This window comes from Chiloscyllium punctatum, chromosome 1 (assembly GCF_047496795.1).
Source record: "Chiloscyllium punctatum isolate Juve2018m chromosome 1, sChiPun1.3, whole genome shotgun sequence".
Lineage (NCBI taxonomy): Eukaryota > Metazoa > Chordata > Chondrichthyes > Orectolobiformes > Hemiscylliidae > Chiloscyllium > Chiloscyllium punctatum.
Window position 1 is genome coordinate 39175145 of NC_092739.1, and position 144179 is coordinate 39319323.

The 144179-nt window shown below is 40.2% G+C and overlaps 1 protein-coding gene across 5 annotated transcripts; it reads right to left on the minus strand.

The window, feature by feature from the left end:
* Window positions 1-14574: 14574 nt before the first annotated feature.
* rasgef1ba (RasGEF domain family, member 1Ba) lies at window positions 14575-90160 on the minus strand. 5 transcript variants are annotated; one of them, XM_072594165.1, is made up of 14 exons: window positions 89845-90159; window positions 72837-73019; window positions 69656-69778; window positions 68989-69126; window positions 59189-59401; window positions 52761-52835; window positions 44869-44964; window positions 44608-44710; window positions 42428-42507; window positions 37474-37569; window positions 25738-25833; window positions 22984-23107; window positions 20244-20316; window positions 14575-17956 (listed from the first exon to the last, which is right to left on the minus strand). In XM_072594165.1, exons 2-14 carry the CDS (start codon window positions 73011-73013, stop codon window positions 17932-17934), a joined length of 1419 nt encoding a protein of 472 aa, XP_072450266.1. In that variant the 5' UTR covers window positions 73014-73019; window positions 89845-90159; the 3' UTR covers window positions 14575-17931. The 5 variants fall into 5 exon arrangements, with proteins under 5 accessions (XP_072450266.1, XP_072450354.1, XP_072450433.1 ...); XM_072594253.1 differs by lacking the exon at window positions 89845-90159 and adding an exon at window positions 88761-88868; XM_072594332.1 differs by lacking the exon at window positions 89845-90159 and adding an exon at window positions 88638-88684.
* Between the last annotated feature and the right edge of the window lie 54019 nt (window positions 90161-144179).

Consider the following 144179-nt stretch of genomic DNA (forward strand, 5'->3'; position numbering starts at 1 on the left):
TTCTAACAATAGGACACTGGAGCGTGCTGGCAGCACCAGGATTCAGGCCATGGTAGTTAATGCTAGACATTGTGTTTCGAAGGAGGACAGCTAAAATTGACAACAATGCCATCACAAGTTATTCTGAATATTTACTCAAGGTGGTGCAACTTAGTCTTTTGTTCTGATGTCGACCTGGTCACTGGAAAATAGCAAAAATAAGCTGATGAGACAAAGCAAAGGGTTTTGAGAAAATGTTGAATCAGTGTGGAGGGAGAAAGAAATATAAGTCCCCCAGAATTGTGTTTTAATGTTCTTAGGAGATAATGTTTCATAATGGCCTGCATAATCATCAACTCACCCGTGAACATACGCTTCCTGTTCTGCTGTCATGGTCATCCTTTTAGATTAGATTACCTACAGTGTAGAAACAGGCCCTTCAGCCCAACCAGTCCATGCTGACCCTCTGAAGAGTAACCCACACAGACCCATTTCCCTCTGACTAATGTACCACTATTTAGCCTAGCCAATATGTGGACTGCACAACTGACCTGCACATCTTTGGACTGTGAGAGGAAACCAGAGCACCCAGAGGAAACCCATGCAGACACAGAGAGAATGTGCAAACTCCATACAGACAGTCACCTGAGACTGGATTTGAATCTGGGACCCTGCTGCTGTGAGCCATTATGCCACCTTGAGTATGAGTGATATACTTTTGCTAGTTTGCAAACCGGATGTGATTGTTAATATGTAGACATGTTATACCTCAATACATCTCAATTGTTTGGCTGCTGCTCTGAAATGAGGGCAAAGATTTGTTCCATTTTGTTTCTGGACCTTAAGCTTTGTGCCGATATTTAATTACCTTCAGTGATTCAGTTTGAGATCCTCAGTTTAGCAGTCCTGTAGGGGGAAGTAAGAGTTGTTTTCAATTTTCTGTATCATTTGCCGAGGGGTCTCTTGTTTGATGGAGTGATGTCAGTAAGTCAGCTTGGATAGTTGAGGCTGTTAGATATGGGCAGAAGCTTAAGCTATGCTTTGTGTAACTTGCTAAATGTTAAACTGAGACCAGCCAGAAGTTAAGCAAATTCCTAAACCATTTCCATTCATCAGATTTCTATTTCATTTTTGATAAATTCAAAATCGATCATTCATTCATTTAACTTTAAATGAAGACTTTCTAAATTAAAATCTGCACTTTGTGTTGGTTTGTAATCCTTGGTTTTGAAACCATAAACAAACATCAAGAAAGTGCTTTCATGACAAAACTACATAACATTTGTTCCATTTTTAAATTCCCTTTTTTTTTATAGAATGTTCAGAGTTGTTTCTGTTTGCTTTCTGCAACTGGCATAAATAATCATTTTTATATCTGAACTGAGCAAGTGTGTTCAATAATGTGTCAAAATTTTAAGCTTTAGGTTTGGTGTAGCTTGGTTCTTTTAATCCTACGGCAGTATATATGAAGGATAAAAAAGCATCTAGGATAGGGTACTGTGTAGCTCAGTGACTAAATGCTTGGACAGTTGTGGTATCTAGCTGAGGCTAGACTGAAATGGTTTCACGTTCAATCCATAATGTGGGCGACTGATCTGATTTGAACTAGGGCAATGTTGGAAGCATGACAACGAGGCAGTTTGCAAATGAGTAAAAGAAAGATGTGCTGTCACCGGACTTTGTACTCTTTTTCACCATGTGTTGAACCATGAACATGTTGATTCTTAAATAAGGACCAAATTGGGTTTAGCCACAAAGCCTTTACGGATTAACTGTTAACAGTCACTCTTTAGACTCACTCATGACAAAACAGGATGGAATATTGGAGGAAACAGAAAGCACTGGCTGTTGAATCAAGGCTGGAAATATTCCACACTTGTAATGCCCCACAGTGATCACTGCAAAATGTGAAGTTAATTGGTTCAGATTGTATCGATTGAGTTGGCCTGGACACTGAGAGAAGTCATTGATTAAATTTGAGTCATTCCATGGAATTTTAACATTGAGCAGGCAGACAACATCTTTATTTTGACATTTCACTAAGACAGTACTGCATTGGTTGACTGTTTTGTATGCTTCAGCCCTAATGAAGAGTTCAACCTCCAGTTTCCCAGACGAAAACTTACTGTCAAACAAGCCAAGATAGCATTTGTAATTTGCATTATAAGTATATATTCCTATTTCCAGGGAAAAGGGATATAATCATATCACGAAAACATTACAAATAAAATAATTTATAATTCTAATGTCTTAAATCATGTCAACTTCACTGAACTGCACTGTGTCAAAATACATAGAAGTGACAACATTACAATGTTTTTGCTTGATCATGTTTTGACCTTGTTTATGAGCAGGAATTCCAACTTGCATGCCCACTGCCTCATTTTTATATCCCATTATTCCCTATTTTTTCAACCGTATCTTTAATTATAATTTAACTGTTTGACAAAGTTGCTGTTTCAATCATTAGTAGTGCACTCCATGGAGTCTTAACTCAGAATTTTAAAAAATTATCACTGCTGCTTTCAGGACAGCAAACTTCTCGAGTGATGAAGTGAACTCAAAAGAAGTGGATGTAAGGTGAATAGCCAAGGTCTTGTTCCCAGGGTAGGGAGTCCAGAATAAAGGGCAGAGGTTTAAGGTGAGAGGGGAAAGAGTTAAAAGGGACCTGAAGGGTAACTCTTTCACACGGAGAATGGCATGTGTAGGGAATGAACTGCCAGAGGAAGTGATAAAGGCGGGTTCAAATACAACATTTAAAAGACATTCAGACAGGTCCATGAATAGGAAAGATTTAGAGGGATATGGGCCAAGCATAGGCAAACGGGACTAGTTCAGTTTAGGATACGACGAGTTGGGCCAAGTGGTCTGCTTCTGTAGTGTATGACTCTATGCCTCTATTCCTGTAAGTTAGGAGTGTGATGGAATATTCCCCACTTGCCTGGATGGGTGTAGCTCCAATGACACTCTAATGATACCATCCAAGGCGTAGCAGCATTACATCCACAAGCATCCATTCCTTCCACCTACTGACGTTCAGTAGCAATAGTGTCTACCATCTACAAGAGGCACTGCTGAAATCCACCAAAACTCCTCAGCCAGCACCTTCGAAATCCATGACCACTTCCACCTAATAGGGCGAGGGCAGTAGATACATGGGAACACCACCATTTTCAAGTTCCCTTCCCAACCACTCATCATCCTGACTTGGAAATATATCAGTGTACCTTCACTGTTGGGTACCTTCACAAAAGGTCAAAATCCTTTAAATCCCTCCCTAAGGATATTGGGGATCACCCTGAAGCAGGTGGACTGCAATGGGTGAAGAAGACAGCTCACCACCACCTTCTCAAGGGTAACTAGTGACAGGAAATAAATGCTGACCAGCCACATCTTACAGATGAATAAAACAGTTGTTTATCTCGAATGTGAGAGCTTTAATAAAAAAAAAGATTGCTTGCCTGGTCAGTAAAAGTTAAAATTACTTGCCTACAGCATGTTTTCTCTTTGCAGATTTGTTGGTGGTCACACTCCTTAAACTCCAATATATTCTTTGTTTTTGGTGATGCCCATTCTATCTATCTCAAAATGTGAATCATTGAGTAAGTCTCTGGTGTTTCTTATGGCACAGTGGTAGTGTTCCTCTCTCTGAACTTAAAGGCCCAATTTCAATTCCCACCTGCTGCAGCGGAGAATCATAGCACCTCAAAACAGGCTGAAAATTTTAAAAAAGAATCTGACATTTCTTTTCATTTCGATTGTTTTTGGTCAAAAAGACACATCTCAATTCTCAATTCTTGCTTTTGTTCACATTAAGATCTTCCCCAAATAAATATCGCTTTGTTACAATGCTACTTTTTAATATTGTGCACCCACAAAAGGCACTTCAACATATCCAAGATCATTGCTATAGTTTCCAATTTAACAATTCCACATGTGGAACAATTCCTATGCTTCCTTTTCTTTTAGGTTTACTTGTGACATTCTCTTTCACCAAGCCCTCTCCTTCTGAGAGTAATTCAGGTGACACAGCAACAATTCAACCTTAGGAGAAAGAAACACACGGTGGCTCAGTGGTTAGCACTGCTGCCTCACAGCACCAGGGTCCCAGGTTTGATTCCAGCCTTGGGCGACTGTCTGTGTGGAGTTTGCACATTCTCCCTGTGTCTGCGTGGGTTTCCTCTGGGTGCTCCGGTTCCCTCCCACAGTCCAAAGATGTGCAGGTCAGGTGAATTGCCATTCTAAGTTGCCCATAAGTTAGGTGCATTAATCAGAGGGAAATGGGTCTGGGTGGGTTACTCTTCGGAGGGTCGATGTGGACTGGTTGGGCCGAAGGGCCTGTTTCCACACTGTAGGGAATTTAATAAGTGGTAGTGGGGAACAATGAAATGGCTGAGGAACTGAATAAGTACTTTGCGTCAGTCACTCATAGTGAAAGACACGAGTAATATTCAAAAGACTCTGGGGAGCAGAGCTGAGTATGGTGGCCAACACCATGGAGATGGTGCTAGAAAAACTAAAAGACCTGAAGGTGGATATATCACCTGGCCCAGCTGGATTACACCCCAGAGTTCTGAAGGAGATAGCTGAAGAGGTAGTGGAGGTGTTAGTGGTGATCTTTCAGGAATCATTGGAGTCAGGGAGGGTCCCATAAGGCTAGAAAATCGCTAATGTAATACCTCTGTTTGAGAAGGGAGTAAGGGTAAAGATGGGAAATTACACATGCTTATGCTTGGTCATGAGTAAGAGTTTGGAGTCCATTCTGAAGGATGAGATTTCTGAATACTTTGGAAGTGTATGGTAAAATAGAGCATAGTCAGCATGGTTTCATCAAGGGGAGGTCATGCCTGAGAAATCTGTTAGAATTCTTTGAGGAGGTAATGAGCAGTTTAGACCAAGGAGAGCCAATGGATGTTACCTCCTTAGACTTCCAGAAGACCTTTGACAAGGTGCAGCACAGGGGGCTGCTGAGTAAGATGAGGGCCCATGGTGTTAGACGCAACTTGCTAGCATGGATAGAAGCTTGGCTGTCTGGCAGGAAGCAGAGAGTCAGGATAAAAGGGTCCTTTTCAGGTGGAAGCCTGTGATAAGTGGTGTTCCACAAGGTTTAGTGTTGGGGCCACAACTTTTCACTTTATACATTAATGATCTAGATAAAGGAACTGAGGGCACTCTGGCTCAGTTTGCAGATGATACAATGATAGGTAGAGGGACAGGTAGCATTGTGAAGGCGGGAGGCTGCAGAAGGATTTAGACAGATTAGGAGAGTGGGCAAAGAAGTGGCAGATGGAATACAATGTGGGAAAGATCATGCACTTTGGAAAGAAGAATAGAGGCATGGACTATTTTCTAAATGAGGAGAAAATTCAGAAATTTGAAGTGTAAAGGGACTTGGGCATTCTAGTCCAGGATTCTCTGAAGGTAAACTTACAGGTTGAATCGCTAGTTGGGAAGGCAAATATAATGTTGGCATTTATTTTGCAAGGACTAGAATATAAAATCAGCAATGTACTTCTGAGGCTTTACTAGGCTCTGGTCAGACCATATTTAGCATATTGTGAGTAATTTTGGACCTCATATCTCAGGAAGGATATACTGACCCTAGAACAAGTCCAAAGGAGTTTCATGAGAATGATCCCAGGAATGAAAGGATTAACATATGAGGGACATTTGAGGATTCTGGGACTATACTTGATGGAGTTTAGAAGGATGAGGTGAGATCTAACTGAAACATACAGAATACTGATTGGCCTGGACAGAGTGGACATTGGGAAGATGCTTCCCTCGGTAGGATAGACTAGGACACAAGGGCACAGCCTTAGAGTAAAGGGAAGACCTTTTAGAATAGAGATAAGGAGGAATGTCTTCAGCCAGAGAGTGGTGAATCATAGAACATAGAACATAGAACATAGAAGAATACAGCGCAGTACAGGCCCTTCAGCCCTCGATGTTGCGCCGATCAAAGCCCACCTAACCTACACTAACCCACTATCCTCCATATACCTATCCAATGCCCGCTTAAATACCCATAAAGAGGGAGAGTCCACTACTGCTACTGGCAGGGCATTCCATGAACTTACGACTCGCTGAGTGAAGAACCTACCCCTAACATCAGTCCTATATCTACCCCCCCTTAATTTAAAGCTATGCCCCCTTGTAATAGCTGACTCCATACGTGGAAAAAGGTTCTCACTGTCAACCCTATCTAACCCCCTAATCATCTTGTACACCTCTATCAAATCACCCCTAAACCTTCTTTTCTCCAATGAAAACAACCCCAAGTGCCTCTGTGAAATTCATTGTCACTGAAGGCTGTGCAGGCCAGGTCATTGAGTATATTTAAGACAGAGGTAGATAGGTTTTTGAGGCAGCACAGTGGCTCAGTGGTTAGCACTGCTGCCTCAAGCACCAGGGACCCAGGTTCGATTCTAACCTGAGGTGACTGTCTGTAGAGTTTGCTCATTTTCCCTGTGTCTGCGTGGGTTTCCTCTGTGTGCTCTGATTTCCTCCCACAGTCCAAAGACGTACAGACCAGGTGAATTGGCCATGTTAAATATCCCATAGTGTTAGGTGCATTAGTGAGAAGGAAATGGGTCTGGGTGGGTTACTCTTCAGAGGGTTGGTGTGGACTTGTTGGGCCGAAGGGCCTGCTTCCACACTTTAGGGAATCTAATCTTGATTGTCATGGGGATTAAGGGTTACAGGGAGAATGAGGCTGAGAAACCTGGCAGCCATGATTGAATAACAGAGCAGACTCGATGGGCTGAATGGCCTCATTTCTGCTCCTATGTCTTATGGTCTCCCCTTCCCCAATCCCAATGGGACTATCTGTTCTTTCCATTCTGGTACTTAGACACACCATTGTTCTGCTATTCTCACGTTCCAATCACTTAATCTGAACTATCAACATCTTTTTTCCACCAGCACTCTACACCTTATCAACCCGAAATATAGCATAAATGCTACCCCCTGCACACTTCACTTCAGCTTGACTCAAAACATTAGCTTGCTCTTTCTCTGTGGACGCTGCCTGACCCATTGTGATCTCCAGCAATTGTTTTCAGTGTTAATCTACATAATCTTTATGAGAACTCTGCTCTGGAACAATTTGTGAATTATCTGTCATTAACTACCAATGGCTGTCAAATCTAGAACATGATTTAACATTGTGACCATCAATAGAAGTAAACAAGGAACCAAAACTATATTTATAAACATTCACTGTCCTCTGAACTCAGATTAAAAAGCGAAGAAGGCATTATGGGAGGAGTCTAAGGGCCCCTTAACAGTAACTGTTTTGTGGGACAGAGATTAAATCAGGACATAATGAAGTCATGTAAAACAAAACAGAACATTATTCATGGATGAGTTTAACCTTTATTGGGAAAATCAAATTGCAAAGAGTAGCTAACGAGGAAGTATTCAGAGGTTTTGAGTCTTGCATTTTTTTTGGTTAAGTAAAGATGCGTTGCGTTTTTTTTTTGAGGATCTTTTGCCACAAAGCCTAATGATTTCATGCCAAAGTTGTCTCATTAACCATCTGTCACATTTCTATATCTGATCCCCATGTTTAATGTCTGCTCCACCTTACCACTCAACTGGTAAACCAGAATTCATTGGTCTCCTTTAAAAGTCAGGGGTTGCTCTCAGAAAAGCATGGCCAGTCCAGAGGTCCCCTGGAGTTACTGACATTTGCCCCAGACATGGCAAACAAAGGGAGATTGGAACCCCGTTTTGCAGACAGGGTCCTGGACATCCTGCTGGACAAGGACATCTTCCTCCCCAGAAGCAGCACTGGAGGCCAGAACACCATGCCAGTCTGCTCTGAGGTTTCCCCACCTGGGTTAAAGTATTCTCAACAGCCTGAAGGAACAGTGGAATGGCCAAAACTGTCCTTCTTCACTCTGCCAGGATAAGCTCTGCCTTCTTCTCTCCAATACTTTACACGCATTCTCTCTCTGCTACTGCACCCATTGCCCACCAAAGGTTCACGCTCCACCATTCTCACCACTGGTTGTAACACTATCCCCATTTACTGTCACCCACTCCAATGCCCAACACCACAAATGCTTCATGCCCGCTTGTGCTGCCTATGCACTCGCTCTGGTCACCTGCACCAACAGGAATAGCTGTACAACCCACATTCATCTCCATTAATTCCTGCCTCTCGCTCACTTCAGGCAGAAAACAATATAGCAGAAAAAGTCAAAACAGGTGGGATACTGTCTGTCTTTTGTGGTGAGGATCCTGACTCTGACCAGTCAAACTTCAGGAGCTGGACTGGTATCAGAGGATACCCTTGAAATACTGTACCAGGAGTCTGTGAGTAAAGGTTATTCCCCCTTGACTGAGGCTTCCTGGGAACTATGAGAGTCCCTTGGACTTGTGCCTGTGCTGGATGGCAAAAAAGGAGCAAAGTTCAAAAAGCAAAGCAGGAATACTGTTTGCTCAGAGTGAATGGGTGCTGTGAAAGCCCAGAGGTACAGCCTGGTCTAGTCCATGAGCTGGTGGGTTCCTCAGCAAACAGTGTCCTTGCTGCAGCTTTTCAATGCCCTACTGAAGTGTAAAAGTGTTTTGACAGTGGATTGGAGGTGTTCCATGAGAGTTGTTAGGGTGGCACATGTTAGATGTAAATATCCATGGACATGGAGTGCATGTGAATAGTGCCCATGGGGTGTGCCCTTCAATGTTACTTTAACACATAGAAAATATCAGTGGGGTAGGCCATTTAGCCCTTTAACTAAGCAAAAGTGAGGACTGCAGATGCTGGAGATCAGAGCCAAGGTTTGAGTGATGTTGGAAAAGCACAGCAGGTCAGGCAACATCCGAGGAGCAGGAAAATTGGGCAGGAGCCCTTCATCCAGCACCACTCTAACCTTAACCCATTTAGATTAGATTCCCTACAGTGTGGAAACAGGCCCTTGGGCCCAACAAGTCCACACCAACCGTCCAAAGAGTAACCCACCCGGTCCCATTTCCCTCTGACTAATATACCTAACACTATGGGCAATTTAACATGGCCACTTCACCGGACATGCACATTTTTGGACTGTAGGAGGAAACTGGAGCATCCAGAGGAAACCCACGCAGACCCGGGGAGAATGTGCAAACCACACAGTCGACTGAGGCTGGAATCAAACCTGGGACCCTGGTGCTGTGAGGCAACAGTGCTAACCACTGAGCCACTGTGCCGCCCCAAAATTTAGCCCTTTAAGTCTGCCCTATCATTCAATATTATCATGGCTGATCATCCAATTCAGTACACAGCTCCTCTCTTTCTTTCCACAACCTTGAACCCTTTAGCATGAAGAACTATATCCAACTCTTTCTTGAAAACATACAGTGGTTTGGCCTCAACTATTCTCGATGGCAGAGAATTCCACAGGCTCACTACTCTCAGGATGAAGAAATTCCTCACTCAATCAAGTCCTAAATGGTCTATCCCATTTCATTAGACCCCTGGTTCTGGACTCCCTGGTCACTGGGAACATCTTTTCTGTGTTTACCCTGTCTAGTCCTGTTAGAAATTTGAAATTTCTATGAGTTTGTCTCTCGTTCTTCTAAAGCCCAGTGAATATAATCAATCCAGTCTTTTCTCATACTCAGTCCTGCCATTTCAGGAATCAGTCTGGTAAACCTTCACTGCACTCGTTCCATATCCAGAATGGGTCCTCCTCAGACAAGGAGACTAAGCTGCACACAATACTCCAGAACTGGCCTCACCAAGACCCTGTACCATTGCAGCAAGACATCCCTGCTTCTGTACTCGAATCCCCTTATTATGAAGGCCAACATATCACTTACCTTTCTCACTGCCTGCTGCACCTGCACGTTTACTTTCAGTGACTGGTGTACAAGGACACTCTAGTCTGGTTGTACATTCCCCTCTCTCAATTTCTAACCATTCAAATAATAACCTGCTATCTTGTTTTTTTTAACCAAAGTCGATAACCTCACATTTATTTGCATTATAATTGATTTGTCATGCAGTTGCCTACTCACAACTTTCCCAAATCACACTGAAGCATCTCTCCTTCCTCCTCACAGCTCAGCCTCCCACCCAGCTTTGTATCATCTGCAAGCTTGAAAATATTACTTGGTTCCCTCATTAACAAATATATATATATATATATCTGTAGTGAATAATTGGGGTCCAAGCATTGATCCTATATTGGCCCCATTAGTCACTGGGTCCTAATCTGAAAATGATCCATTTATTCCTACTCTTTGTTTCTCATCTGCCAACCAATTCTATATCCAAGTCAGTACACCACCTCCAATCCCAAGGCATTAATTTTACATGTTAATTTCTTGTATGAAACCTTATCGAAAGCCTTCTGAAACCACTTGCATTGGTTTTCCCCTAATTAGCTCTATTAGTTATACCCTTGAAATACTCCAATAGATTTGTCAAGCATGATTTCCCTTTCAGAGGTCCATGCTGACTCCATCCAATCCTGTCACTGTTTTCCAAATGGTCAACTATTAGAGCAGAGAATATAGAATAATACAGCACAGGAATAGGTTCTTTGGCACACGATATTGTGCCGAACATAATGCTAAATTAAACTAATTCCTTCTGCCTGTCCTTGGTCCATATCCTTCCATTCCTTGCATATTCATGTGGTTATCTAAAAGTCCCTTCAATGCCCCTTTCATATTTGCCTCCACCATTACCCCTGACAATGCATTCCAGACTCCTATCACTCAGTGTGTAAAAAGCTAATCCCACACGTCTCCTTTGAACTTTCCCCTCTCACCTTAAATGTGTGCCCCCTCGTACTAGACATTTCAACTCTGGTGAAAGGATTCTGACTGTCAACCCTATCTATGCATCTCATAATTTTACAGACTTCTGGTGAGTCTCCTCTCAGCCTCTGCTGCATCACAGAAAACAACCTGAGTTTTTCTAACCTCTCCTAAGGGTTCAGCCTCTAATCCAGGCAGAATCCTGGTAAACTTCTTCTGCACCCTCTCCAAAGCATCCACATCTTTCTTGTAATGTGGAGGCCAGAATTGAATGCAATACTCTACGTGTGGCCTACCAATGTATCATAAAGCTGCAACATCCTGACTCTTGTACTCAATTCCCTGACCAATAAAGGAAAGCTTGCCATATGCCTTCTTTACCGCTCAATCTACTTGCGTGGCCACTTTGAGGGAGCTATGGGACTTGAAGCCCAAGTTCCATCTGTACATCAATGATGTTCAGGGTCCTGCCATTAACTGGATACTTTTCCTTAACATTTGATTTTCCAAAGTGCAGCACTTCACACTTATCTGGATTAAACTCCGACTGCCATTTCTCCAGTCATATCCGCAACTGATTTATATCCTGCTGTATTCTTTGGCAACCTTCTTCACTATCCACAACTCCACCAATCTTTGTATCATCTGCAAATGTACTAACCCACCCATCTACATTTTCATCCAAATCATTTTCATATATTACAAACAGCAGAGGTCCCAGTGCGGATCCCTGTGAAATATCACTAGTTTCCACCACTACCCTCTGCCTTCTTTGGGCAATTCTGAATCCAAGTGGCCAAGTCATTGTGAATTCTGTGCATCCTGAGCTTCTGGATGAGCCTACCATGAGTACCTTATTGAAAGCCTTACTAAAACTAATGCAGACAATATCCACTGCTATACCTATATCCATTGATTTTTTCAAGTGACAAAGGTAATCAGGTTCGTAAGACATGACCTGCCCCACACAAAGCCATGCTGACTATCCCTAATTAGGCCATGCTTTACCAATTGTACATAAATCCTATTCCCTAAAACTTCTCTCCAATAGCTTCCCAACCATTGATGTGATATTTACCAGTCTATCGTTTCCTGAATTATCTCTATTTCCCCTTCTTGAACAGAGGGGAAATTAGCTATTCACCAGTTCTCCAGGACCTCACCAACGGTTAGCAAGGATACAAAGATCTTGGTCAAGTTAATGAGGTTTGTGATAACGGACTCTAGCAAATTTCCCACTACTAATTTTAGGCTAACCAGTACATAATCCCCTGCTTTATCTCTATCCCCTTTTTAAAAATATATTGGGGTTATATTAGTTACCCTTCAATCTGGAGTAACTGTTCCAGAGTATATAGAATCTTGAAAGATGACAATCAATGCATCTACTATATTTCAGACCACTTCTCTAAATACTTTGGAATATAGATGATCAGATCTTGGGGATTTATCAGCCTTCAATCTCATCAATTTCCCCAACACTATTTCCCTACCAATACTAATTTCCATCAGGTCCTCCCTCGCACTAAATCCTGTGTTCCTTGACATTTTTGATGCTTTATTGTCTCCTCTTTTGTCAAATAACAAATCCCTTCTCCCCAAAATTCTCATTTTCCCTTATCCTCAGGAGAGTGAACCACTCCATCCTGCACATCACCACTTTGGCTACTTAAAATGTGCAGAGCAAAGCTTACCAGGATATACAGTACATTCTGCCCAGACTATACTGGAAGTCCCCCCACTATCGCTCCAGGCAATGGAAACACATCTTCAGCAGCCGAATACTCTGCTCCACCACTGGTTGAGGAATAGATAGCATTATATGGGCAGCACAGTGGCTCAGTGGTTAGCATTGCTGCCTGGGGTTTGCACATTCTCCCCATATCTACATGGGTTTCCTCCGGGGTGCTCTCCCAAAGTTTCCTCCCAAAGATGTGCAGGAGGGTGGATTGGCTATGCTACATTGCCCATATTGCCCAGGGGTGTGCAGGCTAGGTGGATTAGACATGGGAAATGCAGGGATAGGGTAGGGGATAGGTCTGGGTGGGATACTTTTGGATGGCGGGTATGAACTTGATTGGCTGAGTGGCTTGCTTCCACACTGTAGGGATTCTATTTCTGCACTCCACAATAGTCAGGGGGTTGTACAGTATGGGTTGTAGTCACAGTTGCTTTTCCTCATCCCCCAGTAAACAGTCTTGGAAAGCATTCCATGTGCTCCAGAATGGACAAGATTTTCTTTTATTCATTCATGGGACGTGGGCGTTGCTGGTGGGAGTCATTCCCTAGTTGTCCTTGAGAAGGTGGAGGAGATCTGGCTTCTTAAACTGTTGCAGTTCAAATGCTGTATGTAATGCTCTTAGGGAGGCAATTCCAGAATTTTGATCCAGTGACAGTAAAAGAACGGCAGTATATTTTCACATCAGGATGGTTAGTAGCCTAGAGGGAAGCTTGCAGGTGGTGGTGTTGCCATGCATCTGCTGCTCTTGTCCTTCTAGGTAGAAGTGATCATCGGTTTGGAAGGTGCTATCTGAGGAGCTTTGGTGAGTTTCATGGCAGCTGTCGGGGAAGTGGGCACAGCTCTCCAAGAAGTGGTTAATGGAATAGAACTTCTGCTGTTGCTGAGTTCTGCAGCTCTGTGATTCCATTCTCTCAGTTCCATGTGGGTGCAGTCCATCTCACCCTGTATGTAGGTGAAACCAGCAATATTTCTGAATCCTACTGCCTAAGCGGCAACACCGTGCTTGTACAAATGACATCAGTCACATTCCTGATTCATTTGTGGGAGTATGACTGGGAGATCCCACATAGATTGCCCATCACTCCCTCGAAGATGCTCGTCGCATAGCAGTTTAACACTGCAATGACAGCTTTCACAGCATCTAGGGAAGATGGCCTCCCACTCCTATAGCCTTAACGTCCTGCTGTCATTTTTTCTAGATTACTTACAGTGTGGAAACAGGCCCTTCGGCCCAACAAGTCCACACTGACCCTTCGAGGAATAACCCACACAGACCCATTCCCCTACACCTAACACTACGGGCAATTCAGCATGGCCAATTCACCTAACCTGCACATTTTTGGACTGTGGGAAGAAACCAGAGCACCTGGAGGAAACCCACGCAGACATGGGGAGAATGTTCAAACTCCACACAGACAGTTGCCTGAGGTGGGAATTGAACCCGGGTTTCTGGCACTGTGAGGCAGCAGTGCTAAGCACTGACCCACCCTGCCACCCAAATGAGTGTCATGGAATACCTTCCCCTTGTCTAGATGGATACAACTTCACAGACATTTGAAGCTCATCACAATCCAGTTGAAAAGCATCCACAATCTTCAATGTTCGCTTCATTCACCACCAATGTTCACTGACAGCAATGTGAAGTATCTACAACTTGTAGTAACTCACCCATGCTCCTTTCATAGCACCTTCCAAACCCACAACTTCAGGCACAAGTTGCATGTTCTACAACCAGCCAGAACCTGCCAGAATTAAGGTGAGTTTTTCAGGTTCACTGAAAGAAGTCAGGCAGATCCTGGCATGGGTGGGGTTGTGGATTAATCCAGAAGGGATGGCGTCCTTCTCAACCAAAGGTTGATTTTCCCCAAGCCTAGAAGTAAGCTGTCACGGTATGGCGGTCTCCACTTTTGGCACAGTGAGCACCTATTACTGGTAAAATACTAAGGGTGGCAGAATGTAACAGGCTCATCACCACCCGACAGTTGACCTAAATTGATGTCCCCACTATGGCCTCCAAACTCCACTCCAAGTTAAATTTATCCCATTGTGTTCCAGGATTTGTTTTTTTAAAAGACATGCAAGAGATCATTGAAAATTGGGTAAAATTCTATGAACAATTTATTTCATTTGTCTCTACTATATGTCCTCTTAACATAACTATTGTTCTTTCCATATTCAACATTTTCTGTGAGCAAAACATGGATGGATATTTTTAATATTAGAAAGGTCTGCATAGTCAAAAAGTTGACGACTTATGCGTTCATGTGATCCACTTTGACATAACTGCCCTGCATTGATTAAATACACTTCAGAACAAAAGTGCAACAGATGATGAGTAAGAGAGAGAGAAAAAAACAACATGAGATGAACTGATGCTTGGTTTGCAGCCAAGGTGCAAGTGTCAACAATGGTTTATTTCAGAGAAACTGACAAGCCACTTCCTTTTACACAACCCATTGCTGCAAGTTTGGTATTCCTAAAGTCTCCTTGAAATCCAAAGGAATCTCCAACCATTCCAGGTTGCAACGTAGCCTGGCTAATGTTTTCTAACTCCCAACCTTTGGAGTCCAAATATCAGTTTTGTTGCTTAACTAAGTTCTGCTGAGAATAAGAACAGAATATAAACACTCCTCCCATGAACATTTGGTGTTGGAATAGATTTTTATTTATTGCATTAATGGGGAGCAAAGGCATTACTTTCAAGTCCACAAATAGCTACAAATTGATGATTATCTACTAGGTTCTCCTCCATTCATTGATTAATAAGCTATGACTGATACCTAATATACCACCAATAACAAACAGAGTTATGGAGGGGCTCTCTTGTGGCACAATGGTAGTGTCCCTACCTCTGAACCTAGAGACAGGGTTTCAAGTCTTATCTTCTCTAGGAGTGTGTAATAACATCTCTGAACAGGTTGATTAGAAAAATAGGTTAATTTGAAAAAAAGTTATGAATATTTACAGGAAGGGTGGCTTTGCATGTGGAGTGAACTTCAGGATGAAGTGGTGGATGTGGATACAACACTTAAAAGTCATTTGGAGAAGTACATGAATAGGAAAGATTTGGAGGGATATGGGCCAAGAGCAGGCAGGTGGGACCAGTCTAGTTTGGGATTATGGTCGGCTTGGACTGGTTGCACCAAAGGGTGGGTTTCCATGTTGTACGACTCTAAGAAGTCCCATTTCTTTATTATAGATTTTATTGAACCTGTGAGCATCCATGTCTAAAACAACTATGGTTGATAGGTACTGAAACTGTTCAGTGATATATTATCAAGTCACTCTAAGAATTCATGCTTATAAAAAAGGGAACTTCATCAGAGCATTCATTCAGATGAAGTTAATTCATGTGCTCATCATTGGTATAATTCGAGGAGTCACATATAAACTCAACATTATTCATCTTAAGTTTACATCAAAATGAATTTTGCATCAGCATCTATCTGTTCCCTGCTTTAGTATACGTGTTAGGTCAATTCGACATAAGTACAGATTGTAATTTTCTAATTTTGTACAGATACTAATGATGGTGACTTTACGTAACTTTAGCAGAAAAGTCCTGTTCTGTTCCACGTAAACGGCCAACAACATGAATTGACCAGCCAAGTCTTTGACTTAGCCATAGCATTCCTAACTTTGCATCAGAAATGACAGAGTTTGAACACCATTCCTGCTGAGGTGGAGATGAGTTTGACATCTAGTGGGTAACTTGAGACATATAGTTTATGGTCTAGATTAGAGTGGTGCTGGAAAAGCACAGCAGCTCAGGCAGCCTTCATTCCTGAAATAGGGCTTTTGCCTGAAACTTCAATTTTCCTGCTCCTCAGATGCTGCCTGGCCTGTTGTGCTTTTCCAGAAACCACTCTAATCTAGACTCTGATCTCCGGCATCTGCAATCCTCACTTTTGCCTGTATAGTTTATGGTGCCTAGAAATTACTCCTACCATATAGAAATAATAGGGTTTGCTTCCCTTGGGTATATAGACTCAGTAATAATTATTTACTTGCAGAAGTACTATGTGCTGCACCAAATTATGAAAGCTGCTATGCATGACTAGAATATATTTTTCTCTATTGCTTCATTAATCTGTAGATTTAGCTATGCCAAAGGTTCGGTGTAAAACAATTTCACTTGTACAATTGGTGAAAGAAGAAACCTTCATTATATACAAAAGCTCCATTTCAGCCACATAAAATTTTAAAAAGTTGACTTTTGAGCAATCTTAACATTTAAATACATTATGATATACACATAAAAGTATAAATTACATACACAGATAAATTAACCACAAACTGTGATTTTAAAAAAGAAACACAAAAAGACAAATAGCAGGACAAAACGCCTGCAAAATTTCACCTTTGTTCAAGTAGTTTATAAAGACATGTACATTATCTTGTCAGCTCTGTTAGTGAATCACTGGCAATTATATTTTTCTGAATCACATTCATTATTTTTTATAGTCCCATGATGTCTGTCATGACATATGGAATTAATATCTTTAAGTGCTTGCACCTACTGAAAGCAAGTCAAAGAATTCTAAAAAACAAGGTATTGCACAATCCTAATGCTGATATGACTATCTAAACAGTGCATTTCATAGGATAATTAACCAACTACAAATTCATTAATGAATCTACAAGTCTTCCTACAGAACATGTCCCTGTGTTGCTTCTGCTGATAGGGTACACTATTGCTTTCACATCACTATTTTAATGTAAGTTGTGAAAATTACAAACACCTTCTAAAAGCAACTAGAATGCTCTTTAACTCTTACATATGCCAGAATAATGCATTTGGGGATTTCTATTCTTTTGAGTTAATCTACATCACATAGTGTGTTAAAACGTACCCAGGTGTGAATCACATACCCATGTGGAATGTTTATAAAGTATTCTACAGGATCAATTTGGTCATGGATGTAACCATATTTCTCATATTACATAAATCTACTGCATTCCTGTACTACATTTCTGTGACCATTGTCATAAACATCATTAAATTAACAGTTTCTTCCCATAAAACTGAGTAGGCTAACCAGCAGCCATCTCACTGTTCAGTTGTAATTCCAGTAATCTGTAGACCATGTTGAGACCAGCACCAATTTTTGAGTTTCTGTCTGAAACAAGAGAGAATAACCAACTGAATACCCTGATGTTTAGTCCACAACTTGAGAGCAAATATTGAGATGTGCAATCACGGTGACGCTCTCAAAGTTCAATTCATAATGAATTGACCTCCATCTAGTTGAACAAAAAAGTAGATGACACATTTGAACTAATCAGTGGCCGATGAAATACAGGCATCCAATGTCTGTTTTGGCTCTCACTGAGATTCAGCCTCCTTTGTCCTGACATAGCAGTTCTGGACTACTGTATGCCAACTGCCTTGTCCTCAGATGGCAACTACTGCAAAACATCTTCGATTTGGGGCCAATTTACATCAGAGGTTTACATCAAAGCTAAACCCTTGTTAGAAGCGTAGATCTGAAAGAAAAAGAAGTACATTATTTTAAGTGCACAAAGTGTGAAATAGGAACTTGAAAGCACAGTGTGAAGCTTAACTTTTATGATAAAGCAAAGCAGCACTTTAATCATAACATCAGAAGATTACTCAAACTCTTTCCTTGGGTTAATTACTTTATCAATTACTTTCTATTTATGATTACTTATAATTGCTATCCATAATCAGAATTAAAACAATACATTTCTGGTGAGCTGTAAACACGCAAGTCAAATGAACTGTGACAATCCTCCCCACTTTCTACCCTCGAGTATGAGATCATCCAAATCTCCACTGGCTGTGGTAACTCACACCAAGTCGCTGCCACCTGCCAAACCAATGCTTGCTGGCATACACTGGCTCTTCAGAAGGATATACTTTGATTTAAAAATTTTTATTTTTATTTTTAAATCACTTCACAGACTCTACTCTGCCCACCTCCACTATTTCCATCAGTCCAACAAATGTACCTCTTTTGTTCAATCAGCCTGTTTGGAGAAGTTATTGCTTTAGAGCAGGTGGCACTTGAACGCAGGCATCTCAATCCAGGGATAGGGATGCTACAAGAACTCCACAAAAGGGCTTTAAAATATTTCTGTGCTCCCTCAGATTAGATCTCTTCAGTGGGCAGCATGGTAACTCAGTGGTTAGCACTGCTGCCTCACACTACCAGGGGCCTGGGTTCAATTCTACCATATCTATGTGGAGTTGTACATTCTCACTATACCTGTGTAGGTTTCCTCCGGGTGCTCTGGTTTCCTTCCACAGTCCAAAGATGTGCAGGTTAGGTGGACTGGCCATGCTAGGTTGTCCAGGGATATGCAGGCTAGGTGGATCAGCCATGGGGAATGGAGGAATGTGGGTCTGGGTAGAATGCTCTTCAGAGAGTTGATGTGGGCTGAAAGGCCTGCTTCCACACTCTAGGGATTCTGTGCATCCCCACATTTAATTGATCTGCCCTTGGTGGTCACACTTATACGTTCCAAAGCCCTCAATACTTCAATTCCCCCTCTGAACCTTATTAAATCAGAGTTCTGAGGAAGGGTCACCGGACCCGAAACATTAACTTTGATTTCTCTACGCAGATGTTGCCAGACCTGCTGCGCTTTTCCAACAACATCTGTTTTTGTTTCTCACTAAGCCTTGACCTCTCTTTGCTCCTTTTAGGCAATCATTAAAATTTACCTTTTTGATCATCCGTCCTAAAATCATTTTAGATGGTTTGACGGCAAATTGTATTTTGATAGTGTTCCCTTGAAGCATCTCAGGATGTTTTACCACTTTGAAAATGTTCAATAATTTATATTTATAAAATATACTTAGAATGTAAGTAAGATTACAATCCTGAATTCCATTTTAAAAGTTACTGTCATGAAGACATGGTATATATTATCCAAATTTATTGGCAAATGGTTGTAATATCTAAAACAAAACTGCTTGGGTAAACTTGGGACAAACTTGTTAAGTACAGTGTATTAAGTCTGCATACCCAGCTTAAAGTCTGTGTTCTTCCTCATCTATTTCTAGTAAACATCAATTTACTCATTGGGGAGGTGGTAATGTTCTGAGGGAATAGGTTCAAATCTCACCATGGAGAAAATGATATTTGATGTATTTTTTTAAAATCTGGTATTAAAAAGCTAGTTTCATGGAGACCATTGTCAATTTTAAGATTCCATCTGGTTTGCTAATATCCTGTGGGGAGAAAAATCTATTGCCCTTACCAAGGTCTACATGTGACTCCAGACCCACAGCAATGTGCTTGTCTCTTAACTGCCCTCTAAAGCAATTGGGGATGGACAATACACATTAGCATATCCAGTGAGGCCAACATCCAATGAATGAATAAAACAAGAAGTTACAGGCTTCCTGATGAAGGTCTGCACTTGCAGATTTTACAGGAGTCAGGCAAGGGAATGTTACTGGGTAAGGAGAGCACTTTGTGGAATGCTTGCTCCATACCAATCCTGATAGAGGGATTAATGACACATACAACCACTTGCAAACAAAAATGTTTGATTTCCTTTTGTTTTCAATTTTTCAATCTCAAATGTTTGGTATGGTTTGGCAAACTTTCAATGGAGAATTGAAATAAAAGCACACAATCACAATCTGAACAGATCAAAAACATACTACTTCTATTGAACCATAAACAAAAATAAGTAAAGGAAAATACTAATTATCTCGGATTTGTATAGGAATTTAAGTATATGCTTTTCTTTATAAGTGCCCTCAGACTAAAACTGCTGTTTAATGAGCTTTGATGTCTACCTTAGAGACTTCCACCGTTCCTTCTCAACGTGGTTCTCAGGGCTTTCACTATCATACGATGCCAAGTACAGTGCTGAGGAAAAACAACAGAAATAATAATAATGATACATTGTTGCTAACTGTATAATTTCAATAAAAAGCAAAATTTGTCTCATACAGTTCTTAAACACAAAGAAATTACAGCACAGAAGGATCTTAAGCCTGTGCAATCTGCAACTTGTCATGTTCGATTCTCTTTTCAATACCATTTTTCTGCTTCTTTCCTGTATCCTTCTGCCACTGAATCTAAGGGATGAATTCACATCCAATCCATTCTGGAATGTAACCTAACCATAGATGGCATGGAGTCAGGCTGTTCGCTTTGCTGTGGTTGTTGTCAACTCAGGAAAACTACACAAAAAATGAACTGAAAAAAGAAGTCTTCCTATCCATCCAAGTTTTAGAAACAAGTTAAATTTCATCATGATTAGAAGGTGAAATGTGTGACTTACAAAGGATTTATATCCATGGCAATTTGCAACTGAAAGACAGGGTGATCTCTGATATTGATTCACTAGTCTTGTTTGCTGAGGCTCAGCAGAAACCTTTGCTTTAAATGCCATAGAAGATTGACAGCTTTATGTAAGTTGGAAAGATATATATATATTTGATTTGATTTGTTCAAATTTGAATTTCAAAGACAGCAGGAGATATATCTCACCTCAGCCTGCAGCAATACTTTAGTTTTCCCTGCTTTATAATCCATATAGAGGGAAGCATGCACAGTCAAGAGTAAATTAAAGTTGATGTTTGTTGTACAGCTACTGAAATAGATTCTGCATCATTAGAAGACATTACAAAATGTAGTGTTATAATTATTTAATAATTCAGGATGTGCAGATTAAGCATCCTGTAATCAGGTGAAATGTGCTGTTAATCTTTATGCTTAGTTAAATAACAGACAATTATTCATGAGAGTGTTTGTTATGTTATTCAAAGTCTAGAAATATATTAGAAGGCTTAAGCAATCTTCAGTGAGCAAATTGCAATGACTAGGGTAGTTCGTTCAACATTAGGCTACCTTACAACTGTGTGTAACATCACACGTAGGCTCACATGGATCAAGGATCAAGACTGAAAATTGTAATAAAGTAACAATTGTAATAAACAAACTGCTAGAAAACGATAAAGACAGATATCAGTGCACTAGACCAGTTTAAAATGTTGTGCTTACTTGCTGTGTTTGAAACAGTGGTTTTAAAAAGAAGGATTTATGAACTGAATTCAAACTTATGTTAGAGTACAGAGAAATGCAAGTGTGATTAGAAAATAGATATCCATATTTTGACTTATTCTTTCACCAATCCTAGGAAATATTTTTTCTATTCTGCACTGGCAGCCTGCATTTATATAATAGCTTTAATGTAACAGAATGTTTCAAAGCTTGCCTGAAATGTTTGCTTAGATTATGTACTCAATTTCCAAAATTGCAGCTTCAATTGTAAGCATCTGACACAAAGAATAGAGTAGTGCCACCAATCTAAACTAACTCCTTGCCAAGTATAGTGAAAACAGCACTTTATCAAAGGGCAAATGCAGACAGATGTATCTCTGAAATCTTAACACTAATTTGTTTAAATCTTTGTTCTTGTGCACTTAAAACATAATTATATTTCAATCAAACTTATGTAGAGGCCTTGAATGGTGTTCTAGGCAACACAATTAATAAAGCTGACACTGAGTGGTATTTCTGTGTAAGATACAATAATTTTGGTTAAAAAAGGGATCAAAGATGATGATGTAAAATGACTGTGGGCATCACCTGAGCCACACAGGCTAACCAGGTTTCAGAAAACCAATGTGACTCACAAGAGACAAGCTGACTGAAATTTCACCAAGGCAATGAAATTCCAGTAGATGCTATTGTAATTGAATAGTGTTAGTTGGATAAGTTGATACTGAACAGTTTTATTTCATAAAGATTTGTATTTATGTGTTATCACACCTCCAAATGTCTCACAGAGTGTGAATTACTTCAGATACTGTGACTGTGTTACAGCTCAACATGCAACTATTTAGCTGTGACTTCACCAATCTGCTGAGAGTGTGTTTAGAGTGATTGCCCTTTGTGTATTTAAGTGTGTGTCAGATACTTGAAAAAAAATTGTTGCTAATTTATACCTACTGTCTTGTGAAAATTTAAACACAATGGCTTTAGGTAATTAATGCTTTTCTTATGTTTTGTGGCTTTACGTTTATTGAGGCAGTGATGATTATTGATGATATTGGATGTGTTCGTCTCATTCAGTTTTTGTGTAACTGAAACATTATCCATATACCATCAAAAGGTATTGTAGCTGTGTGACTGCATCTCCTGCACAAGAGATGGCTCCCTGAAAATCAGAAAGTAGCATTCAAAAAATCTAAAGAGGAGCTCTAAAAGAAAAACTGGCCCCTGGTCCACAGGCCAAGGTTGCATACCTTGTAGTTTTCTCTTGAAAATCGTAATTGTAAATAAACATTGGAAACTGTTTATAATTCTAGAGTGTTGCATTGACTATATTCAATAGCTCTACCCCCAGGGTCTTGATTCGAGAGGAAGGCCAGCACTTGACTGTGGATTCAGCAGACCTTCCTTCAAAGAAGCCGTGTGGGTATCTTGTTGGCTACGCAGCTGGCTGGCAGGCTGGCCCTCAACAAACTCTGTCCAGTGTATTACCTGGACAGCACAATACATTTTCAAATATTCTTAATGACTTACTATCTTCAGAGAAAACAGGAGCTGTGAGAAGATATTGAAGAATTTTGCGATCATGCTCGAAGGGGCATTCCACTTGTTTCCAGGTCATAAACTCACTGACTTGTTTTGCAAGCTCCCAGAATTTCTAAAAGGAGAAGTCATAAATTTGTTTTATTCAATGGCTCCAAGTATAATCTTAGAGGAAATTAAAGAGAAATCATTTTTTAATGGTTTTAAACATAAAATACTTCACAAACTTTATGCCCTTGGACCAAGATCCTAGTGGTCTGCGCAGAAAATGAAAAAAGGAGGATGTGAAATGTAACACATTATTGACATCAAATTGAATATTTTAAACAAAGTGTGGTTAACAGAAAAACAATATTTACCAACACATACACCTATGAGTTTAAAAAACATTCTTGCCAATAATTGGGTGAGTTGGGCACTGTTCATATAGGAACCCAAGAACTAGAAGCAATAGTGGGCAATTCAGCCCCTCAAGCCTGTTCCACTAAGCAATACAATCATTAATGATTTTGTCTCAGTGTCCACTCTACTCTCCTTACTGGTCTCTGTAACCCATTACTAACTAAAAATCTGTATATCTCTTCCTTAAATTTATACAATGTTCCAGCATTCACTGCACTCTCGGGTGGTGAATTCCACAGAATTACAACATGGTTGAATCCTCTGACCTGCTGTGTTTTCAAACTCTGCAACGGTGTGATGCCAAGTGAAGCTCTAATGAGTTTGAGACACATTACACAGGCTGGACTCACCAACCTCCATAACTACAAACCCAGCATTGTCAGTGGTTTGGCAGAGTACCTGTCCCTCTTATAATGTTTTTATTCACTCGTGGGAAGTGGGTGTCGCTGGTTGGCCAGTATTTATTCCCCATCTCTAATTAGAGTCATAGAGATGTACAGCATGGAAACAAACACTTCGGTCCAACTCGTCCATGCCGATCAGACATCCTAAACTAGTCTAGTTCCATTTGCCTGCACTTGGCCCATATCCCTCTAAACGCTTCCTATTCATATACCCATCCAGACGCCTTTGAAATGCAGTAATTGTACCAGCCTCCTCCATGTCCTGTGTCAGCTCATTCATACCCGCACCACCCTCCGGGTGAAAAGGTTGCCCCTTGGGTTCTTTTTAATTTTTTTCCCTCTCACCTTAAACCTACGCCTTCCAGTTCTGGACTCCTCCACCCCAGGAAAGAGTCCATGCCCCTCATGATTTTACAAACCTCTGTAAGGTCACCCCTCAGCCTCTGACGCTCCAGGGAAAACAGCCCCAGCCTATTCAGCCACTCCCTAGAGTTCAAACCCTTCAACCCTGGAGAAGAGTTGTCCTTGAGAAGGTGATAGTGAGCTTGGACCACTGCTGTCCATGTGCTGTAGGTAGACCCACAATATCCTTAGGGAAGGAAGTTTCAGAAGTTTGACCCAGTAACAGTGAGCTGCTGGCAATATATTTCCAAGACAGGATGATGGGTAGCTTTTGTAGTCCATCTTGTACTGAGCATTGGTAGTGGAGAGAATGGATGCTTGTGGATATGGTGCCAATCGAGTAGGGTGCTTCGTCCTGGATGGCATCAAGCTTCTTGAGTGTTGTTGGAGCTGCACTCCATTTTGCAGAGGGATGGGGGGGGTGGTGTTGTGGTGAAATAAGTGCAAATAAAACTTCAACTTGCATGCTCTGAAATTTCTAGCTCTGAAATTGTAAAGGCACATATTTTGTTGTACTGCTCTTCCCTGTCTTTCATCTTTGTTCTTGATGTTCCTAGAGCAGAGGACATACTGCAAACTGCCTACCAAGTTGATTATGAGTCTTGGATGAAAAGCATTTTGTATAAAATAACACACAATGTAAAAATTACTGTCAATAATGTTATTGTGTAAATTCATAACATTCATATCATAAAGTTACCCTCCACACTTTTGACAGAATCAATAATACATTTAATGTTAGTTGTTTTAATGTTCTTGTGTATGTCTGAAGACAGGAAATGGAATTTGGTAAAATAACATGAATCACTCGTGTGATTGTATTCCTGGTGGTACTGTCTACCTTTAGATTCATTCTTTCAGAAGTCAATTTCTACTCATGAAATGCAGTTTATAAATCATTTGGCAGGGGCAAAAAAGAGGCCAACAGTTAGAGATAGAGAACAGATGACCAAGTGGCAGAGTTCAACAGGGGCAAAGATTTGAAAGAACAAGGAGATTAGAAAAATAAAATGTCAAAAGAGAGAGACAGCCACACATTCTGCTGAAACATCTAGTGAAAGGCAGACTAAGGAAATGCTAGAAATGATTTTGGAAAGTCAGAAATAACTCAAATAACTCAACTGAAGTGACTCACAAGCTAATATCAGAAATGTAGCAGGCAAGGGGACTGGCCCAAGGATTAAAGCAAGAAATCAGTTTGAGAGCAAATGGTCACAAGACATCTCAGAGTAGTTACATGACAGAATGATTGTGATAAATGGATGAAGATCAAATAGAGCCAAAATAAAGAAAGGGAAAAGTTCATGGGTGCACATCAACTGTAAGAGATGAACCGGAAAACAGCCTATAGTAATGCAAATCTGCACAATGCCTAATGGCTAGATAGCAGCCAAATAATAAAGGAGTTCTTCCTTCAGAAAGTTTAATTTCACTCAACCTTCATGTGGGGTGTCCCTTACTACATTTCGGGGGTAATCAGGGCTTCAAAAACAGACAGAATAATATCAAAATTACCTCAAAATAATATCAGAATTACCTCAAAATTGACATGCCCATTTAGTAAACGATTGGCACAACCCTCATTTAGAAAGTAAATATCCTTGATTAACAAACTGCAGAAAGGAATAACAATCTGTCAAAACAAAAGGATCATAAAATACAAATTAGTTATAAGTTTGAATTGAACATTACATCCTATTACTTAACAAACAATTACAGATATTAATAAAACCTACTGGAATGTTTTAGGAACATAGGAGTAGGAATAAGCCATTCTGCCCTGTGAAGCCACTTCACCATTCTTGTTGTCATGACTAATCATCTAAATTATTCTTTCTTTTCCTACACCAACTCATAATCCAATAATGACATTGATATTCAGAATCTGTCAATCTCTGCCTTAAACACGCTCAATGACAGAGTTTCCGTGGCTCTCTGGGACACAGAATTCCAAAGATTCAAAACTCAGTAAAAACAAAATCACCTTTGGTCTTAAGTAGCTTTCCTCTTCTTTGAAACTGTGTCTCTGGTTTTAGACTCCCCAAACCAGGGCAAAAAAAGGCTTACCTATATCTACCCTTTCCCTTTACGTATTTTATAGGTTTCAAGTTCACCTCTCATTCCACAAAATTCTAAAGAATTCAGCCCTGATTTCCCCAATTTCCTTTCACATATCTGGCAGCAAGTATGATTAATCTTTATATCACTCCCTCTATGGCAGCCTCTATAAAGGGACCAAAACTGCACACAATACTCCATGTGCTGTCTAACCAAGCTTCTATACAACTGAAGTAAGTCTTGTTATTCCTATACTCAAATCTTTTTGTAGTAAAGGCTAATATACCATTAGCTTTTTTAATTGCCTGCTGCATTTCTGCATATAAGCCTTCAATAACATATTGATAAGGTCACACAACCCCTTTGTACAACTAGGATAAAATGATATATCTTTTATCATTTAAGAAATACTTAGCACATCTGCTTTTCCTAACAAAGCGGGTAATCTGACATCTTCCCACATTATTTTCCATATGCTAAGTACTTGCCCACTTACTAAGTCTGTTCAAACCTTCTTGACCCAGCTTTGCATTTATTTTACAGCACACTTCCCAACTAGCTTTGAGTCTTCTGTGAACGTGGAATATTACATTTGGTCCCCATGTCCCAGTCACTGTACATACTGCAAATAACTAGGGTCCAAGTATGAACCTTTCAGTACCCAGCCTGTCACAGCTTGCCAACACAAGAACATTATTTGTTGATTCTTACTCTTTGCTTCCTGCCTATTGGCCAATCCTTAATTCTTGTCAACATATTACCTCCTAGTTTGTGTGTTTCAGTTTAGCTAACCTCCTCCTGGGTGCTGTTCAAACAACATCTGAAAATTCAAGACTTAAATTCTGTTAGTAACTTCCAGAAAACAAAACTTGAACAGATCTGTAAAACAATTTCTCCTTCACAAATCTGTTCCGTCTGCTTCTTGCCACTTAGCCGATTTCTGGATTAGCCGAACCATGCTGACTCTGCCCAATCAGATTATCATTATCCAAACTGTCTATTTATCACACTCTCAAGGTGCAGCAGTTCACAAAGTGAGTAGCTAATAATAGACTTGTCAGGTTAATGGAGACATCATACTGCTTATTTTAAACATATTAACACCTCCACAGAAATATTAGAAAAGTAATTTCATGTGAGTTGCATGGCTGAACAGTGATCTCCAAATAGTGTAATTTCAAGGTCATTGCTTTTTAGCTTTCAAAATTGTTGCATCACATTACCTTATCTTTATATGCTCCAAATGTTGTTTAAAAGTCTGACAAACATAGCAACCACCAAGTAATTATTTTATGTAGATGTGGAGATTATAATTGCTAACCGGGAGATCTGACTTCAAAACAACGAGGTACATTAAAGTAAAAACAAATAGAAATATAAATTTGCCTCCTGGGTCATGTTAAATTCTTAAACTGCTTTTATATTATGAGATTGCAACTGATGCCAATAGCTGGGTTCTCTTGCCATCTTTGCCTTTTTAAAACTAGTTCACTGACATCCTGATATTCCATTCTGATTATTCAGCAAAAAAAATCGAGATGCAAAATGACCAGGTTCCATTCTCAATCTGCATTGAGTATTCTGATTTGTTATGAACTGACTTCAACACTTGGATTGTGGCTGAGAATATCATTAATATCCACTGACTATATATTTGGCAATCTGGCTGTACATGTACATCATAACAGATAAGAGCAAAATTTGACTGCAATGCAGTCCCTTCTTTGCTTGAATAAACTTAATGCCACTACACACTTTTGAATAATAGCTACTTGGTCAGAGTACTGGGGAATGGCCAAAGTCAGAAACCGTAACCCAGGCTAAATATAGGAAGGAAATGAACTAATTAACCACTTGACAAAGAGAAAAACACAATTAGAGCTAAAGCTAAGAAAATAGCAATTCATTTGATGCAGTCAACTTGGATATCAAAGGTTAGGATAAGGTTCCGAAAGAAAGACGGATAGCGATGGCAAATGCCCATGGGATCCAAGGAAATTTGCTTAATCCAGGATTGGCTGAGTGGCAGGAAGGAAAAGGTAATGGTCAAGGGGTGTTTGGAGATTGAAAACCTGTGTACAGTGGAATCCCACAGGTATCAGCATTGGGCCCTTGCTGCTTATGGTATATATAAACAATTTAGACTTTAATGTAGAAGGGTTGATCGGTGAGTTTGTGCATGATACAAGAATTGACATTCTAAGAGGATGCAATTGGGGTGATCAGATAAGTTGCTCCATGACAAATGGAAGTCAATCTGGATAAGTGTGAGGTGATGCCCTTGGGTAGAATAAGCAAGTCAAGGCAATACATGATGAGCAGTTGGATCCTGAGAAGCACTGAGCATTAGAAGGACTTTGATGCCATTCCATTAGTCCACTAAGTGACAGGTCAGACAGATAATGGGGTTTAGAAGGCATATGGGATATTAGCCTTTATTAGTGAAGGCATAGAGTTTAACAGCAGCGAGTTATGCCAGAACTATATAAAATTTGGTTAGGCCACAGCTAGAGTAATGTGTGCAGTCCTGGAATCCACATGCTAGGAGGCATGTGATAGCACAGGAGAGTGTGCAGAGGACAGGATGTGGCATGGGCTAGAGGTTTAGTAATGAATAGAGATTGGATAGAGTCAGACAGCATAGAAACAGGTTCTTCAGCCCATTATGTCAATGCTGTAAAAACAAATTTCATCACCTGTCATGGGGAGGGAGCAGAGGAGGCTGAGGGAAGACATCATTGCGATGTTTAAATTTATGACGTACATAGACAGGATGAAATTTGTATTTCCATGGTGGGCTCCCAAAGATGAGGGGGCATAATTTTAAAGTCAGGAGAAGGAGGTTCAGAGGGGATGTGAGGAAACATTCTCCCACCCAAGGGATGATGGGAATCTGGAACAGTAAAGATGATAGAGGCAGAAACCCTTATAATATTTTTTAAAAAGTCATTTGGTGTGTATTTGTGATTTCAAAACATACAAGGCTATGCGTCAAATGCTGGAAAATGGGATTAGAGTAAATAGGTGCTTTTCATTGACTGCAGCAGACTCAATGAGTTGCAGTTCTATGACTCAAATTTACTCCATTTTGAATTTGCATGTAATGAAGTTTGTATTGAGTAAGAATGCAAAAAGAATAACTGTAGTCATCTGATTTATACTCTTCCTCAGATTTTCTTTGCCATTGACTTCAAATTACAGAATTTTCACTGAACTGTTAAAATGCTGTGATTTGAAAATTGAATTATGTCCACGTAGCAAACAATACTTTGTGAACTGCTGGCTTTCTGAGTACTATCACAGCAACACGTATTTATAAAAAGTGATTTTCGACTTATATAGTCATAGAGATGTACAGCATGGAAACAGACCCTTCGGGCCAACCCGTCCATGCTGACCTGATATCCCAACCCAATCTAGTCCCACCTGCCAGCACCCGCCCCTTATCCCTCCAAACACTTCCTATTCATATACCCATCCAAATGCCTCTTAAATTTTGCAATTGTACCAGCTTCCACCACATCCTCTGGCAGCTCATTCCATACACGTACCACCCTCTACATGAAAAAGTTGCCCCTTAGGTCTCTTCTCTATCTTTCCCCTCTCACCCTAAACCTATGCCCTTTAGTTCGGGACTCCCCGACCTCAGGGAAAAGATTTTCTCCATTTATCTTACCCATGCCCCTCATAATTTTGTAAATCTCTATAAGGTCACCCCTCAGCCTCCGACGGTCCAGGGAAAACAGCCACAGCCTCTCTCTATAGCTCAAATCCACCAACTCTGGCAACATCCTTGTAAATCTTTTCTGAACACTTTCAAGTTTCACAACATATTTCCGATAGGAAGGAGACCAGAATTGCACGCAGTATTGCAACAGTGGCCTAACCAATGTCCTGTACAGCTGCAACATGACCTCCCAACTCCTGTACTCAATACTCTGACCAAGAAAGGAAAGCATACCAAACGCCTTCTTCACTATCCTATCTACGTGCCACTCCACTTTCAAGGAGCTATGAACCTGCACTCCAAGGTCTCTTTGTTCAGCAATACTCCTTAGGACCTTACCATTAAGTGTATAAGTCCTGCTAAGATTTGCTTTCCCAAAATGCAGCACCTCGCATTTATCTGAATTAAACTGCATCAGCCACTTCTCAGCCCATTGGCACATCTGGTCAAGATCCTGTTGTAATCTGAGGTAACCCTCTTCGCTGTCCACTACACCTCCAATTTTGGTGTCATCTGCAAACTTACTAACTGTACCTCTTATGCTCGCATCCAAATCACTTCTGTAAATGACAAAAAGTGGAGGGCCCAGTACCAATCCTTGTGGCACTCCACTGATCACAGGCCTCCAGTCTGAAAAACAACTCTCCACCACCACCCTCTGTCCTCTACCTTCGAGCCAGTTCTGTATAAAATGGTTAGTTCTCCCTGTATGCCAATGAGATCTAACCTTGCTAATCAGTCTCCCATGGGCAACCTTGTCAAACGCCTTACTGAAGTCCATATAGACCACATCTACTACTCTGCTCTCATCAATCTCCTTTGTTACTTCTTCAAAAAACGCAATCAAGTTTGTGAGACATGATTTCCCACACACAAAGCCATGTTGACTATCCCGAGTCAGTCCTTGCCTTTCCAAATACATGTACATCCTGTCCCTCAGGATTCCCTCCAACAACTTGTCCACCACCGAGGTCAGGCTCACTGGTCTGTAGTTCCCTGGCTTGTCTTTACCGTCCTTCTTAAACAGTGGCACCACGTTTGCCAACCTCCAGTCTTCCGGCACCTCACCTGTGACTATTGATGACACAAATATCTCAGCAAGAGGCCCAGCAATCACTTCTCTAGCTTCCCACAGAGTTCTCGGGTACACCTGATCAGGTCCTGGGGATTTATCCACCGTTAACCATTTCAAGACATCCAGCACTTCCTCCTCTGTAATCTGGACATTTTGCAAGATGTCACCATCTATTTCCCTACAGTCTATACCTTCCATATCCTTTTCCACAGTAAATACTGATGCAAAATATTCATTTAGTATCTCCCCCATTTTCTGTGGCTCCACACAAAGGCTGCCTTGCTGATCTTTGAGGGGCCCTATTCTCTCCCTAGTTACCCTTTTGTCCTTAATATATTTGTAAAAACCCTCTGGATTCCTGTTGCCTTGCACATGGCTAACACCATCTTCCTCCAATACTTCTCCACAGTTAGGAGAAAAGTACTGCAGATGTTGGAATCTGTAATGAAAACAAAAAATACTGGAAATCAGTGGCTTGAAATATTAGTTTGCTCTCTCTCCACAGATGCTGCATGACCTACTGTGATTTCCAGCATGTTTTATCTTTCATACTTTTCCAGAGATACCCCAGTTGGATGGGATTGCACTCACAGCTTCTTGTCATAGCCAGAGAAATACTTGCTATGGCTTCAGTGCCAGCCCTGAACTATTACATCTAATATCCACCAAAGATGTATCCAGTATTCCTTGCTATTTCTCATCTACACTCTACACCACAATGAAACAATCTGACAGCTCAATACAGGGTTCTGCATGTACAATGACAACACTCCGATCCACTTCATCAGTCCCATTTCTGATTACATTTCTCAATGAGATGCACTGCAGTAGCCACACAGCAGCATGAAATGTATTGGGCAGGCCTTGTGCCACGATAAACAGGAAGTTTAAAGATGTAGTGCACTGATAAAGCTGACCAAGTAGAACAATTAAACATTCCTAAACACCATCCAATGCCTGCCACCGCTCCCACCCCCCACCACCACCACCACATCTCCAATTTATCCCACAGTTTATCCAACATACCATTCCAGGTAAATTTTTTATAACTGAAAATCAGAAATTAGTGTCTGCCTATTTTTCATTCTCCAGTCACCAATGTTATCCCTCTGGGTGGTCAGAGTCATAGGGATGTCCATCATAGAAACAGACCCTTCGCTCCAACTCGTCCATGTAGACCAGATATCCTAACCTAATCTTGTCCCATTTGCCAGCACATGGCCCATATCACTACAAACCCTCCTATTCGTATACCCATCCAGATGCCTTTTAAGTGCTGTAATTGTATCAGCCTCCACCACTTCCTCTGGCTGCTTATTCCCTACACACACCACCGTCTGTATGAAAAGGTTTTCCCTTAGGACCCTTTTACATCTTTCCCCTCTCACCCTAAACCGAAGCCCTTTAGTTCTGGACTATCCCATACCAGGGAAAAGACCTTGTCTCTTTATCCTATTCATGCCCCTCATGATGTTATAAACCTCCAAAAGGTCATGCCTCAGCCTCTGACTCTCCAGAGAAAACAGCCCCAGCCTGTTCAGCCTCGCCCTATACCTCAAATCCTCCAACCCTGGCATTTTCCTTGTAAATCTTTTCTGAACCCTTTCAAGGTTCACAACATCCTAGCAATAGGAAGGAGACCAGAATTACATGTAATATTCCAAAGGTGGCCTAACCAATGTCCTGTACAGCCGCAACATGACCTCCCAACTCCTGTACTCAGTACTCTGACCAATAAAGGAAAGCATACCAAACGCCTTCTTCACTATCCTATCTACCTGCGACTCCACTTTCAAGGAATTATGAACCTGCACTCCAAGGTCTCTTTGTTCAGCAACACTCCCTAGGACCTTACCATTAAGTGCATAAGTCCTGCTCAGATATGCTTTCCCAAAATGCAGCACCTCACATTTATCTAAATTAAACTCCATCTGCCACTCCTCAGCCCATTGGCCCATCTGATCAAGATCCCATTGTACTCTGAGGTAACCTTCTTCACTGTCCACTACACCTCCAACATTGGTGTCTTCTACAAACCTACTAAATGTACCTCCTATGTTCATATCCAAATTACTTATATAAATGATGAAAAGCAGTGGACCCAGCACTGATCCTTGTGGCACATCGCTGGTCACAGGCCTCCAGTCTGAAAAGCAACCCCCCACCACAACCCTCTGTCTTCTACCTTCAAGCCAGTTCTGTATCCAATGGCTAGTTCTCCCTGTATTCCATGAGATCTAACCTTGCTGACCAGTCTCCCATGAGGAATCTTATGTCATTGTTGGGTGGTCATTGAAATTGAATCAGACCATTTGCACCTTTGGTGTCCTATAGTACTCAGTGTTAGCTTCCGACTACCTATCTGTGGCATCACCAAGACCCTGTACTTCCAATCTTTACCATCGCCTATATCCTCCCTTGGCTCAGTTCATTTGCTCCTGAAACCCCAGCCATATTTCTGCTACCTCTCACGTTGACTGTAATAATGCTTTCTTGGTCAGACTCTTATTTTGTGTTCCCTATAAACCTAAACTTGTTCAAACTCTCTGCTCTTTTAATTCACACCAAGTCCTGTCCTTCATCGATCTTGAACTTGCTGATCAACGATGGCTTCTAGTCCAGCAATACCTTGATTTGTAAACTGCTCATTTTCTCTTGCTAAATCTCTCCAAGACATTACACTTCCTTGTTTCTGTCATCTCTCTCTGCTCTAAGATCCTTTCGGATCTTATATACCTCCGGTACTAGCCTCTGAATCATTCCACCATTGGTGTCAATGCCTTCAGTTCCTGGCATCTAGACTTAGGAATTCCTTCCATAAGACTCTCTGTCTCTCCACATCTCTCTCCTCCTTCAGGACAGTCTTCGAAAACCCATCTCTTTGACAACTGTCCTAATATCTTTGTGTCAAATTTTGTTTGATATCATTACTATAAAGCAGCTGCAAGGTTTTACTATTTTGGGCTATATAAACACTCATAATTGTTCTTGTTGTTGATCAAGAGAAACATCTCAAGACTTTACTGATGTCTGATCCAATATGGTTTATGGAAGTATGCATGCATGCAAATCATTCTAAACTACTGAACAATTCTTCCTGTCCATTCCTTGAGGAGCAAGGTCATGGCAAATGCGTGCGAACACAATACAACTCATATACTGTAGAGATCTGTTAAGATCTGATAAGTTGCCTGAAAAATTGGGAAATGCACTAGTCTGGATTATTCTTCAGTGTTTCACATTATAACCATTAATCTAATCAGAGTCCACAATGTGCACAGAGCTTTAGAAATAACTGTAGACCCCACAATGAAGTATTTTTGGACATGGGATGGGATGTCAAATTCAGTAACTCAACTCATGCCTGTGAGGTTGACAGCACTGTGTAAAAATGAAAACTTGTGGAGACAGTGCCCACCCATTATAATCATACATTACCTTTAAAACTACCTTGCCGAAAACAAATTAAAATTTTATGAATAGTATGAATAGGATAATACTATGCTCATACACTTTATATCTCAGTTGCAGAAGAATAGCCTTGGTCAGGAATTTCTACAGTTATTGCATTGTTTCAATGGCCTAACATAGGGTTCCTGTCACATTTCTGGTCAAGTTTCTGGTGGTGGACTATGAAATGCCCCCAGGGAATTTCTGAGTTTTGACTACAATATGTTTGAGACTTCGAAAAAAAATGTTACACTAATTCTCCAATATTAATTGACTGATGATTTGATTTACACAGACACACTTAAAAGACAGAGCAAAAAAAAAATTGTTTTTTTGTATGGTTAATAATAAAACCATTTAAACAAACAATTACAATAATCCTGAGATAAAAAAGGAAAGAATATACCATCAGACATTTAGATAAAGCAATGGAACAGGTCAGAGGGAATAAACAGACAGCTGATATTTGTTGCTTTGTACTGTCAACGGAATAAATACTCTGAACGGTATTTGCATCCACCCAGTATGAACATCCCATTTTAGGGTTGGCTGACATATAATGGTGCAGAATTATCAGCATTTTTTGTACAACTGAGGAAACCTGCCACCTTTATTTGGAGTATGCATATGCACAGCAAAATGTGGAAATCCAGAGGTTGCTTTAGGAGGTACTTGGGACATTTCTATTAGGAATGCAAGTGGACAGAGGTCCTGAAAATAACAGTGTGAAGTGGCATCCCAATGTCAAGGTGTATTCCTAACAATGACAATAATGGTCAAGGTTTGCTGTTAGCATTTTCACGATGGGGTGGTGGTGGTGTGTATGTGTGCACGCGCGCACCGGGGTGTGATGGCTGCTGGGGGTTGATCAATGATGGTTGCAGCAGAGCAGCAACCCAGCCTCATAAGCCAGTCAATGGAGCAAAGGGGACTGGGCAGGTGCTAAGGAGGTGTTCTTGGTGCTTTGCAAATAGAAGGAATTCACTGCTCAGGCTGTGAAAAAGATTCAGATTCTTCTGCAGCATGGGAACAGGAGAGCATGCAGCATGGTTTCCAGGACAAATGGACAGCCCTGAAGAAAGGCTGTACTGAAGAATGGGAAAGACTGTACTGATATTGGGTTCTGTAGTGATGAGGAGCAACACCATCCACAGAGAGTGAAGAGCCTCATGTATCTGAAGGCCACATGAGAAGGAAGAAAGGCTGGAAGATAACAAAGGCCGAATCTTCAACACAGGATCTGCACCAAAGAGAGTTGGAGATGATGGAGATCCAGTGCCTCAGGAAACATCGGCACACCCAGCAAAGAGTCTCAGATATCAGTATATTCATCTCTAAAGCTCTCACAACTCACAGCACTGCCATCCATACTCTGCCAGTAATGGTCAAAGTCACTGTGGCCTTCTTCATTCTGCCTCATTCCAAGTATCAGCTGCAGGCCTCGGTGGTATATCAAAGAGGCCACGAACACTGCATTATTACTGATCATTTAAGTACTGCCACCACCTTGAAGGAACACAGGGCATTGAGTTTCCTCTCCATTTCTAGATTTATTCAGATGTACGGACTTATCAAATACACTCATGTGGCTCTCAAGGCCATCACTCCCTCAATTTCTAACTGACCTGCATCCACACCAATAGCGACCTCCATATGCTCGCTTTCCTGGCAGCTGCAATGACCCCTTCATCCTCCACCAAACCACACCCTCTTAGATCTTTACGCCAACCCTCAAGGTGTTTAGATGGATGCTAGGGAGAGAACAAGGGACACTCTAGCTCTCCTGAGAGAGATCACTTCCCTCTGCTACAGTGTTTTAGCACAATCTGATCTCACCCTCAAGACAATAAGTGATGGCTGCCAAGAGATATAAGAATTAATCCTAAACTTCATCTGAACTGCTTCTGTTCACACCTCACTGACTCTAAGTGGATAGCAAGTTCATTTCCATGCCAATTAAGAGGTCACCCCCTGGGAAAATCTTAATTTTAATTAGTTTCCCACCAAAGGGTGGTTTCCAAAAATAAATCCATATTCTCTTTTCTGTCTCCACAGTGAAAATCCGCACTTCCCCAATGGTTTTGGTACTAAAACAACTGCAAATGCATCAAACTACTGTACATGCCCATTACTTTCAAATTAAAAACAGCTGAAAAAATAGAGTTAGGGCATTCAGAGCTAAATGAGACTTATAACAACCGAATAATGATTATTAAAATTGGAAATATGTTCTAAATAAACAACAGAATTCTTCTTCATTTACTTGTCTCTCCCTTTGATCTCCTTCCCTTCATTTCACCTGGCTTTCTATACACCATTTAAATCTAACTTTTATTTTCTGCTTTCGATTTCCTTATCTACTCATCTCAGTAACAATGATTAAATCTTATTAGTTGAAGAACTTTATTGTTGCTTGCCTTGTCTGCAGGCAAAGCAGAACTCTTACAGAAGGCACTGTACCTGAGTTAGAATCATAGAATCTCTACAGTGTGGAAGAAGGCCATTCAGCCCATCAAGTCTACACCGACCCTCTGAACACATCCCATCCCTGCAACCCTGCATTTCCCATGGCCGATTCCACCTAATCTACACATCTTTGGACAGTGGAAGAAAACCAGAGCACCCAGAGGAAACCCACACAGACGCAGGGAGAATGTGCAAACTCCACACAGTCAGTCGCCCAAGGATGGAATCAAGCCCAGATCTCTGGTATTACGAGGCAGCAGTGCTAACGACTTAGCCACCATGCTGCCCATGAGGCAAGTCTTCATTGACAAGCCTGTAACAGGTCTGTGTGCAGCTAACAGAAGGTGAATGACAATTCTGTTGTCACTAAGGAGAACAAAATCCAGCTCAATAAATTCAAGAATACTCCATTTAACATTTCAATTCTAATTCACATCAGAAATCTCAAGATACAACTCTACGAGTTTATATTATAACCAAAACTTTCAGTTTCTTACCTTTTCCCTGGTGCTATGGGCTGTCATTGATCTTTGAGCTGCTCCTCGCAAAGCCGTTCTATAGTTGTAGAAATTACTGGAAGGATCCATTTGATGCTGGGATGAAACAAAAGTTCACTTAGTAATCATTTTAAAGCATGAAAAGTTTGTATTAATTGAATTAAAATTGAAATAACATTTACAAATTGCATTATAATTAATCAATCTGAAAATAAAATGATAATTGTTCTTAATGCTAAACTTATAAGGATCCTACAAGCAAAGGAAGAACATTTATTTGTGTTGGGTCAATGCTTATTGTATAAACATAGGAAATTGCTTTACAATTTTCTGATCATGATTTTCTACATTTAATTGGGCTTTTAAGCTGCATTCAATAGAGGAGAAGATGAAGATTGGCAAATGGAAGAGAACCACCTGGCAGCTGACTTTTAACAGCAGTTTGGCAAAGGATGCCTTGATCTTAAATAGAGATGGTGTATGAAATCTAACAGGGGTGAACCTAATAATTACATTAAATATCCAATATAATGGTTTGTTCAATGGCGAAAGGGAGCATGTATGCAAGTATTTGAATATTGCATTCGTTACAAGGAATTGTAAAACAGTGGTTGCAGAGGTTCATTCGACTGCTGGCATTTATAAATATTAATGTATTGTTTTGCATATTATTTCTATTTTGAACAACAGTATTCGAGTCATTGAGTAATAGAGATGTACAGCACTGAAATAGTCCCTTCGGTCCAACTCGTCCATGCAGACCAGATATCCTAACCTAATCTTGTCCCATTTGCCAGCACATGGCCCATATCCCTCCAAATCCTCCTATTCATATACCCATCCAGATGACTTTTAAATGCTGTAATTTTACCAGCCTCCACCACTTCTTCTGGCAGCTCACTCCATACACGCACCACCCTCTGTATGACCCTTAGGACCCTTTTATATCTATCCCCTCTCACCCTAAATCAATGCCCTCCAGTTCTGGACTACCCCATCCCAGGGAAAAGACTTTGCCTATTTATCCTATCCATGCCCTTCATGATTTTATAAATCTCTATACAGTCAACCCTTAGCCTCTGGCACTGCAGGAAAACAGCCCCAGCCTGTTCAACCTCTCCCAATAGCTCAAATCCTCCAACCCTGGCAACATCCTTGTAAATCTCTTCTGAACCCTTTCAAGTTTCACAACATCCTACCAATAGGAAGGACACCAGAATTACATGCAATATTCCAAAAAATGGCCTAACCAACATCCTGTACAGCCGCAACATGACCTCCCAACTCCTGTACTCATTGCTCTGACCAATAAAGGAAAGCATACCAAATGCCTTCTTCACTATCCTATCTACCTGTGACTCCACTTTCAAGGAACTATGAACCTGCACTCCGAAGTCTCTTTGTTCAGCAACACTCCTAGGACCTTACCGTTAAGTGTATAAGTCCTGCTCTGATTTGCTTTTCCAAATTGCAGCACCTCACATTTATCCAAATTAAACTCCATCTGCTACTCCTCAGTGCATTGGCCCATCTATCAATTGTAATCTGAGGTAACCTTCTTCGCTGTCCACTACACATCCAATTTTGGTGTCATCTGCAAACCTACTAACTGTACCTCCTATGTTCACATCCAAATTATTTATATAAATGATTAAAAGCAGCGGACCCAGCACTGATCCTTGTGGCACACCACTGGTCAAAGGCCTTCAGTCTGAAAAGCAACCCTCCACCACCATCCTCTGTCTTCTACCTTCAAGCCAGTTCTGTATCCAAATGTATTCCATGAGATTTAACCTTGCTAGCCAGTCTACCATGAGGAACCTTGTTAAAGCCTTACTGAAGTCCATTAGATCACATCTCCTGCTCTGCCCTCATCAATCCTCCATGTTACTTCTTCAAAAAACACAATCAAGTTTGTGAGACATGATTTCCCATGCACAAAGCCATGTTGACTATCCCTAATCAATCCTTGCCTTTCCAAATACATGTACATCCAGTCCATCGGGATTCCCTCCAACAACTTGCCCACCACCGAGGTCAGGCTCACCTGTCTATAGTTCCCTGGCTTGTTTTTACCACCCTTCTTTTAAACAGTGGCACCATGTTTGCCAACCTCCAGTCTTCCGGCACCTCACCTGTGACTATTGATGATATAAATATCTCAGTAAGATGCCCAGCAATCACTTCCCTAGCTTCCCACAGAGTTCTAGGGTACACCTGATCAGGACCTGGGGATTTATCCACATTTATGTGTCTTAAGACATCCAGCACCTCCTCTTCCTCTGCAGTATGGACATTTTTCAAGGTGTCACCATCTATTTCTCCACATTCTATATCTCCCATGTCCTTCTCCACAGTAAACACTGATGCAAAGTAGTCATTTAGTATCGCTCCCATCTCCTGCGGCTCCACACACAGGCTGCCTTGCTGATCTTTGAGGAGCCACATTCTCTCCTTTTGACCCTAACATATTTGTAAAATCTCTTTGGATTCTCCTTAACCCTATTTGCCAAAGCTATCTCATGTTCCCTTTTTGCTCTCCTGATTTCCCTATTAAGTATACTCCTACGACCTTTATGCTCTTCTAAGGATTCATTCGATCTCTCCCATCTTTTTCTGACATATGCTTCCTTCTTTCTAACCAAAACCATTAAATGTTGTTGAAGGCTTGGGAGGGGCTTGGGAGGGGGTAGATGTGTATGGAATAAGATTGTTAACATTTACATTGGACTCAATCAGGATGGCATTCAGAACTTTGCACTAATCAGGATGCTTTGATTTTGCCTCAGAATCCCTCTGGATATGCAACTGTACCCACATAGTGGGTAATTGTGATTAATTATTCACCACGTAATACTGCACATCCTTCATAATGCTACACTATATAACTGATTTTCTTGCACTACTTAAAAAGGGAAATTAAAAACCACAACATGAAAGAAATTAGCTGCATTAAATTACATTTTGAGGGTAAAATCTATCCTTTAGGCAGAATCATCAACATGTGTGCATATCACATCTAGTTTTCCAAAGTGAAGCTGTGGTGCAAGTCCATTCAAATTCACTTGCATAATCACAAAGACAATATCTTCCATTAAACCTTGCAATTCAGCTTCTCTTTAGAACAAAACATTTCATTTTTCTTTATAGGGTCGTAGCCAAAGAGATATGCAGCACGGAAACAGATCATTCGGTCCAACTTGACCATGTGACCAGATATCCTAACCTAATCTAGTCCCATTTGCCAGTATTTGGACAATGTCTCTCTAAATCCTTCCTATTCAAATACCCACCCAGATGCCTGTTAAATGTTCTAATTGTACCAGCCTCCACCACTTCCTCTGGAAGGTCATTCCAAACACGCTTCACTCTCTGCATGAAAGATTGCCCCTAAGTCCCTTTTAAATATTTCTCCTCTCACCTTAAACATATGCCCTCCATTTTTGAACTCCCCCACTCCAAGGAGAAGACCTTGTCTATTTGTTGTATCCATGCTACTTAAGATTTTATAAACCTCTATATGGTCACCCTTCAGCCTCCAATGTTCCAGGGAAAACAGCCCCAGCCTATTCAGCCTGTCCCTCTAGTTCAAACCCTCCAACCCTGGCAACATCCTTGTAAATCTTTTCTGAACCCTTACAAGTTTCAGAAACATCCTTCCGACAGGAGGGGGACTAGAATTGCATGAAATACTCCAAAAGTGGCCAAACCAATATCCTGTGCAGCCTCAATATGACACCCCAACTCCTATAATCAATGTGCTGACCAATTCAGGCAAGCATATCAAACACCTTCTTCACTATCCTATCGACCAGCGACTCCACTTTCAAGGAACTATAAACCTACACTCCAAGGTCTCTTTGTTCAGCAACACTCCCCAGGACCTTACAATTAAGTGTATAAATTTTGATCTGATTTACTCGAATAAAGACATTTCTTGATAAGTTTAATAATAAGGTGGTTCAATTTTATGCATACTTCTGAAAATAGGTTTGTCACAAAGAAAAGTATGATAATAATACCAGTTTGCTTGTGGGGACAGGTTAGCTCATTTGACACAGAGAGAACACGAACATTGTGGGCTCACTGCGCTGGCTGAGGTTTTCATCAAGGATTCTCCTTCTCAACCTCTCCCATTGCCTGAAGAGTAATGACCTTCAAACTAAACTATCATCAGTCATCCCTCTCTAATGAGAGTACAGCCCTGTGTTTCAGCACGTTTATGATAACTTTAACTTAGCTCACTACCACTAAGTTGGCCTTAGATTACTTCAGACTATACATAATCATTTGTTGGGTTAAATAAAGAACTTTGGTCAGTTTCTCAGTAAGTTAAATATTTAATAACTTCTATCAACTGTAAAATTAGTACTTTTGTGACTAAAAACTGTTTAATATCAAGGGCTTCAAAGTAATGTAATTTTTGGAATCCCATCATGTGATTAGCTAATCTAGGGTGTGATCAGTTTTGTGGATGGAAGTAGGTTCCCATTTGATGTTTTTAAAAACCAGTGCAGACGCTTGAAAGGATGGTCTCCACATTCTCTGCAAAGTCCTGTGAAAACCCAGACTGCAGTGAACCTAACTTGAGCTAAATTTCTTGATCTTTTGCAGTGATTTCCTGAAAGCTTTGCAATTTCAGGAAAATAATGCTGGAAAAGAGATTGCAATCCAGTGAGAATTCAATTCCTAAACTGACTTAAAAGAGTGATATTGAAAACATATGTACTCTGAAAGCAATAAAACAAACCAGCAAGGATAGGTCACAAATATTAACCAGTGCATCTCAGTAAACTTGCAATATTAGATCATGAAGCAAAATTGTAATTCATTGAATAATGCCTAATACCTGAATTAAAATTAGACTCTCATAACATAGAACATACATTATTCAAGTGATAAATGCATGTAGCTAAAATACCCTCAGACTAAATATTGTGTTAGTGGTACTTACCTCAAGGATATCAAACTTAGCTGTTTTGATTTTTGCCCAGGTTTTCTTTAGTCGAGAAACAGGGCTCATGTTCATACCAGCTGTAAAGAAGTAAATTAAAATTCCCATGCTTAGTTAATATACTGAAAAAGAATAAGTTTCTTCAGTGAACAATATATATTCAACATTCCTGAGGAGACAAAGGGTGATTAGCAAGTATTTTAGGAATAATTAGGATCTATTTTGCTGGTAATATCTAGTTCAGTGCTATGAGCTTTGTCAAAAAGATGATAAGGAACATTTCTCTATATTAGGGCTAAATTTGAAAGTTCCTGAAAACATAAATGGGGTTTGTGATCCAAAATTAACCTCTTTATCTATCAGAACTTAAACCAGACATTCATGTATTTCATCACAGTCATAAATCACAGCCCAGAAATTGTGCACTTTAGTCAACCTATTCAAATGTTGAACCAGATGGTGAACCTGCAACAGAAGAGGCCATGCCAGCACCATGAAATGGGTGGTCCACTAGCACAAGTAGAATTTAATGTTCCTCCATGTTGTTACAATAAAGAAACTTATGGCTTGTGAATTCTGGTGAGTAACCTTGATTGCCCCTCTTGGGCCACTGGTTCAGTAGTCCCAGTCAGGAAATGAAATAAACAAACCCAAGGTCAACATGAAAGCAATTACATGGGAATGTCTTGGTTTCAGGTTGGTCAACACATTATGGAATGTGCTTTTTTTCATCATAATTGGCATAGCATCAAATTAATGGTGTCAAGAGCCTGTATCATACAAATTCTACCTTAATATTTGGTGGGACTTCAGAAACACTTTAAATATCATAAAAAGAACCATGTCATCAGTGAAGTATTTTGCTCCCTAGCCTATATATACTCTGCATTTCAATCCAATCCATTTATTTACCTGAAGACATATTTTATAATATTTCTCCCTGTTACACACAAAATATACAAAACATATATTTATCCCTGACCCACCTTGTGATATTAAGTATGGCAATCCCAGAGGTTCAATTATTATCAACTATTATATCCTTTATCATACTGTTGTACTTAGAACCATCAATAATACTTCTAATAAGTCTTTACTCAGCTTTTTAAAACTGATCAGAAATAGTTATCAGTTTCAGTTGGTGATCTAGTCCACCCATATTTTATTCTATTGAGGGAAGTAATTTCTTCTCATTTAAAATGTTGTTTGAAGCTTACTGGTTAATTTTTATATTCTGAAAATTTATGTCCAAACAATGTAACTCACCAAAATTCCCATAACCTTTTATTGTCAGTATTTTAAAACTTGGATTTCATCCACACTCAATTATTATTGAATGAAAATAATCAGTTCACTGAGTCTGCCTTCATAACAGAGAGCTCTCAAGCCACAAATTATCCCTGTCAATCATTTTTTGGATCATTTCCAATGCTGCAATGTCACCTTGAAGGTATGGTGCTCACAATTTCCAAATGCTGTTTCATATATGGACCAGTCAATGATCTATAAAATGTTAGTATAATTGTTTTGACTGATACTTGAATGCCCTTGAGATACAACCCAGAACATTATATTTGTTGATAACATTGTATTAACTTAGCTCAAACGACATAAATTATAGAGCAGCGTTTTATAAAAGTCCCTAAAGTCAATGATGTACTAACAATTTAAATCTACTGTGCTTGCATGGTACATTCTTCTAAACTCACTAGGTTGTTTTTGTCTTCTGAAGATTAAACTCATAATCAATAGCATATATGTAGCTGAGTGGTCTAATAGTATGAGAGAATGTTGCTGGAAAAGCACAGCAGGTCAGGCAGCATCTGAGGAGCAGGAAAATTGACGTTTCGGGCCGGAACCCTTCATCAGGAATGGGGGCTCATTCCTGACGAAGGACTCCAGCCCAAAACATCGATTTTCTGCTCCTCGGATGCTGCCTGACCTGCTGTGCTTTTCCAGCGACAGACTCTCAATTCTGATGTCCTGCATTTGCAGACCTCACTCTCTCCTGGTCCAGTAGTATGACATCTGCCTGGATACCACTGCTGCTGACTAATTATAATTTAGAAAGCATATCACTAACATATTTCATGAATAATACCGTCGGAATTTAATGAGAATTTACCAAGTGATTAGTCTGTCCTGTGTAAGTTAAATCTCAGTTTATGAGCAATACTTACAAATAATCGCCATCAAGGAATTGAAGTTGCCGATGTTGAAGCATTCCCGAGCTACATCGATGAAGTATTCTATTACTCGTGCCCTGTGCTTCTTCTTCACTGGCTGTGTGTGTGAATGACAGGTGAAAAAATTAGACTGTGGATGAGACAATACTTTTCACTAAAGGAAACTGACAGTTGAAATGCATAATAATGAGACAATTATTGTGACAGGCACAAAGCAATAACTCCAATATTAGAACATGGAAAGGGCTGCCTCACCATGCAAATCTCTGTCGCAACGAGATAGCTCAGTCTGTTGAACCACTCCACATATGCTTCCAGATTGCTTGCTTTTTTCAGATGATTAAAACAGTTCTGAAATAAAAGAAAACCAACAAGTTTTATTTTCACAGACAGTGCAGAATGTCCTACTGAATTCCACATATAAAAGCATACGAGATAAACAGTAAGTATAATGGCATTTTGTTAATATCAGGCAATGCTGACATTGCACAATCTGTCATGGTATATTTCATTCTAAACTTTGTCACTGATTTTCAACTGGAAACAATCAAATGTGTATAAAACATATAACATTCATTCCCATAGCACCAAAAACTCAGTTGGTGGCATTTTTGGATATTGATTTTTCATTGTAACATTGTGCCTGTGGGAAGTATGGTATTTGTTCTGACATTTCTCGACAAGACTGTTATAAAGAATCGTTTTCAAAAACACAGAAATTTGCTGTGGATGTACAAATTCACACAATTTTCATCCTGGCTCCCTGGGTCTGCTTTTGCCCTTCTGACACAGACCAAATCCAGTTCAGAAGGAAAAGACATAGGACGTGCCGGACCACAATGTACAATCATAGAATTGCTACAGTATGAAATCAGGCCATGCGGCCCATCAAGTCCACACTGACTCTCGAAAGAACATCTCACCCAGACCGACCCCCCTACTCTATCCCTGTAACCCTGTATTTCCTACCTAACCTACACATCGCTGGACACTATGAGCAATTTAGCATGGCCAATCCACCTATACTGCACATCTTTAGACTGTGCGGTGAAACCAGAGCAACTGGAGGAAACCCATGCAGACATGGGGAGAACATGCAAACTCCACACAGCCAGCTGTCAAAGGGTGGAATTGAACTTGGATTCCTGGCACTGAGGTTGCAGTGCTAGCCACTTAGCCACTATTTGAAAGTTGGCAGCTCACTTACATCTCCCACCATTTTTGTTGGGTCGGAAAATGTGGCAATTGCAACCCGCCAAGCACTTAAAATGCTTTTGGGTTCACAATCTAATTCTCTGCTGCAATTTCAAACTTCCCTACTGACAGTATTTTCCCTGAGACAGGTGGGTTCTCAATGGCTGAAGGAGCACTGCTGGTTAAATCAAGTCATGAACTTTGGGGGAAGCTGTGGTGTCCAGAACCTTTGGACAGTTCATTTGAAAAAGTTTTGCCAAAGCTCTCTCTTCCCAAAACACACGCCATGCCCCCTCATATCTCCCATGACCCCTTCACACCCCCATCATATTTCCTCAATACTAAATGGACCTCTGCCCCCAATGCCCCTTCTATTTCCTCATGCCCTCTTACATCATCCACACCCTCTCTTCCAGTATCCGCTGTGCACAGAACCAATAAGTCATATAAGACCACTGACAATTCTTCGAATTGTTTCTGAAACTGATCAACTAAGACAACAAGCTTTGGAAACCTCCTTCAGGGAAAAAAAATGTTCCTCTTACAACCATACAGAAATGTTAAGAAGTATTGATTGATAAAGCTTTAGTCCCCTTGACATCTCTTCATCCTGTTCAAGTGAACATCCTGGAAATGAAAATCCACTTTAAGAAAAAAACAACTTATCGAATGCTAATAAAGGTGCTGATAAAACAATGCTAGTACTCCCATTTGCAGTCGACACGGTTGAATGAATGAATGAATACATCTTGGAATGCACTAAAGCCTTCATAATGAGGCAATCTGGCAACTGAATCAACAGACGCAGGCTAAGCAGATGGCCAGACATCTGGTTTCCCAGATTTCCAAACTGGCATCATGCCAGTGATGTCATTCTCAGTGCCAACCATCTTGCCCCAACCTCTGCTATAATTCTACAAGCAGGAGCGGGCTGGGGGTGGGGGTGAGACCACAGGTAGATCAGGAAACCTGAACATCTGTGAATTGATTGAGGCCTTTAGGGGACCAACTAATGGTCACTTAAGCATTTCCTCCCTTTGTTCCTGTGATTTTATTCTCACAGGGGTGGTTGATGCAACAGTTCAGCCTATCCATTAAAACCTGGTTAGCTGATGGCCAGGCAAGTACGTCTTGTATCCTTGTTGGCGTCCCTGTGCTAATTGTACTGCATCTCCAAGGGCAACCCTTCATAACACATTTCCTGTCCATAACAGCCCTGTCCACGCAATCCTTTTCCTCAAGCCAATTAATGGTTCCAATGGACACATGCCAATGTCGTGTTCAACCCTATGAGTGGTCACTAGGTATTAGACTGGCAGCTGTGGTAGTATAGTAATTGACATTAATCCTGTGGGTAAATGGGTATAAACCCTGTGACCAGAGGTCGTGTGCTTGAGCATTATGCAGCGACACATGTTAAAAATGCACCTGCTAGCGACAGGTAAGTACATCAAACACAGTGGCAACAATGATTCCTGCTGTTAAATGGGATAACACAATTATACAGCTCAGGCAGGGGAGCTTCAGCAGAATACATGAAGTTATAACCCAGCAATGCCCTCATCAAAGTAACAACTGTGGCTGCTAAATGAAGCATTTCCTAGAAGATATTGAGATGTTTTAACACAAACAAAAACACAACTTTATAGCCTTAAACGCAAGAATAATTAAAGAGATCTTTAAAAATGTTATCAAGCATGTGTTCAGAACCTTAATTGAAATGGACAATAAAGTTCTTCTGATGAAGAGTCACTGAACTCGAAACGTTAACTCTGTTTTCTTCTCACAGATACTGCCAGACCTACTGAGTTTCTCCAGCAAAGTCTATTTTTGTTTCTTCCAACTCTACTTGCTCTACAACGCTTATGTACGTCAGTTTGAAAGACATGGCTCTTTTATTATATTTAGTAGGAGTACTGGCTAAGGAATAAAACATGCAGTAAATCACCATGCTAAAATTTAGTAGGACAGAAAATGAAATAAATGTTGAGCTGGGTATTAGAAGTCTGCAGACTATAGAATGAATGGAAGGATGAGGCAGGTAAGGAGTTCACGTATTTCTAAAGTCCCGGAAGGCAATATGTTTGATCAGGACACCATTCAATAGATCTTGATATCTGCACTGCATTTTCTCAGCAGAAATTGAACCGCCTGCTGTTTCACATCTTACTGCCATCAAGTACAGTTTGTGCAATTAGAAGGTTTGTTTTCAAAACTCCTGGAAAACCAATGCAACCACCTGTATTTGGATGTTGATTGGTATCTCTAAACATCATGTAAAATGAATCAAAATTATGCACTGCAAATTTCATCAACTGAAGCCATTATCCACTTTGTTTAGCTTTGGGCTCAGTAAAAGGCAACAACATGATTTGCTATGCAATTTAACACTGAAATTCATGAGCTGTCATAATCTCTCAGTACAAGTGTTTAAGAACGTCAGTGTTTTCATTTTGTTGGATACAGTCAGAAAAAGCTGTTATTACGCCACAGTCATAAATTTTCTTGCGTTTAACACTGTATAATTGCACATCTTACGGTTACTCAGTTTAACATTTTCTTTACACGAATGCTTTTAGTATTATTATTACAATCAATTCATTCTCATTCTGAGAGTCATAACCAATAACAGCAGCACAGTGAACAGCCTGGCTTTGCCGTAATACATAACAGCGGAAAGTTAATCTGAAAAGCGCATTTCCCAATGACGGGTCAAAGTGGGCACTTCATTCACATGACAGAAGCTGTGGCATGCACAACAGCATGATACCAACTCGAGGCAGGGGAAAACCTGGTAGAAATGCCAAGGATTATGCATGGAACATGCCCCTCCAAGACTTGTGTTCTCCCATGGTGCTGCCATACAATCAGAAGACTACCTCCATGAACAAACTGGACGATTCTCATGGAGAACCAAGTCCACCGCACATCCCTTGCACACAAGGACTTGCATTCCCTCTCTCTGGCTCCGTCCAACAGTGACTAGAGAGAGAAAAACCAGCACTTCTAGCTCCCTCCAGGTGCCCCTTGGTCTCAGGGATACAGGGAGGTGCTATTGCACATTGAGACAGAGAAGGAATGCCAGACCTACCTGCCCTTCGGCCAACCTTTCAAGGACCTCCCAGGGTGATTGTGCACTCCTTCTCCCCTCTGATAGTGAGTCTCCAGCAGGCAGAGCTGAGGAAAATGCCCTGTGCAGGAGATTCCAGCAAGACGAGGTAAATGAAGGCTTTACACCACCAGAGGTCATTGCCCTCAACATGGGCAATTTGTCTGTTGTTATCAGAATAACACCAAAGCTGTTATCAGGCTTATGAATGGACCGGTCATATATTGGAGTTGATCTTTCACTGCACCTTCTCTGTAGCTGTAACCCTATATTCTGCATTCTGTTCTATTACCTTGATGTATTTGTGTGAAGTATGACTTGTCCGATTAGTACATAAAACAATGCTTTTCACTGTATCTCAGTCCAGGTGACAACAATAAATCAAATCAACTCAAGCATAATAGCACAAGCCAACAACTGAGACATTTTGAGTAGTTACAGGGGTTTATAGGACACTTAGCATACAAATTAGGAGCAACAACAGGCCACTTGGCCCTTCAAGGCTGCTCCTAATAAGATTCAGTAAGACCATGGCAGATCTGATTACTTCACAGTCCCATCTACCTCTGTTAACTTTCACCTTCTTACTTAACAAGAATCTATCTGCCTCCCACTTAAAAAGATTCAAACCATGCTTCTGCTCCCTTTTGAAGAAGAGGGTTCCAAAGAAACCTGCGAAAAAGATTCTCCTTATCTCTGTTCAATACGGGTGAGCATCTAACAGTGATATCTACTTTCAGAGTCTCCCACAAAATCTCTCAGGATTTTATATGTTTCAATCAACCATTCAACGCCAGTGGATAAAAGCTTAGCTTGTCCAACTTTTCTTCATAAGGTAAGCCCCCCATTCCAGCTATTAGTCTACTGAAAACCTTCTCTGAATTGCTTTCCATGCATTTTCATTCTTCCTTAAATAAAGAGACCAATACTGTACACCTGTACTCCAGATGTGCTCCACCAAGGCTGTGTGTAACTGAAATATAACCTTTCTGTGTTCGGATTCAATTCCTCTTTTGGAAGAATCAATTACATTCTATTTGATTTCCTAATTTTGTGCTCTATATGCCTTTTTGTGATTCAAACATTAGGCCATCCAGATCACTGTGCATCACAGACCACTATAAACTGCTCATTTAGATAAAATGTTTCATGTTTATTCTTCCTGAAAATTGGCACTTTCACATTTTCCCGCATTATATTTCATTTGCTAATCTTTGCCCACACACCTAACCCAACTATATCTCTCTTGTGTCCTGTTCGCAACTTAACTTCCTACCTTCCATTAAGTACCTAAATACTGAGGCCTGGACAATTCCATATATGTCCCCTGAGGAGCCCTGGACTGGGGGTGTACAAATTCACAGTCACTGCTGCCTTGAAGGTGACTGTCATCAGCTTCCTTCCAAAACCACAGCACTACAGGAATGACCTCCCTCCTCCGGCCTGGTGTTAAACATTGACCCCATGACCTGTGTTGACTGGGAACCTCCTCTGGTGACTTCTTTCCTCCACTGTCAGTAATTGTAGAAAAAGATTGGGTTTCTGAGATTCATTATGAACTCACAAAGTAAACCGTGTGGGAAAGGAAGGGCAAGATTGTTTACAAACACCATCATTCCGACAGTAATTGTAGTTGACCAATAGGAATGCATGATCTTCACATGGATCATTCCCAGAACTCTGCCAATCCCACAATGGCATCCTCCCACAATAACCTCATCTCCTGTGAGCTCAAACATTCTTCACAACATGTCGATGGATACAGACACTGTGACCCTGCAGCTGCAGCCACCCTTTCGCCCCTTTCCTCCGTCTGTCACGATAGAGTTTCCATCTTTCAAGTTCAATTCTGCCATCCCCTCCATCCTCCTCGAATTTCCTGCCATTATTTGGAGTTTCCTTCCACCATCCTTGACTTGACCTTGGTACCTATCAACCCTTTCCCTCAGAGACCTGTCCCCGCTCCAGATGGACCTCTATAGTTTCAGAGTAGATAGCTCTCCTCTGCTCATTGGCCTGCTATGTGGAGAAAGCTGCCTCTCTCACACACATAGGACAAGACTACTGCAATGACTGATTGCACGCAACAGGTCAAAACCTGACACATTCTCCAGCACTCTCCCTCACACATTCTAACATCTTGCAGTACTGCTGCCCAAAGACCTGATCACCACTAACCTCTTGACAGCTGTTGACTTGTCCAAGATGACTCCTTTACCAGGTCAAATGCTATGCCATTGGAGAAGATGGTAGCAATGCTGTATACAGTTATGAGGGAGTTAATCTGGGAGTCCTCAACATCGACTTCCAACCCCATGAAGTCTCATGGCATCATGTGCAATGCCCTCTAGAAAGCCTCAATTGAAACTGCCTCCACCACACTTCCAGGTAGCGAATTTCACATCCTTTAGTACTTGCAGAGAAAATATATTTTTTGTCATGTCACCCGAGCTCTTTGTGCAGATGAATCTAAATCTGCGCATCCTGTGCTTGTTCCTTCCACAACAGAAACAGTTTCCCTCTACCCACAAACACAAACAGAAAATGCTGGAAAACCTCAGCAGGTCCGGCAGCATCTGTGGAGATAAATCTGAGTTAATGTTTTGGGTCCAGTGACTATTCTTCAGAACGGTCTTCTACAGAAGATTTCAAAAACCTATATCAGATGTCCTCTCAGCCTTCTTCATTCCAACTTGAAGTCCTAACTCTTCAATCTATCCTCATAGCTAATGTTTCTCATCTCTAGAACTGTACTAGTAAAACGCTTCTGAACCCTCTCCAGTGCCTTCATACTCCACATGTAATGTGGTGCCCTTAACTGTACACAATACTCCAGGTGAGGTCTAACAAATGTCTTATACAAGTTCAGCATCACCTCCATTCTCTTAGGTTGCAAAAGTTCAGGGGTTATTATAGAGGGAAAAATATAGTGGATACTATCATAATGCATCCTGTCATTTGGATAATTTAATACTGAACTGTTTTCTTAATTACAATTTACATTTATATTTATATGTTATCACATCTCAAAGCTTCTCACATCCTGTGAATAAATTGAGGTGCTGTGAGAGGTAAACCTTATTAAATGCTACCCTCAGAAAGAGTAAGAAACAACAGCGACTAAGCCTTTTTGGATGTCTTTGGCTGAATGTCACATTTAGCTTCGCATTTACCAAAGTCCTTGTGGGAGTTCCTTTTATGCATGAAGTTATGTGTTATCAGAATGATTAATATATATTTTTTAAAAATCATTTGACATGCTGGATCTTGTCTTAAATATTAGATCCTTAACATACATCATAGAAAATTGAACAAAGAACGCCATTCATCCCACTGACACATAATTCCTGTGTCAGTGTCAGGAACTATAATACCTGTTCTTATTTCTCTGCTCTATCCTTAATCCTTTTTCCATTTTTTTCTCAAATATTTATTCAACTTCCTTTTAAGTGTGGTTATAATCTCTCCACCTCTAATTATACAGAAATAACATCAAATATTTATTTTCTCTTTGTTATCTTTTCTTATTTAAGCTAAGAGAGAAAAAAAAACTTAGGATGTGTCAGAAGTTTCTTTCTTATAACATCATGACAAAATAAGGAAGCTCTGTACTCTATCCAGGAGAACTTTCTTCTGTCAATACCTCCATTCAGATATTAACAGAGATCAAAAGTTGTTTGACTAGACCTGATTGTTTTAAATGTTAATGTAAGAGAGATCAGAAGTTACAGAAATGTTGAGATGAGAAAGAACATTAAAAACACACTGTACAACTGCCAAGCAAGCACTTGAGCTAAAAAACATTGAAGACAGTATTAATTTGTAACAGTGGAGAGAACTGTACCTTGTTGTTGTCTAAAGTGTCTTTGTGTGCAAAGGCTTGAACAAATTCCTCAGGTCCGATATGACTGAGTCGTTCCTACAGAAATAAACTAAAGTCAATGGAAAGCCAAACTTAATTTATTGACATGTTCATTTTTTATGTACCATGCATAGAAAAGCTTACTCATTTTTAATTTTTTTCTAGAATTTTGGTCAAGATGTTGCGTGTGAAATTACCTCTGAGTCACTACAGATATTTTTAATTAACATGTTCAGACATGTTTTGACATATAGTTGGAGCTGATGGGTCATGATTTGGAATCTCCTGGACATTAATCAATCTCCTAGCCCAGGGGCAGGGACACTATCACTGTATTACAAGATCAAAAAATTCTTAAGAATTCAACTGTTGCTATATTTTCAACACCTTGCCATCTAAGCAAAAAACCGATTATGATCTCGTAACACTATAGGCTATACAACAAGCTTCTGCTCAGATCTGTCAGAGGTTATGTGTATCCTATTCCTATCTTAAAGCATCATAGAGTCATACAGCATGGAAACAGACGCTTCGGTCCAACTAATCCATGCCAGCCAAGTTTCTCAAACTAAACCAATACCCTTTGCCAGTGTTTGGTCCATATCCCTCTAAACCTTTCTTAATCATATCTTTCAAATGTTGTCGCTGTATCTGCATCTATCACTTCCTCTGTAGTTCATTTCACCTACGAAACACTCTAGATTTGAACCACACCCGCCCAAGGGAAAAGACGTCTGCTATTCACCTTATCTATATCCTCATGATTTTATAAAGTCTTCACATGGTCACCCCTCGATCTCTTACACTGCTGTAAAACAAAAATTCCTGGCTTATCCTATAACTCAAACCTTCCATTCCTGGCAACATCCTAGTAAATCTGATCTGAACCCTCCCCAGAACAGTACACAGTACTCCCAAAGTAGCTGTACAAAATCAGCACGACATCCCAACTCCTATACTCAATGGTCTGAGCAATGAAGGTAAGTGTACTAAATGCCTTCTTAACCACCCTGTCTACCTGTGGTGAAAAGGTGTTGGTGGAAAAGCGCAGCAGGTCAGGCAGTATCCAAGGAACAGGAGAATCGACGTTTCGGGCATAAGCCCTTCTTCAGGAAGGGCTTATGCCCGAAATTCTCCTGTTCCTTGGATGCTGCCTGACCTGCTGCGCTTTTCCAGCAACACATTTTCAGCTCTGATCTCCAGCATCTGCAGTCCTCACTTTCTCCTGTCTACCTGTGGCACAACTTCCAAAGAATTATGTACCTGAACTCCTAGGTCTCTCTGTTCGAAAACACTATCCAGGGTCCTAACATTAACTGTATAAGTCCTGACCTTGTTTGTTTTACCAAAATGCAACACCTCACATTTATCCAAATTAAACTTCATCTGCCACTCCTCTGCCTAGTGGCCCAATTTGTCAAGACCTCTTTGTAATCTTAGATAACTTTTCTCACTGATGCCAACTTTGGCATTATCTGCAAATGTACTAACCATGCTTCCTAAATTCTCATCCAAATCATTTACATAAATGACAAACAAAAGTTGACCCAGTACTAATCCATGTGGAACACCGCTGGTCACAGGCCTCCAGTCCGAGAAACAACCCTCCACGACCGTCCTCTGTCTCCTACCATCAAGCCAATTTTGTATCCAATTGCAAGCTCTTCCTGAATCCCATGCTTTATAAAATCTTGCTTTATAATAATCCTGCTTTATCTTTGCTCCACATAGAACATCCAAATGAGATTTAAATGGATTTATTCAGGCTTCCATATAAAATGAGCTATATTGGCTTGATTCTCTCAACAGCTTGGTATGCCTAACCATGTCCAGCAGAATATGAACAATAACCTTCCCTTCATTAATAATCACATACAGTAGCTGCCTATTAAATTTTGAAATTAATTATTAATTTTTAATTCATTCCCAGCAATGGCTCCTGCGCTAGATGAAGGGCAGGATTTGGAGAGAATCCAGCCCCCACCTTATATGTTATTTCCAATGTCAGTTCCTAACCACTAGATGCTCAAAGATAAACACTGTGAAAGTTGTCAGCCCAATGAGTGCCATCTCACCCAATCCAAAGAGTACTCCAGAGTGTCAAAGTATACATGAACATAAATAAATAGAACAGTTCAACTCAATAATATCCAGGAGAAGCTTTAGTGAATAAGTTCAAGTTCATTTGTGGGGCAAACACTGTTGGTATTGAACTCAGCTGCAACGTCAGCACAAAGGAGCAGCTGATAGCAATTTTGCCTGAAGTAAAAATGTAGTGTTGGCCAATTTACTATCTGAGGTCTCTGCATAATTTTTCAGTTCTGCTCAAGAAAAATATCATCTTCTGTGAGCAAGTACACAGTGGAGATAGTTGTTTGTGCATACAGAATTACATCAATTCTCCAGCTGCTACTTGCATGACTCTTTTCATTGAATCACTGAAGAATGCTGTGCAGATAGCAACACACAGCACTGTGGGTCTTTGGAAAATCAATGTAGAAGCAGTGCTGTGTGAATACAGGCATATTCCGTTCCTGCACATTTTACAAACTTAAACTTAATGTCCTGCACAACTTAAGATATATCTGAGTGAACAGTGCACTCCACAGTGTTCGTCCAATTGATAAATGCATGACACTACCCTATACATATCTCTGATTAATGGCAAGTAGCACAACAATTGATTGGACTCAAGCTCACTTGCATTTATTAAGAAGTTTAAATCATCAATTTAGATAACATTACAGAACTTCACATATGCAGTAGCACGGTTTAGCGAAATTTTTTTCTCATTCAGAAGAATTTGCATTTAGACTTTAGTCTATAAGTTAAGCAAGCATTTCAATACTGTGTTGACAGAGTGCATCATTGTTAGAGCTGCTATCTTTCAGACACAACATCAATCCAAGAGTCAAACCAAAGGCAAGCAGTGAAATTCTCCTAATCTCTTGACAACATTTACTCTTCAATCTTTGATGGGAACCTGAGCAGGGATACACAAAAGAGTGAAGCAGAGATAGAAATGAAAGATTGAAAAATCAAAAGCAAAAGTGGAAGGCATAGAAAATAGCAACAAGCAGAAAACAGGTCGATAGTACAAAAATGATGTGTAAACATGCACTTTGGAAGAAATAACAAGACAGAGGAGTATTCAATGAATATCAGGACCTAGGAAGCTCAGAGAAACAGAGAGATCTTAGGGTGTTTGTCCACAAATCCTTGAAGGTGGCAAGGCAGGTTAATAGGGTCGTTACGAAAGCATGCAGGATACTTGCAGAACAGTTCTGACAAAAGGTCACCAGATTCGAAACGTTAACTCTGTTTTTCTCACAATAGCTGCTGCCTGATCCAATGCATTTCTCCAGTACTCTGCTTTTGAGTTCTTTGTGCTTATTTTAGTGACAACGGATACTAGCTCAGAAATTTGAGATGTGGAATCAGTCTGGGCAGAGCTAAGAAGCAATAAGGGCTGAAAATGTTAGTGGAAGATGTCTATACGTCTCCAAACAGTAGTGGGAGATGGCATTAAATAGGAAATTGGAGAATAATGACACAAGCATGCTACGATAATTAGAGGAGACATGAATAAAGGCTAGGCATACCACTCATAGTAGTGTGGTGGATGAATAGTAGAGTGTGGACAATATTTATTTTTCATTCCAGTATATTGAGGTAATCCAGGATTTGGCTTATGTAATTACAAGGGGTTAGTTAATCATTATGGAAGTTTAGGGAAGATTGACCATAACATGATGGAATTGTTTATTGGGAAAGTGAAGTAGTCCAATCTGAGACTAGAGTCCTTAAAGTAAACAAATAAGTCTCTGAATACATGAGTGACGGGTTAGCTACCAGAGATTAAGTAACTTCATTAGAAGATGGCATGGTGATGAATACGCAACAGCTAATATTTAAAGCATGACTGACTACATACCAACAGTTATATATTCCTTTCTGGAGCATAATGGGAAGAATATTTCTATCATGTCTAACAAAAGTAATTAAAAATAGTAATAAATCCAAGTGGAGACATATGAAGTTGCTAGAAAATGTAGCAAGCCTGAGCACTGGAAGCAGTTTAAAATTCAGCAAAGACCAACTAAGAGATTGATTAGTGAAGAGAATAGAATTTGGAAGTAAATAAAGAAGTGGACAGTAAAACCTAAACAAATGCAGAAAAGGAAAAGATTAGGGAACACAAGTGTAGATTCCTTAAGGTCTGAAATGGGAGAACTGATAATGGAAAGCAAGGAAATGACAAACAATTAAACAACGACTTTAATTCTGTCTTCGTAGAAGACGACTTGAATAACCTTTCAGAAATGCCAGGGAAGCAAGGTTCTATTGAGAAAAACGAACTGTTAGTTAAACAAAATGGAAAAACTAACAAGACTGAAAATTGATAAATCTCCAGGGCCTGATAATCTATATCCAGAGGTTAAAACTAACAAGAAGGTTATCATGAAAAAAGTGGATACGTTGATTGTCTGTTTGATTCTGAAACAGTCCTGGCAGATTGGAAGGTGGTAATGTAACCCCATTACTTAAAAGAAGGAGGGATGGAGAGAACAGACAAGTACAAACCCTTGATGCTAACAACAGTGGTATGCAAAAGTGATCAAGTCAATCATAAAGGGTGTAATAATAGGGCACTTAGAAAATAAAAAGATTAGACAATATCAACAAGAAATTACAAAAAGGGAATCATGTTTGACAAAACTACTAAAATTTTGAGGATGTAACTGGTAGAAAGGATTAGAAAGAATCAATGGAATATTTGGAGAAAGCTTTTGATAAAATCCCAGTTGAGAACTAGTTTAGCAGATAGAGATTAGTCAGCAGGAATAAATGGATTGTTTTTGTAATGGAAGACAATGAGTAGTGGAGTACTACAAAGCTTGGATCCCAGCTATTCAAAATATATGATTTGGTATATATAAATGATTTGGGTGAAGGAATAAAGTATAATATTCTGTAGCATGCTAATGACACAAAACTGGATAAGATTGTATATGATAAGGAGAATTTAAAAAGGCTTCAGGACAATTTGGAAAAGTTGAGTGAGTGGTCAAATACATAGTAGGTGCTGTATAATATGGATGAGCGTGACGCTACCCACTTTTGGTGGGCAAAACCAAATGACAATATTATTAAAATTGTGGTAGATTGGGTAATGTTGATGTATAAAGGGACCTGGGTGTTCCTTGAATACCAGACATTAAAAGCAGGTAGGCAGACAAATTATATCCTGGCATTTATTACAAGAGGATTTGAGTACAGAAGCAAGTATGTCTTACTGCTGGTGATCAGATCAGATCTTGGTGAGCACATGTCTGGAGTATTGTGCACAGTTTTAATCTCCTTTCCCAAGAAAGTATATACTTAACATTGAAGAAGTGCAGCAAAGAGTCACCAGACCAATTACTGGGATGACAGGACATTTTTGAAACACTTAAACTCTGACAAGTCTAGAGAGATTGGACGCAGGATGATGTTTCCCCTGGTCCGGTGGTGGTGAAGTTGTGTAGAACAAGGAGCCACAGTCTCAGGATACAAGGTCAACCATTTAGGACTTAGATGAAGAGAAATATCTTTACTCAGAAGGTGGTAAACCTGGGGAACACTCTCCACAGAATGCTTTTACAGGCCATGGCATTGTATAAGTTACTGAATATATTTAAGAAAAGAAAAGATCTCTAGGTACTAAAGTATTATTGGGTGAGAACAGGAATATAGATTTGAGGAACAGAATCAGCTACGATCAGACAGAATGCCTATTCCTGACCCAAACTTGTACAGTTCTATGTTTCAACCAATTCCATCAGATGGAATTTTGCCTCCACTATCTGATTAGCAATCTGCTGGTTTGGATTTGTTGTGGAAGAGTGTGGATGATGGGTCATAAGCAGAAAAGCTACCCAATCCATTTTCCACTTCCTTGGAAGCCCACTGAAGTAACTTCTTGAGTATTCATGTCGTCCTTCTAAAATTACTTAATCCACCCTCTTTGTACCACTAACGTCTTGTGGTAAATTACTGCTTTGTTTAAGAATCATTGCTGAATTAACCAGTCCACGATGACATCTGATGTTGCAAAATAAACAGGAAGATATTGAGCTACAAATGGCTGCATTTGAGTTTGCTATTTCAGGAACCATTAACATAGTGGGCAATAGTAACAGCCATCACTTACACACTGTAACAGGACTGTTAAATAACTTCCAGACCTTTATCGTGGATCCACAAAAACTTACTGAACATAATCCTCCAAAACTGAGGGAAATGTACCAGAAAATGAGACAGAAACACCATATGCAAATTAGAAAATAAACAAATCAGAAAAGCAATGATGCACTATAAACATAATCCAATGGTATTATTGTTGTAACGATAATGCATGAAGCACTAACCAGTTCTATATGTGTTAGCTGCTGAGCTAAAGTGTACGGGTCACTGCAGATGGTCACTATATCTCTCTGAATGGACTGCGGTTTGGTCTTTAGCACAGTAAGTCGGTCTGTGACAGTTGCATTTAATTTTGACAGAACTTCTTCATACTGGTTAAGGGTAGCCAGCTTCTGGATCAGATTCTGAGTAATCTGCTGCATGGTGTTCCGATGTAACTGCCACAGAAAGAAAAGAACAAATACAAGTAAAGCCAGTATATAGATAATTCTACAAAGGAAAACACTGCAGCTGCTGGCATCTCATTAAGACAGATAAGCGATCAAGGAAATCTTTTGCTTATGGCTGAAGGATGGCCTCTGAGTAACGCAGAGAACTCCAGAGGCTATTTAGAAAATAGGCTTGAGCTCAAAAGCTCCCTCCTCCCCACTGCACTGCCCATATTTGAATAGCCTGTCAATGCTCATTATCTCTGCTCAAATACAAGAATGGCTTCTTGATACTGGAATGACATGTGGAAATGTGAAAATGAACCATGGCTTGGGGCAGGGCCCTCGACAAAGGGGGTGGGAGTAGAACATCAAGGCCCTCCTGGGCTTTCCGACTTCAGTTCCCTGGCCCTGGTATGAGACACTGTCAGATATGACAGGTTTAATGGAGAGAAATTTGGTCAAAATATTTTTAAATTTAATGAAAAAAAACCAACTGAGATCACAAGCAAGTGGTTACACCAACTCTCTGTAGAGCTTTTCAAGAAATATTTCAAATACAGATTCTCTTAGAGTATCACACTGAGAAGCAGTGTGTACTGCAATGAATGGCTTCCTTCTGTGCTGCAATCATTCTCTGACTCACTTGAAAGCAGGTGGTAACTCCACAGTTATCTATAAATATGTTTTTAATAAATGTCAAATTGCAGGTTTTTTGACAAGCTTAAAAATGCAGCATAATTAAAGTGTGCTTATGTCACTGTATCCTAATCCTATCTTCTATCCATGTAAAGTTCCAGTTAGAAATACATTTTATATTTTTAACACTAAAAACAGGTTATTGGATATTTACAAAAACAGTTTAAATCTGTCCAAGAAGAATCTGGAGTACAAATTTCACTGTAGCTACTTTCAGTGACAATTTAAACACAATGATGGTTCTTTCCTGTTTGGTGCTCCTGGTAAAACTTAAACACATTCAAAAACAGAATATTTTCTCTGGAAGTAACTAAAATGAGTCTTCATAAACACATTTCTGATGTCCATAAATATGGTAACAAGACTAATTTGTGCTTGATCAATTTTCAGCTACAACACCAGCAAGAAGTTGCATCACATTTTCAAAAATATAACTAAATTTTCTGTGGAGAAAAATTGCAGCATTATTTTCTGACATGTTTCTTCTCCCTTTCCCTTCATTACTTTGTCTAATGTCCTGCCATCTGTTTGCTCTCACCAGTGAGGCAACTGAGAACCACTAAAGCTCATCACAGCCAGTGGTGAACAGGTTGGAATACTGACCTCTACCGGAGTTCAAATCTTTCCAACTGCAAGTAATTTAAAGTTATAATGTTGGTATGCTTAAGGAAATCAGGGCACTGAGCTTATAGGGCAAATGAAATTGCCAGAATCATAGATTTATTATTCTTGTACTAAAGCCAATGTAAAACTCCACATGATTTCATCGGTTTTTGCATTCATGCAAGTCTTTCAAGCTGTGCTATCTGAAGAATTAATACAGATACCTGTAGGCAATGCAACAATGTCCTACATAAAAAGCATCTTTAAATAATTGACAGACCCTGTTTCCTTTTATTTAAAGTCGACCATAAGCTTTAAATGTATTGCTTTCATAATGGCAGTGAAACAAAATAACAGGGCTGTAAGCAACTGGGAAGAAATACTAGCTGGGTTAGCAAATACAGACTTCTATTTCTGTTTCTAACCATAATCACCACTTGCAAATGAAAAGAGGTCAACATTGATAATCTTGTGCTGCATAAGATGCACTGAGATAAAACTCCCTGGGAGAAAAAGGGCCATTGTTGTTGTCTGTACGGTACACATCCGATAGCTAATTAAAGTTGTTTCTTGTTGGCAGTGCAAGGATCAGCATACTCTAACAATATCTGTTGAGACTTCCAAAAATGCTGAACATTCAAGGGCCAAAAAGGGGAGAGAAAATAAATGCAATGACTGTCACTAGAAAAAATATAATATGGAAGCTAAAGAATGAGGGATCTTCTGGAATTAATAGATGGCATCCGGGAATATTAGAAGTGGCTACGAGATAATGGATACACTGGTAGTAATCTTTAGATTTAGCATTCTAATCCATAGATTCTGGAAAAAAATGCAAGAGGATTGGAAACCTGACAATGTAACGCTTTTCTCCAAAATGAGAAAACAAAAAAAAATCAGTGACTACAGGCCAGTTAGCTTAACATCAGTTAATGGGAAAATGTTAGAATCTATTATATAGGATGCAATTGCGGAGCATTTGGAAATGCAAACTATAACATTCATGAAGGGAAAACCATGCCTGAAAAATTAATTAGAATTCTTTGAGAGGTTAACAAGCAAGATAGATAAAGGGGAAGCAGTATATGTAATGTACAGAGCAACCTCGATTATCTGAACGAGATGGGTGGATTTTACCTTAAACAAGGGAAGCCATTAAACAAGGCGCCAAACAGCTTCTAAGATTGCAAGAGCATTTGTCAGTTTGTGGGAACTCAGTGTTGTGAGAGGAAGACAGAAGCACTGCCTCGCACATGTGTTTATTTTCTCGGCTATTTTTTCATGAACGGCCCGGTAAAGTAATGGCAATACCCTGAAAAACATTTACTTTTGCAAAGGGTGTGTAACTAACCCTTACCTAAAAAATATCCAGTCGCTGGTGCTTAAGGTGTTTGTGTTTCTTTGTTTTTGCCAGCATTTTCACATGTTCTTCAGTACAGGTAAATCAAATACACTTAACCTTTTGATGTAACATTTTTGTGGGATCTTGAGATCTTCTTCAGATCATCCGAAATTCAAATAATTGATATTCAGATAATCAAGGTTCCTCTGTATTTGGATTTCGAGAGGTTGCTTGATAGGGACTACATTTTAAATTACTTAATAAGACAAGAGCATTTGGTGTTGGAGGTAATGTATTATCACTGATAGAGGATAGGATAACTAAGAGAAAATAAGGGGGTATTTTCAGGACAACCACTGTAATTAGTGGAGTACCACAAGGATCAGGGCTGCAGCCACAATTATGTACAATATATATTAATGACTGGGGAAAGTGAATGTACTATAGTCACTAAGTTTGAGGAAGACACAAAAATAGGTGAGAAGACAAGTGGTGAAAATGACAAGAAGAGAGCAGAGGGATAGACAGAATAAACAAATGGGAAAAAATGTGACACATGGAATGTAATGTGGATAAGTGTGAGGTCATGCCATTTGGCAGAAAGAACAGAGGAGTTGAAGGTTGAAATTGAGAAAGACTGCAGAAAGCTACAGCACAGAAGGATTTGTGAATCATCATACATAAATCACAAAAAGTTGGCATACAAGATCAGCAGGTAATAGGAAAGCAAATGGAATATTGGCCTTTATTTCAAAGCTTATGGAGGATAGAAATAGAAAAGTTTCGCTAAAATTACACAATGAATAAGTTAGACCATGCCTGGAGTATTGAGAACAGTTTTCGTCCCCTAATCTAGGGAAATATATATGTGCATTGGAAGCAGTCCAAAGGTTTCACTAGGTTGTGGAGGATTGTTTTATGAAGCTAGGTAAAAAAGATTGGGCCTGTACTCAGAGTTTAGAAGAGTAAGAGGTGACTTTTTTGAAATATATAAGATTTTTAGGGGTAAGGTATTTGAGGAGGGGTTGTCTCCCTTTGTGGGAGAAGCTAGGACCAGACAGTATAATTGGTTAGTGTAGAAACAAGGAGGAATTTATTCTCTCAGAGGGTAATATTCCACAGGTCGGCAAGTATATTCAAGGCCGATATAGTCACATTTTTAACCGGGAAGCAAATCAATCTTATGGGGCAAAGGTAGAAAAGTGGAATTGAGGAATCAGACCAGCCATTATCTCAATGAATGACAGTGCAGACTCGATGGGCTAACTGGCCTATTTTTGCTTCTACATCTTATAGTTTTTTGATTTGATTCAGAAATAAGTGTAACTAATTAGGTAGGACACATATAAATATTAGAAATATTTAATGATAAAGATTCATCTCGGAGTTAAGCATGAAAAACACTTGCAATTAGAAGGAAAAGGATATAACTAAAAGGGGAAATGGAGACGTAACAGGTATTATATTAAATTTGTGCTCAGCAAAGACAACAAAAAGATATAACCACTATTTAATAATTAAAATGGAGACTTATAAAGGCATAGCAAAATCATACCTGGGCATGAAAGGAAAATTGTAATTACAACTGGAATCATTGAACTGAGAAGAATTGCAATGATTTTTATTTCAAGAATACCATTTGAAACTAGGATAACACTCAAAGACAGAGAAATTAAAATCTTCACTGATAAATATTTCTGAAGTATTCTGAAGGGACCTGTACAGATGATATTAAAACAAAACCTTTTCACTGAAATTTCAGAAGTCTTCAGAACACTACTTAAAGTGTTTCTTAGATATCCCTAGACATTCTTTGACATTCTTGAATGTTAATAAATGCCATCAAAATGGATTCTATTATATTTGACATGAAAACATTCATTCAATCGGCTTTGACAAAGGGTCAGTTAGACTTGAAACTTCAGCACTTTTCTCTCCTTATAGATGCTGTCAGACCTGCTGAGATTTTCCAGCATTTTGTCTTTTGGCAATAGTTTTTGAACCTGTGGTATTCTTAACGATTTAAAATGCTTTGCTTGTTAATAAAACTGTGAAGTTCATTAATCATGTCATTTAGGTTTTCGGTTGCAACTGAGTCAAACTCTGATCTCTTAAAGGCTTCCTTAAGTGTATATTCTGAAGAGAGAAATCCTGGACCTTTAAAATGCTTATTGTCTCGCTGAAGCTTATTAAAATGTATGTCAGCTTCTTTTCCTGGCAGATGTTTATCTAGGTCTAATAAATCTAAAAGTAAGCTTTTATTTCAGCATGCACAGTAGTTTGTCTTTATTTTGGTAACAACTAAAACTGTCTCAAACTTGTGGAAAGCTAATGAGACGGTGTGCAGTACTTAATGGATGTAATAGGGGTCTTGTCCCCTGAGTGCAGAGTCAGTGACAGCCCTGTGTCAGCCATTTCAGAAGGCCTGGCAAATCACAGAATCCCTAAGTGCAGATAGAGACCATTTGGCCTATTGAATCTGCTCCAACCCTCTCAACAGCATCCCACCCATCCATGTAGTGACCATAGCAAACATATGTAGACTGCACACCATGGGACAATTTAGCATGGTCAATCTCCCTAACCTATGTATCTTTGGACTTCGCAAGGAAACTGGAGCACCCAGAGGGAACCCACACTGACACAGGGAGATTGTGCAAACTCCATACATACAGACAGACAGTCACTCAAGACTGGAATCAAACCCAGGTCCCTGGCCCTGTGAGGCAGCAGTGCTAACCACTGAGCCACCGTGCCACCCCTTGTATTAAGTGCTGCAACACTCAAGTATCATTTCACATTTTAAAAGGCCACAGATCCTATCATATGACTCCTGAACAAATGAAACAATGTAATTTAAAATCTAATTAGAAAGAATAATTAGAGAGAACAACAGAGCATGATTAAGCAACGAAGGACTACAGCTCATTGGCAATTCACTGCCATTGGTATTGAGGTTTCCCACATTCTGTTCCATTCCTGATCTTAGCTGTGCTGAGCATACAGCTGGATGTTATGTTCCCATTGGCAATGGTTCGAAGGTAGGGGTGCACATAGGGGGCACACTCTCCTCTCCGCATCAGCCGGCCTCTATATGGCAATTACACCATCATTGGGATGGGCATTGTGCAGGTAAAAAGCTCCTTGGATGCTGCCTGAACTGCTGTGCTCTTCCAGCACCACTAATCCAGAAAATGGGCATTGTGCAGTTCAGCCAATAGTCTCATTGAGGCTCTTAACTAACGTTCACTTCACTCCCACTGCCACCAGTATTTAATCTGCAGTGCGAGAGTCCCACACCAGATAGCCATCATGATCCCTGCACAGACAGGGAGCAGAAAGGGAGTTCCTCTTTAACAGGCCTCCAGTGGAGGCACCTCCCATCCATCCCACCTCACCATGTCAGATTGCCCTCTCTACCATGGCCTCTTCCATGCCAGGAACTGCCAGCTTGACATAGACTAGACCCTCAAACAAACAGTCTCCTGTTCTGACTCACTGCTGCACACTCCCTCATGGCTGGAAATGCTGGCTCAAGGAATACAGAGTCCCGGACAGTTCATCCTAAACAATCACAGCAACTGGAGTGGGCTAATCAGCATTTCGAGCCTGCAGCACCATTTAATGAAATAACTGCCTCTGCTCAATAACTCTTTGATAATATTGCCTAACAAAAAGTTATCAATCCTAATTTAGAAATCTCAAATGACTGAATGTTCACAGCTTTTTGGGAGTGAGTTGCAGATTTTCACTGTACTTTGTGTGGAAGACTGTCCCTGATTTTACATCCAAGTAGCTTAACTCATACTTTTGTCTCAGGTTGCTCCATAAGACAACATAGTTTCTGTGTATCTAACCTAACAAGTCATCGACAATTTTACACACGTATTCCTCAAACTTGTGAACTTAAAGAAATAAAAGTCTAATATATACAACCTGACCTCAACACTTAACCTCTTATCACCTGGTAAACCTGTATGGCATCCCTTGTTCAATAAGTAATATTCACATCAAAAGTGGGGAGTGATAGTCCCGTGGTATTACCACTGGACTGTTAACCCAGAGACACAGGTAATGTTCTGGAGACCTGGGTTTGAATCTTGCCACGGTAGATGGTGGAATTTGAATTAAATCAAAACAAACCTAGAATTAAGTATCCAGTAATGAACTGATTGTTGAAAAAACCCATCTGGTTCACTAACTTACTTTAGGGAAGGAAATTACCTTCGTATAATCCAGACTGACAGCAACATGGTTGACTCTTAACTGCTGTTTGGATATTTTGCAACGGGCAATAAATGCTAGTGTAGCCAGGGATGTCCTCATCTCGTGAATGAATAAAAAAAAAATCATACATGACCATTTCTAACAAACAGAACTTTACCAAGGCCCTTTGACATTCAAAGTCATTACTACTATCAAAGCCCCCAATATTAACATCCTGGGAGTTACTATTGATCAGAACCTGAACTGGACCAGCAACACAAATACTGTAGCTACAACAGCACGTCAGAGGCTAGGACTATTGCAGTGAGTAACTAACTTCCTGACTCTCCAAATCCGGTCTATCAATTACAAGTCAGGAGTGTGATGGCACACTCCCCACTTGCCTGGATGAGCGCAGCTCCAACAACACTCAAGAAGCTTTATGGCATCCAGAAGGCATTTGACAAGATGCAATATAATAGACTGATCCAGGAGGTTACATCCCAGGGGGGTTAAGGGTAGAGTATTGGCTTGGATAGAGGATTGGCTGACTGATAGAAAGCAGAGGGTCAGGATCAATGGGTCATTCTCTGGATAGTGAACTTAACTAGTGAGGTGCCACAGTGTTCAGTTCTCAGATCTCAACTTCTTGCAAACTTTATAAAAGATCTGCAAGTAGGGACAAAGTGCAACATAAAATTTGTGGGTGACACTAAAATAGATGAAAAAGCAGGCAGTGATGAGAAGATAAAGAGATTACAGACCAATGTTGATAATCTAAGAGAATTGGCCAGAATTTAGTAGATGGAATTTAATGTGGATAAGTGCGCGGTTGTCCATTATGGCTGGAAAAATAAAACGGCAAATTATTATTTAAATGGGGAACAGATTAAAAGTGCATCAGTGCAGAGGGATCTGGGCCTCCTTGTACATGAATAACAGAGAGTGGGTATGCAGGTGCAGCGTGTAATAAGAAAGGCAAATAGAATCCTGGCATTTATTACAAACGGACTAGATTATAAAAGTAACAGTGTTATTACAATTACATAAGGCATTAGTGAGACTACATCCGGAATACTGTGTCCAGTTTTGGTCTCCTTACTTGAGGAAGGATATGGTGGCACTGGCAGCAGTTCAGAGGGGATTCACTGGGTTGATCACAGGAATGAAAGGGCTACTGTACAAGGAGCAGATGAATAGCTTGGGCTTGTACTCACTAGAGTTCAGAAGAATAAGGGGGTGATCTGATTGAGGTATATAAAACTCTAAAGGGGATTGATAAGATGGGCATTGAACAGATTTCCCCCCCTCGTGGGACTTTAAATTCTGTGTTCTATGATCGTGCCCCACATCTGTACGCACTAGAGTTCAGAGGAATGGGAGAGGTTCTGATTGAGGTATATAAAATTCTAAAGAGGATGGATAAGATGGATGTGGAACATATGTTTCCCTTTATGGGACAGTCTCGAACAAGACGTCACAGAATAAGAGGAGGCAGGTTCAAAACTGAGAATGAGGAGAAACGACTTTTCTCAGGGGGTTATGTACCTGTGGAATTCAGTGCCCCAGAGTGCAGTGAAGGCAATATCAATCAACGAATTCAAGAAAGAAACAGATATGTTTCTGATGAAAAGCGGGATAAAGGGCTACGGGGAGCAGACAGTAGAGTTGAGGCCAGGATAAGATCAGCCAGCATCATGTTAAATAGCAGAGCGGACCCTAATGGCTGAATTGCCTACTCCCAGTCCTAATCCCTATGTTTCTGAATGAAACAGCCCTGCTCAGATTGGCACCACATCCACAAACTTTCACTTCTCCCACCATCAATACTCAGCAGCAATGTGCACCATCTACAAGATATTCTCAAAAAAAAGAGCCTCCTTAGACAGCACCTTCCAAAACCACGACCACATGCATCTGGAATAACAAGACAACAGATGTATTGGGGTATTGCAAATGTTACTCTGGATACTAACAACAAAGAATGGAATCAGAGGAAAGCAGTCTCACCCAGCTGGCTAACTGTAAAGTAGTACTTAAAGAATCATATTCAAGTCTGCAGACAGGTCAAAGAAAGGAAAGGAAGAGCTTTATCCTTATTACAGTAACACAGGATGCCAGTTGTGATTTTGGCAAGAACTATGCAGGGGAGAATTTCCAGGAAATATAGGCTTGAATTTAGGAGTCCTAAATCCTGTGAATGAACTGAACCAGCTCACCAACTCCAGTCCACAAGAATCTGTTTTTATTGTTGATCTTGCATTACAAAAATGTAACATTTTCAAATGTACTCCTTATTTTGTTCATAGGCATTGCATTTCCAAGAGATAATGTGGTGAATCTTGATCCAAAAATGGATCGATAGGGTCAGTCAGATGCTAAAATATGTAATAGCATAGGCCATGCTTCAAAACAATATGGTATAAAGTCTAGACTTATTTTGAGAGTAAGAAGTATATTTCTGAAAAATAAATTAACATGGAGCCAAATTAGCTTTGTTGTGTTTAATCACAAGGTGTCTGCAGTTCCTTCTGTAAAGATAATAATTATGGTTAGGCATAAATGATTAAATTTGCAACAAATTACGAGTTACGTATCCATCACCTGGTTGGATTTGATTCCTTCTTCTTTACATTATTTAGTGAATTGCTCAGCTTAGTGTTTATTTTTACTCTTCATGCAATCACCATTAACTATTACTCAATAGCTCCAGACATAAATGAGTTGCTGTTTTCAAATAACTAACCTCATCCAAAGTAGCTATCTTCAGCGTCATGTCCTTCAGGTTTCTCATCATCCTCTCATCTCGAAAATCATAGGGAAATATCTCAGTCCATTCAGCCAACAGCTGCACTATTTTTGGTGCAAATTTTCTTATTTTAGCCTAGAATTATCCAGAAAATTGGGCTTAATTATTGGACTTACAAAGATGATAGACATAAATGCAAGATGTATACTAATATGTATTTTGCCTAAAGAACAATATTAGCATCATGAGGCACCAACATACATAGACATTAACCGTCCCTTCTGTTATTACAAATTATTGGAAAAAAAATCACATCACATAAATGGAGCTGAAAAATGTGTTGCTGGAAAAGTGCAGGAGGTCAGGCAGCATCCAAAGAGCAGGAGAATTGACATTTCGGGCATAAGCCCTTCTTCAGGAAGAAGCTTATGCCCGAAACGTCGATTCTCCTGCTCCTTGGATGCTGCCTGACCTGCTGCGCTTTTCCAGCAACACATTTTTCAGCTCTGATCTCCAGCATCTGCTGTCCTCACTTCCTCCTCACATAAATGGAGCCCTTATTCCAACAGTCATGAGAGGAAAGACTCCCATGATTTGTTATTTTATTTATATTTGCAAATGCACCAGTCATAGGCAAACATAAAACCACCCTTGATAATCTCACCTTATCTAAAATGGCCTCATTCAGTCGCTGTTGCTCAATGCACATGAGACAAACTTTTGCTAGAAGCTCATACGGCCGAATAAAAAGACGTGAGCTCAGCAGAAAGGTAAATATGTATGTTCTCTGGAAGAAAGAAATACAAGAAAATCTCACATAAAGAATCAAAGCCTGATTGGTGCTTAAATATCCTCTTTGGCAACAGATTGCATTTGGAGACAAGCTTTAACTGAAAAACAAAACGGGCCCTTTGAGGGGTGGAAGAAGGTAAAAGTCTGAGAAATATAATCCTCTACCCAACCCACCCATTTCCAACTTTCACTCAGGTCAAAAGCTGAGACAGCCAACATGATTCAAGAGGGTGGGCTGCAAACCTTATACTAATGAGGCCACAAATCTCACCATTGGACTTTAACAGCTATCAACTGGGTTTCCCAAAACAAGGAACACAGCAGCTCCCTCTAGGCGAAGACCTAGTGGATTCTGCAAATAATAGCCTCACACTTACCCTCTGAATCCAGGTGCCTACCCTAGGAACTTCTGCCACACACCCTCTGCCCACCACAAGGACAAGAGGCTTCCACTCAAAGTATTCAACCTCACCCTCATTCAGGCTCCAATCTCTCCCCCAATCATGCCAGTTACTGCGCCTTGCTCAGACAGCTGCAAATTCATTTTTTTCTTGACCTGTTTTATAGAATTTGGACAAGGTAGACAATGGTGAGCCTGTACAAGGGAACACATCTACAACAGGAAAGGCGCAAGGAAGAGCTGTTCCTCCCAAAATATCAGGAAACTCAAAGCAGAAATAGATGGGCTTAAATGAGGTATGGAAAGACTTTACGTGAATATTCTGTCACGTGTGAGAGAGGGGAATAACCAACAGCATTTAACCAAGATTGCAGTTAAGGATAGGCATCCAATTTTGTATACAATGTTCAAACTCATATTAAACAGCATGTTTATCTCCAGAGTGTATCTTAATGCAGGAAAGAGCATTGGGGATCAAACAAATTTGAAGGAATCATGGTGAAGGGGGTCACCCTAACCAGGGCCACTTGTCAAGAGATATGAGACAGACAGGGGTTAGGAGTATGAGTTACAATTATCACTTCCAGAGACAAAAACACCTCATGGCCAGATTTACATTGGGTCTGAAAAATGAATTGCTCTTAACATTAACAGGGAAGATTTTATATCATGATGTACACCATGAAGTGATATCAGCGGTATTGCACCTCATGAACTGCAAACAGGAATCAAAGCTTTACATTAAAAAAAACTCCTTGGAAGAAGTGTGTGTGTGGAGTGATGAGTGCCATCAACAGGAAAATTAGAGTCAAAATGATACAGTAAGAAAACAGAAGAGAAGGAGAAGCCTTATTAATGATGGAGCTACCAGTTGAAATGCCCGTGGCTAACAAACTAGATTCGGCTAGTTTTGATCAGAATGTTAATTATAATCTTAAAGATAGCAATTTTTAGTAATAGTATCCCATTATTATTAGTGCTTTGAAGTGATCTGATCTTTTGTACCTACACACTTGTATGCAGATTGCACTAGACAGTCCTGCATAGATGGGCAGAGGAAGGTTAAAGAAAGGAAGATAATAGTGGTTGTAGATGTCGTTGAAAAGGTTAAAATAATGTTTTCCAGTTTTGCTTTAAAGAAAAGGTCACCACTTGCAAACTGTGGATAAGGAATTCAGTGTCTAGGCCTGATAAGATACTAACAGAGATTATTTCCCTTTAAGAAAGTCTGAGTAAATATGTAATGGTGTTTCCTTAGTTGAAGGTTGAACTCTGTGCATCTTGTAAACTTCGTTTGAGGCGAGAAAATTGCTAGACACGAAGCCCAGATAATATGTGCCACGCTGTTGGTCATTCCAAATGGGGTTATGATGCTGGGTATGAGTAACATACTTCACAATACAGACACCAGAAGCTTAAAAGAGTAAGGGCAAACAATCATCAGGTAAGAGTGGCCTGGTCGACGAATGGAGTGTACAGACATCTTGTTCAATGAATCCACCACCCAAGTTTGGACTCTTTCTAATTGAAAGGCTAATTGCTAGTCTTGAAGAGTATTCTTATAATAGTTATATATAGTCCTAATAAAGATATTTGTTGAAAGCACAAGCTTGTTCCGCATCGATGTGTATGCAGAATAAAACCAGAAATCGGTGGGGAATGCTGAAGATATAATTACTGAAATGTATACTGTTATTGATTAATGCAATTAAACTCACTCGCTCAAATTAGTAACATCAAAATCTGCATCACAAATCTAACACAGAAATTTTCATTTGCCAAGTTGGCATTAAATATTTATGCTTAATGTGTATTTATAATCTAGACATGCTGAGTCACAGTCTTCACTCTGCACTAATGACCATTTCACTCTCTGCAGGAGACTGAAAGCAAAACAATAGGTAACTTCCTAATTACCTTTTGATGATCGTAAATAAGAAGGGGGTGGGGGGAGCAAAAGCTTTAGTAGCACTCAGTTAATCTGCCTGTCTGCAGTTTCCACTAATTTTTAAAATTAGTTTGTTGCCTACAAAGTCCTGTTACTTTTTTACCCTGCCTTAGCTCTCAAGAAACCCAAACACACCAAAAATGGTGTAAAAAAAATGATGTCCAATAAAAAAAATACTTCTTGTCCTGAAATGAAAGGTCTGCATGACTGCCCAGAAAAAAGTAGCAAAGAGGTAGAAAAATCTAATATTTGCCATGTCGCCAAATTCATGCTGTTCCCATCACAACAAACCTGTATGCTTTGCAACAAAGTTTAAAATTGCTCGGAGATTATCATTTAAAAATGCTGGACTCCTGTTGAGCTGGTAAAAGCAAGTAAGTTACCTTTTTCAATCCGTTTTCACCTTAAGCTTTGATACGTAAGCATAATTTACACCAAAGGCATATTCTTAAAATAAGTGGGTTGTTTTTAAGGACAAGAAAATCAAAGTCTCCATCATTAATGTATTGTCTGTCATTTTTATTAATGCTGCTAGTAGACTGAGTGAATTACTCTTGGCACATCAGCTGTTTCACATCTTCTGCTTTGATCAGTGCTAAAGGCCAAATTACTTCTGTGCTACTGTGCAACGGTACAGATCTTTCCATAGGCATGTAGTTTTATGCAAAACAATTTCACTATGAACCACAGTTGAATTATACATACATCAGGATAGTAGTCTACTGTAGGCACAAGGTGTTGGATCAGTGCCTCCAAAGACCCTGACACGAGGTTGTTGTCATGGTAAAATAGGCCTCCACAATTCTCCTCACTGGATGAGTACAGGTGTCGGCTGTAACCACTGCTGTTAAACATTGCTGCAAAGGTTGGTGTTTGTGGCATGATTTCCTGCATATCAAAAGAACATAGAGAGAGATGTCATTTATTACCAATTTATAAATCAGTGCAGAGGTCAGAGCTGCTTATTAGTAATGATGTAGACTGAATAACTTCTTTGTGAAATTGAAGCCTAGTTCATATTTCCCAGAAATTAACATTATGGCCATCATTTGTTCCCATCCCTGCTTGTTGCTGCCATATTGATATGTTGTGGCAGTGGCCTGTAGCAATGTATAAAGAGGCATCATCAGGGTTCCTGAAGAAACCTGACAGGTAACCGTTTTGTATACAGTACAAATCCCCAGGTTAGGGTCCCAGTAGTGGTGAAAGATCCAAATGAAGTTTCACCACTGGGAGGAATGCTGTCCGTTCCTCCCTCTCTCAAACTGCCTTGAAATTGCAGAAACCGTCAACATGCACTTACTTCTATTCAAATCTAGTATATGTAGTGTGAGGACAAAGAGCAAGAAGGCAGCCTGCAACCTGACAACGCTCTCTTACCAACTTTTACTCCTTTCTTTACTTCGGCTGGCTATATTTTGCAACCCAGGTCACATCCTCAATTAAAAAGATGGTCTATAAACTGAAGTAAAATTTGATGTAAATCAAATATGATCAGATGCTATTAGATAATGCTGCTAGATATTCTCAGTGACTGATTACCAATCATACATACTAGACAAGATTTTAGCTAATTTAAAAACCAACAACATCCACATGGTAGAATCATTAGTTTTAAATGTAAAAGCTAGTATATTTAGAATGTGATATAGTTCTAGAAAATGTAATTTCATTATCAGCATAATTTACATGATGCATCCTAAACCCATCTCAACGTTTTAAAATATATTTTTAAACAGGTCAGCAAAATTGTTGCTATAATCCAAATCTAATGATAATTAGTGAGTTGAACATGCTTATGGAAATCTTTCAATGGTAATTTGTCTTAAACACCCTGATCCTGGACTATCTTTGTTGCGGTTTTGAATTTAACTTTAAATTCTTCTCATACAGTGCATTGTCACACCAGCAGATGTCATCACAGAAAAGTTGGAGACAGGTTAACTTCCTCCACCCCAGTGAGTTTCTGACCTCACTGAAGAACAGAGAACTGACTTTACAGAACTTAATGAAATAGAAACCAAAGCAATAAAAGCAAAATTGCTTTCAATTAAATCACAAGAAAAGTGAAAATAGTATTGAGTACATTCAGGAATGATATCCGGAAGTTCTGCTTTATACAAAGGAGGTAAATTCCTGATTAGATTCTTAGCTAAAGTAATGGAGGTCATTGAATCACCCAAGAATAAACTGGAAATTACAAGAGGAAGAAGAACGTACGATTTTTTCTGGGTGAACAAACTAAGGCAGAAGTAAAACAGAGAGTGCTTGAGAAATGCAGCAGTCTGGCAGCATCTGTGGAGAGAGAAAGAAACCAAAGAGTCACATTGGATTCAAAAATGTTATCTCTGTGTATCTCTCCACACATGCTGCCAGATCTGCTGTGTTTCTCCAGCACTTTGTTTTTATTTCAGACCTCCAGCATCTGCAGTATTTGCTTTCAAATTAAAACAGATCCTCCTAATCCACAGGTAGCCTCTACACACTGCCAACTGTTCATCTATGACAGGCATATCACCCAAACATATTGTATCAAACTCACAAACACAGTTCCCTCTCCCCTATATGACAAGATGGTGCATAACCACAAACAGAAAGAACTCACCAGCAGGGGGCGACCACAGCTACACGTCCAAACAATCATGGAGAATTTGCCTGGTGGTTATTATTGGTGCAGTCACAACAGAGGTTGTGGCTAATGGTGATGCTGAATCTATAGAGGAAGGTGTCATCCTTTGACCAAATTCACCTTACTCACATCCTGCTTTCCCTCATCCTGTAATCTCTTGGAAGCTTCATGTAGCAGATGGCATAAGCATACACCTCTCACTTTTCCCTTGGTCCCCTCAGCACCCAACCCCACTTTTGTGCCTTTATCTTTACACCAACACAGAAACTACAATCTGGTCAACAATTAGTGTGCCACTGTGAAGTGCAAGAGGGGCAAGAGACTCATGGGGAAGAAGCACTCATTCTCACACTTCCACCTGTTCAGGTTCAGGAGCTGCATGTTCCATTGAGGATAGCATTGAGGGAATCTGCACATGGGGAGGCACCACGTGTGGACTGGTTGCAACCAGGACAGGGAAAAGGGATACTGTAGCTGCAAGGTCCTACGGGGTGATATCTCCCATGAGTTCTGTATCAAAAGCCTCCAATGAGGACTTCACCCTGGAATGCTTGACTCACTGGCAGGTTTGCCAAAAGTCCTAACGCGATTGTCAAGAATTCTGGAGGACTTCAGTTTCCAGTTTGGCAAAGAGCTTAAAGCCCTCCCTCTCCATTGTGAAAGCGGTAGAAAACTGATGGATAGCTGCATGGAAAGCTTCCTCAGTGACTACCGTCTCGTGAAAGGTGAAAGGAGGCGGGGGGGGGGGGGGGAGGCGGGGGGGGCGGGGGTTTGTAAAATGCATGAACTGCAATCCACAGATTCTAACATCTGCACTTAGCAGAGTCCTGAAGTAAGACTTCATTAATTCCCTCCTCCCTCACCACAATTAGATATGAATGGATGATGTATGTATGGAACTCAGAGGTAGACTGTGATATACTTGAACAAATTAACATTGACGGGGAGGAGGTGAGATCTATCCCAGGCTGCTATGGGTGGCAAACATGGAGCTAGCAGAAGTCCTGACACTAATTTTTGCATCCTCTCTGACACAGGAGGAGTGCCAGAGGACCAAAGGACAGATAATGTGGAACCACTGATTAAGGCCGGTGAGACTAACAGTGGAAGGACAAATATTGTAAAAAATGCTGAGACACTGAATTCATTTCCACTTGGAAAGGTATGGACTAATCATGTCTAACAAATTTGATTGAATTTTCTTTGAGGTGACTAGGTGTGCAGACGAGAGCAGTGCAATTGATACAACATACGTGGACTTCAGCAAGACATTTGACAAGGTCTCACATGGCAGACTTGTTAAGAAGCAAAGAGTTCATGGGTTCCAGGGTAGTTTGGCAAACTGAATCCGAAATTAGGCAGGAAGCAGATGGTGATGTTCAAAGTATGGTTTTGTAACTGGTAACCCAAGTCCAGTGATGTTCGGTGCTGGGGCCCTTGCTCTATGTTGTGTACATTCATGACTTGACATGAATGTAGGAAGTATGATTAGCGAGTTTGCAAATGACACAAAAATGTGTGGTGTGGTAGTGAAGAGGAAAGCCTTAGACTACAAATTCTATGTCAAGGTTCCTTAATGGCTTTGTTTCAGACTTATGTTTCCCATTAACCTATCCAATTTATTTACCAACTATGCGTGTAACCAAGCCTTTTCAGCATTGTTTTTGAAACTATTCTTTTTTAAAGCTACTCATTTCTATTCATTTCACTGTTTAAGTCATTCCTCTCTGCCTTGACTTTAACTGCTTCTCTGTCTATAAAACATCAATTTGATTCTACTCTTCAAGTCTATAGCAATGATTTTACAACTGCTTTACCAGCAGAACAAAGCAGGCAAGCAATTACAAGGAATATCTCTATTTGGCTCTACTCTAATGTACAGTGTTAACACTGCTAGGTATGATGATAGATGAGGCTTCTGCTCAACTCCAGAGGGGTGTCACCACCACATACAAATCAATGATGTAACAATTTAATTAGCTCTTGACTGGAATTCCTGCTGGGCTTTTGCCTCACAGTATCAGCCTGTGTTAGGAGTTAAAATCATCTCTTATACCTCCCTTGATAGTTTGCTTTCTGCTTGGATGGCATCCTCATCTAAATCTCCCCTCACTATTATGAACTGGTCCTGGTTAGTTTTATTTTCCCAGAACGCTGACCCATTTCCTAGTTGACATGTTTTGTTACTTTTCTAATTCACAATTTTACGTCATTGTGAAATGATTCGGGTCTGTCTTAGAACTAGGTTCAAAAAACTAGAATAAACTCCACAGGTATTAGAATTTCAGCCATGCATGGGTATTCCTGTCTTCAGTTTCCTCACTTTCCCCATTCTAATGCTTGGCTGGGGCTGTAATCTTTCATTTCTGTCTGAGGAATTGATGGCTATTACTAATGGGGTTGGGGTAAAGTGCCACTGCCAAGCTTCCTCTTTATCCTTCTTGGAAGTGAGGAGAGGCAAAAAGATTGAGTGTCAATGGGGGAACATTTGGTGGACAGCAAACTTTGCATTGTAAGATTAAGGATGATGATAGGTGAGGACATCGGGCAATCAGAGTAAGAATTATTAACTGGTGAAGATCCAACTTCAAGGAAACAAGATCAGAGCTGTTCTGGATAAGCAGGAATAAAACTTTGGCAGGAAAATCTGCAGCTGAATAATGGGCTGCCTTCAAAAACAAATTGTCCAGGCACAGTCAAAATATATTCCTTTAAAAGGAACACAGAAACTATGGTAAAGAAGAAAATGTATGCTAATGATAGGAATCAGGTAGAAAATATAATTGAGAATCTACAGAAATACAGAAGGTTCAGAGAAGAGATATAAAAGCAAAGACAAAATCTAATATGGATTATGATAAAAGACTGGTGACTAATATAAAGAGAATCCCAAAGTGCTCTGTAGGTAAACAAATAGTAAAAAGGTGGTAAAATGAGGAGTAGGGTAATTAGGGGGCAAAGAAGGAATTTACATTTGGTGGCATGGGATATGAAAGAAATACTTGATGAATATTTTGCATCTGTCTTTCCCTCAGAGATGAATGCTACTCTGGCCATAGTAACAGAGGAGGGAACTCTGTCAACGTTTGTGAGAAGATTTGTAGCTCGAGTGCTCGTTGCTGTGGTTATGTTCGCCGAGCTGGGAATTTGTGTTGCAGATGTTTTGTCCCCTGTCTAGGTGACATCCTCAGTGCTTGGGAGCCTCCTGTGAAGCGCTATTCTGGCCATGGTAACTCTGTCACTAGAACGGTCCAAAACGGATCAGGAGGAAGTGTTGGTAGACACGAGGGTTTTGAAACTAACAAGTCACCAGGTCCAAATGTGATGTATCCAAGGATATTGAAGGAAGTGAGAGGGAAGTTGCAAAGTCAAAGTCTTCTCTTGACTTTGGGTTAGTGCCAGAAGACTGGAACATTGTAAATATTACAAAAAAGGTCTGTAAGGATAATCCCAGCATTTACAATCTAGTCAGATTAACTTCAGTGGTAGAGAAGTCTCTAGAAAAAGCTATTTGAGATAGATAGGTTGTTTACAAACCAATGAAGCAACCATACTTATCGAAAAACCAAAAGAACTGAGGATGCTGTAAATCAGAAACGAAAACAGAAGGTGCTAGAAAAGCTCAGCAGGTCAGGCAGCATCTATGCAGAGAAATCAAAGTTAACATTTCGGGTCCAGTGACCCTTCCTCAGAATCATATTTATCTAACTTCCTGAAGCTTTCTGAACAGTTAAAATACATAGTTGATGAGGGTAACAATAGACTTTCAAAAATTCAATATAGAACAGACTTCTGAAAAAATTAAAAGCACAGTAACAACATATTGGCTGAGTGATAGGAAAAGGCAACAAAACACAATCAGTATTTTTGGCCTGGAAGAAGGTTTGTCATGGAGTTCTCTGGGGATAACATTAAAACTCTTGCTTTTCCTGGTATACATTAATGAGCTAAATTGTGATGTATAGGACACAATTTCAAATTTATTCCCTGAATCAAAATTCAGCAGCACTGTAAACTGTATGGAGGACAATGAGAAGTCCGAAAGGACACAGACAAGTTGGTAGAGTGAGCAGTTAGATGGCAGATGACGTTCAATGTGGCGAAGTGTAAGGTGATGCGTTTTGATAGGAAGAACTTAGACGGACAATACAAAATAAGGGGTACAATTCTTGAGAAGATGCAGCAGCAGCAGACAGACCCAGGTGCACACGTGCACAGATCACTGAAGATGGAGAGAACAGTTAATTACACATCATACCCTGGATTTTACTAATAGAGGCAAAGAGTACAGGAACAAAGAGATGACGCTAAGTTTATACAAGACACTTATTAGACTTCAGCTGGAGTATAATGTATCCTGAGCACAATGATATATGGAAAAGGCATGAGAATGGCACTGAAACATAATGCTCATAAGACCATAAGACATAGGAGCAGAATTAGATCATTTAGCCAATCTGGTCTGCTCTGCAGTTTGGTCATGACTGATATGTTCTCAACCCTATTCTCCTGACTTCTCCCAATAACTCTTGTTCCCTTACTAATCAAAAACTAATCTCTGTCTTAAATACGTTCAAAGACATGGCCTGCACAGCTTTCTATAGCAATGACTTCCACAGAATAACCATCCTTGGCTGAAGAAATTCAATTTGAAAGGCCATTGCAGACACAATGCACCAAATAACCTCGTTCTACACTGTAACACTTTTGTATATCTGTGATACTGGACTGAAGGACCTGTTTCGTTAACAGGATTGGAGGATAAATCACTAGTGAATCTCAACAAGTGGAGGCACTTCACAACAAGCTGTAGTTCTTCGCAGGTTGGCAATGGGTACAGGTTATATTGGTTAAGTTTGACATAATTCTTAAGATTATCAGAAGCCACAGATGACGCATTTAATCCCATTAGGTTCTTAAACTCGATTTATAGTCTCCATCATCGACCCTTTCAAACACTTTACCTGATATAACCCTGAGATTATTAACCGTGAAGTCCTGTTTCTAAATATCACTTCTAATCTCTTAAATTCATTTTCAGGGCTTCAAACTTTCATTTGCTGTCAAAGTCGACTGTAACATCCAGCTGCTCTCCCTTCTTTTGCAAAATTTGTTGAAGTTTACTCCCTTTGTCAAGCGGTTGGGGTAAAGATCTTTTCTTCTGATTTTAAAAGTATTTCTTATTGAGAACTGTATTGGGTAAAGTTCTGTTTTGAAAACCAATGATGTTAAAAAGTATTGCTGCCCTTTTAAAAGCAAGATACTTGATACTCATTTTCAGTGCTGTTTACACTGCTTTTTCTTTCGTTAAGCATTGAGGTGGGTGGGCCGGGCTTGGGTGGGGAGCGGATCGAGTTACACGAGCTGGAGCGAAGTGATGTGGACAAATGGAAATTCAGCCAGCAACAAGTACCTGTTTGGTCTAGGAAGTGATGATGAACCACTGTTGATGACAAAGGTTTTCTGCCTGCCAACAACAATAATGATTTGCTCCCAGGTAGCAGAGCAACTTGTGGCTGTGAATCTTTGCTGAAAAGCCGTTGGACCTCTGAGAAGGAAGAAGCCGTCCTTCTCTCTGCAGTAAAAACACTTCAACCCTTAAGAAAATCAGTTTATTTCCCCTTATCAGCAGTAAGCTGTGGCACTTAACTGATAAGACAGAACCAACCGCTCTGTGCCTTCCGAAAACAAGTGAAAATACTCAAGAAAAGAGGTCGAATAGCAGCAAGGTTTGACAAGTCAAAATGATCATCTCAGCAAACAGGGACCATTGAACCACCTTCCCAGTCTTTCCCTCCACCCACAGCACCATTCCTTTGTCTTGCTGTATGTGTATATAGGGGAAATTTTCTAAGGGTTCAGAGATCTTGAGTTCAATGAAGCTTCCACAGACTTGCTTTTATCTCAGTTGATTAGAAAGCTTGATATTATTAAAATAATTGGTATTCTTCTATTCTCTTTCAAGATACTATTCCTGCAAATTTGCCAGATTGTTAGGAAATGTTTAATATAGTATTATGCATGACTGTACCATCAAAATTTCTCTATGTGGTCATCAATAGAATATAGTTGTTAACTGTATGGTCAATGATGGGACTGTGGTACACACAATATATGGCACAAACCTATCCAGATAATGCTGGGAGTTCGAATATTCACGGTTTCTAAATTTGGTTCATTCCAGTTTCACCATCAGTGCATACGCATGCTACTTCTTTTACCGAAAGCCATGCATTTGCAATAGCTCCTTGAAAATAAATATTTTATCTGGCGCTTGAGCCACATTTCTTTAATAGTGACTACCAGGATCCTCAACAATAACTAGGTCCTAATCGAGGCTTTTATAGTTTCAAATCAGTTTATAAGCTTTTAGATGGATTCTTTGGGAGACTGGGGTGTGATACATCTTGCAATCTGGTCTCACAGTGATTGTATTTAGGACAGTGCAAGCCAGAGCGATACAGAAATAAATGATAATGGCAGAAAATTACATCCCTACTGAGAGACAGGAATAGAGAAGTAAAAGAGAGTGCATTTCAATCTCCTGCAGACCTAATTAATCCTTTTCATAATGCCATTAAAATTTACATCCAAATGAAGGATGTGTCTGCTGATGCAGTCACATTGCCAACATTCACATCTGTTCTATCTTGTGCTGAACTTTTTTATAGCAATAGACACAAAATGCAAAAATAACTTGCAATGAAATCTTATGTAGCACAGAAATAAATTGGTAGTCTGAAAGAATATTCAAATACAGATTGAATTCAAAAGGAAATAAGAATGTACTAAAAATATGTTAAATGATACAACACAGGTTTGACAGCAGCTTAAAGCAAATTAGCTTATGTTTTAAATTAACTAAAAGATTGCTACATGTACATATTATACATAAAGTATTGTAAAAGCACAAAATCCAAAAGGCAGATTCAGACCTTGCTATTCTACCCAGGCCAGTTTACTCCTGGTTACATGTTCAATACAGGACGCTGTGGCAAATTTCTAAAGTTGGCTCCAATATATTGAAGTGATGGAGGGGCACTTCTTTTATTTACACCGATTCACCTGAGAAGGCAACGGTACAGGTCACTACCTTCCTCGGGTGAATTATATCAGCACTAAGCAAATTCTTCCCTTATATTTATCATTGTTAAAGAAGCTCCAGTCATCCACTGGAGATTTTATAGAGTCCCTACAGAATGGATACAGGCCATTCAGCCCAAAGAGTCCATACTGACCCTCCAAACAGCATCCCAGCCAGACCCATCCTCCTAACCCATCCCTGTAACCTTGCATTTCATATGGCTAAAGCACTTAACTTACACTTTCCCAAATACTATGGGTGAATTAGCATGACCAATCCACTTCACTTGCACATCTTTGGACTGTGGATGGAAACCGGAGCACCTGATGGAAACTCAGGCAGATACGGGGCGAACATGCAAACTCCACATGGACAGTCACCCAAGGGTGGAATCAAACCAATCTGTGTAAAAGCGTTGCCCCTCATGTCCTTTTTGAATCTTTTCTCTTCTCGCCCTAAAAATGTACTTGCAAGTTTTGAACTTCCCCACCCTAGGGAAAAGAGCCTTGTCATTCACTGTATCTATGCCCTTCATGATTTTATTAACCTCAGTAAGGTCACCCCTCAAACTCCTACATGCTAGTGAAAACTATCCTAGTCTTTCCAGTCTATTCATATATTTCAAACCCTCCATTCTCAGGAACATCCTGGTAAACCTTTTCTGAATCCTCTAAAGTTTATAGCAGGGTGACCAGAGCAGCGTACAGTACTCGAATAGAGGCCTCACCAACATCCTGCACAACCACAACATGACATCACAATTGCTATACTCAAAGAACATTGAAGACAAGCATGCTAAACGCCTTCTAAACCACCCTGTCTAGCTGTGACACAAATTTCAAAAAATTATGTGCCTACGTTCCAGGTCTCTCTGTTCTACAGCACTATCCAGGGCCCGCCAATTAATTGTACCAAAGGTCCTGGTACTGTATATCAACCTGCCTTTGGGAAGAGGATCCAGCCGGTTTCAAAACAGTTTCTAACCTACTGTTGTTAGAATACTGGATGGACTCAAACTCTTAGCATTCGCCTGTACCTGTGTTTTTGTTTTTGCCGCTGTTTACCTGTTATTTACTTATCTATGCTACTTAACTCTATGATCTGTCTGTATTGCTTGCAAGATAAAGCTTTTCACTGTGCCTCGTTACACATGACAATAAATTCAATTCAATTCAATTCAGAAGAAGAAATTATTCAACCCTGAACAAGAACCGTCCAGCACATTCAACTGGTTTGTTTTCATAGATTTAACCAGGTCGTTCATATTGCTAAGAAAGAAAGATTTGCATTTATGTAGCATGTTTCATGACATCAAATGCTTTACAGTCATTGCATTACTTTTTGAAGTATGGTCCCTGTTATAATACAGGAAGTGAAGAAACCAATTTATGCACAGAATGTTGCCATATACAACAATGTGATAATCAGATACTTTGTTTTCAATTAAATTGAATGATGATAAATATTAAGCAAAACACCAAGGATCTACCCGCTGCTCTTCGTGTGAATATCTTTTACCAGTTCCTGGGACAGCAGTTCAGGCAGAATCCGTGCAAACAGAATTGATGTTTCATCTGAATCAGAAACATCAACTCTGTTTCTGTTTGTGGATACTGCCTGATCTGCTGAGATTTTCCAGGACTTTCTTTTAAAATTCCCTACAGTGTGGAAACAGGTCCTTCGACCCAACATATCCACACCGACCCTCCGAAGAGTAATCCATCCAGACCCATTTCCCTACATTTACTTCTGACTAATGCACCTAACACTACCGGCAATTTCGCTTGGCCAATTCACCTGACCTGCACATCTTTTGGAATGTGGGAGAAAACCAGAGCACCCAGAGGAAACCCACACAGACTCAGGGAGAATGTGCAAACTCCACACAGACAGTCGCATGAGGTAGGAGTTGAACCTGGGTCCCTGGCACTGTGAGGCAGCAGTGCTAACCACTGAGCCACCGTGCCACACGACTTCTCATTTTTATTTCATATTTCCATTACTTTTGTCTTCGGGCAGAAAGAGACTTGGTTTAGTTTTAACAAAGATAAGGGGAGGCAATGACTTAATGGTACTATTCCTAAATTGTAAACCCAAATTCTATTCCCACAGCAATGATGTTGACTCTCAACTGCTCTCTGACTAATTTGGGAAGGGTAATAAATGCTGAACTAGACAGTAGTACCCACATCCTGAATTAATTTTAAAAAGAATGTTTACTTTAAAATTGAAATTGTTGCAGGGTATGCAAATACATAATGTACAAGTAAAATGCATTCATAGAGTGACTTAAGTACAAATATTTTGTGCTTGAGTGCATTCAATATATGAATTTGCATTTGTTGTTGGAAGTACACATATCAATTCGACAACATTTAAGTGATTGAATTTATATTCACTTTCTACTAATTAATAAGTGTTGGAAAATTTGTGAAAAATATAGCCAGCTTGTTCTTATCGTATACTGTCTTGATGATTCTGTTTAACCCCTTCTTAACTTGAAAGTTCTCTATGTAGATTTTGGAGTCTGTTAGTTCAAAGACTAAATAGCTGGTTTGTGATGCTGAATGGTGCCAAATTCCTGTACCACCTGAGGTCACGATGAAGGCCCTGCCTTCTCAACCTCATCCCTCACCCGAGGTGTGGTGACCCTCAGGTTAAACTCACCACTAGTCATCTGTCTCTCTCTTTCTAATGAGACAGCAGCCTACGGTCCTCTGGGATTATGGTGACTTTCATGTTTTCTGATGTGAAACACTGATATCATTTATGTTCAACCAACCAACCATTTTGACTTTGAGGAAAAACATATCTGTGCAGTAGGGTGTGATGAAATAATTAAGTCATTATTTATAAAATTTATAATATTATAAATCTATTGCACAAAAGAAATCTTTCCTCACTTAAATAACTATAAGAACCAATTATACAATCTTTCCTCACATAAGTAACTATAAGAACCAATTATACAATCTGTTATCGCAGTACAAACTCATAAATCTGACAGTGCAGATAAATATTGGGCACAAAATAATAAGGAATAACATCTATATTTTTCCAGCATCCTAAAACTGTGAACTAAGTCTTATTTAATAAATAATATCTGATCTGTTTTGCACCAACACATGACTCTGAATAGATAATTAATACTTTAGTTGAAAACCAAAAAAAGATTTTAAAAATTAAGCTTGCCTATCTGTAATCAAGAAATATGATCAACAGGGATTCAATCATTCATATACCCTTGCGTAAGTGGGTAGCATTTAGGAAAATTAAACAAAAAACACATACATAATTAGAATGCACAAATGAAACAGTTATGCAGGACTACCTTGAAGATGAAGCATGTAATGTTTTAAATTATCGGTTTGAGATTGGGAAGGAATCCAACATATATACTTTATTTGCAAAAATTTCTTCAGAGATCGTGGTTTCACATCTGTGCTATTTTTAACCATTACTCTCATGAGGTCTGTAGTCATTTGCCAGGACCTAGTAATCTGGGTGCAGCTAGAAAGATTTTATACCCATCCAACCCGCCCAACAGCTTGTTATTTGCACTATTCCAATTATACAAAAATCTGCAACATATTTGTAACTGAGAAACTTTTTGTTAGGATTATTTTTATTTGGATCTAATCATAACCAATACTTAATGAAAAAAATCTTGCATCCAATTATGCACAAAGTTGGCAACATTTTAAAACTGAGCATTTTATTTGTCTCTTGAACAAGAACATACTCCACTTGCTGAGGCATAATGCTACTTCCCTGTTTCTGAAGACAAACAGCTCGCAAAAAAAGGGATCACTATTCAAAGTGACCATACAGCAGCCTGAGCTAACAGCTGTACAAAAAAATTGGCATCACTCTGTTATAGGACAGCACTTCACATTGTCCATTATCAAAAATAAGGGTGCATTATTCATTGATGCAGAAAAATAAGAATACATCAAAAACATTTCATCTATTGGAATACCAAGATCTTTAATTATCAACTTCTACAAGTGCTATATTAGCTTCCATTAGTGGGAATAATCATCTTCTGCAAAAATATCAACCCTCTGACAACCAAATTAAATATATGCTAACAAAAACAGGCCAAGTATGACTTAACATTGTATGAGATAGACAATGAATATCCAAAGTCTAGATTAGAGTGGTGCTGGAAAAACACAGCAGGTCAGGCAGCATCCTAGGAGCAGGAAAATCGATATTTCGGACAAAACCCTTCATCCTCATTCCTGATGAAGGGCTTTTGCCCAAAACATCGATTTTCCTGCTCCTCAGATGCTGCCTGACCTGCTGTGCTTTTCCAGCACCGCTCTAATCTAGACTCTGATCTCCAGCACCTGCAGTCCTCACTTTCACCTATGAATATCAAAAGTCACTTTTGCATGAAATCCATATCAATTTTTGTGGTTATGGCTCACAATTAATCCCTAGTAAATTCATTGAAAGTGGTAATCGTGTCTTCTATATCTTCCTATGTAAAAACTTTACATACAGCTGATGCAGATACTTATCATTGTTTGTTTAAAGTTTGGTATAAATTGGTAAGTGCAATTGATTCTGACTAACATACAAACGTGAAAATAATAAATAAAAGGTTTTACTCGGCACTGGTGACTCCCTTGGCATTAAAGTCTGTCTTGCTAAAACCAAAGACTGGATAAGTAGCCTCTCATCAACAACTATCTCTTCATTTATCTATATTATTCTGTTCATTATTGCATTAACAACACTATAGCCGAAGTCCCAGCTCACAATGGGGAAAAAGTACATAATTAAACAGAAACCCATGTATTACAAATAGCATTACTTAATAACTTTGTTATCATGAATTAGTCTTATTCTTATAGAGTCCTATGATTTCTTTTTCTGGGTAAGATAGAATTATCCTGTCTCTATGAATAATTCCTACCATTCTTTTAGAAAACAAGAAGAGGTTCAGAATTATGCAATGACTCCCAGCATGATAAAAGATGTGAAGGATCTGGATTTTCTGCTTTAGTTCCAATAAGGTAGCTCTGCCAGTGCTGGTCATGTTGTTACTAACAGTGGGATTTTCATCAAGGAGAGAAGGAAGACTGGATTCATCCACTGAATAATTCCAACTATTTTCATACTTTTCTTGGCAGCCAATAACATATTGCTGTTTGCTAAAACTGACACAGGTCCAGGTTTACTGTGTTATTCAGGTAAGGGTGCATACATGGCAAAATATTTAACAAATGGGAGGCAAGACAATAAAAAAACAATGTTTGAAATGTCAATAATTCACAAATAAAGAAAAGTAATTAGCTTCCAATATCATGTACAAATAATCTCTCTGTGTGAATCTGTATTCTGTGTGAAAATACAAAGCTTTTGTATAGATTTGAAAGGTTGGTCAATGAAAAGCAAATATAATTTAATGTAAACAAAGCTAATTAATGTGGCTATGGTATGGATGTAAGCAATATGAAGATAAAATAAAATGTTTTAATCTACGGAATCAAATGAATTGGGGAGGAATCAGTAAGATAATTAATTAACATAAATTGCTCAGTGGACAAAAACAATAAGAAAAATTAACTGGATTGAGGCACTTATAATAAAATGATGTAGCACAAATCTGAGAGTTGACAATGAGTGTACCGTGATGTGGTATTGTCACAGCATGGGCAGAACTCCAGTATTATAGTGGGGATAGTCATACATCACAGGAAACACAAAAGTTGCAAGCCTCCTGATAACTAACCTGCAGCATATGAATTACGGTGAACAACTGAAGAGTGCGTAATTATGTATCATGCAGAAAGGAAAGCTCAGGTGACGTATTATTCTAGTAGTCAAGGCACTCACCAGAGCAGATAAACTGATAATATATTCAGGGATGTTACAATCTCTAGAACCAGGGGTCACAGGCTCAAATATTGCAAAGGGGAGAAGACAGGAAGTTTTGATCTACTTTCCACAAAAGACCATGAGTATGCTGAATGGACTGCCCAGGGATGCAGTAAAAGACCATGTGAAAAAATGTACAGTGGATAGATACTTGAAGTTGTAACTTTTTGGTCCAGTCAAGTGGATTGCAGAATGGTTTCCAATGTTGTACTTGCTTCTGTGATCAATTAGTTTTACCTTTCTCTGTGATAGGTTAATCTTTTAAATAAACAAGATTTTTGTTTCTAGTTACACTGTGCCACAATAGATGAGAAAACTCTGCACTTTCTACTTGCCTTGAGATCTGCCCGCAGCAGTTTCTTAAGTGCTTCTTAACATGCATTCACTCTCACTTACTATACCATACAGCCAAAAATGATTTGATTCAGCCTCAGAGAATATTCACAGTAACCACAGCTTGCATTTGATTACTGCCTTTAATGTAGGAAAACATCCCAAGGCATTTTCGACTACTAAATCACAAGAATATTTACACTATTACAATATAAATGACACTGATAGAAATTCAAATATGCAAATTAGGGCTGCAAGAATAAAAACAATGGAAAAATGCAAGGTTTATAAGTTGTTACAATGTATAGTACCACAGATAACCAACCAATCTCAAATATGTTATTGCATTCCACTCTCCCAACAGACCAGCACGCATTCCTAATCTATAATCAAACTCAACCACATTCCAAAAAAGAAAAGAAAATATGCATTGCTACACAAACATCAATCCGCCTATATAATTAATAGAATCACTGGAATATTCTGTAATCCCATTCTCCATTAATTAGATTTCAAAGTACACTTTACAATCAGGTTTCCAAATTTACAGCTTCAAGTAAGCTTTTATTACCAGTAAGAAATATGGTTTATTCCACTCTACATCTTGTTAAATCCTGTTATATGTAGCTTACTCTTATCTCCCCGTGAAAAGCTTCACATCTTAGCTGGGTGAGTACTGCTCAAGCCCTAATACCTGTCATTGAGGAGGGACTGGCGGGAAATTGTTGTCACCGCGCTTTAGCAGCGTATTCATGACTCGTCAGGTTTATTAACTCTTCCATTACACATCACACTTCGTGCCTTATTTTGTTCATTCGACAGAAGGGAAAGGAATCATTTACTTCGCTTTTCGAGGCATTGTCCGGGCGCGCTGGAAAATGCTTCACAATACAATGAATTACTTCACAAGTGCAGTTGCTGCTGCTGCTAGGCAGCCTCATGTGACAGCTATTTTAAAACAACGCAACCAAACGAGATGAAATGAGCCGTCATTCTGCTTCTGGATAGTGGTGGTTCAGTTGTAAGAAATGCTAGCCAGCTTATACCAGAAAAACTTTGCTGCTCCCCTTCAAAAACAGTGCAGGAAAATCCCTCATGTCCATGGAACCAGCCTGGCTTCAGTGCAATGTCTTCTCCAAAGGACAGCACTCCCGGCGGAATGCAGCGGAGTGCTAGCTCGGCTAAGTATTGGTTTGAAACCACAGCCATCTGAGTTCGTGGCAAAAAAGTGCTACCAAACTGATGCAAAAGAACAGAGAAATAAACGTGATACCTAGAAAAATCCACAACGCACGCTTGCTTTTCGGACCAGACCTCACAATCCATCACTAACCTTGCATCTGATGCGTTTTTGACTATTTTAATGTCTTTTTTTCGCGAGCGTATTTATTTTTAAGAACTTTCTACTTGTTTCGGACTCATTCTGTTGCCCTTTGTAAACAAACGCAAGAAGACGTAAACACCGCTCATTTGGGACTCCAAATATAAAAAAAAATTACTGATTCAGACTCGTCTGAAAATACACTGTCGGCAGACTGCCCTCATCTGCAGCGACGCACGTATCGGACAAGAAGCTCTCGGCAAGTTTGCAATCAATTTGATGTGCATCCCATTCTGTGTTGCTTCGCTTTCATTTCTATCAATCCAAACCGCACAAAGTAAAAAGGGTCGCTTATAGGCATCAACCAAATCCACCCTTTAGGCTGAATGCAACACAAAACAGAAACACCGACTTAGCACAGATTTCATTAAGTCGTTAAAAAAAAAGGGAAGCATACCTTTCGAAAGTGTACGGCTAAAACCAACGGAGAGTGTCACAGAACTCAAATTTCAAGCTTCCAACTAAAACAAAAAGTAGGGAGTAAATGTTTCATTTCATGCAGGCACAGACAGTTCCACCACAGTCATTGCTTTTCTCCTGCCTCCTCTTCATGCGAAGCACCAGTTCAGAACAGAGCTCTGACTTTCAGCTTCACTCACAGCCATAAACAACCTTCAGTGAACACAAGTGCTGTTGTTTTTGTTCAATGCACATGTGCCTGATGCAGGCTTCCACCCACTTGAATGACACACATACAGCGTTCACAGGAGTGAGTGGAGCTGGGATAAGCAGAAGCCAACCTTCTGAAGGATGTCAGCGTTTATGCAAATAAGAAGCACCACGGCTCCTTCATGCAATGTCTCCTGGGGTAATTGTTTTGAGGGGAATTACAGCTTGTTGGACCGGTACTAACATTTAAAAATATACAAATTAGCCCAAAGTGTGTTGAGAATTATGCGCCGTTCAGTGACTAACAGTGATTTAATGTTGCACAGAGTGGGTTTTATACTTATACGTAAACGTGAAACATTTTTGCATAAATCAACAGGAATAAATTAGCATTTATGTACTATCTTTAATAAAAAAAACTCATAGATAGTTCACGGAGGGATGACGGAAATGCAGGTAAAGTGTTGTATAAAACAGTTCGTACTTGAAAGGGTTAAATGACATCACCGAATAAGCTCCCATCAGGACACAAAGGTTTGTTCCAGGGCGGGGTTAACCGGTTTTCCAAGAGTCGTAGAGAGGTTGGAGTTTTATGATTGTCACCAACGCTGTTTCAGACGTCTTAGTGATTGTAATGTGAATCTATACCTGCATTGAGCTTGATGTCTCGCAGGTACCACCATGTATTGTCAATTGAGTATAGCTAACTATTCAGTAATATATAATAAACCTATTTAATGTTTATCGCTATTGGGCGGAAGACATCCTTCCCCATATGGTATCAGTCACTTAAATTAGATACCATCAAGAAGGATTGATGATGGTGAATCTACCCAGGATCTTCCAGATGGTTCCAATGTGGGGAAGTGATAGACTAGCGGTATTGTCGCTGAGACCCAGGTCATGTTCTAGGGATTGTGGTTTTAATCCTGCCACGGCAGATGGAGGAATTTGAATTCAATAAAACAAAAGTGGAATTAAGGGGTTAGTGGTGACCATGATTGTCAGAAAAACCCATCTGGTTCACTGATGCCCTTTACAGAAGAAAACTGCTATCCTTATCTGGTCTGACCCTCAGCACTGTGGTTAACTCTTAACTGCCCTCTGGCCAATAAAGTCTGGCCTGCAACACCCCCATCCCATGAACATATATTTTAACAACCCACATTCACAGAATTGTAGTAACCATGGACATGACTGCTTTATAAAATATGCTAGTAGCAGTAATATCGTGAAAACTGTTCAGCTTGACAAAACAACATTCTGGATTAGTGGTGCTGGAAGAGCACAGCAGTTCAGGCAGCATCCAAGGAGCAGTCAAATCGACGTTTCGGACAAAAGCCCTTCATCAGGAATACAGGCAGAGAGCCTGAAGGGTGGAGAGGTAAATGAGAGAAGGGTGGGGTGGGGAGAAAGTAGCATAGAGTACAATAGGTTAGTGGGGGAGGGGATGAAGGTGATAGGTCGGGGGGGAAGGGTGGAGTGGATAGGTGGAAAAGAAGATAGGCAGGTAGGACAAGTCATGGGGACAGTGCTGAGCTGGAAGTTTGGAACTAGGGTGAGGTGGGGGAAGGGGAAATGAGGAAACTGTTGAAGTCCACATTGATGCCCTGGGGTTGAAGTGTTCCGAGGCGGAAGATGAGGCATTCTTCCTCCAGGCATCTGGTGGTGAGGGAGTGGCGGTGAAGGAGGCCCAGGACCTCCATGTCCTCGGCAGAGTGGGAGGGGGAGTTGAAATGTTGGGCCACAGGGCGGTGTGGTTGGATTGGCTATCCACTCCACCTTTCCATCCCCCCCGACCCAACACCTTCATCCCCTCCCCCACTCACCTATTGTACTCTATGCTTCTTTCTCCCCACCCCCACCCTCCTCTCATTTATCTCTCCACCCTTCAGGCTCTCTGCCTGTATTCCTGATGAAGGGCTTTTGCCCGAAATGTCGATTTTACTGCTCCTCGGATGCTGCCTGACCTGCTGTGCTCTTCCAGCCCAACTAATCCAGAATCTGGTTTCCAGCATCTGCAGTCATTGTTTTTACCTCGTTGACAAAACAACAGCCATCTAAGGAGAAGAAAGATGGAAAAAAATCAAGCCGAATGCATCTTTAAGTATTCAGCCACTGATGAACATACAGACACTGTCAGCAACCAGGAGTTTAAAACAGGCTGCAGCAGCCATAGCAGCACTGAGGCTGCCTGGTAAGGCTCATACCAACCAGAATCATTAAAAAATATTGAAAAAGCTGACCAAGACCAAGCATTCTGACTGAAACTGCAAAGGGGAAAATCCAAGTCAAAATTTCACTATATAGCCGTCAATACTGGACACGTGATACGCGATTGACCCTTAGAGGAAGGGTGAAAAAGTTTTCATTTAAAAGGAAAATTCTAGACTAAGAAGCTAAAATTTAACTGCAGTGATTGTACAATGTTAAAAAGTTAAAAAGAAAATCTGCGACATCTACAAACCAAAATAAATGATCGTGGAACAGCTTTTAAGCTAATCATTTAAAATACACTTGATGACAATGGGAAAAGATATTATAATCAAGCAGATTTAAAATCACAAATCCTTCAATCAGGGAATAGAACTAGATTATATGGAAGAGACAAATTGTGCAAATAGAATTGCTTCAAGTATACATAAGAAACCTAGAGAAGAACAAGTCAAATCAGTTCTTTACTGTGTAGGTCTGCTTTCAGATCATATATTAACAAGAAAGGAGGTAAGATAAGAGATGGATATCTTTGATAATATGTAAGAATATGTTATTATTTTCTATCAACTGCCAATCATATAACATTGAAAGCCAAATTCACAAAATACGGCTTCCTATTGTAACTTTATTAATAGTCTTTCTATATTTCTAAATATTGTGATTTACAACCCACAACTCATTTGAGATAAAGTTGTTGTCAAAATTATTGATACAGGTCTTTTTCATGTGTTACAATCAAAACAGATCTCACATTGGAAAGAGCTTGGAGATAGTGCCAAAATCTAAAATCTAAAAACAGTGCTCGAGAATGATGAAAACAGAAGGCTAACCTAGTTCAAGAAACTCATCAAACTTTCTCAACTTTCTAAAGTGCAAAAAGAACTAAACATCACATAATGAACAAATACACAATGGTTTTACATTGAGGCTAGAAGTTACTGTTTCAGCCTCTGTTTCAGATGTGGGGTGGGAAACCCACATAAACAGAACTACTGTCCAGCTTGATCACACCAATGCAATGCATAAGAAAATGAGACACTTCCAGAGAAAATATAAAAAATCAAAATAAACTTTGAATCGCTTTTCAAAATTATTAAAGTTAATATGCACAAAAAGGTTAACACCTTACAATATACAGTTGAATAAAACCCAGATTACCAAAAATTATCTTTATTAGAACACATATTGAGATATGATAATACGTGACCTTTGAAAAAACACATCAATCTTTCTTAAGGTTAATATGTGTTGCATCTGAACCAGATGGGACAAAGATGACACAATTTAACTATCATTCAATTAGTTTCAAACTAGGTACTGCAGCAAATGTCAGTATTATGTTTGAAAATAAGTTTCTTAGTTGAAGAGAATGACACTGCAATTGTACAAAAGAGCACTGCATGGCACAAGAAGTTCACTTTTCAAGATCAAAGGAATATTCTTAAAATAGGCAAACACTCTGGAACAGGTGTACACCATCTGGAACATTTCTCACTTCTGAGCAATAAAGCATGCTTTGTTTTTTAAATCCTTTAGTAAGATGAATAACATCAACCAGCTCAAAAGTCAATTGCCAGTGATCAGCATAACTCTACTGAACAAGAGAAAGGCATCATAGATCTCAGAAGACTGTTCATAAACCAAAACAAAATACAGCAGTCAACATTAATTATGTTGGTGTATGAACACTCTTCACCACAGATGGATCAAAAGATACTCCTAATTACACAGTTTTGGAGGAATTATCCAATTATTTTCTATTGCAGAAACATCATCAAAATCCTAGGATTTCCCTAGGAGTTACTGGTAGACTGTTGATAAAACCAATTCACCTGTTTAGCAGAAGAATACCAAACCTGCCCAGTCAGTCTATTGTCTATGATTGAACCTAATAAAATGACAATATTATCCAAAAAATACAAGCAAGAATGAATAGATCATGTGCAATCATATCCCATTAAAGTATAAAAAGGAAAAAATTACATAACAGTTACATTTTTGGACTATGGTATAAAAAGGAGAAAAGCTACTGCTTTAAACTAAGGTAACCATGTAAGAAAATGCTTACAGTTTTAAAAACAAATTACTGAACACATTGAGAGTTGTATGTATGATGTTACCTTATTCGAGCAGTGAAAGAGGATTCCAGACAAAATTGGCACTGCCTGTGTATGTTCAGGGCAATTTTGCCTAGACACAGTCTATTGACTGGCTTTTCAATCAGCACCAATTGTTGTGGGTTCAGAAGGGCTCAGCCTAGTAACAAGTACTTCATTGGTTCCTGGGCAGGTGGGTACAGCCTTTTGTGTTTACGATACAGGTTTTATGTGTATGGGAATTTTAGGAAAAGGGTTAAGGTATAGAGATATACGTTAGTAATTCATGTTTTTGTTTGCCATTTGTTAAAAATAGTTTGATTACCACAAATAGTTATTTTCCTGTTCATGGAAAGACCTGCAGTTTGTAGTCTTGTATCCAAGATTAGACAAGTAGAACTGGACAGTTTGATGGTTTAATCAAATTTTCACATTTGTGACAATATTGGGGCTTGATTTTCAATGCACTAATTCACAACTTGAGCCATGAAAATTAATCCTTTTCCAAGCTTAACTATCTTTGCAGTTAGTCATGATTTGGAGATGCCAGTGTTGGACTAGGATGTACAAAGTTAAAAACTATCTGATGATGGAGCAGCACTCCAAAAGCTAGTGCTTCCAAATAAACCTGTTGGACTATAACTTGGTGTTGTGTGATTTTCACCTTGATCTTTGCTGATGTGATTTGAGGAAACTACAGAGCCTCTAAGGAAGAGAAATGTTCAACAATGACATTGATGATACCTGTGGGCTTCCTTAACAAAGAGTAGCCTGAAAATCAAAGACTCACCATGTTTTCTGGGTGGCAATGGACTGTACCTGAATATTTCATCCTCAAGACCTTAAGACCATAGATATAGGAACACAATTAGGCCATTCAGCCATCGAGTCTGCTCTGCCATTCAATCATGACTGATATGTTTCTCAAGCCCATTCTCCTGTCTTCTTCCCATAACCCTTGATCCCCATATCAATCAAGGACTTATCTATCTCTGTCTGAAATACTCTCAAAGAGTTGGCCTCTACAATCCTCTAGTGCAATGAGTACCATAGATTAATCATCCTCTGGCTGAAGAAGTTCCTCCTCTTCTCAGTTCTAAAGGGTCAGCCCTTCACTCTGAGGCTGTGCCCTCAGGTCCTCGTCTCTCCTACTAGTAGAAACACTTGTTCCACATCCAATCTATAAGTTTCAATGAGAGTCCCACCTACCACCCTCCCACCCCACACACACACACACGCACACGCAATTATCGTTTAAACTTCATTGAGTACAGAGACAGAGTCCTCAACCATTCCTCGTACAACAAGCCCTTCATCCCAGGGATCACACTCTGGGGAGAGATTGGAAAGTGATAAATTTTATTTGAAACCATTCTACAAGGAAAATAAATAATTTCTTAAAAGCAATGAAGCAGTTGGGATGACAGTAAAAATCCAGACAGCATTTTAGAAAAGTTCATCACACATCTCCACACAAAGTCAAATCATTGGATTTACCAAAATGAATGTCTGGCCTGAGCCACGAATAGGGTGAGCTTGTTGACAATTTTGTGACAAAATTAGAAATAAAGCCAACACATGGGTTCAAGGGAATGGAGCTGAGAATCAACAGTTAGGAACAAGCTAAATCAGAAGGACCATGAAAGAGAATAGACCTGTTGTCCATCATTGAAACCAATTATTGTCTTATCTGGATGTTGAGCAATTGCTAGGGATGCAAATGATTCCAATAATACATGAAATGAAGGCACCCTTACAGAGGGTTTGAAGGGCACCCAGTGAAATGGGCCTTCGGATCAGAAGCAAGGAAATCTGAAGAGACGGTTAAATGCTTTGAAGATTTGACAAATCACATCGCTAAATCACAGAGCCTACAGATTGGATCATTTCCATTGTAGTGAGAGGAAAGCCATATGAATATCATGAGTAAAGATCTTCATCAAGTAAGAAAGAAAAATCACCACCCTTTTCCAACATTGCAAGAGATCACATCAGCACTGGTGAGAGCAAATATTTTAGCAAACTTAATACCAGAAATAGCTACTGAAATGTGAAACTTTGCTGTTGATAACATACACTACCATGTTGCACTGTAAAAATTTGTGCAGCTACGTTTTAGCCTTAATGTAAGTCAGGATGTATTCCAGGAAAAAAAAATTCCAGCAATAAAAGAGACTTATAGAGGATTTGAAAGTACAGTTGCATAATTGACGATATACAAATGAAAATGACCATGTCCACCATCTACATAAAGCCAATGAGAAATCCAGTAATAAAGAAAGAATACTGCGGATGCTGGAAATCTGAAAATTCTTCAGAACTGGAGAACAGTCATCATATTCAAAGCTAGAAATCCAGAAAAGCTTGGACCAAAGTAACTCCAGGTAAAGGTCTTGTGATGGTAATAAAATGCCTTCTCCACTGAATCAAAACAACATATTGCAGTTGGCCTCGAATGCTGCAGGACTTTGTCACAAGTTCTGGGCCACAATTCTGCAAAACATGTTTCTCTTCCAACAAGCCTACCTGCTTCTCCCTGTTGATTAGCTCCTGCTTTACTTACTCTGTTTGGTTTCCCACCAAGAAAGATCAGGTTTATCTTTCATGAACAGATAAATTTGTATTTTCATTTCAGTTCAGTTCAATAATAATTGCTGTGTATAATGTAACTTATAAATAATGCAGATGATAATTAGGAATTTTTACGTTTGGTGCAACCTATAGGCAGTACTTTAAAATAATTTATTATTTTAATTAATGTCTCTTGGTGCCATTACAACATAAGAGTGCAAATGACTGCAGGCACACAGGACTTGCTTCAAGAATTTTCACCACAGAGTCCAAAAGCATGTGCACAAAGACCAATGGTAGATGTAGAACATGAGTACAAAAATTGAGTTCCAGAACCCTACAGAGTGTCCCAAAACAGTAAAGTAGCTCATGAATAGTACAGTACTGAAACTAAATGGAGAAGAAGTGTAAGTACAAAGACACTATTATTGAGAGATATTTAGAAACAATACTCTCCACAGTTTCTCCCCCATCAACATTGGCCCTGCTTTAACTGATGGATGATGTCCATCTTGTGCAGTGCTATCCTTTGTGATTAACACTTAGTCAATCTGTTACTTGAGTTTAAAATAAAACCACAACAGTACATTTTCAAGAAAGCTAAGTAAACTGCAATTGAAGCAACAACATCTGTGACTATAAAGTTTTTGTGCTGGGTTTGCTGTTTCCCCCTTTTTTGTTCAGCAATCTGCGTGATGTGCATACAAATCCCACCTGACAGACCATGAAAACCACCCTGTGAAAGGCAGTAATTTAGCAATTGACAGACCCCCATTTACTCTGACATCTGCCAGTTCTCTTCAACACTTGAATAAACATCAAGGCATTAAGCAGCTCACTTTAAATTTAGGCAGTGACTTTTTTTTGAGAAATCTTCATAGTTCAATCCATAAACCATGTTTTATTAAAACTGGCACAATGACATATCTTTTTTTTATTCCTGTGGCATGCTGTTTTGAAATCTCTAAAAATCATTTTGTTGTTTGCAACAATGCTCAGAACTATTTCAGGCCATTAAAAATGTCCTTTTCAAATAAACAGCTGAGATCTCAGGGTTTCAGCATGCTTGTAACAAAAGATATGCAAATATGAGATTTTAAAGCACTGTTCTTTCACAAAACAACTGCATAGGATTTGGACCATCCCTGTAGGACTCTCTGTGAGACATAAGGGACTGGCCAATTATTATTAACCTGGAGGTGGGGATGACATTTTGACAGGATGAGTAGAAAAAATGCAGAAAGATTTTAAGGAGAGTTAGGGGTGAAGAAAAATTTAAGTAGATGTTTCCACAATTTTCTTTAGGTTAATAGTCAGCATTGAGTTCTCCTAATGATCTGACATGATCTTAAAAGAGAGAATGCTTGTAAAACACTAGAAAATGTGCTCACATTTCATTCAAAATATATCATAAAACAAAGACTGATTACACAGCCTTTCACACAAGGCATGTACCTCAATATAATATCTTGGGAGCCCTGATATCAGTTTACTAAGTATTAGATCCAGTTTAGCTTCAAGAAAATTTATGATTGCAAGAAGATAGTAACTCCTTTAAATTTCTCTTGTGTTTCAGTGTGTCAGTTGCATGTGCTACATTATCTATTACTTCCCCAGCTTAGTGAGATCCAGAGTTGTATCGTTGCCTTATGTTTCAGCTACATAAGTCAAAGGTTGACCTTGTACCTTGCTGACCTTCTTCGTATGAGTTTGGTATCTAGTCCATCAGGAGGAGTCAGTTCATAACTGATTTATGCCGGCATTTTAGCACATCCCTCTAATCTCTCCTTTAAGGGTATTGTGGAACAGGCTTGACCTCAAATGTAAATATGCCATAGTAATTATATAGGGAGTGCGATTCTGAAGGAATTTACCCACTTGTCCTTTGTAACTTTACCAGGGAATTCCTGGTAAAGTTACAAAGTTATAAGGGCTGCATGAGAGAAGCTTCAACTGAAATAAGAAATGAGGAAATAAGTGAGACTAAAATAATGGGATAGCTTGCATTTGAAATGTAGTCACTATTGTTTTGTGGGGACCCACAGCTAGTAGTTCGCAGACGGCAAGGCCACACAATCAGCAAATGAGAGCAATGACCAGAAATCAGATCTTTGGTGATATTGAATGAGGCTTGAATTTCAGTTCGGACACTGGGAAAATAGCCTGCTCTTCTTCATTGATTGCTGTGGAATTTCATGCATTCATTTGATCAAGCAGGCAGACAGTGGAATTTTCCCAGTCCTTGAGCAGCATGGCTGAAGGTGAAAACTTTGGGTGAATGCAGCAAGAATGGAATGATGGTAAACACAAAGAGTAATAACCGAGAAACGCAGCAGACCTGGCAGCACCTGTCGACAGGAAACAGATTCAAAGCTTCAGGTCCAATGGCCTTTCTTCAGAATAATTCTCTTCAGTTTCTCAGAACTGTTCTGACTCCCTGAGCATTTTGATTTAGTTCCAACTTCCTGTCCTTTTCCCATAACCCTGCACACAGGTTCTGTTTCAATACTCATCCAATGCTGTCATGAATGCTTCAGTTGAACCTGACTCGATCTCACCCCTAAGCAGTGCATTCCAAATCCTAGCTACTCATTGAGTGCAAAAGTCTTTTCTCACCTTGCATTTGCTTCTTTGGCAAATCCATTTAAACTGTGCCCTCTGGGTATCGATCCTTTAATGAGCAAGATCAGTTTCCCCCTAACTACTTTGTCCCAATCCTTCATGATTTTCAAAACTTCTCTCAGATTCCTCTTAGTCTTTATTTCTCAAAGAGGAACAGTCTCAAATTTTATATTCACTTTGACCTGTCTCTTCCTTTTTATATATTTAAGGAGCTCTGATTGTCAGTTTTTATATTTCTCACTAGTTTGCAATCGTGGTTTATTCTCTCTCTTTTACTTTCTTCATCCTCCTTTACTGGATTCTGAACTCATCTTCAGGGCTATCTCCAACTTTTGCTTCCTTGTATGCTTTTTCTGTCTATTTAATATGTTCATTAACTACCTTGGTTAGCCTTCATTAGTTATCCCTCTCTTAGAATTCTTCCCCCTGAATGGGATGTATTAACTAGAATCAATGGACTGAATTAACTCTTGACTGTTTGGATTCATACAAAGACATGTCTAAAGGAAGTTTATGATAATTACTGATGGAAATAAATCACATAAAGAGTTACATTTTTATTTACCAGTAGCACAGCAACTGATAAACATTGATTAAGAAAAGCAGACAATTCAACATGAAGGAGGTTATTTCCCTGAATGGCTGGTTTTCAATACAGTGACACCTACTGTGCAGGTTCAATTCCTGTACCAGCTGAGGTCATCATGAAGGACCTATCTTCACAACCTCACCCCTAGTCTGAGGCATGGTCCCCCTCAGGTTAAACTTAACACCAGTTGCTTTCTCTAATGAGAGAGCAAGCCTCTGGGACTATGATTACTTTACCTTTAATAAAAAGTGCAAGAGAATACAGATCACATGTCGTTACAAACTTCTTAAATTAAAAATATTACCGCTGGAGTTAGACCATACCTTTTACTTTTGAGTCAGTAAGTCTTGTCTTTTTTTCTAGCTACCTGCCAGCTATAGCATTTTGCGGGTCTTTTCAGATGGCAGCTGATGTGTGGGATACGTACATAGATTGGGAATTGAAATAGCTCAAATTGATGTTGTGTGATTGTGGCTGGGATTGGGGAGGGACAGTAGGGAATATGGGGAAATGTTTGACAATCACCCTATCCTTCACCCTCTCAATTAGTACCCTCCTCCGTTTTTTTTTAATTGTGGAGTTAATAATAAAACAACAAATTTAAAATGATGATGGCATGAATAAAGGATTTTGGAAGAAAAGTATCTTTGCATGGGAGTTATTGAAGCCTAGGAATAATTCACAGCATGGAGTAAACTAAATAAAGAGTAGTGTGTCTATTTAAGAGAAAAGTAGATAGATATTTAAGCCAGAGAGTGACACAAGGCTGCTGGGAGAAGGTACAGCAACGGGGTTCATTTTGGAATGTGTTAGCTAAGAAGCAGGATTTCCCTAATGTGTCCAGTGAGCTCTTTTTGTGCTGTCTGCTTGTTCTGATTTAAATTAAAAGTAAATTGGCATGCCACAAATAGCTTTTCATGTTCTAGCAAGATCTGTTGAGTTCCCATCACTTACACCATCCACAAATATCCCAGATTGTTGCTATACCAGAAAACTGCTCATAATTACTTATTATCATTGCATGACTCAATTTCAGACTTAACACACCTTAATTACGCTGGCTACTTCTTGCAGTTTAATGTAGTTTAATCTTATATTTACAATTTTGAGGCTTATTTTATTTCAGCCATAATCAGGTCATCTGGCACCTCAATCAGCTGCTTGTATTGTTACCAATTACAGGAGTCGGTCAGAAAATCAAGTCTTCAGGTAGCTTTGCATTGCTTTTATCATCTGGTACATATAGCTGTCAAATCATATTAGACTGAACATGCTGCCTATGTATGGCAGGATCTTTACTCAGGCTTATGGTCAAATGAAAGGCTAAAAAGCAGTTTCAACTAATAAGCATGAATAAGAATTATGGATTTGACTTCTAAAGAATATGCTTTCTTAATGTAAATAAATCCACTTTATAATGCTAAATGGTCTTACCCTATAATGGCTAATTTGGATAATGGAGCAAGTCCAAGTTAGGGCTTGCAACTCTGGATGGAAGCCCAGAGGGTTTGTCACATGACTTGTCATCTCCAGTCAAACATCATTTTTTTCATTTCCATTATTTTGATATGTAATAAATAAAAGTACTCAAATAAAATTTAAAAACTCAAGTAATTTAATGTTCCTTTGATTCTTCTGCTGATTTTTTCTCACAACAATGTGTAAGCTATTAACTGTTAATTTTCTGAGACTCCAGAGCTATTACTAGTTGCTATCAGTCTAGCAGTCATCTTTAACCCAAAATCTGAGCCGTTATATTGGCTGGTAAATAAAACAAAAATAGATGAATTAGGTATTGTAATTCTCACTGGAGTGTCAATGAATTTCACTTCTTGGATGTTTTCACAATTTATAGCAGGTTTCCAAAATGTATTTATATTTGCAAAGGTTATTTTTTTAGGAAGTAGCCTTGTTTTCCGAAGTTCAATTCTCTGTATCTTTTAAAATAATAAAAGTAGGAATTGTTCAAGTCACTCTCAAACTACATTTAAAAAAGATTTTATCGGTTAAGTAGTATATTACTCTGCGACAAGAATGAAGTTGAGTTTAGTTTAATGGCTCACGTGTCCAATAATTCACAAAAAATTATTCTTGAAACTGGTGAACCTCAATTGCAACAGGATTGCAAATCAAAATATCTGCTTTGCTGGCCAGGTCAAGGACAAAGCATCCCATACAGAGCACTTATAATGGATAAAGTATAAAATATCTTTTATGCCTGTGATTAATTTTAAAAGTAATCTACACTTGTGACTATAAAGTGAAAGAAAGAGATACTCAATTTTAATCACCCTAAGAGGTAAAATCATATTTAAATCATTCAGATTAGTAATTAAAATGAATATCTCAAAGTAATATATGCCTAAATTGTGTGCTGGGATTATCATTAATTAGTTCTTAAAGTCTGTGCACTGCACACTAAGAATTATTGAGTCTTTCAGACTACTACCTGATTTAATCACTTGTCAATATAGATGAGTTTCTTTGATCTAATGATTTGCTTGGCCAAAATTAATGAAGTTAAATTATTTCATGTGTTAGAAGGCTACAAGGTTATGTATTAATAGTCTGATAATAGTCTATATATACATGGAGAAGAATACATTTAATGCTGAGATATATTCAATTTACATAAATCAAAACACAAGCTACAGAAATATTTCCCAAACAGAGAAAGAACTGTTAATTTGTTATCTTACATGAAAGTATTTGTTGTATCCTGCAGGAAGCAAGATGCATCCTGAGAAAGTATTGCTAATATCCATAAAGCCAAGGCCATGACTCATTACATTTAAATCATGGGGGATAATTTGAACTTGGAGCAATAATGTATGACAATTGATCTGGGCTCAAGCACCCTTTCTCTATTTGCTTTGATTTTCATTTACCTTAAAGGAGATACTTGCCTGAATCAGGAGTCTGCCAAATTGGATTTTATTATGGCAGAGGAAGCCTGAAGGTGTTTTAAGTGCAGAATATATAGTGCACTCATCACAGACATTAAGCTCATTATAATTTGTTGAAGAGGAAGCAGAGAGGAGAAAAGGTAATTCTCAAATTTGTCTATATGCAAACAGAAGGAGTAATATTGTTCTCATTCCTTCCAACCACCCATTCTTACTCCTTGTTTCCAATCTGCATGTCCTTCTCGAAACGCCCAGCCTCAGCCGAATGCGAGATATCAGGCTACAGGCCACCCAATATTCACAGCCCAACAATAGCCCACTGCTTCTTTATCTCCCTTTTTGGCAAGGACATGTCTGACACAATGTAAACCTAGTCCAAAAGTTAAAATTAACCTAATCTTAAATTTTTGAGCTAGCTGGTGAAATGTTAACTTTTAAATCAACAAATGAAGCCCAGCTCCCTGTTGAAATCGAGGTCACCTGCCACAAATAGAAAAATGTTCCATTAACTTGTTTTAATGATCCCCAACTTGATCAACACGAGAAATAAATCAACAAGTTTGCTTTGAAATTTCAGGGCAGATTATGTTGTCAAATGACATGCCCAGGACTTGAAGGTTGGAACAATTTCAGAATTGCAACGTTTCAAGTGACACTCAAATCATCTTTTGTTCAATGTAGCTTAAGATTTCCTTATGACCAATGGTGCTGATGTTGCCATAAAGTCATAGACATGTGCAGCATGGAAACAGACCCTTCCGTCCAACCCATCCATGCTGACCAGATATCTCAACCCAATCTCATCCCACCTGCCAGCACCTGGCTCATATCCCTCCAAACTCTTTCTATTCATATACCCATCCAAATGCCTCTTAAATGTTGCAATTGTACCAACCTCCACCACATCCTCAGGGAAAAGACTTTGTCTATCCTATCCGCGCCCCTCATAATTTTATAAACCTCTATAAGGTCACCTCTCAGCCTCCGACGCTCCAGGGAAAACAGCCCCAGGCTGTTCAGCCTCTCCCTGTAGCTCAGATCCTCCAACCCTGGCAACATCCTTGTAGATCTTTTCTGAAGCCTTTCAAGTTTCACAACATCTTTCCGATAGGAAGGAGACCAGATTTGCACGCAATATTCCAACAGTGGCCTGACCAATGTCCTGTACAGCTGCAAAATGACCTCCCAACTCCTGTACTCAATACTCTGACCAATAAATGAAAGCATACCAAACGCCGCCTTCACTATCCTATCTACCTACAACTCCACTTTCAGGGAGCTATGAACCTGCACTCCAAGGTCTCTTTGTTCAGCAACACTCCCTAGGACCTTACCATTAAGTGTATAAGTCCTGCTAAGATTTGCTTTCCCAAAATACAGCACCTCACATTTATCTGAATTAAACTCCATCTGCCACTTCTCAGCCCATTGGCCCATCTGGTCAAGATCCTGTTGTAATCTGAGGTAACCCTCTTCGCTGTCCACTACACCTCCAATTTTGGTGTCATCTGCAAAATTACTAACTGTACCTCTTATGCTCGCATCCAAATCATTTATGTAAATGACAAGACGTAGAGGGCCCAGCCCTGATCCTTGTGGCACTCCACTGGTCACAGGCCTCCAGTCTGAAAAACATCCCTCCACCACCACCCTCTATCTTCTACCTTTGAGCCAGTTCTGTATCCAAATGGCTAGTTCTCTCTGTATGCCATGAGATCTAACCTTGCTAATCAGTCTCCCATGGGCAACCTTGTCAAACGCCTTACTGAAGTCCATATAGACCACATCTACTGCTCTGCCCTCATCAATCTTCTTTGTTACTTCTTCAAAAAACTCAATCAAATTTGTGAGACATGATTTCCCACGCACAAAGCCATGTTGACTATCCCGAATCAGTCCTTGCCTTTCCAAATACATGTATATCCTGTCCCTCACGATTCCCTCCAACAACTTGCCCACCACCAAGGTCAGGCTCACCGGTCTATAATCCCTGGCTTGCCTTTCTTAAACAGTGGTACCACGTTTGCCAACCTCCAGTCTTCCGGCACCTCACCTGTGACTATCGATGATACAAATATCTCAGCAAGAGGCCCAGCAATCACTTCTCTAGCTTCCCACAGTGTTCTCGGGTGCACCTGATCAGGTCCTGGGGATTTATCCACCTTTAACCATTTCAAGACATCCAGCACTTCCTCCTCTGTAATCTGGACATTTTGCAAGATGTCACCATCTATTTCCCTACAGTCTATAAATTCCATATCCTTTTCTACAGTAAATACTGATGCAAAATATTCATTTAGTATCTCCCCCATTTTCTGTGGCTCCACACAAAGGCCGCCTTGGTGATCTTTGAGGGACCCTATTTTCTCCCTAGTTACCCTTTTGTCCTTAATGTATTTGTAAAACCCTTTGGATTCTCCTTAATTCTATTTGGCAAAGCTACCTCATGTCCCCGTTTTGCCCTCCTGATTTCCCTCTTAAGTATAACCCTACTTCCTTTATACTCTTCTAAGGATTCACTCGATCTATCCTGTCTATACCTGACATATGCTTCCTTCTTTTTCTTAACCAAACACTCAATTTCTTTAGTCATCCAGCATTCCCTTTATCTATCAGCCTTCCCTTTCACCCTGACAGGAATATACTTTCTCTGGATTCTTGTTATCTCATTTCTGAAGGCTTCCCATTTTCCAGCCGTCCCTTTACCTGCGAACATCTGCCTCCAATCAGCTTTCAAAAGTTCTTGCCTAATACCGTCAAAATTGGCCTTTCTCCAATTTAGAACTTCAACTTTTAGATCTGCCATTTCTTCTTGGAGGCCCAACATGCAGTGACTTTACTTTGTTTCACAATAATAAAAGATTGATGATGTCAAATGAATCTTAGAAGGTTTGAGTGGTATGGCAACTTTAACATTATTATTTATACTTGTTTTGCCTCCCACTCCAGAAAAAACACAGCAGTGCCAGCACAGTAAGTATATGAGGGGGCATGTATTGAAAAATACAATATTGTAAAGTTGGGCGCTAACTATACTTCCACATGTGAACTGGGAAATTAGAAATAATTTTGCAGTTTGGCCTTGCACCCTCTTGAAGGTAAAGAGTTGCTGCATCATGTTGGCAGAAAAATTTGAACCATGCATCATTAAAATTCAAACATAATTCATAATGAAAGCGATCATTTTTCTTTTAGAGGACCATGGTTTTCAGTCCAAACACAAAGTGAGTGTGTGTGAGCATCCAAAATGGCCTGGATCCAGAATGTCCACCCTCACATTTAGCTCAGCAATTTATATCTGTGTCAGGAAAGAGCAGGGCGGGAGCCCACGTGCTGATATTTCGATGTTGCCATCACCATTGCAGAGGTGGACCTTTTGGAACTTCTGCTTTTTTGATGGATGATATAGGGTTTGAAGTAGGACACCGTATAAACGGTCAGTACCAAAGGTAATAGCTACTAAGTTGACTATCTAACTAGGCGAAATATTTACAGGTTACAAACTAAAAGACCCATAGGAAATCTTCAAGTTTTAAAAAATCAAATTCAGAACTAGGTAAATAAAATAGAGATACGGGGCCAGGCAATGTGTTGTACCTGCATGATGCAGGAGCTGATGGACCCCACTGTGGTTCATAGTGACCACATCTATAGCAAGTGTTGGTTGCATAATGAATGCTGGCTCAGAGTTGATGAGCTGGAGTCCAAGTTTTGAACTCTGTGACACATTAGGGAGTGGGAGAGTTACCTGGATGTTGTGTTTCAGGAAGCAGTCACATCTTTTAGATTAACTATCTCAACTTTGGTCAGTGGTCAGGGACAGGAGACTGTGATTATGAGTGAGGCAGGAAGAGGGTTCCAGAAGGTAACGCTGAAGGAGCCTTATCCCTTGAGTTTCTCCAGCAAGTTTGAGATTCTTGCTCCATGTGTATAAAAGTGTGGGCTGCAGGGAGGATGACCAAACTGACCATAGCCACATGGGACAGGGAACCATTCAAGAGGGGGCAAAAAAGAGAAATGAAGTTGTAATCAGGGATAATACAGTTAGGAGAACAGATACTATTCTCTGTTGCCAGTATTGAGTCCCAAAGGCTTTGTTGCCTGCCTGGTGCCAGGGTCCGAGATATTTCCTCTGGGCCAGAGAGGAACTTGGAGTGGGAGGGGAAGGTCACATGTCACAGTACGTGAACATACCAATGATATAGAGTCATAGAGTTATATAGTGTGGAAACAGACCCTTCAGTCCAACTTGTCCATGCCAACCTGAAACTAGTTCCATTTGCCTATGTTTGGTCCATATCCCTCTAAACCTTTTCTATTCATGTATCTGTCCAAATGTCTTTTAAATGTTGTAACAGTACCCACCTTTACCTCTCCTATGGCAGATCATTCTGTCTCCACACTCTCCTCTGTGTGAAAAAGGTACCCCTCAGATCTCTTTTATGTCTTCTCCCTCTTACCTTCAACCTATCCCCTCTTGTTTTGGAATCCCCTAGACTGGGAGAAAAACCTTGGTTATTTACCTTACCTATGCCCCTCATGATTCTATAAGCCTCTATAAGGTCACCCTTCAACCTCCTCTGCTGCATGAGAAGAAGTCCTTATAAATCTTTGTTACACCCTTTCCAGTTTAATAACATTCTTCCTATAAAAGGGCAAACAGAATTGAATGCAGTACTCCAAATGTGACTTTACCAATGTCTTGTACAGCTGTAACATGACGTCCCAACTCCTGTACTCAATGCTTTGATTGATGAAGGCAAGACATAGATAGAAAGAAGAAAAATGTTCTGCTGAGGGAATATGTCCAGCCTGGGGCTAAATTAAAAAGCAAAACCAAAGAGGTAATAATCTCTAGGTTACTATCTGAGCCACAAGCAAATTGGCATAGGGTCAACAAGATCAAAAACGTAATCACTTGGCTCAAAGTTGATATAGGAGAAACGGATTCAAATTCATAGGACCTTAGCGCCAGTACTTGGGAAGGAGGGAACTGTTCTGATGAGATGGGGTCCATCTGAATCATACTGGGACCAGACTCCTGGCCAGTTGCATGACGAGGGCTGTGGATAGAGCTTTAAAGTAAATAATAGGGGAGTGAGTTCAGTTGCATGGAAAATTATGGAAATAGTTAAAGTGGAGGACAGCTCATTTATTAAAGTTCATTAAAGTTTCCAGAACAAGTGATAGGACAGAGTCTGGAGATGGTCAGGAATCTAACTTCAGGCACAGCAGATAAAGAGGTAACTATGAGAAGGGGCGGTTGATGCAGGACTGAGGGTATTGTACTTAAACACAAGCAGTTTATGAAACAAGGTAAATGCACTTGTAGTGCAGATTGAAATTGGCAAGTACGATGTTTTGGATATCAGAAAGACATGGCTGCAACGGAATCAGGGCTGGGGACTACATATTTAAGGAAACGCATCCTATTAAAAGGACAGGTAGCTTGCCTTGTTAGTAAAAAGTGGAATTAATTTGATAGCAAGAAGTGATATAAAGTCAGAAATATGTAGAATCTGTGTGGGTAGAGTGAGAAACCTCAAAGAAAAAAAAAACTCCCTGATGAGAGTTATGTACAGGCCTTCTAGTAGTAGTCAGGATGTGGGGCAGAAAATAAATCAGGAGATAGAAAAGGCCTGTAAGAAAGGCATTATTGCAATAATCATTGGAAGTTAATATGCAGATGGACTGGAAAAATCAAGTTGGTAGCAGATCCCAAGAAAAGGAATTTGTGGAATGTCCACAAGTGTCTTTTTTGGAGAAGCTTATGGTCCAGCCCACTAGGCAGTAGGCAGTTCTGGAGTTGGTGATGTGCAATGAGGCAGACTTGATTAGGGAGCTTAAGGTGAAAGGACCCGTAGGGGCCAGTGACCATAATATGATAGAATTCATCCTTAGACCTAACAGTATTACAGTTGAGTGGAGGGAACTGCAAAGGCATGAGGGGAGCCGAACAGGGAAGGTAGTGGAGCAGCAATGGCAAGAGTTTCTGGGGGTAATTCAGGAGGCACAGCAGAAATTCATCCCAGAGAAGAAACATACACAGGAGAGGACAGGTTAACCATGGCTGACAAGGGAAGTCAGGGACAGCATAAAAGCAAAAGAAAATTAAAATTAGTAGGAAGCCAGAGGATTGGGAAGCTTTTACAAACCAGTGGAGGATAATTGAAAAAAACAATAGGGTGGAAGAAGATGAAATATGAGAATAAGCAAGTTAATAGTATAAAGGAAAGCTTCCAGAGCTTTTTTAGATATACAAAAGAGAGAGGCAAGGATGGACATTGGACCACAAGAAAATAAGGCTGGAGAAGTAACATTAGAGAATAAAGAAATGGCAGAGGAACTGAATTGTCACTTTGCATCAGTTTTCACATAAAATAGGATTGAGTCAGCATGGCATCATGAAGAAGCTGTTTAATTCTTACAAGGTAGCTGCTTAACCAGGTCATACTGCTAAAATGAAAGTCAATCAAATTAAAAGTGCAGAAATACCTATAGATGTGGAAGTGTCTTTACAATGATGTGGCAACTGTGCTTCTTATGTACGCTAAGCATATTCTTTAGCCCTTTGCCTCTGACTACATTCAGGGATAGTTCCAGTCTCCTCAGTTGGGTTAGAAGGAGCCAGCTGTGAAGTAGGCCTGAAAAATTTGGACACACAACAGTGGAACTTTTTGTGGTTACAGCACCCAGTCATGCTGAGAATGTCCTGTCCAGAGGCAGACTCACCCTCCGTGGTTGCAACATCTACACATTTGATGTTGGAAAGCTTGGAGTGTCCTCAGAGAAAACTTCTCAAGGCTTATATGTAGCTTCCCCTGTTGGCGTAACTCTGATCCCTTGAGATGAAGGGCATCTGGAGTAAGGTCCCTCATTTCTCTCCTGCCCAGCCACTGATGTAGCGCATCATTGGCTAAAGCAATAGAGTGTTGGTTTGCATGTATTGCAGCCACTAACTGTTCTGCTGGAACATTCACACAAAGTGCTAGCATCTGTGGAAAGAGAAACAGTTTTTGCATTTTGTGTCCAATCTGACTCTTCCTCAGAATTGGTTGTCCTACTGGACCTGACTTTCCATGGCGGCCAACAATCTATTCCTGGAAACAGTCAGAAACATGTATGTCAGAGCTAGATACTGATAACATCAATGTACTCCTCCAAACTTCAATTACTGGAGATCTGACTACAGTACCCATGACTGTCTCTACATTCATACCAAGTTATTAATGACTGACACTGTGAGGTCATCTACCTATCTCCATCAGTCCTCTGAGTGTCAGAGACCTGGGCATCTCCTCCTCGAGCAGCTGCGGAGATGTATCAGTGAGGTGCTCTTCAAAATAATCTCCTTAATCAAATCTAGACAGTAAACCCACCGAAGTAAAGATCTCTGAACTGGTGTAGGATGCAAGAGAAAACCTCACCAGTACGTCTTATGTGGGAGTTGCAGCTTCTTCCTCTGGAGATGGAGGCAAAGTTCATGTGTCTGGGTGCAGCTGGTGCCTGCATTGGTCAAGAGAGGCCAATCATTGTGCAATAGGAGGTAGAAGTTGAGCATCTTAAGATGAAGTGAACAACATTATTACAGAAAACCGGGCAGTATTGCACAGAACAACAAAGCTGATTGCATTGCCTTGGTACATGGAGACCTCAATGTCCCCACTTGTGCAACTTGATCTTCTCCAACTATCTAAAGGATCTTCTTCTCATATTAGGTGACAAGTTGGATGTCATCCAGCCCACTGTCCATTTTGACTCTCTCTGCCTGGTTATTTTCTGCTGCAATAAGATAGAGACAAGATAGAGATCAGATACAGAATGAATGAGGTGAGTATCAAAAACTGCGCAAGAAAAGAGGCTACAATGGGAAACCCTCCAAGAAACTCCCCAAAACGTGTACTTGACCTAAAAATTGGGAAAGTTTAGCCCTATATGTGGCATCAATGAGTTCATATGCAGATTGACTAGCACTTTACGAGATTGTATAGTGATGTCCACAGCAACTCTGAACAATTGAATCTGATACATGAACAGATTAAATACTGTTACTTATCTTGCTTAAGTTGATCTGTAACTGTGCATTCATATGATTATTTCCAAGTATATCTCCAGAACTCATTCAAAGTCTGTATCATCACCTGAATAAGGAACACATTTTCATAATCAGCACTTTTCCTCTCAGCATGACACACGTACATGATGGAGAGATCTCTATCAGCAAAGATGGGAAAAAATTGATTATTGATCATTCACTGCATATTGCCATTCAATGCAAAGCTGCAAGCAACAAACCTAATCAAGCATTGAGATGCGTCTCATAAGAATCTGCATATGCAATAAATGTTTGTACATATTTCTTCCAGCATAGCAATTTTGCACACTGTAAGAGTATTCATGAATTTGCTCTCGGTAAAGTTTGTGCCTGGAATGTTTACGACAAAGAATGTAAAATTACTTGAGCCCCAGAAATCCTAATCTGCACTCAAGGCATACAAAATACTACGATAATAGCTTTAAAGTAATTCAAATGCTTCAAATCAAGTTATTTTAACTTTGTATGCATTGGTGAGACCATATTCATAATATTGTCTGACAGTTTGGTAATTTTACCTTCACAAGATATGTTTAAAATTCAGAGAAAAATATTACAAATGACGGGACTTTGCACTTTAAGAGGTGAATTTATTTGGCAATTCTCCTTGCAGGATCTGCAAAGGTTCTATAAAAAGCACCGTTCAAATAAATGCGTCAATTTCTCAGGGTTTACATAGCACTTCTACCAAAATATGGTTGATAAGTGGAACAACCCAATGGAAATTCATAAAGAGAATCTTGAAAAAGTACTAAAGTGGACATTATAATGCAGGTTTTTACAATGCTAAATGAAATATAAATACTGTTTCTCTCACTAAAATGCATAACTCGACGCTTTCTGCCCACTGACTCTATGTGTCAAAATGGCATTGAAGCCTCTTTGCTTTAACTTCACAACACACACAAACATGGGAATATTTCCCTGCGTTTCCACATCTAAATCATTGACATAGAAGTGGCAAGCAAGCTATTTTACTTGAGCTATGAGGAGAAAATCATAGTCCATGGGTTTAAAATAAATAAGGCTGAAGCAAAACTAAAGCGCACTCGTAAAATAAAAGACTACTGGATGTATGACCAGTCTTCAATTTCAACAGTTGACATTTTGTCACTTGTTCCCCTCAAAAAAAACTTGGTAAATATCAAGCTAGAAATTGAATTGGTGATATTAGTGATAATTAGAGACATTGGAACATAAGGAATATGAACTGAACCATCTGGCCCATCAAGCCTGCTCCCCCATTCAATAAGATCTTTTTGCAGATCCAGCTCCACTTGCCCCCACCCCCAACTCAGCACAATTTTTAGATCCTTTACTGTTCAAAAATCTATCTACCTTTGCCTTAAAAATATTCAACAAGATAGCCTCAACTGCTTCACTAGGCAGACAATTCCACAGATTCCCAACCCTTTGGGTAAAGAAGTTCCTCCTCAACTTAAATCCTAAATCTGCTCCTATTTATTTTAGACTATGCCCACTAGTTCTAGTTTCACCCACCAGTGGAAACAACCTTCCTGTTTCTATCTTTTGTATTACCTTCCTAATTTTATATGTTGCTATAAGATTCCCCTGCTCATTCTTCTAAATTCCGATGCGTATAGTCCGAGTGTACTCAACCTCTCCTCCTCCCCTCCCAACTCCGAATCAACTGATTGAACCTCCTCTGCATCTCCTCCAGTGTCAGTACATCCTTTCTGAAGTAAAGAGACTAAAACTGTGCACAGTACTCCAGGTGTAGCCTCACCAGCGCCCTACACAACTGCAGCATAACCTCCCTATTTCTAGACTGCATCCCCCTAGCAATGAAGGACCAAAGTAACTATTGTTCTTGAGCTGCTGGGGCCAGTGGGATGTCAAGTGGGTGAGGTCCATCAGCTAGGGGTGAATAACACATCTCTATATATGGAGAGATCTCAGGAGTCAAGAGGAATTTAGGTGGCTTTATCCTTCAGCAGATTCAATGGGTGTAGATTATCATGCAGATTATAAACAGTCAGTGGAAGGAGATGAATGATGAACCAAATGGCCTCTTTGCAGTGCATACGTTCTTACATTCTTGTCATACAAGGCTGTTGTGGACAGCTGTAGTTCTTACAGACAGCTGTAGTTCAGTTGGTAGCACTCTCCATTTTGAAACCAGACACTTGGACTTAAGACTGAACTAACACATCAATTCAGAGCTGAGTAAATTAAAGTGAAGCTTTGTCCTCCCTTTCTAAAAGGTCCCATGGTACTATTCAAATAGCAGAAGGAAGATTCTCACCAGTATTTAACCCTCAGTCCAACTTCACTCACCAATTAATTCACCGTTATTTCATGCTGTTTGACAGGCTTTGTGGAACACAAACTGGCCGCCACATTTGTTTTATTACCACAATCACAACTTTAAAAAAGTAGTGAAGTGTTGTTACGTATTGCTACGCACTTTGGGGCATCTAATTGGCCTGGGATAAATGCATGTACTTTTGTTACTGTCTATATAATCGGTAAACATCATTTAACTGAACACCAAGCAGATGGCATCTAGAACTATGCATGAATGTAGGTGTATGAACTTTCAATTATACATTCAGATCACAGATTAACAGACAACTTTTGTGATGCACTCTCTCTTTGCCCAAAACTCAGGATATAGAAGTAACTGGAATTGTGAGTGGTACGCAAAAAAGTGTCGATGGGCAGTAGGATGAATCTGAAACTTTACTGCCACTGTAATCAACACCCTTTGGTAATTAACAGCACTTTTAGCACTTTTCTTTAATAGATCAAACAAGAGACATTTCATGTCAAATTAAGCTAGATATACCAGGCTTGACATTAGAATACTTTGTGCTTGCTTTTTGAATGCTGCAAGTAGACTTAAGAGTTCCAGAATGGGATCTGTGGTGCATCTCCACATTTTGAAAAACATCGTACGAAACTCTATCTTGGAGAGGGCACTATGTCAACACATTCAAAGGCCACAGGAGTTGTGACCAGCATGTCAATCAGTGCGCAACAATGATTTGATGCAAGAGTTACCATTTTGGAGCTCAACTCTCCAGTCAGTACCCTCTCTTAAGCTTGTATAACTCAATCAAGCTTTCATCAGTAAGAATGTACTTCCAAGAGCACTATTTAAAAGGACATCAACTGCTTATGGGAACAGTGCAGATTGATTTCCTCTGACTATTGCTACTTTTCTGCAAGTATTTCAATTTTTTTTCTATTGTTGTTAGAAGTTAAAAAAATGTTTCACAATCTAGTTGTTTCCAGCCATAAATGCATCAGAGAATTTTTTTTCCTTGGGACTTGGAAAGTGACTGATTATAGGGTTCTTTCTTGGCCAAGGTAAGTTGACCATTATATTGATTAGCATTGTGTCAGTGCTGAGATACATTAGGATACTTTATTGCGAAAAGTGCTGTTTTGTGTTCAGTATATTTTCTAATCAAGAAACACACCTCTGGAACAGGTGGGATTTGAACCTAGGCCCCCTGGCTACCACTCAGCCACAAGGAACCCTTCAAAACTGAATAAAACATTGCTTGTGATCTCGAGTGTAATAATGTGAAGTATTTTAATTACTCAGAATGAAGAACTTGAGTGAAACCTTCACTTCAATGAAAAACAGACAACTTCTGCTAGAGTGCATTGATTGACAGACCATCTGGATTAGCTGAGAAAAATGTAGCAATTTTATTAGGTTCCATTGTTCGTTATGATTTCTGAGCCCATCATGAATTCTTCACTAAATTTCAGAATGACTTTTCTCAGCAAGGGTTTGTATAGACTTTGTGACAGTTTTAAGAGGTTACTAAAGGTTAGCTGTTTTTATATGATAGGGAATTAGATGTTTGTTAATAGATTGCTGACTTGAGATTTTTAAAAAAATAAACACTATTTTTAAAGAAGAGGTTTTTTTCAGCATGGTATGCTTGAATAAGATCAGATAGAACTTTATTTTCATGGTTGTTTGTCCACTTCCTATTATAGTTTCTGTGTATCTAAAAAGAGGAAGACACTTGGGTAAGATTGTGATGTCAGGAGAGGTTCTAACTTCACTTGCATCTTGCAAATTATAAGAGCATATGGGATGAGAGGAAGTGTGTTGTGGGTGCTATTGGATCTGGGTATAACATCATCTTCAACAATGGCAACTCCACCGCTGAACACAGCCTCAGCAATGCACATCTCAAATGACCAGAACCGTCTTCTCCACGGTCAAAGAAATCAGACAAGGTTATCCATTTTCAGTTGGCTCTTGTTGCTTCCTGTCTTATCCTGCCCGAGTCAGGACATGTCCCAGTGAGTACAGTGCAATCTGTTTGACTGATGTGGCTACTATGGTTGAAAGCTATAAATGCAAGTTGTGTGCTGTGTTGTGAGGATTTCAGCAAATGCTTGGTGCCTGAGGGTACTGTGAAGCAGGAGAAAGTGAGGACTCTGCAGATGCTGGAGATCAGAGTTGAAGAGTGTGGTGCTGGAAAAGCACAGCCAGTTAGGCAGCATCAAAGGACCAGAAGAGTCGATGTTTGGGCATAAGCCCTTCATCAGGAAGGGTTGTAGAGCAACCAGGTTTCAGGTACATGTCCTGATTCATAAAGATTGCAGGCAATTGGGTGTTGAAATTACACTCCTTGATCACTCGCATGAAGTTGTTAAATATCTTGCAGTCCCTCATCCATGTCCTTGGGGGCTTGACTTCTTATATTAGTCTCAACAACTAGCTGCTCCCATTGCCTTCTGAGTAAGTGTCTAACAGGATGCTTGGTATTCTGATATGATGTAGCATCCCTCCTTTCCATCTTAAGCATCAAACCTTCCAGTGTGGAGTCCAAAACCTGCTCTCTCCTATGTTACGCAACTCGATGTACGCAGATCAGAGTCAATTTCAGCGCCGCTGCCACTCCTGTTTTAGTCACTGTGCACCTGCCCTTTAAGACTTAATTTCATATGCTGCTGGTTACTCACAGTATTGGCCCCCTGATAATACACCCAGCCAATAATTTGCATTGGCTGGTTGCTGAAGTTATTGGAATGAGCAGGCAGTGTGAAGTTGGCATTGTCTACATGGCAATCAAACAGGTTAATTGTACATCACAATCCTGAATCCTGCTGCAGCATGATATTAAATTTGTCTCCCACTGTGAGGAGATAATGCAGATGCTGTGCCATATTTCAAGTTTTCATACATTCTTATATTAGTGGGAGAAAGCTGTTATAATGGAACATCTATGTGCACTATTACTCAGAATTTATCATGCAGTAATCTACACTAGTCCATTTTGTGTTCAAATTCATCAACTACCCACTGGATGACTATACGACTCTACCCTGCTTTCCATCACCACCAATGGCAATACTTCAGTGATAATTTTTAAAAGTATAAAATGCTGCTATTGCTGAAACCCTGAAGAAATCAATATGCGCTATTATTTTCAACCTTCTTGTTATTGCTAACTTTTTCAATGACTTCTGACTTGATACTTCCTGCAGAAAACATATTGAACAATAGGTTTTCACCAAATGCAGAGGGGAGAGCAGCCACAGAATTTTCCAATTGTTTCCTACTTAGAAGATGTCAGCTGTAAGTCAAACAGGAAATAAATATCTCTCAAACATCAGCAGTTTCCTTATCTCTTGACAACCACAACATTTGGCATAATAACTATCATTTCAATCATTCGAGATACTAACTGTCCTGGAAACGGTCTCTTTGTTATCTTTGCAAAGCCAATGTATAATCAGATATCAGTAAACGTGTTTTCAGCCATTAAACGTACACAATGTTTATAGGCTAGCTGGCAGGAGAAGAATCAAAAAGAACCAACTTTTTCATGTCTAATTTCAAGGACAGCCAATTGGATTAACCTCTGATGTGCCATGTTTATCAAATATGTGAAGGGAATGACATATCTCTGAAATCAATGTTTGAAATGGATAATTGTCAAGGAAAGAAAGCACATTAACTAAACAAATGTATGGTTGTAGTGAGTCATGGACTGTTGAAATCTCCCTGAGATTCTCTTAAGTAGTAAATTCCTGATGACCAGTTCTCAATATATATACAAAATATTATGCCTTTTCTTGGTGGACATGTCTAGTATCAACATTCACAGGCCAATAATGCCTGTTCCATCCTGAATGACAGAAGCAGTGTGATTCCATAATTTGTCACAGTTTCCCAATCTAGGGAAAATTAAAGAAAAAATCACGTGGATCCCAGCTTTTTAAAAAAACTTATGAATTCAGAGCAGAAGGAGATCATTCAGCCTCTTGAAACTGCCTCACTATTCAGTAAGATCATGGCTGATCTGTCTGTGTTCTGAATTCCACATTCCCATCTGCCCACAGTGCCCTTTGATTCACTTGCCAAACAAGAATCTATCTGCCTCTGCTTGAAGAATGTTAAATGATACCACCTCCACCACATTCTGATGCAGAGAATTTGAAAGTTACACAACACTCCAAGTCAAAGAAACCTTCTCATCTCTGTACGGAAAGGGTGGCTCCTAAGTTTAACACCACGAATTCACAAAAGGAAATATCCTTCCAACTTGTCAAAACTATTTAGGATCTTAAACACTTCATCAGGTCATCAAGCCCCCTCGTGCTTCAAAACTCCAGTCGAAAGAAGCTCAATCTGTCCAACCTGCCCTCATAAGGCAACTCATTCATTTTAGGTATCATTGAGTAAATCTCCTCGAATGCATAAACATCCTTCCTTAAATAAAGAGACCAAACCTGCACACAGTATTCAAGATGTGGTTTCACCAACCCCTTGTAGATATTTTCTAATTGACCTTGTCAAAGTTGGCAATACACACCTCTGGAGTAGAAGGGACTTGAACTTGGGCCTCCTGGATCAGAGAGAGGGACACAATGTTCTGTATTACTGAAGTATAATAACATCCTCACTTTTATACTTAATTTCTCTTGCAATAAAGGATAGCATCCCATTTACATTCTTGATGAAACCTATCTGCATGATAACTTTCCCATCTTAGGCAGTCAAACACCTAAATCTGTCTGCATTTTGGAAATCTGCCATCAACTTCTATTTGAATAACACTCTGCCTTTCATTCTTCCTGCAAAAGTGAGCAACTTCATACTTTCCCACATTATACTGCACCTATCAGATTTTTGCCCATTGACTCAACCTCTCCAGAACCATCTGCAATTTTCTCCTGCCTTATTCACAATGTACTTTCCTACCTAGCTTTGTATCATCTACATCATGCATTCATTCTCCCAAAGTGGTTGATGTGAATTGTAAGAATTTGAAGGCCCTCGTATAAACCGCTATGGGACTCCATTCATCGCATCCAACCAATCATATGAAAAATCCATTTATGCAAACTGTGTTATCTACCAGCCAGTCAATATTCTACCTGTGCTAACATGTTGTCTCCTATGTCATGTACTCTTATTTTCCTCAGTAACTTTTGATGTTCCACCTTATCAAATGCATTCTAGAAATCTAAGTTAAGTATACCCCCTTTGTCCGCAGCACATGTTACTCTTTCAAAAAAACTCCAATAAACTGGTTAAACATGATTTCTCTTTGATGCTGATTCATCCTCATTTCCTTGAGTTTTTCTTAGTGTAAAGGTATAACATCTTTAGCGATCGATTCTAACATCTTCCTCACAACAGCTGTCAAGCAAATTCTCCTATAGATTTTGTCTCCCTCCCTTTTTTATAACGGGGTCATAAATGCTACTTTTCATATGGAACCTTTCCTGAATCAAGGGAATATTTGGTCCGTTCATCTGACATTTCCTTACTACCTATTTTAACTCTCCATTGACACTCTAGAAGACCAACACTAACTACATTTACTCTTTTTTTCCAAAAACCATTTTTACATTCTGAGCTAACTTCCTCTCATATTCATCTCAGTGAAATGTTCAATTAGTCTCTGCTGTTCTTTATCTTCTGACCAGTTATCTGATCTGCTAGTCATCATTACATGGATATATGTTTTTTCCTGAAATTTGATCCTTTCTCTAAATTTTTCAAAAGGGTTCTTCATTTTGAATTTTATTTACATTCATTTGGAATATACTTATCTAGAGTAACCTGAAATATCCCCCTAAACATCTGCCACTGAATTTCTACTGATCTAGTCCTAGACTATTTTGATAGTTCACTTCTGAAAACTCAGCTTTCATGATTAATTAGTTGCCCTTATTTAGATTACTGCTGTTCCTTTATCACAAACACCTAATATTTCTTCTTGTATACTTTGGCCTAAATTGTGACTGCTTTTAGAGGGCTTGGAGACCATTTCCACTATTGACTTCTTTCTCTACTGTTGCTCACCTTCACACAATTTTATTCTATATTCTAATCTCCTGAACCAAGGTCATCTCTAAATATCACACAAATGCTATCTTTTATTAACAGCATTATCCCTCCACATTTACCTAGCTTCCTGTCCTTCTTAAATGTCATATACCTCTCAATATTCAGGACCTAATCCTTGTCATCCTGCATCCACATTTCTATAATAGTTTATAGGTCAAATTTATTTCCTTCAATATTCTACTTCCACAGATAAGTTGGAACTGATATTGCTGCTATGGTACTTGCTCTATAAGTTCAATTAAATTCAAACTTTTATAGCTGGTTGCGCTCTGTAATGTGACTTTTTTCCTGTGATGAGCAGCGAACAGGAAATCAAATTCATAAGAGTATATTAAATCTCTCCATCAAAATTAAAGGTGATTTTACTATAACACCTGCCTTCCTTTTAATGTATTCCAGTAAAAAGTAAGGTGTTGCACTTGTCTTGCTTCCCACTATAGGCTTTTTCTATGGCAGGTCTGCAAATCACTACACTTGACTTTATTGTAAATTGCTGTACTTTATTTCATTCTCCCATTAAGGCTCTGATATTTGTAGAGAAACGGAGAATGTGCAGGAGGGCATGCGAATGCAAGAAAGAGCAGGAGAGATTAAGGACCTCACTAAAAATATATTTTCTGATTCTTGCTTGCCCATTTTTAAATTTGGTAAACCATCCACAGTGAGTCACAGTCAGGGACCAGCTGTTGGGCAGGCTACAAGTCAGCTCAGATCCTACTTCTCTTAACCCACAAAAGCAGCAATTAAAAGCATTTACTTTCTGAAGCCCCTGCCTTAATTTCACTGTGAGTTTTCCCAAGCCTTGGAAATTTGTTTGACATCCGTTAAACCAAAATCATAGAACAATACAGCACAGAACTGGCCCTTCGGCCCACGATGTTGTGCCGAACATTTGTCCTAGCTTAAGCACCTATCCATGTACCTATCCAATTGCCGCTTAAAGGTCACCAATGATTCTGACTCTGCCACTCCCACAAGCAGCGCATTCCGTGCCCCCACCACTCTCTGGGTAAAGAACCTACTCCTGACATCCCCCCATACCTTCCACCCTTCACCTTAAATTTATGTCCCTTTGTAACACTCTGTTGTACCCAGGGAAAAAGTCTCTGACTGTCTACTCTATCTATTCCCCTGATCATCTTATAAACCTCTATCAAGTCACCCCTCATCCTTCGCCGTTCCAATGAGAAAAGGCCTAGCACTCTCAACCTATCCTCGTACAACCTATTCTCCATTCCAGGCAACATCCTGGTAAATCTCCTCTGCACCCTCTCCAAAGCTTCCACATCTTTCCTAAAGTGAGGTGACCAGAACTGCACACAGTACTCCAAATGTGGCCTTACCAAGGTCCTGTACAGCTGCAACATCACCTCACGACTCTTGAATTCAATCCCTCTGCTAATGAACGCTAATACACCATAGGCCTTCTTACAAGCTCTATCCACCTGAGTGGCAACTTTCAAAGATCTATGAACATAGACCCAAGATCCCTCTGCTCCTCCACCTTACTAAGAACCCTATCGTTAACCCTGTATTCCGCATTCTTATTTGTCCTTCCAAAATGGACAACCTCACACTTGACAGGGCTGAACTCCATCTGCCACTCTTCAGCCCAGCTCTGCATCATATCTAAGTCCCTTTGCAGCCGACAACAGCCCTCCTCACTATCCATAACTCCACCAATCGTCGTATCGTCTGCAAATTTACTGACCCACCCTTCGACTCCCTCTTCCAAGTCATTAATAAAAATTGCAAACAGCAGAGGACCCAGAACTGATCCCTGCGGAACTCCACTTGTAACTGGGCTCCAGGCTGAATATTTACCATCTACCACCACTCTCTGACTTCGACCGGTTAGCCAGTTCTCTAATCAACTGGCCAAATTTCCCTCTATCCCATGCCTCCTGACTTTCCGCATATGCCTACCATGGGGAACCTTATCAAATGCCTTACTAAAATCCATGTACACTACATCCACTGCTCTACCCTCAACCACATGCTTGGTCACCTCCTCAAATAATTCAATAAGACTTGTAAGGCAAGACCTACCCCTCACAAATCTGTGCTGGCTGTCCCTAATCAAGCAGTGTCTTTCCAGATACTCATAAATCCTATCCCTCAGTACCCTTTCCATTACTTTGCCTACCACCGAAGTAAGACTAACTATCCTGTAATTCCTGGGGTTATCCCTATTCCCTTTTTTGAACAGAGGCACAACATTCGCCACTTTCCAGTCCCCTGGTACCACCCCCATTGACAGTGAAGACGAAAAGATCATTGCCAATGGCCCTGCAATTTCCTCTCTTGCTTCCCACATAATCCTAGGATATATCCCATGAGGCCCGGGGGACTTGTCTATCCTCAAGTTTTTCAAAATGCCCAACACATCTTCCTTCCTAACAAGTATCTCCTCTAGCTTACCAGTCTGTTTCGTACTCTCCTCTTCAACAATACGGTCCCTCTCATTTGTAAATACTGAAGAAAAGTACTCATTCAAGACCTCGCCTATCTCTTCCGACTCAATACACAGTCTCCCACTACTGTCCTTGATCGGACCTACCCTCGTTCTCATCATTCTCATGTTTCTCACATATGCATAAAAGGCCTTGGGGTTGTCCTTGATCCTACCCGCCAAAGATTTTTCATGCCCTTTCTTAGCTCTCCTTATCCCTTTCTTCAGCTCCCTCCAGGCTATCCTGTATCCCTCCAACGCTCTGTCTGAACCTTGTTTCCTCAACCTTATGTAAGCCTCCTTCTTCCTCTTCACTAGACATTCAACCTCCCTCGTCAACCAAGGTTCCCTCACACGAACATCTCTTTCCTGCCTGACAGGTACATACATATCAAGGACACATCACATCCGTTCCTTGAAAAAGTTCTACATTTCAATGACATCCTTCCCTGACAGCCTATGCTCCCAACTTATGCTCCTCAGATCCTGTCTTGCAGCATCGTATTTACCCTTCCCCCAATTATTAAACCTACCCTTTTGCATGTGCCTATCTCTCTCCATAACCAAGGTGAAAGTCACAGAATTGTGGTCACCATCACCAAAATGCTCACCCACTAACAAGCCCATCACTTGTCCTGGTTCGTTACAGAGTACCAAATCCAATATGGCCTCCCCTCTGGTTGGACAATCTACATACTGAGTTCGAAAAGCTTCCTGGACACACTGCACAAAACACCGCCCCGTCCAATCTACTTGATCTAAAGAGCTTCCAATCAATATTTGGGAAGTTGAAATCGCCCATGACTACTACCCTGTGGCTTCTGCACCTTTCCAAAATCTGTTTCCCAATCTGTTTCTCCACATCTCTGCTGCTATTGGGGGGCCTATAGTAAACACCCAACAAGGTGACTGCTCCTTTCCTATTTCTGACTTCAGCCCATACTATCTCCAAAGGCAGATCCCCCTCAAACTGCCTTTCTGCAGCCGTTATACCAATTCTAATTAACAACGCCACCCCCTCCTCCTTTTTTACCACCCTCCCTAATCTTACTGAAACATCTGTAACCAGGAACCTCCAACAACCATTCCTGTCCCTCTTCTATCTACGTTTCTGTGATGGCCACAACATCGTAGACCCAAGTACTAATCCACGCCTTAAGTTCACCCACCTTATTTCTGATACTCCTTGCGTTGAAGTATACACACTTGAACCCATCTCTATGTCCGCAAGTATTCCTTGTCAGTGCTACCTTCTCCATAGCCTCCCTACATTCTTGGACATCCTGAAAAACAGCTAACCTACTTGCTGGACTACAAGTCCAGATCCCATCCCCCTGCCAAATTAGTTTAACCCCCCCCAAAGAGTGCTAGCAAACCTACCTCCCAGGATATTGGTGCTCTTCTGGTTCAGGTGCAACCCGTCCTGCTTGTACAGGTCCCACCTTCCCCAGAATGCAGTCCAATTGTCCAAATACCTGAAGCCCTCCCTCCTACACCATCCTTGCAGCCACGTGTTCAACTGCACTCTCTCCCTATTCTTTGCCTCACTGTCACGTGGCACCAGCAACAACCCAGAGATGACGACTCTGTCCGTCTTAGCTTTTAGCTTCCAGCCTAACTCCTTGAGCTCCTGAGTGACCTCCCCACCCCTCTTCCTACCTATGTCATTGGTGCCAATGTGCACCACGACTTCCGGCTGCACACCCTCCCCCTTAAGGATTCTGAAGACACGGTCCGAGACGTCTCGGACCCTGGCACCCGGGAGGCAACAAACCATTCGAGAGTCTCGCCCATGTCCACAGAACCACCTGTCTGTCCCTCTAACTATAGAGTCTCCTATAACTAGCGCTCTCCTCCTCACCCCCTTTCCCTTCTGAGCCTCAGAGCCGGGCCTCGTGCCAGAGACCCGGTCACTGCAGCTTACCCCTTCTAGGCCAGAACTGACTACACTGTGGGAGTCCAATTTAAACACATTAATGAAGTGTTCACAACTCCTAGATAGATTTCTGGTAGAGGGTGTTGGTATACTGGTAAGATAGTCCTGGCTGTTTTGAGTTTAACATCCTGAAACAACCTTCAGTTCCTCAATGGACAATGAGATAGGTGGTTGAATATCAAGGCTATGGTGTAATTAGGTCTAAAGTTAAACACCCATTAAAAGTAGATTCTTCATATATATGTACCACACCACATTCTGCCATTCAATGTATGATTAAGATGACACCTACATCTTAATGTACGGATGCATGGATATATATTCAACTGCACATCCAATGATGGGTCCAATTGAATAAATGATTTACTGTCACATATATCTAGGGAGATATGCTCTGTCGCCAGGATATGGCACCATTTTGAGAATAAGAAGAAAGTACTTAAATAGAATTCATCTTCATCAGCCCAGGTCCCAAATATGACTCCAGAACGTTTGCAAGATCCCTACTCTAAGCCTACTGCAGCCAGGAGCCCCTGTTCCAGGCACTGACACGCACACTGCCAAAAGAGTCCATGCCTCAGGCCTACGAAGCCAGGAGTTCCCGCTCTGCCATTGCTGTAGCCAACACCTCGCTGCCATTCCATGAGTCCACGCATTGGGCCTACAAGCCAGGAGTCACAGCCGACACCTGTCCGGTCTCACCGCAACATCAGGAAGATTAAGTAAAGGAAAAGAAAAAAGATGAGAAGGGAAGCGAGAAAAAGACTGCAGCCAGATTGAAGTGAACAGGCTCAGGCCAGGTTGCTCACAATGGGGATTCAATAGAATTTAAATGGAAATTAACGCAGCAAGGACATGCAGCTCCAAAAATTGTCAATAAAAATGCAGCAGCTAGTAAAAGACATCAAGGGAACAAGCTGGGAAAAAATGGGGAGAATGTTAATGCTGTCGGAGATAGCCTGAATCAAAAGCAACTGAAGGTTTGCAAGGTTTTTCCAGCATGATCCAAATTTTTGGAGAGAAGAAACTCCAAATATTATCAGTTTATTGTGATCAGTCCAGTAACTGATTTAGCTTAAACCATGCAAAATTCCCATTTAAAGGAATGAGGAAGGATACTGTCACAATTCACCTTACCAAGTGCTTAAAAATACGTATGCCTGTATGGAACCTGTTTTTATTTTGTCAAATTTACCAAAAGAAAGCTCATTTCCCGTACATGACCATGACCTTCGTTACATTTCTGAGAACTGAAAATATTTTAGCCCTGTTCTTGGCATCCAATAGCTTGTAATGTTGTAGTGAGAGCAGTAAGCAATGAGAAAGGGGAGTGCCAGAAACCACGTTTATCACATATTTTTCTAACTTCACCATGGATTTGTTGGTGTCATTAATATTTATTTCCCTACTCGTGTGTTATTTTTAATCACACCTTTTGGAGCAGTTAACTGAGATCAAGGTGGGAATTAGGCACTGAAGTGTGAATTGATCTCTGCTAGCAATGTGATAATGAGAAATGTCTAAAGTATGAGCAGGGAGATTAGTTTAGATTCCCTGGAAACAGGCCCTTCGGCCCAACACGTCCACACCGACCCTCCGAAGAGTAACCCACCCAGACCCATTTCCCTCTGACTAAAGCACCGAACACTATCAGCAATTTAGGATAGTCAATTCACCTGACCTGCACATCTTTGGACTGTGGGAGGAAACCAGAGCAAACCCATGCAGACGTGGGGAGAATGTGCAAAGTCCACACAGACAGTTGCCCGAGGTAGGAATCAAACATGGGACCCTGGTGCTCATCCTTTATAATAGATTCAGAAATTTTCCCTCCTACTAATGTAAGGCTAACAGTTCTGTAAGCTTCCTGTTTTCTCTCTTGTAGTCATTCTTAAATAATGGGTTGGCATTTGTTATCTTCCAATCCACAGGAATTGTTTCAGAATCCATTTTGTATTGACATCCTTGTAGCCACATTCTTCAACACTGAGATATAGACCATCAGGAACTGGGAATTTATCAACTTTCAGCCCATTAATTTCTCCAGTCTGATCTTTTTGCCGATGCTAATTTCCATCATCTCCCCATTCTCAGTAATCCCTTAGATTTCTTGTTCTGGGCAATTTCTGGTATCAGTTTATTGGTCCTCCTTTTCTCCATTCCATAAAGTTTCCAATCCTCAGATTTACTGCTACTTTTGGCAAATTTATAGGCCTTCATTTTAATTTGAAATGATTCTGAACTTTCATTGTTTACCATAGCTGACTGAACCTTTGAGCTTATGCACCTTGAAGGAGAATGGAGTTGCAGTAAGTCATGTAACATTTATTTAATCATTGCCTATATGTTTAATGGATTTTCCCAATCCTCCTCAGCCAATTTGAACTTCATGCCCTTGTACCAATCTGCATGGTGGCTCAGTGATTAGTGCTGCTACCTCATACTGACAGGGACCTGCATTCAATTCCACCCTCAAGTGATTGTGCGGAGTTTGCACATTCTCCCCATGTCTGTGGTTTCCTCCCACAGTCGAAAGATGTGCAGTTTGGTGAATTGGCCATGTTAAATTGCCTCTGGAGTCCCGGGATGTGCAGGGTAGGTGGGTTAACCATGGGAAATGCAGGTTACAGGGCTAGGGTAGTAGGATGGAATGCTCTTCAGAGGGGCGGTATGTACTCGATGGGCCAAATGGCCTGCTTCCACACCATAGAGTTCTGGGGCAGCATGGTGGCTCAGTGGTTAGCACTGCTGCCTCACAATGCCAGGGACTAATGTTCAATTCTACCCTCAGGCAACTGTCTATGTGGATTTTGCACATTCTCCCTGTGTCCATGTAGGTTTCCTCCGGGTGTTCTGGTTTCCTCCCACTGTCCAAAGATGTGCAAGTCAGATAGATTGGCCATGCTAAATTGTCCATAGTTTGCAGGTTAGGTTGGTTAGCCATGGGAAATGTAGGGTCACGGAAATAGGGTAGGGGTTGGGATGCTCTTTGGTGGATCAGTGTGGATTTGATGGGCTGGTTGGCCTGCTTCCACACTGTAGGGATTTTATACTTTATCTTATGCAAATTTAACAGCTTTGTTTCTTTTTGATATACCTCATTTTCAAACACAATATAAAATTACATCACATTGTTGTCACACATCCTTGAACATTATTTAACGATAAGATTGTTAATTAGCCCTTTTTCATTACATAATAGTAGATCTAAATTAACATGTCCTCTAGTTAACTGCTGAAGAAAACCATTCTGTACAGTCCAGAAACCTGTCCTACACAAATTTCGTGCTCAGTTGGGTTACCCAGTCTATGTGTAGATTGGATTACCTGTCTTTACTGTGTTCCACATGCTACATGTTTCTTTCTCCTCCTGCCCAACACTCATTCTGCTATTTGGTGGCCTATAAATAATTCTGCCCAATGTCTGCTGCTTCAAGCTGTCTCTTAACTCCACCCAAACAGATTAGATTAGATTAGATTAGATTAGATTAGATTAGATTAGATTAGATTACTTACAGTGTGGAAACAGGCCCTTCGGCCCAACAAGTCCACACCGCCCCGCCGAAGCGTAACCCACCCATACCCCTACATCTACATCTACATTTACCCCTTACCTAACACTATGGGCAATTTAGCATGGCCAATTCACCTGGCCTGCACATCTTTGGACTGTGGGAGGAAACCGGAGCACCCGGAGGAAACCCACGCAGACACAGGGAGAACGTGCAAACTCCACACAGTCAGTCGCCTGAGGCGGGAATTGAACCCGGGTCTCAGGCGCTGTGAGGCAGCAGTGCTAACCACTGTGCCACCGTGCCGCCCACAAACATTACATACATTGTTCCCCCGATCTGAGATTCCTCCTTACAAATGTACCGATGCCATGCTTTATTATCAGCTCTAGTTCCTTTCTCTCGTATGTCTTTCCTAAACATCGAATATCCTTGAATATTCAGTTTCTAGTCCTGGTCACCATTCTGCCATTTCTCTACAATGGAAATTAAATCATTCCCATGTATCATTGCTGGTACCTTTAGATCATTGACCATGTTGCGAATGCAGTGAGCATTCACATAGAGTGCATTTAACATTATCTTTCTGACATCATTCTGCATTCAAAGTAAACTGTGTGCTCAACTTTATTTCTCCTGTTTCCAGTCTCTGTAGCATCCTTTTGACTTCCTGTTAGCACGTTTCTTTCCAATTAGGGTTACATCTCAGGTTCCAATCCCATTGACAAGTGAATTTAAACCTAAAACAACAGCATCAGGATATCAGTTGCAGTTGCATTAACCTTTTCAGCTCGCACAGGTTCTACTTCCCTGAGAACTAGCCCAAATCCTCAGAAATCTGATGTCCTCCCTCCCACACCATATTCAAATGATCAATCCTCCTGTTCTTATGCTCCTCACTGGATGTAATCCTGAGATTGCTGCTCAATGATAGCTTTTTAATTTTCTTCCTATTTCCCTGCAATCTGCCTTCAAGACCTTATCCTTCTTCCAGACTATGTCAGTGTTATCAATGTGGACCATGATTTCTGACTGATCATCTTCTTACAGGAGGATGCCCTGCAGCCTCACTGTGACATCCTTGGCCAGGGAGGAATCACGCCATCCTGGAGTCACATGTAATAACACAGAAATGCAAGTCTGTTGCCCAGACTATTGAATCCCCATCTCCCTTGTAGAGCTGAGCCACCTGTGCTGCCATGGATTTGGCTCTGGCTGATCTCCCCTGAGGAACCATTACCCTCAAACGTTTCCATAATGGAAGAGCAAATAACAAGAAAGATAGACTTAAGGGACTCCTGCACTACCTGCCTGGTTTTCTTGAACTCCCCCTGCTGCTCACCCACTCTCTGTCTGCCTTTAATTACCTCATCTGTGTTCTGACTACCTCCCTAAGTGTGGTACCTGTGTAGTCCTCTGCATCGTGGATGCAGATCAGTGACTTTGGAATGCAGAGCTCACACTTGTACAGTCAGTGACATTTTCTGTAGGTGTCCATGACTTCACACATACCACAGAATGCACACTGCACTTTTCCCTTCTGACTTTCTGTCCTGTAGTGTCAAAACAATTTGTTAACCTGAAAAGAAGTATTAAATTGTTATGAAAAGTTAAGAAGCTTTTTTCTCAGAGAGAGAGGGAAAAAATGACTAGAGGCAAAAATACAAATGAAATACCTAAGCTTTCTCTTTAAATACTGATTAAGCTTAGTCGCCAGTCAGATGCGTTCCCTTCACTTGTGATTTCACTCTGCCTTTTGCAAGCATGTACCTTGATCACAGCTTTATATCCTTTCCCTGCTCACTTCTCATTCGAGAAACTTTGGTTCCAGCAGTAAACCTTAATTAGACCACCTCAGACAACCTTAGCCACAAATTCCCATTTTGGTCCAAGTTCCCAGATAGAGCCATAGAGTCATAGAGATGTATAGTTACGGAAACAGACCCTTCGGTCCAACTCGTCCATGCCTACCAGATATCCCAACCCAATCTAGTCCCACCTGGCCCAGATCGCTCCAAACCCTCCCTATTCATATACCCATCCAGATGCCTTTTAAATGTTGCAATTGTACCAGCCTCCGCCACTTCCTTTGACAGCTCATTCCATACACGTATCACCATCTTCAAGAAAATGTTGCTCCTTAGGTCTCTTTTATATCTTTCCCCTCTCACCCTAAACCTATGCCCTCTAGTTCTGGACTCTCCCACCCCAAGAAAAATACTTTGTCTATTTATCCTATCCATGCCCCTCATGATTTTATAAACCTCTATAAGGTCACAGCTCAGCCTCCGATGCTCCAGGGAAAACAGCCCCAGCCTGTTCTGCCTCTCCCTATAGCTCAAATCCTCCAACCCTGGGTAACATTCTTGTAAATCTTTTCTGAATCCTTTCAAGTTTTACAGCATCTTTCTGATAGGAAGGAGACCAGAATTGCACACAATATTCCAACAGTGGCCTAACTAATGTCCTGTACAGCCGCAACATGACCTCCCAACTCCTGTACTCAATACTCTGACGGATAAAGAAAAGCATGCCAAGTGCCTTCTTCACTATCCTATCTACCTGCGACTCCACTTTGAAGGAGCTATAAACCTGCACTCCAAGATCTCTTTGGGGTAAAAACAATGACTGCAGATGCTGGAAACCAGATTCTGGATTAGTGGTGCTGGAAGAGCACAGCAGTTCAGGCAGCATCCAAGTAGCTTCGAAATCAACGTTTCGGGCAAAAGCCCTTCATCAGGAATAAAGGCAGTGAGCCTGAAGCGTGGAGAGATAAACTAGAGGATGGTGGGGGTGGGGAGAAAGTAGCATAGAGTACAATGGGTGAGTGGGGGAGGGGATGAAGGTGATAGGTCAGGGAGGAGAGGGTGGAGTGGATAGGTGGGAAAGGAGATAGGCAGGTAGGACAAGTCCGGACAAGTCATGGGGCCAGTGCTGAGCTGGAAGTTTAGAACTAGGGTGAGGTGGGGGAAGGGGAAATGAGGAAACTGTTGAAGTCCACATTGATGCCCTGGGGTTGAAGTGTTCCGAGGCGGAAGATGAGGCGTTCTTCCTCTAGGCATCTGGTGGTGAGGGAGCGGTGGTGAACGAGGCCCAGGACCTCCATGTCCTCAGCAGAGTGGGAGGGGGAGTTGAAATGTTGGGCCATGTGGCGGTGTGGTTGATTGGTGCGGGTGTCCCAGAGATGTTCCCTAAAGTGCTCTGCTAGGAGGCGCCCAATCTCCCCAATGTAGAGGAGACTGCATCGGGAGCAACGGATACAATTAATTATATTAGTGGATGTGCAAGTAAAACTTTGATGGATGTGGAAGGCTCCTTTAGGGCCTTGGATAGAGGTGAGGGAGGAGGTGTGGGCGCAGGTTTTACAGTTCCTGCGGTGGCAGGGGAAAGTGCCAGGATGGGAGGGTGGGTCGTAGGGGGGCGTGGACCTGACCAGGTAGTCACGGAGGGAACGGACTTTGCGGAAGGCAGAAAGGGGTGGGGAGGGAAATATATCCCTGGTGGTTGGGTCTGTTTGGAGGTGGCGGAAATGTCGGCGGATGATTTGGTTTATGTGAAGGTTGGTAGGGTGGAAGGTGACCACCAGGGGCGTTCTGTCCTTGTTACGGTTGGAGGGGTGGGGTCTGAGGGCGGAGGTGCGGAATGTAGACGAAATGCGTTGGAGGGCATCTTTAACCACTTGGGAAGGGAAATTGCGGTCTCTAAAGAAGGAGGCCATCTGGTGTGTTCTGTGGTGGATCTCTTTGTTCACTCTATTTCACCTTGGCAAAGTCAGACTATGCAGCTTACCTCTGAACATGCATTTTGAACCACCTCTGATGAGTCACTTTTTATTTTAACTTTCTGCTATAGTCTTCAACATCTATTTCAGGCAAGATAATTCAGGTGTTTTATAGATAAATGCCACTATCAGGCAGCTGCCTGTTTAACTCGATTCTTAACTTCCTTAAAGCCTTTTGATTCTCAGTTTAATTCTCACTTTTATTTAAACTTGAAAAAAAAATTGCTAGTTGAATTCTATATTGACAGAAATTCCCAAATATTTATGCTTTCTGCTTCAGTCTAGCAAAGTGTCTCTCCCTTTGATCATGCAGCTTACTCTTTCTGCAGACACCTTTCCTATTATCACTGTTAATTTTAATTGGATTTGAAATTTCATTTCTAGGCAATGTTTCCTAATATTGCTACCGCACAGACCATGAATGTATATCAAAGGGAAGCGGGATGAGAATAGAAATGCTAGTGCTGTAGTTGGATATAAACCCTACTTTTGCTTGATGGAGCAGGTTTAACGTAAAAGTATAAAGCAAGGAACATGGCAATAAAACTGAAACAGAAACAGCTAATGGTATGGACTCAAACTTGGTGTCTTCATAACGAAGATGATAAGCATGACTCTGTGGTGTGTACTTCGTTGAGGAAGATGGTTATTAAGGTCAGTCTCTCATCCTGAGAATTCCATTGAACATCAAGAAAATATTTAACAACTTCAACAGAGCAGCCAGGTGAGCTGTTTACTTCTAAACTAAAAAGCCAAAGTACTGCAGATACTGGAAGTTCTGAAGAAAGGTCACTGAATTCGAAATGATAACAATGCTTTCTTTCCACAGATGCTACCTGATCTGCTGGGTTTTCCCATCAATTTCTGTTTTTATTTACGAGCTGTTTGTTTCCGGTCATTCTTTGCATCCCTTTATATTCGTGTCACTTTTTCATTTATTTCTCTTAAAATACGAGGCAAGTCAGAGATCGAAATGGGATTTGACCATGAGGAGTAGAGGCTGTGCCCTGAGTGTCTGCGATTGTCGTACACAAATAAACTAATGGATAAAAGTGGATTGCTATATTTAGTCAGTAACTCCATTATCCTTGTATCATGGGACTATACACAGGATTGTAAAAGGACAATTAGTAAATTTTGGTATTTTTAATTTAGCCATTTGCAAAGCTGAGTACTGAAGTTAGCTGTTGGCTTCTCAAGGTGCTCAAATGTTAGTTTGAAACAGGACACATGATCTGACATACTTGCTGACTGAACCGATGAGACTAAGCAGACTTCTTTCAATGCATCATCATATGAAAGAAGTGGACTATAGATTCTTGGGTGAGATAACCTTTAGGTAGTTTTCTTTGCCATTTGTGTCACCTTATTCTGCTTGCTTCTGTCATATCTTCTTTCTCCCAGTCTTATTCGCTTCCACAAAAGAAATACTTACAACCAATGGCAGTGGCTTTATTACAGAGGCTGGCAAGCAAAATAAAGTCCGCGTGAAAACTGCTGAACTGTCTCGGCAGCACTGAACTCTAAGCATTCAATGTGAAGCACTCCAGTCAAAAGATGACATTTCAGACAAAGAATGTGAATACAGTCTGTAAATTCAACATTGTACCAGTTTCATGAAATGTCCAGGATCTCATTTCTTTATAGCATTAAGTCAAATGGAACACAATTTTGGTGTAAAAGCTGGGATTTCTCAGATGACAACTTTGAACCTTATTATTATATCATTCGGATACCTGGACAACTTTAGTTGTGAGATATGTTCTACCAGCAATAGGTTGGCTGCAATTTAGCTAACATGTTTTTTTGTTTTTGAAAAGCTTTAGCAACTAGAAACCTGAAGCAAAAGGTTCAATATTAACCTGACCTACCTGGTGAGAGCAAGAGATCCAGGATAGGACATTTGTTTATACCTCAAGTTCCTAACCTGAACCTGTTCCTCTAGCTTAAAGTCAGGACAAAAGATACAATTTTTGTTCCACTAGGAGTTAGTGTTTTATTTAGAATAGGTCAATCTTGTGCATCTGACGTAAAATGGAAAATTTCAGTCACTTCTGCCAGAAATACACCACAGTTTCCTGAAATAAACTTTAACAAAAATAAAATAAACAGGTATTTCAGACCCCATGTATTTTTGCTGTTAAGGATTTTAGTTTAAATTCATTTTGTCATCTTGCCCTTAAGCATTTGTTAAATTGAATTTTGAACAAGATGAGAATTAAAAAGAAACTTAAATTTAAACAGCACCTTCCTCATGCTCAGGACTTTGGGGCAGGCAACAACGCAAAGTGCCTGAGCAGAGGCTGATCGCCAAGTTCCGTATCCATGGGGATGGCTTCAACTGGGGCCTTGGATTCATGTCACACTATAAGTGACCCCAGTGCACTACACAGACACATACACACACACACACAGGCACTCCTACAGACACACACACGCTACAGATGACTCCACTGCACTAAGCACATTGACACAGGCACACAGACAGACGCACACTCACACTCACGCTGACCCCCTAATTACGCAAGCTCTCTCTTATACACTCACACATACCCTCCCACACTCACATATGCACCCTCTCACAGATTTATAACCCTTTACACTCACACTCACATACATAAACATACACATATACACAAACTCTCACAGGCATTCATACACCCCCGCGTATACACACACGTCTAGGTTTATAGAATTACATTTTATCTTGCTCAAAAACTGCATGAATCCATGTAAGATTCTGTAAATCCCTTTTTTTGATAAGAATCACTCTGAACATTGGGGCACTGCAAACCTTCAATGCATTATCTGGGCCAATATGGCACCTAATTTTAAAGTTCATTTGAGAATGTAACTTTAAGAAAGTTTTGGAATTTATATATGAAAGAACTGAAACCAACATGGACATTCTAAAAGATGAAAGACATAACAAACAATCCAGGTCTTTTCCAATATATAATTTCAGTTCGATCACACTGTAAACTTTTGCAATAAATTCTGTGTCCCACGATCTTATTGCTTCCAAATAACCTGCTATTGTGTGATTTTTAATTTTGTGCACCCCAGTCCAACACCGGCACCTCCAACATGCTCAGGAAGTAACTGATTATCAATGAATTGCTTTTGAAATAGGGCCACAGTTATGACATAGGCAAATGTGGAATCTAGCCTTCACTTAAGTCCTGAAAAGCAACAGTGTGATAATTGGCCCATTAATTTGTTTTGCGGGTCTTGGTCACACTTTGCAGTTTATTATTATTGTAATTTAGAGAAATACAGAGGGCTAAATGTTCTTTTTGGAAAGCAGTTTCCTTCCTTTCTGCTAAATATGGCATGGTGGCTCAGTGGTTAGCACTGCTGCCTCGCATTGCCCAGAACCCGGCTTCAATTCCAGCCTCAGGCGACTGTCTGTGCAGAGTTTGCACGTGCTCTCTGTGTGGGTTTCCTCCGGGTGCTCCAGTTTCATCCCACAATCTAAAGATGTGCTAGTTAGGTGAACTGGCAGTGATAAATTTCCATAGTGTGCAGAGATTAGATTACTTACAGTATGGAAACAGGCCCTTCGGCCCAACAAGTCCACACCGACACACTGAAGTGCAACCCACCCAGACCCATTCCCCTACATTTATCCCTTCACCTAACACTACAGGCAATTTAGCATGGTCAATTCACCTAACCTGCACATTTTTGGAGGAAACCGGAGCACCCGGAGGAAACCCACGCAGACACGGGGAGAATGTGCAAACTCCACACAGTCAGTCACTTGAGGCGGGAATTGAACCCGGGTCTCTGGCACTATGAGGCAGCAGTGCTAACCACTGTGCCACCGTGCCACCCATAGGTTAGACGTGCAGGTTAGGTCTGTTAGTCAGGTTAAAAGTAGGGGAATGGGTCTGGGTGGGTAACTCGTCGAAGAGTTGGTGCGGACTTGTTGGGCCTAAGGGCCTGTTTCCACACTGTAGGGATTCTATGATTCTCACTCTGGTGTTCCAATACAGTCAAAATGCAGCCAAACCCTTCAACAATGAGTTGTGAAAGGAGTGTTACAATAGAGGTTCTGGCTAATTAAAAGGACAGTTTTGTGAGTAGGTATTTATTCAATCAAATGTATATCTGTCAAATGTTAAGAAAACTTTTGTAAATCACAGCTGGCAAAACAAAGACCTAACGTATCAGGGATGAATGCAATGAGTCCTCCCACTATGCTGATGAAAATGCCATCACTGAGTGCACTCGAATCGGAACTTCTGAGATGTCCCAATGTTTAAAATTGAAGTTACAGCACTGCCACATGTCTGACATAATCACCTTTATACAGGCACAACAAGTATCACCAAAGCTTTCAAAAGTGGACTCTCATGACTTTTCAAAGTTCGCCATAACTTCCTCTGCTGTAACATTTGATCTCTGGTCATTTGCATCACAGTTTGATACCGATTACAAGAAAAAGCGTTGCAATCATTTTGGAGCAAAACAAATATTCAGAAAGAGGTTTGCCACAAAAGCCAATTATTTTTGATATTTCTGTTCTTCCTGCAGAAAGGAAAATCTCTGTTACTTTGCGAGACAATTTTCACGGCTCATAAATCCCCCCTGGGTTAGCCCTTGTCTGTTACGGCTGCAGTAGCTGTTACTTTGTTCCCAAATGTGGTATGTAGGTATACTGGCTGTGGAATACAACTTAAAAATATGATATGGAGATGCCAGTGTTGGACTGGGGTGTACAAAGTTAAAAATCACACAACACCAGGTTATAGTCCAACCGGTTTAATTGGAAGCACACTAGCTTTTGGAGTGATGCTCCTTCATCAGGTGACTACCACCTGATGAAGGAGCGTCGCTTCGAAAGCTAGTGTGCTTCCAATTAAACCGTATGGACTATAAACTGGTGTTGTGTGATTTTTAACTTAAAAATAGTTATCAGACAGAGGATCAGGAAAGTTAATCTGTCCATATGTGTTAAAGCTAAAGAAAAGATTAAAATGTTCATTTCATTTCCAAATAGAGGCATTTAAACCCTCCATTGGGCCATGTTGTGCCTTGTTAGCACAGAATGTTCTGACAGCTTGCAAGTTACACTTGAAGATTGATTTTATTTTTAAAAATGTATATAGTTATTCGATTGTGTTTTTTACAGTCACTTTATTTCAAGTATACTTATCTCAATGATAACCACATATCCCTAAGATATCAGTGAATGAGATTTGACAGAGCTACATATCCAGTGTAATTTTCCAATCTGCTACAATCAGCAGAGAGTTTTGGCCATTGAGAGAGTATTTCTCAAAATTGGCATTGGTTTTCTCATTCCACTTGTGGCTCCATGTGGACAAAGAAATCAAATGCCCTCAAGTTTATCATCTGTTCTTCACCTCATGAAAAGAAACTGTGATATTCCAATCCAGCGACGTTACTACAACAAATATGTAAGAAATTCATTAAAAGGCAGAAAAAAATGCTTCTGTTTTAAAACTGTTCTGTCTGATAGGTGTTTTGGCCCATGTCAGATAGATGTGCTCTCTTTATTGAGTGCAGTCTGACATTTATTGGGTTCTTTCAGGAAATTACAGGTAATCACACATCCTTTTCATTTTTTACCTCTGTTAACATTCACATTATATGGTGTCCCTTCATATATCAATTTACATTTCCTGCAATTAAGTCAATCTATTATTTTGCCCTCCATTGTTCATTATTCCAATTATGTCAATTTCAATGTTTTAAATATTCTCCTTGCTGATCAGCCAGTCATTACTAACTTATAGGTAGTAGAAAGAGCTGACCTCAAAACAGCTGCTGCAGATCTTGATTACTTGCATGTTCCCAGACAGAGTCTCTTCAAATTTTATCACTGTTTGCATCTTAATGCAAATCAGTTTTCAGTTCAACTAACGGATCTGGCAATAATTCATTGAGGAAATCAACAGATGCCGAACCTTATGCTTTTGAAAATCTAAATGTGAATATCCTTTAAACACAATAGAACTCAAAAGTGTATTGTTTACTAGATACATTAAGATTGATTCTGTGATTGAACAATGCCAACATGGAGGGGTACACCCCTGAAACAATGACCAGGACATCACAAACCTCTGTACTGAAAATAAAAATGCTAGAAATCCCAGCAGGCCATTCAGCATCCGTGGACAGAGAGAGCAAGTATCGTGGTATGGCAGGACAGACAAGTGGATGTGCAAGCAGGATGCTGTGTTAAAATTATGGGAAGGTCAGGGTCCTGCTTGCACACAGACCAGAAGTGTTCTGTAAAGTGGTCACCCAGTCTGCTTTGGTTTCTCCAATGTAGAGTAGGCTCCATTGGGTGCAGCAACTGCAATACACAAGATTGGTGGGGGTACAGGTGAAATGTTGCTTCACCTGGAAAGACTGTTCAGGCTCTTGGATGGTGAGCTGTGACGAGGTGAAGGGACAGGTGTTACACCTTCTGCAGTTACATGGGAAGGTACCATGGGGTGGAGGTGGAGGTGTTAGTGGTCATCAAGGAATGGACTCGGATGTCCCGAAAGGAACAATCCCTGCAAAATGCAGAGGGGGGAGTTAGGGGAAGATGTGTCTAGTGGTGGCGCTCTGCTGGACTGGTCTGAAATGGCGGAGACTGATCCTTTGAATGTGGAGGCTGGTGGGATGAAAAGTGAGGACAAGAGGGACCCAATCATGCTGCTGTGAGTGATGAGAAGGGGCAAGAGCGAAACATGGGTGATAGGTCAGATACAGTTGAGGTGAAAATGTGTTGCTGGAAAAGCGCAGCAGGTCAGTCAGCATCCAAGGAGCAGGAGAATCGACGTTTCGGGCATGAGCCCTTCTTCAGGAATACAGTTGAGGGCCCTGTCAACCTCAGCAGGTGGGAAACCACAGTCATGGAAGAAGCAACCCACGCCAGCAATGCTGCTTTGGAAGGTGACATCATCCAAACAGATACAACGTAAGCAAAGGAACTGGGAAAATGGAATGGAATCCTTACAGGATGTGGGGTGTGATGAGCTGTAGTGAAGGTAGCTAAAGGAGTCATTGGCTTTGTATTGGATGGCAGTGGACAGTTTAATCCCCAAATGGAGACGGAGAGGCTAAGGAAATGAAGGAAAGTGGGCCCACCGCTCGCATGCCCACTTATCTATCCTTGGCATGCTGCACTGCTCCAGCCAGTCACAGCACAGACTGGAGGAACAACATCTGACTTTCAGGTGAGGCAGTTTACAACCTTCTGGACTTAATATTAAGTTCAGCACCTTCAGATTGTGAATTCACTCCCATTTCTTTCCCTCCTTTTAGTTTTACTGGTTACATTCTCTGTCACCATGTCCTCTCTCCCCTCCCCTGATTCCAGTGGAACTGTCTGTTCTCTCCAGTCTGTCAGTCAGACACACACCATTGCTCTGACATTTTCACATTCCGATCACCTTTCCCCTCTCACCTTAAACCTATACTGTCCAAAACTAGGCAGCATAGGTTTAAGGTGAGAGGGGAAAGATTTAAAAGTGACCTAACAGGCAACTTTATCTGCACAGCGGATGATGTATGTATGGAACGAGCTGCCAGATGAAGTGGCAGAGGCTGGTGCAATTACAACATTTAAGAGATATTTGGATGGGCATATGAATAGGATGTTTCCATGCTGTATATCTCTATGACTCTATGACTCCATGACTTAATCTGAACCCTTTCTCCCCCAGTACTCCACCCCCTCAATATTGCATAAATGTTGCCCCTTCCATAAGTCACGTCAGCTCTGATGAAGAGCAATTTAGACTCAAAAAGTTAGTTTGCTCTCTCTTCACGGATGCTGCCTGACCCGCTGTGATTTCCAGCATTTTTTGTTCTCAGAAACAATTCCAATGTCTGCAGTAATTTGCTCCTATGTTGTGCTATTACAAACCCAGTGCCTGGGTATCTGTCCAGCAATGTGATTCAATGGAAAATTCAACCTATTTTCAGGCAAAAGCTCAATGCGAGACTTTGCACAGTGTAAATGTCCAAATGTAAAACTAGCGTAAATAAGCCACAGGGACCAACATCCCATCACTGGCAGGTTCCAGTACGCTCAGTGGAAAGGACACAAATTGGGCAAAGAAGGACCAAAGGATTTCTTTGATTTCAGAGCAGTCATTGGTGCTGTACGCTGTAGATAAGAGCTTCACTCACACAATGAGACAGGCTGCATGTAGGTAACAAGGAGGCATGGCATTGGAACATCCACCTTCAGGCTCAGTGGGTGCAATCACTTGGTGAAGGTGCCACACTGCCAAAGTGACAACCCAATGTCATGGGGAAGGGAATACCTCCAGCATAACAGTACCCACCGCCCCCCCCCCCCCCCCAACTCCAGACCCACATCAAATGCTAAATATCACACTGAATTCAGCACAGAATATTGTAACACTAATAATGACAGGCTTAACACTTTGAGTCTGGTGACCCTTTTGCAGAACAGACATGGCCAGCCATGACCTCCACTTAACAAAACCATGCTGATTATTCTAACAGCATCCCACCCAGACCCACCCAGCATTCCTGTAACCCTACATTTCCTATGGCTAATCCACCAAACATGCACATCTTTGGACTGTGAGCGGGAACTTATGCAAACACAGGAAGAACATGTAAAGTCCGCACAGACAGTCGCCCAAGATAGAATCAACCCTGGGCTCCTGGTGCATTGCTAACCACTGAGCCACCATACTACCTAAATTTTAAAAAGGTGATATTTTACACACTTTCAGCAAATTTCTTCACCTGCTTGCTTTAAGAACTGAACAAATAGAAAGAGTTGTTATCTGCATGGTCACTTAGTTGCACCATCATTCCAAACATCGTAAGTGACTGTCTACTTCAACTTTATTTTTCCCTCCACATCTCCATATATCTTGATTTTATCTTAGTCTTCAAAAATCCATTGATTCCCATTTGAATGTAGTCATCATCTGATCTTCCACAACCCTCTAAGGTAAAACCGTCGATAGATTCACAATGCTCTGAGTGAGGCAATGTCTCCTGATCTCTGTCCTAAATGACCACACTACTTATGATGAATGAGGTAATGGCCTCTAGTATGATACTTACCAGCCAGAGCAAACAGATTCTTAAAGCTAGTCTATCAAGCCAGCTTGAGAATTTTATACACATCAATAAGATGACTTTTCATTCTTCCAAAATCCGAAGAAATATAGTCAATTATACTCAATGTTTCCTCGCAATTCATTCACATCAGGGACTGCAAGTGAAATGGCTATAATTGGTATGTATGCTTGTTTTCTGAAATGTTCATTGGTTCATGATCAAATGGGATCATCACTCCATTCAACCAGCAGATGATATGATGAAATTATGTCGCCAGCCGAGGTAGGGATAGGTGAACACAGGTAAAGGGTATGACTTGGTGGATTGATGGAAAGAATGAATCTAGTTGGTAGCTGGAAGGAAGGCCAATTAGAGGAATAGAAAGGAAGGGAACAAACTGGGAAGGGATTCAGGGGACGGGAAGGGAGGTTATTTGAAATTGGAAAACTCAATGTTGAGACCTCCGAGCTGTGGGCTGCCCAGGTGGAAGATAAGGTGTTGTTCCTCCAATTTGCAGTCTGATTCACTGTGACAATGGAGGAGGCCAAGGATGGTCATGTCAGAAAGGGAATGGGAAGGGGAATTAAAATGGGCGGTGCCTGATAGGTCAGGTCAACCCCTGTGGGCCTGACTTGCTGCCAAACTTGCTGAATTTCTCTAGAAAGTTATGTTTTTATTTCATCCATTGAAGTTCTTCACTTTATTTCCAGCTTTTGGTCTGAATGCAATTGCTTAACTGTTTCTCCACTTACAGCAGACAGAGTGTAAAGGAAAATTCAACTCCACACCTATATCACCAGAAGGACAAACCATTGGCTTGTTTCCATCTTTAAATTGGGAGCATTGAAACCTCCAAATTCAACCTGAATCTAGTCAAGTCACCGAACTGCAGACTGTATTTTCCTTTTCTTTTATTTATGGACTCTCAATTTAGCTGACATGTCAGTTTTGTGATTTTCCTTAAAACCATGAATATTTGAAATTGGTTACCTACAAAATCTTTGGTAGACAGTTTGAAATTTAAATGACAAAGAAAGCTTTCAAGATAAATCAACCCACTTTCCTGAAAGAAAATGTCAAATTCAAATAAATGCCTTTTTGTTAAGAATATGTTTTGTGACAACACACAAAATTACATCTCTGGATAGTATATAACCTGTTGAATAAACACACCCACACAAAAATAAACATGCCAAATATAGCTCAAATCTACTGAGACTATATGAAGGTAAATTGGTCACTGAAATGTGAACTGAATACATATGAGATTATAGCATAGTTTAACGATTTCCAAAATCATATGTTATCTTCAAAGGCAAACAGTAACCCTTTGCTGAGTGTAACCCATCCATAGACCAGCAGTCTGATCTCTGGTTGTATGTACTGCTTGTCACTAACTTGTGACTGTTTAGAAAGTCCTCAGATAACCAGCTATCCCTCCATACTGGGGACCTCAATTAAAATGTCTTTCTGTCCTTTATTGACATTTTTACAATAACCTCCAGTGCAATGCACAGAATGTTGAAGTAAGCAAAAAAACAAAAAACAAATTTTTGATTAACTCATCCTTACACTTGTTGGAAAATACTTTTGCATTAGTACATAAAATGATATGAGACTCATAGGGCAGTAAAACAGCAGCTGGGGCAATTTCATTACAATAGTGTAGGCATGTGCTTTCATGCCTAATAAAGGTTACCACTTGAGCTTGACAGATGTGTTTTTAATTTTTTTCATCAATTCCGAGACAATTCAATGTCAGGGATTGGCACACTAATTTGCAGAGAGTGAGGGATCATCTAGAGAACTTGTCTAAGGTGCTGACTCTCAGAAAGATGATTGGAGTAAACTCCCCCCAAAAAAACATAGCACAGGCCATGTAGACTGAAGTAACATTGCAAGCAACAGTTATTTGCACTGAAATGTAAGATCACTTTTGACAGTTGATGATAGCAAAATATTCAATACAGCATATAAAAGAGGAAATCATGGTTTCTGAGACCAATAGAGAATCAGGATTTCTGCCATCTGCACGACTATGCTGTGAGAATATAATGGAGATAATTGGATCATAAGATCATAAGACATAGGAGCAGAAATTAGGCCATTCAGCCCATTGAGTCTGCTCCACCATTCAAACATGGTTGATAGATTTTTCAACCCCATTTTCCCTCTTTCTCTCCATAACCTTTGATCCCCTTGACAATCAAGGACTTATCTATTTTTGCTTTAAGTATACTGAATGACCTGGCCCCCAAAGTCTTCTGTGGCAATGAATTCCACAGATTCACACTCTCTTTGTAAAGAGGTTTCCCCTTATCTTCGTTCTAAAATGTCTTTCCTTTTAGGCTGTGCCCTCGGGTCCTCGTCTCTCCTGCCAATGGAAACATCTTCCCAATGTTCACTTTGTCCAGGCCATTCAAAATGAAGAACATAGAACATAGACCAATACAGGGCAGTACAGGCCCTTCAGCCTTCAACGTTGCGCGACCTGTGGAACCAATCTGAAGTCTATCTATCCTACACTATTCCAGTTTCATCCATGTCTTTATCCAATGACCATTTAAATGCCTTTAAACTTGGCAAGTTGACTACAGTTGCATGAAAGTTTCAATCAGATTCCCCCTCATTCTTCTAAACTTCATTGAGTATCCTCCAAGAGTCCTCAAATGTTCCTCATACGTTAAGTGTTTCATTCCTGGGATCATTCTCGTGAACCCCCTCTTGACCCGCTCCAGGGCCAATGCATTTTTCCTGTGATATGGGGCCCAAAATTGCTCACAATACTCTAAATACAGTCTAACCAGAGCTTTATAAAGCCTCAGAATTACATCCCTGTTTTTATATTAAAATAGTCCTCTTGCCATGAATGACAACATTGTTTTGCCTTCCTAACAACCAACTTAACCTGCAAGTTTACCTTAAGAGAAACCTGGACTAGGACTGCCAAGTCCCTTTGCACTTCAGATTTCTGAATTTTCTCCCCATTTAGAAAATAATCCATGCCTCTATTCTTCCTTCCAAAGTGCACATGACTTCACACTTTCCCACGTTTTACTCTTTCTGCCACTTCTTTGCCTACTCTCCTAACTTGTCCAAATCCTCCTGCAGCATCCCTGCCTCCTCAATACTACCTGCCCTCTCTCCATCTTTGTATCATCTGCAAAATTAGGCAGAATGCCCTCAGTTTCTTCATCTAGACCATTAATGTATAAAGTGAAAATTTGTGGTCCCAACACCGACCCTGGTGGAACACCACTTGTCACTGGCTACCATCCTGAGAAGGACCCTTTGATCCCCACTCTCTGCTCTGTGCCAGAGAGCCAATCTTCTAACCATGCTAGTACCTCGCCTCTAACACCATGGGCCCTTACCTTGCTCAGCAGCCTCCTGTGTGGCACCTTATCAAAGGCCTTCTGGAAGGCTAGATAGATAACATCCATTGGCTCTCCTTGATCTGAAATCCACGTTAACTCCTCAGAGAATTCTAACAGATTTGTCAGACATGACCTCCCCTTAATGAAACCATGCTGACTTTGCCCTATTTTACCATACACTTCCAAGTATTCAGAAATCTCAACCTTCACAACGGACTCCAAAATCTTATCAACAACTGAGCTCAGGTAAATCAGCCTATAATTTCCCATCTTTTGTCATGCTCCCTTATTAAAACAGGAGGGTTACATGAGCAATTTTCCAGTCCGCTGAGACCCTCCTTGACTCCAGTGATATCTGAAAGATCACTACTAAAGCCTCCACTACCTCTTCAGTTGTCTCCTTCAGAACTCTAATTGTTCTCTTCCGTCCCCAAATTTAGGTTTTTTATTCAGAATGGAGAATTAATTCTTGCGCCAAACCCAACTGCCCTCAAAATTTAGTCAATTTAGCATCTAATGACTTTGAAGTATGGGTGGCATC

Coding starts and splice junctions, on each gene's coding strand:
- rasgef1ba (XM_072594072.1), bottom strand. CDS start 73,025: ATGCAGGAAATCATGCCACAAACACCAACCTTTGCAGCAATGTTTAAC. Junction 69,779..72,836: donor CAGTAGACTACTATCCTGAT/GTATGTATAATT, acceptor TCTTTCTTCCAG/AGAACATACATATTTACCTT. Junction 23,108..25,737: donor ATGGGCATGTCAATTTTGAG/GTAATTCTGATA, acceptor TTCTCCTTTTAG/AAATTCTGGGAGCTTGCAAA.